We start from the raw sequence: 144,179 nt of genomic DNA, 5'->3' as shown, positions 1-144,179 counted from the left end.
GAAATTCAATGACGTCATCAAGTTAAAGTGCTCAGTAAACTATACAAAGTAATATACAAAAGTAGTATTTAAGACATAAGGACCTGGGACTTCTCAGGTGGTGCAGTGGTTAGGAATCCGCCTGCCAGTGCAGGGGACACGGGTTTGATCCCTGGTCCGGGAAGATCCCACATGCCGCGGAGCAGCTAAGCCCGTGTACCACAACTACTGAGCCTGCACTTTAGAGCCCGTGTGCCGCAACTACTGAAGCCCACGCGCCTAAAGCCTGTGCTCCACAACAAGAGAAGCCACTGCAATGAGGAGCCCGTGCACCACAAGGAAGAAGAGCCCCCCACTCACCACAACTAGAGAAAGCCCGTGTGCAGCAACGAAGACCCAATGCAGCCAATAAATAAATAAATAAATAAATTTATTTATTTTTAAAAAAATGACCTAAGGACCTGATGTCTTAATTTTATGATTGTGCAAGGAAACCAAAGGAAATTAGTGAAATGTAACCATTGATTTAGGCAAGATCAAAAAGAATGACAAATATTTATTATTGCAACTTAAGGAAAATAAAATTAACAACATCTTTGTTTAGAGCCGTGGAATGTTGATGATTGTTTAGGCTGAGTACTGAGTACAAAGGACTCTCATTGCTTCTGTGTGTTTGAAATTTTTCATCTGAACAAAAGCATGAAAAATTGTTGTTTGACTATTAACATTAGGTAGGATGCTTCAGTAACTAGAACGCCAGGGTTTGAATCTTGCTTCTACTAGTGCTGTCACACTAGCTGTGTGACCTTCCGCAAGTTACTTGACCTCTCTGTGCCTTCATGGCCTCATCTGTAGGATGAGGGTAATCATAGTGCCTACATCATAGGCTTGTTCAGAGAATTAGATAAGTTCATATTTGATAAGCATTTAGTCAATTACATATAAGTGTTGGGTAAAATAAAAATCTTCCGGGTTCTGAATAGCTACTATTATTTACAAGGCACGCGAGGCCCTCAGGGTCACAGAGTTAGTAAGTGGCTTTGCCTGCGTTTGCTTCTGGGTCAGGCTGACTCTGAAAGCTTGGCTCTGAGTGCCAGTGCTGTCTCCCGTGGGCGCCACGCTCATTCAGCCAAGTCGCAATTTGGCAAATGCTAGTGTGTGTGCCCTCATATGTGAGGGCATCTGGGGGGTCTGGAGGGTTGCTGGGCAGGTCTGTTTGCAGGAGGCCTGAGGAGCAAGCACTAAGTAGGGGGTACAGCCTGACACCCCCTCTGGGGACGCCCAGGCCTTTCTGGAAGGGCTCTGAAGGAGGTCCCCATTCCCTGGGGGTGGGGGTGGGGCCTGAGGAACACTTTGCGGACGGTCATTGGGCCTCTTACTCCACATAGACGGCGTGAAAGCTGCCCTGGACGTGACGTTCCAGGCGTTGTTCTAAGAGCTTGGCACATATCAGCATGCTCGGAGTACAGGTATACACTGGACTCTCTTAGCCACCCACCCAAGCTCCGGAAGCTTGAATCCTCCTGCAGAGTTACTGCCATTATTTTGCACTTTGGTCCCGTTTGACCTCTTCAACCATTCTGTGTGGGAAAGCATCTCCATTCTGGAAGTGGGAAACGCTGAAGGCAGGCAGAGTGTGAGACTCACGGACCGCTGACCGAAAAGTAATGAACCCCTGGCAGGAAAGCTTGATCACCCTGGTCCGTTTGGGTGGCTGTAACAGATACCACAGCCTGGGTGCCTTATAACAGCAAAGTCTTTCTCACAGTTCTGGAGGCTGGGGGGTCCAAAGTCAAGGCAATGGCAGATGTAGTGCCTGGTGAGGGTCTCTCTCCTGGTTCATAGACTGCTGTCTTTTTGCCGGGTCCTCACATGGTTGGGAGGGGCAGGAAAGCTCTCTAGGGTCTCTTGTATAAGGGCACTAATCCCATTCATGGGGGCTCCACCCTCATGACCTAATTGCCTCCCAAAGACCCTGCCTCCACATACTGTCACATTATGTCCATGTTAGGACATAGAATGTGAATATGGGGCTGGGGGACAGAGTCTATAGCATTGATGTTCATGGAGACAGATGTAGGGGCTTCCCTGGTGGCGCAGTGGTTAAGAATCCCCCTGCCAATGCAGGGGATGTGGGTTCGAGCCCTGGTCCAGGAAGATTCCACATGTCACAGAGCAACTAAGCCCGTGCACCACAACTATAGAGCCTGTGCTCTAGAGCCCATGAGCCACAACTATTGAGCCCATGTGCCACAACTACTGAAGCCCACGCACCTAGAGTCTGTGCTCCACAACAAGAGAAGCCACCACGATAAGGAGCCCACACGCCCTGCTCACAGCAACTAGAGAAAGCCCGTGTGCAGCAACAAAGACCCAGTGCAGCCAGTAAATAAATAAATAAATAAATAAATAAATAAATAAATAAATGAATTTATAAAAAACAAACAAAAAACAGATGTAGCATGACACTGAAAATACGAACTTCCAAATAAATGCCAAAGAAAAAATTGGCTTGTAAAATTATTTTTAAAACAGCAATCCTAGATCCTTAGGGAATAATACACACACTGGACTTTTCTACTAGCTTGTGAATTATTTTCTTCTAGGCAGATAGGCAACTCTCTACAAAGCTGCTAAAGGAAAGAGTTAATTCTGTAAGGACAGATTTTCCAGTTTCTTGGGCTGCACCAAAATATGGCCAAGCTGTATCATCTGAGAATTCCTGATCTACCCAGTCCATTCAGATGTCATTGCAGGAAGACGTTAATAAGAATATCGTTCATATAGAGTGACATTTCCTGAGATTTATGTAAAAACAGTGAATATAAATGATTATGAGGGAGACAGCTTATTAGCAGAAAGGTTCCTTTTTCACCGAATCACCAACTAACGTGACTTGGAGGGAAGCCAGCGCGGCACGCTAACCTGCCCTGGTCATTCAGTGTCTCCCTGAGAGGGACGTGCACTGACTCTCTAAGTGGCGACAGGCCAGCTGGCTCTGCACTGCCTACCCTGTGATTTCGCCACCAAAACTGGGCGGTAGCAAGGAGATCAAGAGGAGCAGTGTCTTCCATAGCGAAGATGGATTTCACGTGGAGCCGTCCCCCTTTCCCGCACAGCAGGAACCCCCACGCATGTTCTGGAAAGAACCACAGAGGAAGACACTAATCCGGGTGCCCGGAGAGGGTGGGTCGCCCTTGCAGAGTGGGTGAGGCAGGGGTCCTGACAGCCCCACCTTCCAAAATGAGCGCTGGGAAGCCTGGAGCGGGCCTCTGGGTATCCCAGCCCTCCCCCCGCCACCGTGGAAACGTGCACTTGGAGACCCGGTCCGGACTGCTTTCTGGGGTTTTCTTCTCTGGGTACTAATGACTGGGTGACTCAGACACACGGCAGCCAGTGTCTGCTCTCACCAGTGATCTTGCGGCTCATTCCTCCCACCTCACCCATTCATTCTCCCCCCTCAACACACCCTCGGAATTACTGTATTTTTCTCTGCGTGTTTATGCTGATTACACATTTGTTGGTCTTGCCTCCCGTTCGCCCTCCTGAAGGGTGGGGACGGACCTCTTCCGCAGCGTCTATTATCTCCAGTGTGTGCTTACAGGACATCGTGCCCCGAGGGGGTGCGGGAAACGCTTCTTTACCCCCTATCCAGGTTCTCTGTATGCCTGCCTTCTCCTCTGGGAGCTGGTCTGACCAAACCTTCGATCATGTCTGGTCAAGGCCGGCCAGGTCAATGCCATTCACAGATAATAAGCTCCTCCTCAGCTTGGAGCACAGCGCTAGGCTCTTCAAGTGACTAAGATGCGGGCTGGGCCTTCCAGAGCCTTCCAAGTCCGAGGAGGCAGAGTGCAGCTGTCAGCACGCTCTGGTGGGTACCATTCGTCGTGAGATGTGTCATCTGTCATTTGCTGCTAATAATAAAGTACTGAAAGAGGATGACTTATTTTTTAAAAATAAGTTTGAGTGGATTCAGAGTTATTTGTATAATAACCCCTCATCATCTTCCTAGCATTATTGATGAGTATGAAGCTTTGTAGTTTTCAGCGTTTTCTTCCCTGCTGAGGCACGTGCCTCACAGCCCCCCGTGGGCCCTTTCAAGAAGCGGGTGCTTCATCTCAGCAACGTAGGGAAGCTGAGCGGTGGTGTGCGTGTGTCGACCAGCTCACCAGCTCCGACCCGTGCCTTTCTCGCCAGGGCAAGGAAGCGTCTCTCAACATCACTCGTGGTGACAGAACCACAGATACCATCTTTTACGGGGGGAGGAAACGCATTCTGCCGAGGAGTGGAAGCACGGGTGAAGTCGCTGGTTAGGGCAGGTCTGAGCTGAGTCTTGAAAGGTAGGCGCAGCTTGGACAGGAATTGTGGGTTGCACGGGTCGCCCGGCAGGGAAAAGATCTGGGCAAAGTTGCAAAAGGAGGAAAGTGTGCCAAGTGTACAGGGTCCTAAGAGTTGTCCAGGGTGAGAAGAAAGATGGTGGGAGGGTTTTACACTAGCTGGGAAAAATACTGAACGCTCTGGATGGGAGATGGAGGTGTCCGGACTTCACTCTGTGTTTAGTGCAGAGATGCACAACGTATCCGAGTAGGCACATTGACTTGTGTATCTCGATGTGCCAGGTGCATAGAATAGTTCTGGAAGAGTTCCTGAAGGGGATTAAACATGTCTGTTCACTTTTTAGGGCTTTGAAGACATTATTTCTAAATATAGCATCGCAGTTAAGGGCTCTGGAGCCAATTAATTTGTATTCAAAAACTGGCTCTGTCACGTACGGCTATAGACCTGGGTTCACTGTGCCTCGGTTTCTTCATCTGTAAAATGGGGATAATAAAAATGCTTATGTCATGGATTTGTTTCTAAACATTAAATGGATTAAGTACCAAGTATGAAACGGGTAAAAATATAACTTAGCACAGAATAAGCACTCAGTAGCTGCCAGCTGTCAATATGATGAGTTTTATTATGATCTTGGCTGAGTGACGAAGTGGGTGGTCTGTGGTTGTCTGCTGATGACGTGGGTGAAATATGACACATCGTGAAGAATCAGCTCCTATTCTTGGAGTGATTTCAGTGGCTGTGTTGTGTTTTCTGAGGGATACAGAGAAGTAAGTCGTGTATAGAACCCTCAAGAATGTTGCATCCAATGGTAAACACAGACATACAAGTGTGCAAGAGCGAATCCGCAGCAAAGCGAAGTTGTACTGATACACTGGACCGCACAACGCAGGACCAGACGAAGTTTATGACACACTTCTCTAAGGGTTTGGAGAAGGAAGTGATGACGTGCAGGTTGGAGACCTCTGGGAAATCGTTAAACAGAGTTGAGGAGGAACTTGACCTGGCAACTTCAGTTTGGGTAGAATTAGGTGTCTGGAGAAGAGGGGGAGGTGCCTCTGTCCCCTTTCCGGGTGTTTACCTAGTCTGCTAGTGCTTGCATTCTCTCATTTATGCGTCGTTTGGTATTTTAAGCTGTTTTCTAATTTTTTCCGAGGCCCGTTATGTATGTCTATGCCTCCTGGGCTTTCTTTATCTTTAGAGGACCTTCCCAGCCCCCAGTGTGGGGCTCTGGATAAGGGTGCATTCCAGAAGGTCTATACATTATGAATACGGCCAACACATTTATCTCTTAGAAGTCTAGTTATCTGCACATAGAAATCTTTGCACGTTTCCTAGTTTGAAGAAACATTTTTCCCTCTGTCCAAATCATTTTTTGTTTTGTTTTGTTTTGTTAACTGGTCAGTGGGCCACTGAGGCATAGAGAAAATCTCCGTTCACTCCACAACTGTTTCTAAAAAATGCCTGAAAAGCTTTGGAAAAGAAGCTCCACTGACTTGGCCACAAGAAGGGGAGGAGCAGGGGAAAGGGACCAGGAGGGAGTGTTTGTTCGTTTTTCTTGGTAACAAGGGCCAGGAAATCAAATAGAGAAACGGGACTCAGAGATATTTGAAATGAGTGATTGGCAAGAAGATGTTCATTCAGTCTTTGCTATTTCTTTCTTTCTTTTTTTTTTTGAGTCAGCAGTCGCTTCCTTCCTTCCTTTTTATTTATTTATTTATTTATTTATTAATTTATTTATTAATTTATTAATTGGCTGTGTTGGGTCTTCGCTGCTGCACACGGGCTTTCTCTAGTTGTGGAGAGCGCGGGCTACTCTTGGTTGCAGTGCGCGGGCTTCTTATTGTGGTGCCTTCTCTTGTTGTGGAGCACGGGCTCTAGGCGCACGGGCTTCAGTAGTTGTAGCACACGGCCTCCGCAGTTGTGGCTCGCAGGCATGGTGTGTGTTGCTCCGCAGCATGTGGGATCTTCCCGGACCAGGGCTCGAACCCATGTCCCCTGCATTGGCAGGTGGGCTCCTAACCACTGCGCCCTCAGGGAAGCCCTAGTCTTCGCTATTTCTTGCTCACTACTGTGACTTGTATTCACCCTAATTGCCTTTGAAGGAGATAAACACCACGGAGGGAAGGACTGCCGGTGATGGGAGACGGGTGGCCTGAAGTGTGCATCAGTGTTTGGGAAGGACAGGGGATTACCCAGAGAGGGGCAAATTTATACGCGTAACGGGAAACACACGCAGAAGCTTCCATGACTAGCATTCTGGGAGAGGCTCTTCATCAGCTGTGAGCAAAGGGCCCAGGGCAGAGAAGAAGGAGAGGACAGTCAGGAGAAGCAGCAGCTGGTGGCCCGGGCACCAGGGAAACGAGGGGGAGGGACTGTGTTTATCGGGTCTCGCGTGTGCTGGTGGCTGTGAAGCTTCACGTTATGTCGGCTTGGCTGGGCTCTGGTGCCAAGATGTTTCATCAGACCTCACCCTGGTTTTTTCTGAGAGGGTGTCTTGGGGTGAGATTTACATTTCAATGGCTGGACTTCGAACACAGCAGGTTGCTCTGCACAGTATGGGCGGACTTTGTCTAATCAGTTGAAGGCCCGACGACAGCAAAAAGCTGACATCCCCCAGAGCATGAGGGATTCCTGCCAGCAGACTGCCTTTGAACTTGAGCTGCAGCTCTTCCCTGAGTCTCTAGCCTGTGGTCCTCCCCCATCAGATTTTGGACTTGCCAAGCCTCCGTAAGTGCATCCAATTACTTTAAATAAATCGGTCTCTCGCTCTTTCTCTGGAGAACCCTGACTGATACGGTGCTGCCGTAGGTATTCTACGCATATCACATTGCGTTCTTAGGGGCACACGTCCAGGTCTCACAGGTGCTCAGTGGCAGAGACGATATTCAAATCTAAGTCTGACTCCAAATCTCCTACTCTGCTCATTATTCGCTTCTTGGGGTCCAGGGAAGGGCTCTTGAAAAACTTAAACTTGAATCCCCGGCTTCCCGTCTGTGAAGCGTCTGATAGGGGTCCTGCTGGAGACCCAAGTAACCGGGCTGGCTGCCTCACCGGGCTGTGCTGTCTGAGAACAGCTGGCCTCCAAGGCTGAGAAATCACAGCCTCGGGTCCTCGGCAGCTCAGGTTGGCGGGAGTCAGGGTGACCCGATCCTTTAGAGCCCTGAAGGTTTCAGTGGAAGGAGAGGTGATGTTTCCATCACAGGTGCCTGGAAGCGCAGCTGGGGAGTCCATTATCCCATCAGCAGCCTGCCGAGGAGATGCTTTGCTGTCCCGTTCTTTCTCAGAGTTTCCTGGCAGCTGCCGCCCCCTTTATTCCTGTCCTTCTCCGTCTACACGTGGGGCTTGGAAAGCACAGGGAGGCGGGGTGGGGATTCAGGGCCCATGATGCAGGAGAGGGGCTCGGACCCGAGTATGACCCACCTCTCCTTGGTTCATCGTACCTGCTTAGGACCGAGAAGCAGAAGCCTGTGATAAGGAGGGAAGTTTCTCATGCGTCCTTTCTGATCTTTGGCAGCTGGAGTTGCAGGACTGCAAACCCGGAGCAGGTTTTTCCAATTGCTTTGGGCAGCCGAGCGCGTCCCCAATGTCACATGTCTGAGCTCTCCACTTGTTGAAATTAGGGCCAGCTGCTGGACAGCCGGCAGCCGTGGAAGGAGGGGGTGTCAGCTGGTGTCTGGGACGTAGAAACCCCACCAGCCTAGCTGGCGTTATGCTCCCTGGAGCAGCACAAACAGAAAGGCAGAGGGGGAAGCATAGGTTTCTTTTTTCCTTCAAAGGTTTTCTCTCAAGGGCATCTTTGTAACTGTAAATAAGTGAGGGTGATGTTTTAAGTAGAGAGCGTCTCAAAAGTTATACACCCCGCAGAGGAGTAAACGTATGAAACCCAATCAGTGTAGTCATCTTGACCACATGCTTTTCTAAATCTTTGCTGGAACGTGTCTCTTCTGTAGTTGCATCTCTGCCTTCAGAAGGCGTGCGTAAAAGCCCAGGCATTCATCATGGAGGAGGCAAGTTAAGATAAGTCATACCCAGCGTGTCACTGACTGTAAGTGGGCTCAGTATCATCTTTTCTAAACTACGACGGGATTACAACGCAAAGCCCAGCTACAAGTTGAGAAAAGAGACACACTTAAAGTGACCCATATAGAGGTTGAACTTAAAGGATGGGAAAAGGTATGGCAGACAAATGTAAGTTAAAACAAAGTACGAATCTTCATCTCGGTGTCAAAGTTAAAGCAAAGGTGAAGCACGTTAAATGAAACAAAGAAGGTGCTTTGCTATTTTAAAGAGAAGCACATTTAACCTAGAGACTCTCATACAGAGTGAGGTAAGTCAGAAAGAGAAAAACAAATATCGTGTATTAGCGCATACACGCGGAATCTAGAAGAATGGTACGGATGAACCGGTTTCTAAGGCGAAAATAGAGACACAGATGTAGAGAACAGACATACGGACACCAAGAGAGGAAAGCAGGGTGGGAGGGTGGAGGGTGGGATGAAGTGGGAGATTGGGATTGACAGATATACACTAATATGTATGAAATAGATGGCTAATAGGGACCTGCTGTGTAGCACAGGGAACTCCACTTCGCTGCATAGTGGAAACTAACACAACATTGTAAAACAACTATACCCCAATTGAAAAAATAAAATAAAAATACTGAGAAAAAAAAGAACCACATTTAATATCTAACAAATATGTCCTGAGGTCCGTGGGGCTGGGAGGATTGTTTCTCTTTTTGTTTTCTCTTTTTTTATCCAGCACTTTGGAGAAAACAAATGATGATTTATTGAGAGACGTGAAAAAACAGGCGATTTCAAGTTAAAAAACACTCCATATTTCTAGTTTTTCTTGTAAAAATCAGAAAATCTGGCAGTACCGGGCCTGAATTTTCAAGTAGTATCAGTCATCTAGGTGGGAATTGCCAAGCCGTGTCCTGTGGCCAAACCCAGCTCACCATCCAAAGAAATCCACACCAAAGAAATCTATGCCAAGGCCCATAACAACCAAACTCCAGAAAACTAAAGACAAAGAAAAAAGTCTTGAAAGCAGCAAGAAAGCTAAAACACCTTGACTATAATTTCTTATTGGAAACCACGGAAACCAGAAGGAAATGGCTTAATAGTTTTCATGTGCTGAAAGAAAAGAGCTGTAAACTCACGATTCTGCATCCAGGGAAAATTTCCTGCAGGAAGGAAAGAGAAAGCAAGACGTTTTCAGATGAAGGGGAATTAAGAGCATTTGTCACTGGCAGACCTTCCCTAAAGAGATCGGCAGAGTGGTTGAAAAAAACATGATCTGAAAAGAGGTAAAAATAAATGAAACAAACATATATTTCTTTGGAAAGATCAATAAAATTGATGAATCCCTATAAAGATTTACAGAGAGAAAAAAAGAGAGAATTAGTTGTGGTGCACTGGTTTATTTGCTCCGCGGCATGTGGAATCTTCCCGGCCCAGGGATCAAAGCTGAGTCCCACCTGCATTGGCAGGCGGATTCTTAACCACTGTGCCAAAAAAGAGAGAATTAAAAACCACCAATTAGCAATACCAGAAATTAAACAGGAGATATTGATACAGACTCTGAAGACATAAGAAAAAAAAAGTAAGAGAATACTATAAACACCTCTACACACATAAATTTGACAACTTAGATGAAATGGACCAATTCCTCAAAAGGCACCAGTATCACAAAATATTAAATAGATCGTTTGAATAGCCCTATACCTCTTAAGTAAATTGAATTTGTAATTTTAAAAGTCCATAAGAAGAAATATTCAATTAGATGATCTTGCTGGAGATTAGTGCAAAGTTCTAAAGAAGAATTACACCCATCCTGCATAATCTTTTCCAGAAAACTATGAGGAAACACTTTAGATTTTAAAAAAATCTGAGATGATTCATCAGCTTTCATTTTATGAAACTGTGATACTTAAACTTGATCAAGACAACACAAGAAAGAAAAATCATAGGCCATTTTTTTTGCAAACACATGTAAACAATTTAAGCAAAATATTAGCAAATCAAATCCAGTGATGCATAAGGATAACATATCATGCACATTTACATCCAGGAATACAAATTTATTTTAACGTTTGGTCATAAAATAATATAATTCACCATGGTAACAGAATAAAGAGTGAAAAACACAGAGTCATTTGAATTGATGCAGAATAAACATTTGATAAAATTCAACACGTAATTCATGATGAGAACTTGTTACAAACTAGGAAACAAAGAAACTTCTTTAATCTGATAAAGGTTATCTACAAAGAATTTATAGCAAGCATCCTACCAAATGGTACATTGTGGAACGTTTTCCCCTGAGATCGGGAACGAACCAAGGATGCTTCCAATGAATGTCTAGGCTTTTACACATGCCTTCTGAAAGCAGAGATGCAACTACAGAACCAAGGAATCTATTATCGCTTCCATTCCATACTCTGCTGGAAGTCAGTGCAATAAAACAAGGAAAAAAAACCCATGAAAATTGGTAAAGAATGAATAAAACCATCATTATTTTTAGAAGATATATGTATGTGTGTATGTATCTATCTATCATCTGTATCTATCTATCTATCTATCTATCTATCTATCTATCTATCTACCTACCTATCTACACATATGTATACATACAATTTACGGGTATGTAGAAACATGAAAAGAATACACAAGTAAACAGTTGTAATTAATAAGTAAATTTAGCATAGTTGTTGGATGCAAGGTCAGTTTGTAAAATCAACTGTATTTCAACATAGTACCAACAGACAATTAGAAAATAAATTTTTTAAAATGCTATCTTTTTGCTAGCGTCAAAAACACACAAAAAATCTAGGGATATATCTAGCAAAGATTTTAATAGATTTACATAAAAAACGATAAAACCACAATTGTGTTAGTTTCCTGGGTCTACCACGACAAATTTCCAAAATGTGCGTTGCTTGAAACAAGCTATGTTTGTTGAGGAAAAACAAAAAAACAAACAAACAACAACAACAACAAAACTAGTCTCCTATGTGCAGACTTTTTCAACCAGTTTCACGAAAGCACTGATCCCTATAGAAAATGATTTGAGTAACTCTTTTCTCAGTTCTCCGCAGGGTAGGACAAAGTTAAGACCCTTGTAGATGCGAAGGAGAGAAGTTAATTCTAATTCGTTACATTCAATAGGTGCCTTGGGGCCTTCAGGTTAAATGCCCTGCAGGTTCCCTATAGGATCAGGGTTTCTCCTAGGAGTGCCGGGAGGTGGGGAGGGGGGGAGTGAAGACGGAGGTCCTACCCAGTCCCCGAGGCCACATGATTTGTTTCCAGGTACTAGAAATTGCAATGTCAACGTGCTATAAAACGTCCCGGGGTACCCAAGAGCTTCTTTTTTGCTTCTTCCTCAGAATCCGCTCTGAGACACTGGCTGCACTTGGGTTTCCTTTCCTCTGTTCACAGCACTCCTGTCGGCCACCGGATCACGTTTCCTACTTGGGGATCGCAGCGGAAGGAGTGCCGGGGAGAGGTAAGCTTCCAGGGGCTGTTGTCTGAGGAGCCGAGATGAAGGCTGAGACGACGGAGACCGTGACCAGCGCTGGGGTGTCTTGCAGGCAGGAACCTGCGGCTGGCATTTCTGGACGCGTACGAGGATTCGGCTCCCTTCTGTCTCCCCTCACGCTTCCTTCGTTCCACCGCTCAGGTCAGCAACGGCCGGTGTAATTGAGGAGCCGGCTGGAGACCAGATCTACCCTCCATCACCTGCTCTGCGTGGTCCAGCCGTGTGGCCCTAACCCCCCAGGAGGTTTCCATCACGGTGTCTAACCTGGTAGTGACTGTGGTTGTGTTGATACAAGACTCACACTGTGGGGTCTTGGAGCAGCTTGGCTCTTTGATGAACTTGAGCAGACGGACATAATACAGGGGACCGAGGGGAGGACAGACTGTGCTGGAGGGTGACCCGGGGAGATATGAGACGTCTTCAGCAGGCGTGTGTGGGAGAGAACGTCCTAAACCTTCATCAGCTAAGAAAGAAGAGAAGACAAATATCGTATATCATTTATATGTGGAATCTAAAAAATGGTACAAATGAGCCTTTTTACAAGACAGAAATAGAGTCACAGATGTAGAAAACAAACTTATGGTTACCAGGGGGAAAGCGGGGGAGGGCTACATTGGGAGACTGGGATTGACATACACACACTACTATGAGGGTGAGTCAAAAATTATCCACACCCGAGAATTTCTACAGCCAGAGTGCGGATAATTTTTGACTCATGCGTGTGTGTGTGTGTGTGTGTGTGTGTGTGTGTGTGTGTGTGTAAACTAGATAACTAATAAGGACCTACTGTACAGCCCAGGGAACTCTACTCAATACTCTGTGATGGCCTGTATGGGAAAAGCATCTAAAAAAGAGGGAATACATGTATAACTGATTCACTTTGCTGTATACCTGAAACTAACACAACATTGTAAATCAACTATACGCCAATTAAAATTAATTAAAAAAGGAAAAAGAAACGCTGTCATTTCCATGGGGCTCTGGACTGTGTCAGTGCTCAAGCATCCCACACCTGGCAGTCACTGATGGGGATCTATGTCCCTGGGCTAGGAGCTCCTGCACCTGAGTTCTTTTTTTTGTTCTTCATTTTACCTTTTTTTTATTTTAATTTTTCCATCTGAAGCTCCTAGCTCACTTCCAGGAGGCTTACGTACGCACATTGCCCTGAACACTGAGTAACAGTAGTGGGTGATTCATTTCAATGACAGTCCTTGTAATGTGGTAGCTGAGGTAGTTGTGTGGATCAAGACAATGGTTCTGGAGACGCTCAGGTTATCTGTGTGAGAAGGAAGACAGTTGTTTGTCTCTGGCAGCTGTAGGAGGCACACATCGAGACAGGATTTTTATCTTATCTTTGTCTATGTCATTTAGTACGTTTCTCGAATACTTCCTCAGTTCTGGGAAGTATGAAGATAAATAGAACAAGAGCCTTGTCCTCAAAGAACACTCACTGCAGCCAGGAAGACAGACACATAAACAAAGAGTTAAAATGCCATGTGATGGGGTTTATAGAAAGAAATGCAGACAGAAACCATAAAATCGGCTTAGAGACCAAAGACAACTTCACAGTTTCTCTGAACGGAGAGATGTTTGAGCCAAGAGCCCCGTACCATAAGTGGAGGGAACAGATTGTGCAAAGAAAGGATTAGGAAGACCAAGATGTGTTTGGAAGACTCAGGTAGTCAGGAAAGGCCAGGCAATAGGAATATTTGAGGGCGAGTGAGAGAGAGGAGAGGGATTGCGTGTCTGGTTCGGGATGGGAGGCGTGAGAGAGGGGGTGGATATTGCAGCTGGGAAGGTATGTAGAAGGCTCTTAAAAACCTTATTATAGAATTTAGACTTGATCTGTGAAAGAGGTTGTAAGCCTGGAAGTGATATAATCAGATTTGCTGTTTAGGAAGATCCCCCGAGAGGCAACGAGGAGGGCGGATTAGAAGGTGGGGGCTTGTGAGCTAAGATGAGAAAGTGAATCAAACTGACTGAACTTTGAGATGAGTTGAATCATTCGCGGAAGGACTCCTAGGCTGACACCCAGGTCGCAGGCGTGGGTGAGCGGGTGCATGGTAAGAACACCCCCTAAGCTGGGGAGACAGGGAACAAGACAGGGAGCTCACGGTTTGGCCCCTGGTGGAAGGTGACATCTCTCCTCCAGCGGACGTCGTGGGCTTCTCTTCTAACTTAACGGCTGCTTCCCTGGTTCCTTTGTCCCACTAGCTCTGGTTCGAGTCTATTCTGTTCAGAAGTGACATCATTTTCCTTCTGGCTCTACTTGCCTCTACTACAGATATTCCCTCGTTCTCGTTGGCTTTCGTACTTAACTCCACAAGGGAAGAAATGTTTATTTTTTCTGCAGATGGACAGTCAATAAACTGTGTTAGAAATTCCTGTGCTGAGGGGACTTCCCTGGAGGTCCAGCGGTAAAGAATCTGCCTTGAAATAGAGACACAGATGTAGAGAACAAACATATGGACACCAAGTGCGGAAAGCGGGGAGGGTTACAGGGGAATGAATTGGGAGATTGGGATACCAAATTGTACCCTCTAAATATATGCTGTTTATTGTCTGTTAACTGTATCTCAATTAAAGTTCTTTAAAAAAGAAAAAAGAATCTGCCTTGCCATGCAGGGGATGTGGGTTCGATCCCTGGTCGGGGAACTGGGGTCCCACATGCTGTGGAGCAACTAAGCCTGCACCACAACTACTGAGCTTGCGCACCTCAACTAGAGACCCTGTATGCCTCAATTAGGACCTGACGCAGCCAAAAAAAAAAAAAAAAAAAAAAAAGAAGAAGAAAAGAAAAGAAAAGAAAAAAAAAAAGAAAGAAAGAAAGAAAGAAAGAAAGAAAAATTCCTGTGCTGAGAACCAGTGGTATCACTTTTCACTAGCTACCCTAATGTAGAATGAAGGTGTCAGTCTTCCAGAACAGTAAATAGATGAACTCACACACACACACACACACACACACAGACAACTAGACTTTGCCATCATCCATCTCAACAAACATTTACGGAGTGCCTACAAGAAGCCTACAAGAGACAGTAAAAAAGTCAGCAAATGAAGAAATCCTACCCTTTCAGATGGTCATTAGAGCTTTAAGAAGTCAAGGCAGTGGGACAGAGACGTGGGGGATGTGGTTTAGGTAGGTGATGCCTGATGAGAGTAGCCACCCAAGCAAAGATTTGGGATAAGAGCAAGCACGTATATCCAGGAAGCTGGTATGTCCACGTGAGACACAAAGGTCAGTGGAATTGGAACACGGTGAGTAAGAGCGAGAGCTGGAGGAGAAGGGGTCGGAGCTGGGGGAACCTGGGGACCCTCTAGGTCGAGAGAAGGAGCTTGAGGTTTACACTAAGAGACAAGGGGCTCCACTGTCGGATGCACGCGGGGGAGAAAGTGATCTGACCCAGGCCTTGGAAGACCTGTTCTAGATGTTGATCAGAGGATGGGCCTGAGGGCACGAGGACAGCGTCGGGGGACCTGGTGGGGACACTTGGAAAGATGCGCTAGCGCTAGTTTGCATGTTTCTGTTTAGGGAAGATACAAAGTGAGACCATCGATTGAGAGAGAGAGCGAGCGATGGGTACCTGATATCAAGGGAAGTCGTGACAGTTCAAGCCCATAATTATAATAATGACAGTGAAACGCAACATTCCTCCAACATGGTCCATGGGACTTTATTCTTCTCTACAACCCTGTGATGTACAAGGTGAGGACTGCTGAGTAACTTCTCATGACACCCTCCCCGTCGGTGGCCCATCCGGAACTGGAAGCCAGGCCCCGTTGCTGTCAAAATTGAGCCCCTGCAAGCTGCATCTCACCAGCCAGTAAGTTTAAAGGCTGTGTTTCTGGGACTTCCCTGGTGGCCCAGTGGTTAAGAATCCTCCTTCCAATGCAGGGGATGCGGGTTCGATCTCTGCTCGGGGAACTAAGATTCCACGTGCCACGGGGGAACCACGCGCGTGCCACAACTCAGACCTGATGCAGCTACATAAATAAGTAGATATTTAAAAATAAAAAAATGAAAAAGAAAATAAAGGCGGCGTTTCCAAGCAGCCTCTAGGATTTTTTTTTTTTTTAACTGCCAAGTTCATTAACTGAACAATCTCCTTCAGCAGCGTGCTTCCATTTTCTGAGGGAGGAGAAGGCAGGTTCTTTCCCGTGACGCTAGTTTGTTCTCCATCATTTTCGCTTTGCCCACAAAGCACGTAACCTCGGGGATACTTACCTGTTAAGCCCAGTTAGTGATGTGCGGCAGGTGAGTGCGAGTGTAGAGGGTTTAGCTTGAGGGGAGCCTGTGTGAACATAACCTGTGATGACAGCATGTCCTTACTCTGTTCTGGAATCAGCAGGACACTGAGAGCGCTGGTTGCTGGGAAGGAACGGTGTCTTCACCTCCAATAAGAAAGCAAGGTCACGCCATGAGGGTGGCTCAAGTCCACTGAGGAGGAAGGGAAGGTGGCCGAGCTTTGCTGTTCTGCTGCTGTTGAGACCCTTTCCTCTGTTCTAGCAGAAGTGTGTAGCAGCCTGCGAGGTGGGAAGAGGAACCACCGTAAAACCACGTAGACCACGTGTTGACTTTCAGAACTGGTTGGTGACGTCAATCCAGGCTTCAGAAAGGGTTGGTTGCAAAGCAAAGTGGTGCAGCCAGAAGCACCTGAAGGCACTGAGATCACACGCCTTCAACCAGCCCGTGACACCCTCTACCACAAACACATCCAAGAAACGTTGAGGTTATGGGGTTCTTTCCTTCCCTTCAAGGTTGCTAAAACTGTTACCCAGATACAGTTTTTGTTGTTGTTGTTGTTTGTTTTTTAGGAATGAAGAGGGTCCGAAAACTTACTCTATGCCCTTGTGTAAGTTGCTGAACCCCACTCAAGCCTTGCCATTGTCTCAGTTTTATGGGGGATGGTGACTGAGAGGCTGTGATGAGAAAATCCATGTAAGGTGCTTAGCACAGTGCCTAGGACACAGCAAAAACTAGACCCGTGAGGAACGATGATGCAGGTTTCTTTAAAAAATCTTTATCAGTTAGCTGTGATTCTTTAATCCTGTACCCTTCACTGTCTTCCGAACATCCTATTGGCTTGATTTCACTTTCAAACCTTTTTACTTCTCTGTAAGGGCATTTGAGTATAGCACACCGTTAAGAAACAGAACCAGGGTCACTTCTGCGCCGGAGCCATGTTCTAACGAACTGTCCGACCGTACTGGCGTTAGCAGGGTGAACCAGGGTGGTTGAGCGTGAGCTTGGGAATCCTGGCACCAGCTCTGTCCAGGGTTTGCTGCTGTTGGTATACACAGCTGTGGGTCTGCAGATGGTGTGCTAAGACACCACGCCCTAAAGGAGGGAGTTGCAAAAGAAAACATCTCACTCTCTCTTCACTGTGGGAAGAACACCAGGCACATTCCACGAACAGCCAGAGCGGGTAAAAGTGAAGCCTGCTCACTGCATCCCTGGAATAGCTGAGAATCTGCCCTTGAACTTCATAGATGGTGATTCCCAGAATGTGTGTGCAGTGTCCTTGGAGACGGGCTGCCGGGTGACCGACCAAGCTGTCCAGGGCCATCAGCTCCTCCCAGGGAAGCTCAGCTCTCCGCTTGGAGAGTAAAAGCACAGTAACACAAGCATATGTGAAGGGACAACTGGCCTTTTAAAGGTACCTGGGATGGACCAGACCTTGATCGTACCCTCCCAATAGTCCTTTTGTAGGTATTGTCTTTGGGTCAATGTCATGATTACCACACAGGCTGGCAGAGAATGATGGAATCTGGTTCTCTCGCATGTGCTGGATCAGGAAACCGCTTCACCGTAGAGCCTGGAGCTGTAGCAATAGCTCCGAAAGTGGCTGTGCTTTGATGTCCTGTGGGGGGTGGGGTGGGGAGGTGGGGAGGAGAAGAAGAGGATGAGTAGAGGCTAGATGCTGCTTTCTATTGAGAGCTTACCCACTGCTAGGTGTTTATCGCACAATGTTTTGGGGATGCATTGTCATTTAATCCTGCGACAAGTTGGAGGCAGGGGCTACGATCACTTTCCTCCTGTGGGTCAGGAAACTGAAACCGAAGGAGGGCAAATAATTTGCTCGTGTTTACACAGCTAACAGAGAGTAGGACTGGGTCTTGAAGAAGACGCTCTCATCCTAGGAGCTGTACTCTTTAACCACGAAGCTCAGAACTTGTGAATTTTAACAGGACTCAGGGGAACATTAGACGAAGCATATTTCTTCCTGAGCAGCACCCGCGTCTTTGATGGGCATCCTTGATTCTGGCTAAGTCCCCAGAGGAGAGGGTCCACGTCTTATTAGCATTTCGCATCCCTGCTCCCGGCGGCTGGCCCACCGTTGATACCCAATAAATGTGTGTCCGTTGAAGCAACGAACTGATAAGTTCTATGTGACAGTTTCTTTTTCTTTTTTTTTTAAGATTTTTTTTTTCCATGTGGACCATTTTTAAAGTCTTTTTGAATTTGTTGCAATATTGCTTCTGTTTTATGTTTCGGTTTTTTGGCCCCAAGGCGTGTGGGATGTTAGCTCCCAGACCAGGGATTGAACCCGGATGTCCTGCATTGGAAGGCGAAGTCTCAACCACTGGACCAGGGAAGTCCCTATGTGACCGCTTCTAGCAGCTAGACTTACGCGTTCGGAGATGTGGCCACCTTACATTTTTGCAAACAAACAAAAATTACTAACCTCCTTCAAGACTGGAATCAAATTCAATTTAATCAAAAACCTTCCTTCTTCCCTCCCTCCCTTCCCCCCTTCCTTCTTGATAAGATGTTGGAGTTAGAAACACTGTCCCTCTCTCCATCCATTGGCCACAAATTATCATCTTGCTTTGGTCCCAAGCACCTGACACGGTGCCTGGTTTGAGTTTGGATGATGCTATCTAACCTCAGCTAAGAGATACTTGTTAAAACAGGAATGTTCCCTTTGCAAGGCTTGACTTGAATACCTACGGGGACAGCCCTGCCAGCCCCTGACGCAATACTGCGCGAGTTAACCTGGTTGATGTAGGCTGTCCCGTTCAGGCAGTTATCCTGAATGTCTCTAGATGTAGACGTTACTAGTCCTGTAAGTGACATGGCTTTTTTGGGGGGGGAGTGGGGAGGTGGTGTGAGTTTGGGGGATTGTTTGGTTCTTAAAGACTGCATCGGATCCACAGAAAAGGTGCTGATTCTCTCAGGTTCCCTTGTCCTTCTAGGCTTAGCATCTGTGATTGTTTAGAGAAGAGCTAAGATGGTTATCCTGATACCAATGGCTACAAGAACCACAAAGTGAACAAGTCTCGTCGTGGGTCCCAAAGCTCAGGAAGAAGCCAGAGAGAATCGCCCAGCACAGAGCGATCACCCTAGCCCAGCATTTTAGTTCCTTTGAAGTCAGTACCTTTTTCTGAGATGATCCAGGACACCTCTATGGCGTTGGAAAACTAACCCACGTGGTTACATTCACCAACAGACAGCGCCACGTAGGGTCATCGCTGCAAGGCCTTCGTCCCCCCAGAGACGTCAAACTAAGTCCGTGCTTTTTCTTAGCTCCTCTGACAGGAAGGGCTACCAGAGGTGGTGTAGGCAATTTAGCTACGGGGCAAAGCTGCCGGCTCTTCTGGACAAATAAAATGGAAAAAAAAAAAAAAGAAGAAAAGTGTGTTCTTAGGAGAAAGCTGAGGCCTTCATCATTGTGGAAAAAAGAAGTATTGCCTTGGGGTTACGGCTTTGGTTTGGAGAGAGATGAAGACTGAGCTTTTTTTTTTTTTCAGGACTATCCTGGTAATCAAGCTGTCTTTCAGGGGACTGGGCTGGGAATGCGAGGTCCCCACCGATGCCAACGGTGTGACAGCGGGAGGGGGCTCAGGGTGGCCTTGGGTGGGGATGTCTGGTGCTTTGGGAAGGACGGGATGGGGCCCATCAGAAGGAGGAGACGATGGCATTCAATCTGCTCTCTGCTCCGTAGTCTCAGGCTTGGGAAACTGCCATGGGCCTTGGCTTTGTCAACCATCAGGATGGTGTGGGAGAGCACAAAAATCCCACCCGCTCCAGGAAGACTAATGCTGCGAAATCTGGAATTCCCCAGCACAGCAAGGTGGACCGTGAGTGGAGATCATTGCCTGTACACCCAACCCTAGGTTACAGAGAGATGATGATTTTATGCGGCGTTTCCAAAAGGGTATTTCAAGGAATATGATCCCAGTGATGTCAACAGAGGGGCCCTGTGGGGAAAAGTCATCTATGTTTAAGGAAGTTTGGGAAATATGTGATTAAATGACTTAAACTGTTTCTTTCCTACAGGATTTCTCAGGGCTTCTCATCTGCTATCCTGAACTGTGTATCTCTAAGAGGCAGACTGTGTGTATATTTCCAAAAAAAAAAAAATCAGGTTCCAATGTAAAAGGTAGGTGATGCTTCTCCTTATTTTTGGATTATACCAGTAACAGAGCATCACGGGTACATGGCTTCAAACTGCAGAAACAGACATGGATTTGTGTACTTGTGTAACTGTGTATACTCTAAAAAAGAACCAAACCAATGCCTTGTGTACAAGGATAGGATTACTGGTGGTGGGGGGGTTGGGGGTGGAGAGTGAAGGCCTGGAGGGGAGAAGGAGGGCTTTTGTGGCAGACATTTAGAAGAGTCAGCGCCCCTGATTGAAGGTCACGTGTCCATGATTCTAATTCTGAGTCCCTGGATGACCTCTTCAGGGTCTCTCGGCCTATCTGGTTGTTTTCCTGTACACAAAGCAGAAATCTGAAAAGTAAGGGCCTCACAGACTTACCAAAGATTACAAGGATTAAACAAGCCCATGCCGTTAAAATGTTTTGAGCTCTGTGGTCAAGTACATGGGCTAATGACAGGGTATGGTCTTGACCACCGGCAGGATTAACGGAGGGGTTTGCCCGACAGACACAGACAGAGTCTGTTTCACCAGAGCTGCGGGCAGCTGACGTCCGTGGGTCAGGGTGCGTCACGCCCTGTGTGCAGGAACAGGCATGCCTGCTGCACCCTTGGGCTGTCGTGGCTTACCTCCCCCAGACACAGCCCTGGAGACTTGAAGAGAGAGAAAACCTAGAACAGTAAGCCGGTGGCCTCTCTCCTGCTGCAGGCTGACGAGGCAAAATGGTCCAGCCAAGCGTCAGCCAATATGACGCCCTCCTTTTCTACTCACCGGGGGGTTTCATGGCACTGCCCCAGTGGTTATCTGCTTGGAGCCCACCGCATCCTGCCAGAGAGACGGGACTCCCAGGAAACGATACGTCCAAAAAGCAACATTTTGTGCTGCCGGTGATGGCAGCCTTGCGAACGTTGGGCGCGTAGGCAGCATCCCTTGTCCACATTGTGTGCGTCCTCTCCCCGGATGCTGAGTCACTGGCCTGTCTTGCAGAAAGCCTGTGAGGCCTGGCCTGCCGCAGGGACGCGTGGCTCTTTTGCGTAGAGCAAGAGCGCCACCCTGAGTTGTACGTGAGCGCTGCAGCCCCTACTTGAAGGAGCAGTTGTGAGACGGAGGCCAGGGGGCTGATTACCTGATGCCCTTGGAAGTCACGGCGCGCTCCCTGGAAATCTTAACTTCTAAACTGCCATCTTGACTTCCGTCATCGGGTTGGGGATCCTGGTTAATGACGTCTGCTCTTGCGACTTGGATTACCCAGTACAAAATCTCATCAGATCCCTGAGCCGGTTCTCGATAGCAAGGAACAGGCTGAATCAAACCAAACCCACGTCTGAAGTGCTCTTCTGTGGGCTTCGTGCCAGCCAGCTGGCCTGTCCCGGTGACTTGTCCCTGTCTGGCCTCTTGCCTTTCCTCCAGCCTCTGACTCTGTTCACGTTTCCATGAAGCAAACGACTGTTGGCCTGTTTACATCCTGTACCTTGTACTATCCTAATATGAACCAGATGATCCTGGGCAAGAAATCAGTAAGTTGTGATGTATCTGAGCAAAGACAGCCAGTGGGTGGGTGACGGTGGTACCCAGGAATAATAGCTACTGGATCTTCCTTTTCAGTAAGTTGTGATGTATCTGAGCAAAGACAGCCAGTGGGTGGGTGACGGTGGTACCCAGGAATAATAGCTACTGGATCTTCCTTTTCAGTAAGTTGTGATGTATCTGAGCAAAGACAGCCAGTGGGTGGGTGATGGTGGTACCCAGGAATAATAGCTACTGGATCTTCCTTTTCAGTAAGTTGAGATATATCTGAGCAAAGACAGCCAGTGAATGGGTGACGGTGGTACCCAGGAAAATCAGCTACTGGATGTTCATTTTTAGTCTAAGTTTGCATCAGAGGGGCCTCAGGTCGAAGGCACCATAGCGGCTTTGTAAGAACTCAGACGGCCCAGATTAAGTGTCAGCTCTGCCAATTTATTCATTCATTATGAATTGAGCACCTGTCTTGCGTTAGATTCTGTTCTCTGTGTTGAAGATTTATCAGTGAATAGAAAAGGAAAAAATCCCTGCCTATGTGGAACTTATGTTATAGGAGGAGGAGGCCAAGAGTGATTGTTGTCTGACAAGGTGATGAGGTCTATGGGAAAAAACAGCACAGGTCAGCGGGATGGATGAGGTTGCAATTCGCAATAGGGCGGACAGGGCAGGACTCTTTAAGAAGATGGCATTTGGGCAAAGACCTGAGCAGGTGAGATGACAAGCCATGAGATAGTCAGGCAAAGAGTTTTCCAGGTGCAGAGAACAGAGTGTGCAAAGGCCCTGAGGTAGGACGGTGTCCGATGTGACAGCAGGGAGGCTGGAATGACTGAGCTGAGTGTTTAGGGGTGGGGAGAAATTTGTAGGGTTTAAGTCGAGGAGGTAATAGGGACTGACTGTACAGGGCTTATAGCCCATCGTAAGGGGAATGTTGGCTTTTGCCCTGAGGGAGATGGGGAGACACTGAGGGGTTCTGAGCAGAGGAGTAGCAGGATCTGACCTGGAATTTGTGATCCGATGAGACCTGGGGGGCGGGGAGGGCAGGATGGAGTCAGGGAGACCAGTCAGGTTGGTAACAATCCTAGTAAGAGATGATGGTGTCTCAGACTCAGACCAGGATGGTGACTGCAGAAGCAGTGGGAGGTGCTCAGATTCTAGACCCATGTTGGAGCTGAAGCCACCTGTATCTCTGAAACACTGAATATGGGGGACAAGAGAAAAAGCAGAGCTGAGTGTGACCCCAAGGGTTCTGGGACAGACCTCTGGAAGGATGGAGCTTCCTTTAGCTGAAATGGGCAGGAGTGTGTTTGGAGCAAGTTTGAGGGAGCAAACTCAGAAGTTTAGCTTTTACATGAGATTTCGAGATCTTGAGAAAGCAGTTTGCTCTGTATGTCTGGAGTTTAGGGGAGAAAGCCTGGTTTGGAGATAAAAACTGGGGAGATGTCAGCATATCGATGATATTAAAACCAAGAGCTTAGGTAAAAGTATCAAGGGAATGAACATGAGAGGAAACATAAGGAAAGGAAGATTCTAGAACAGAGGTTCTTGGCTAAAGGGTCTCACTAGTCCCTGGTGAGGAGTTCACATGAGAACTCAAGGATGGCCTGTCAGAGTCAATAGTATTAGTGCCTATAACTGCGAGAGAACTTATATACGAGCCTTAATTGTCAGTGATGCTTTTTTGTCTATGTGCAGCCTATTTCCCTAAGACTCAGTTTTCCTATCTATAAAATGGGTATAATTATAATAACTCATAGGGTTATTGTGGTCATTGAATGAGAAGGTATAAGGTACTTAGTGCCCGGCGCAAAATATGTGCTCAGAAACGTTAGCTCAATAAAAGAGTTTATAGTATTTGAGTCAAGAGTCTGCTGCTCATAGTGGAGGAAACTGAGCAAATGTTTTCTTTGTAGATTCTGTCTTAGTCTGGCTTATTCTGTTTGAAATTCTGTAGGTTATATAAAAACAGATACGAAAACATAAAATATTTAAAGAAAACCCCAATATAATAGATGCATTTCTAGCAAATATACTGAGGTATTAAAAGATCTAAAGAAAACTTGAGCAGGAAATGATGATGTTGGTGATATAAAGATGATGAAACTTTTGATAACAGTTAAATTTAGAGTGTTTACTATGTGTCAAATACCGTTTTACGTATTATATAGTAACATTTAATTCTCACATCAACTCTTAGAGGAAGGTACTAATATTATCTTCATGTAGTTGAGGACAGTGAAACACAGAGAGGTTAAGCGACTTGTCCAAGGTCACCCAGCTAGGAAGTGGCAGAACCGAGGTGAATGGAGCCTGACTCCAGGGTCCTGGGAATCACAAGCATGGATGCTTGGTATTTGAATCATTTTTTTTTTTTTCTGCACCTCATGGCATGCAGGATGCTAGTTCCCCAACCAGGGGTTGAACCTGCGCCCCCTGCATTGGAAGCACGGAGTCTTAACCGTTGGACTGCCAGGGATGTTCCCTTGAAGTCATTCTTAAAGGAAGCAGAGGAGAAGAGACTGCTTCTTAGTACAGGGCATTTGCTCAAAGCTGGAAAGGGCATGATCACGTGCTTAGGGAGTGGCAACACCCCCGTTTGCCTTAGTGGGGGGTTTGCAAAGTAATGCCAGGGTGTAGAGGGCTTCATGGTTTGAGGTCAAGTGGTTTGGCCTTAATCTGACGGCTTGTGGGTAGCACAGACTTGTGTTGCAGTAAGATTAATTTGAGAGGGATTATCTCAGTGGCTTGAAGGAGAGTAGAGGTAGAAAGACTTGTTGTAGGGCTACTTTTATCAACTGCAAATCATATGATCTAATGTAGGAGCAGGGCTGGGGAAACACAGTGGTCCCTGTTCTCGTGCCTCGTGCATGGCTCTGTGTAGTGACCTGCCTGGGACCTGGAGGGAAACTGAGAAGGGTCTGGGACTGGATTCACGGGGACCTAGGGTGGGTGATTGTCCTTCACACCTGGGGGGCCAGGAGGCGCTGGGCAAGTTGCTTAAATGCAGGCTTCTGTTTCCGTACGAGATTGTTAGGAGAAATGAATGAAGTGGTCGAAGCAGGATCGCCCACCGGCTGTGTTAACCTCGATGTCAAAGAGGAAGAGAATGAGCACTCCATTTAAAAAAGATGTTCTTTGCTTGGAAACGATCACCTGTAAAAGTCTGAGGTTCATTTGCCCTGCAGAGGGCGATATTTCTCCTTGCCTAAAAGGTTTGTAATCTTTCAAACACATCAATAAGGCAACATCGCGACATCCAAGGAGGGTAGGAATTAAGAAACCCTTAGGGTTCCGTGTTGACCACGGGTGTCCGCTGGGAAGGAGAAAGCATCGATGACACACCTGAGTGTTGCCAGCATTCGCTTCTTTAGCGTCCCTGGGCTAGAGTTGAGGACAGCACGTTAAGGAAAGGTTGAGAAGGTGTGAAAGCAGCGGGGTGGTGAGAAAAGGCAGAAACCTGTAAGAAGCAGCCAAGTTGGGAATTTGAATTCTCCTAAGGCCAAGCAACCACCACAGCCTCTATTCCAGGTAAAGGAGCGTGCTGGCCCATTCCTGGATGAGAATTCTCTCGCCTTCTGCAGGATGCCTGCCTCGTACCTAATGCCAACAGAGGGTTAGATTTCGAGTCTGAAGGAGAAAACCTCTTTGAGAAGGAACTCTGGTGGTCCCAGTACTCAGGGCCCAGTAGCTGAGACAGAGCCTTCAGGAACTCTTGGAGAGTCAACATTTTAGGGGGAACGCAGTGCAAAATGTACGGGGTGAGCTTGTTCCGGGGCATCCCCTCAACTCTCAGATCCTGTTTCTGTTGTTGTTGTTTGTTTGTTGGTTTGTTCTTCAGGATGCTAAAGAGAAAAGCAAACAGTACTTCCAAGCACCCCACACCCCTCAGGTCTAACTCCTCTGAGGCTTTTCTCTTCACCATAGTCACAGCTAGATGAAGAAAAAGGCAAGCAAGGTTAAATGAGTGTGTCTACCCTTTAGAGGGTTTGGAGCTGCCCAGGTTCCTGAACACAGGTGGGGACTGGGTCAGTTTGGCAGAAAAGTCTTTGGGAAAGTTGAAAAGCATCTTAAATACACAACATGACGAGGCTTACTGATGGCAATGAGTCAGTCTTCTTCACAGGGAGTCCAAGATAAGGTCTTTGCATTTCAACTTGGCCTTCTCACTTTCACTCCTCAAATTTCTGACTTTGTCACGCTACGTCCTAGTAGCAATTGATGACCAGAAATCACCTGTCTCTTTGGTCAGCATGGGCAGAAGCGACCCTGGACATCCCCTTGACTGCAGGTAGGTTTTCCCATAGCAGAGTGGAAACGGGTTGGGAAGACCAGGTCCGGCATCCTTGCGTGACACCAGAAGTGCAATGTCTCTCTGACTTGTATTGAAAAGAGCACTTCCGTCTGGTAGACGAAACTTACTTTAGATTGAGCTTCCGGGGAGAAAGGAGATGGAATCTCTGCTCCCAACAGCATGTGACAAATCTCCACAAGGGTCTGTGACGACTTTTAGTGTAAATGTAAGTGCTTAAAAAACCCAGAAGAAGAAGAGTTGGTTTCTGGGGCATGGTGCTTTTTTTAAAAAAAGTTAATTAATTAATTAACTTATTTATTGGCTAGTTGCGGCGAGGGGGGGCTACTTTTCGTTGCAGAGCAGGGGCTCTAGGCGAGAGGGCTTCAGTCGTTGTGGCACATGGGCTCAGCAGTTGTGGCTTGCAGGCTCTAGAGTGCAGGCTCAGGAGTTGTGGCACACGGGCTTAGTTGCTCCGCAGCACGTGGGGTCTTCCCGGAGCAGGGTTCGAACCCGTGTCCCCTGCATTGGCGGGCGGATTCTTACCCACTGCGCCACCAGGGAAGTCCCCTGGGGCATGGTGCTTAATCCCTTTTTCTTTTCTGCTTAAAGTAGCAAAATAAAGGGAACCAAATCCTTGCAGAAGAATTCTCTGTGGAAGATGAAGGTCAAGTAGAAAGGGAAACGCAGCCAGTTTATAATTTACTACACTTGAGGGCAAAGCAAATTGCGTTTCTCTGAGAAGATTTGCTTAACCCTCCACCAAATTCAGCCAGAGAAGCCCATTTGCAAATCCCAGACAATGAGTAGGGTACATAATCCTCCCCCTTCTCTCCTCCAGACCAGGAAGCCCAGTAGCCCACAGCTGTGACCCAGAAATAAAAGGTAGTTGTGTTTAGTATGGAAAACATGCAAAGACGTTCCTTTCAAATTTAAAATTCTAGGAAGGCATCAAACAGGAGAACATGATGAATTTCTTTTTTACTGTTTGTGTTATGACGTTTTAAGGCTGAACGAGCCTTTAAAAGCCAACCCAGCCAGAAATAAAGATCCAGTTTTTGGGGGAAGAGTGACAGACACAGCAGGGATTCTACCAGGTTTAGTAGAGACAGAGGATCACGATACTCACGTTGGAGTCCAGCTCTTCAGATACCAGTGTGGGTTGATTCGCTTCCTGAACGGTTTACGGGGAAGCTGATGTCGTCACTGCACCTGAGCTCTCATTTCCTGGGGCTCAGAGAGTGACTACGGGCCATGCTTCGTAGGATGGGAAAGATGGGTCGTCTGCAGCCCAGGGACCCGCTGATTCAGCCTCTCCTCTCTGCTCTCAGGTCGTAGAGTCATTCGCCTTGTCGCACAGCGGCCACGCATTGGGTCCGTGGGGGGCCCGTCTCTCCTGGTTCTGGGAAATGATCAGCAGCAAGAACAAAACCCTCACACGCCTGCTGCCTTGTGGGCAATGTTTTCTGTGCTGTGCTCCTTAGAACCCTAGTTCCTGGGGGTTCCTTGTTAGGTGGTCCTCTACGTAAATATTCTTTGGCTCATGAAGTTTAAAAATGGTGATGTGAAGCAAACGTAATCTGCTGAAATTCTTCTTTGCTTCCAAAGGTCTCAGACCCTTCCCAAGCTCGTGCGTGCTGTGCTTCTCCTAGAAGGCACATGTAAACGCTGGAGTACAGACACCTTTTTTGGCCAAGCGTCCTGAAGGACTGGTGTCCCAAGGAAGACACTTTGGGAAAGTGTATTACTTCAATCTGAACCTTATTATACGTTCTCCTGGTAGCTAATTATTCCTGGAAAAAAAAAAAAAACCCACTCAAAATGAGGTTTTCATATAAAATTTTGTTTAACAGCAAATAGACCTAGTCCACGGATTTCCCTTGTGAAAAATCAAGTACATATTTAAGCTTGTGTGTGAATGTGTCTTCCTGTCATGCTTCTTTAAAAAACACCTATATTTTTTGTTTCTTTTAAGCTTTGTAGTTATTTTACTTTTTGTAATTTTAAAATTTATCTCATTGAAGTATAGTTGGCTTACAATGTTGTCCTCATTTCTGCTGTACAGCAAAGTGATTCAGTTATACATATATATGTATACATATATATATACATACATTATTTTTCATATTCTTTTCCATCATGCTTTATCATAGGGTATTGAATATATTTCCCTGGGCTCTGCAGTAGGACCTGTTGTTTATCCATTCTCTATATGATAGTTTGAATCTGCTAACCCCAAACTCCCACTCCATCCCTCCCAGCTCTCTTCCCCCTTGGGAACCACACGTCTGTGCTCTGTGTCTGTGAGTCTGTGTTTTGTAAATAAGCTCATTGGTGTCATATTTTGGATTCCACGTATAAGAGATATCATATGGTCTTTGTCTTTCTCTTTCTGATTTACTTCACTTAGTAAGATAACCTCTAGGTCCATCCATGTTGCTGCAAATGGCATTATTGCATCCTTTTTTACAGCTGAGTAGTATTCCACTGTGTATATGCACCACTTCCTCGTTATCCATTCTCTGTTGATGGACATTTAGGTTGTGTCCATCTCTTGGCTCTTGTGAATAGTGCTGCAGTGAGCATTGGGGGGTATGCATCTTTTCAGATCGCAGTTTTCTCCAGGTATGTGCCCAGGAGTGGGATTGCACGATCATATGGCAACTCTACTTTTAGTTTAAAAACATCTATATTGATGTGTTTCGTAGAGAAGAACTCATTCATATGGCTATTTTCCTGTTGTTATTTGAAATATTGATGTTTTTCTCAAAAAGTCCTAGGCATGTTTGGAAGTGAGTCTTTCATATCAGCTTTCTGTGCTTAGAATGGAAACCGCCAGACGGGGATGCTTCAGTTATCTGAAAGACATCACGTTTCAGCAACAGCTGTAAGCATTCTTAAGTCCAACCTATTTCAGATTCCAAAAAGTGCCAGTGAAGTTTGTTCGGGTGAAGGCTGCTGGTCCCAAGAAAGAAGGAAGAATGTTCGGGGGTCCTGTTCTCCTTTACTCTTTTATCAAAGAGACACTGAAGAGAAGGAGTTTTGGGGGCATCCCAGCACCCAGAGCTGCACTGAGGCTGCTGCCTGAGGACTGGAGCCCTACGTACGGCGTCTTAGGACTCAGAGTCTCAGGCTCGCCTCCCGAAGACTTCGATCTTCCACGAAGCTTAAGTACCTGGCGGATGTGGGGTGGCTCCTTCCTGTGTAAACCTGCCTTCTTCCTGCTCTGTTCCACCCTGGGGAGGCCGGAATGGATGATTTAATCTAGATTTTTTTTTTGAGCTCCAGGAAGAAGCTTTGTTCGTTTGGTGACTCTTGAACCCAGGTTCATTTTTTTCTCGCCTCTTCTTTCCACCCAGATACTGGCTTAGGTTAAGGGGTGAGTCGAGGAGGTCGCTCCATCTTCTGTCCTTTGGGCTCGGGGCAGAGCCACACATAGAGGCCCGGAGGCTTACGTGTAGGAAGTGTCCCACGCTGTGGTTTGGACCCCAAGCCTGTGTTGATGAATGATGCGGTTTCTCTCCAGTGGCAGCATTGCACGTAGCCTCGGTGAACGTTCGGTCGCGGTAAATAAATGGGGGATTTGAGATCCTGGTCCTCTCCTTCTTTCTCCCAATCTCTGTTCATCAGAGTCACAGAAGGAGTTGTGAGTGGTTCAGACAACTGGGAACCAAGCGGCTTATACCTCTGACGACGTTGGCGGCTAAGAGCATTTAGAAAGGCCCTGATTCCAGCCCCTTTTCCAGAGGGACACCTGCATGACAGCCTAACGAGTGATTGCTCTTCAGTGGAAAGAGGTGCTTCCAAATAAACTAACACTGACTTTTGAAACCGTCCCATGGTTTAATCTGAGTGCCGCTCAAGCGGTCCCCGGTCCCCTCCCAAGAGGCCCCGGATTAAATTCCGGGGAGACGGGCGCTGCCTATGCGGCTACTGCGATGGCCCAGACTCAGTGCCACGCTAAAACCCAGTGATGCATCTGCCACATGGGTGTCCACACCTGACCAGAAGGTGGCACGATCTGAAAGCCTGTTTCCTCATTTCAGGAGAAACAAGGCGTTTCTGTTTTTCACATCGAGGTCAAAGATCCAAAGCAGAACTGGAAGAAGACCAAATACTGTGAAAGGCCATAATTCATGTCCTAAAGATTCTTGCTGCCCTTGGATGTTTCTTCGGGAGGGCTTGGGGAAAGAAAGCAGACAAAAGAAATCTCGTATGTACATTCTGGGAATTTTAGAGACAATTTCCCATGTTCTTTTGGAGAAAGGTACAGAAACAAAGCACTTTTATGTTGTAAATAACAAGTTGGGGGTAGAGATGGGGAGAAGGACTTTTCACTCCCCTTCCAGAGAGAAACAGCTTCACGATTCCAGTTCCATGACCTTTCTTGCCGCCCTGAAGGAATAGAAACTTCCTGACTTCTACAATCGGACCATCTGACAATTCTTATTCTCATGGAATTTCAGAATTGGAAAGGATTTTTGAGAACATTTGGTCCAAGCTTTACGCAGCAGAGCAATTGATCTCATCAGCAGAGAGAAGAAACTCCATCTTTTTGCAAATCTCACGGGGGCGTACAGAACACGCACTCATGATTCCACTTCCCCCTTGGACCCACTGGTGAGGGTGTTGCTTTAGCTGGGCTCCTGCCATGACCGCTGCTCCTAGGACTGCTTGTTGAGTACTCGATTCGTCCACAGTCCGCTCACTAAATCAATATTTATTTAGTTGGTATTGACCCACGGTTTCCTGTGCCGGGCATGAATGAAGCAGATGGTATGCATGGCTTACCTTGCTGGACGCTGTAGCTAGCACCCGAGGCAGGTGCTGTTAGCATCTCCCACTGCAGGGAGGGGAGCTGACACCCAGAAAGATGAAGTAACTTGTCCGAGGAAACAGAGCTAATGGGTGGTGGTCGTCATGGCAGGGGACTTGCTTGCAGCCAAGTCTGCCTGACCGAGTTCATTCCCTGGACTGCTGGGCTCTTGCATCTCCCAAAGTGCATATAGCGACCCCCTCGGGGGTCCTGTCTTCCCGCTCTGCCTCTGAGCATCTTCCTTTGAACCTCGACAGACACACGTGCCTCACAGGGCCCCTGGGTCTGTCTTGTGTTCTCAGGTCCTTGCTCTTCCACGTGATGACTTGGCACATATTTGCAGTCCTGGGAGCACGTCCTGGCATTGCTTAAGGCTAAACTGACCTAGTGTTCTAACTGCTCCCTAAAAGGCATCGCTTGCGACCTCTCTCTCTCCAGTTGCCTCTCTCTCAAGCTCCTCTTTTGTCAATGTTCCTCTTTAAAATTGGTGCCCATGGGACTTCCCTGGTTCCTGGTGGTTAAGACTCCGCGCTTCCACTGCAGGGAGCACAGGTTCGATCCCTGGTCGGGGAACTAATATCCTGTATGCTGTGCGGTGAGGCAAAAAAAAAAAAATCGTGCCCGCAATGGTGTGACCAGGCTAGTTCCTTGATCTGCTCAGGGTTCTGTGCAGAGTAAGAGGATATGGGTTCTGGGTTCTATTCCTACAACCAAACCAGGTATCATTTGACCCATTAAACCACTTAATCCCTTTGCGATCCTGTTTCCTGACTCGTAACCATCTGGGACGTGCTGTTCCTCATTCGCTGGGCGTCTGCTTTCCCGCTGGGATGCCCCCCCAAACGCCTTCTGTTCAGTGTCTCTTTGATAAAAGACTAAAGGAGAACAGGCCCCCCAAACATTCTTCCTTCTTTCTTGGGACCAGCAACCTTCCCCAGAACAAACTTCACCGGCACTTTTTGGAATCTGAAATAGGTTGGACTTACGAACACTTACAGCTGCTGCTGAAATGTGAGGACAGAGGCCGGGACTTCCCTGTTCACCACAGAACCCCTAGAGCCTTGCTCAGTTCTAGGTGCCAGGTAGCTGTTTAATTAGTAAAATAATAAAGCAACCACATGGGAATAATGATACCTTCTCTTCCTCTGTTCCAGGATTGTTGTGCAAACAAATGAAAAAAATTCACATAAAAGTGCTGTGTTCTGCTAAAATAATGCTGCTGCCGTTACCAAGAAACTCCATTGCATGTGCTTTTTACAAAAGTCCTGCTGCTGATGTGCACGGGACGCAAGGCTCCCTGGCTGTTTATTGCTTAGTGTATTCAGTCGGTCATTCCTTCTTGACGTATTAAGAGTCTACGATGTGCTCAGCTAATGCACTTTAGTTTAAAGTCCTATTTATAAGCTCAGCAAATTCTCCTCCTCTCTTCAAGTTTCCTTGACCCGACACTACTTTCCTTGACGCTAATCCTGGCACTTTTTCTGTTGTCCCATCAGCTTCTATTGCTGAGATGTGTACAGTCTCCGCTTGGTATTTTATTACACATGCAGTGAGTTCGTTGGGTATCTCCGTGCCTTGGTTGGACACATAAAAGCCGTGTGCTTGTTTTCTGTTTGTTTGCTGGGAAAATCCTGTGGGTGGAAATGGCTGTAGAGCCTGTTTCAGATACAGGAAGGTGGTGACGTGTTTTAATCTGTTCCTACCGATGAAGAAAGCGTGGCTTAAAGTGACTTAATTACACCAGGGAACATTTTTTATCGTGATTGAAGGTAATCAGTCTCTAGAGGAGTCTGTCCACTTTAGGCTGAAAGGAGCCTAAAAACTAAAGACTTTAAGAGAAAGTGATACTGATGACGATGGTCTTCTTTTCCAATAGAAGTCTTTGAAAGCAGGTGAAATGGCTTTCAAGTCGCTGATGTTTCCTACAAATGTGTCCCACGGAACTTTATCAAATTAGATTCTCCACGAACGACTCGTCTGTTACGTGCCCTTCTGGGAGATTTGTCATGTACAGTCCAGAAGCCAATGTAATGTTTAACCCAAAATTTTCCAACTTTTTTTTGCTTTTAATTTAATTTTTTAATTGAAGTATAGTTGATTTACAATGTTACGTTAGTTTCAGGTGTACAGCAAAGTGATTCAGCTGTTCATACACATGTTTTCAGATTCTTTTCCATTCTAGGTTATTATAAGATATTGAATATAGTTCTCTGTGCTATACAGTCCTTGTTTATCTGTTTTATATACAGTAGTGTCTGTATGTTAACTCCAAACTCCTAATTTATCTCTCTCCCCCTCTTTCCCCTATGGTAACCATAAGTTTATTTTTTCTAAGTCTGTGAGTCTGTTTCTGCTGTGTAAATAAGTTCATTTGTATCATTTTTTTTAAAGATTCCACATATAAATGAAATCATATGATCTCTGTCTTTCTCTGTCTGACTTACTTCACTCACTATGATCATCTCTAGCTCCATCCATGTTGCTGCAAATGGCATGATTTCATTCCTTTTTATGGCTGAGTAATATTCCATTGTGTATATATGTACCACATCTTCTTTATCCATTCATCTGTCCGTGGACACTTAGGTTGCTTCCATAGCTTAGTGATTGTAAACAGTGCTGCTGCGAACATTGAGGGGTGTATATCTTTTCGGATTAGAATTTTCATCTTTTCTGGATATATGCCCAGGAGTGGGATTGCTGGGTCATATGGTAGTTCTGGTTTTAGTTTTTTGAGGAACCTCCACACTGTTTTCCACAGTGACTGCACCAATTTACATTCCCACCAACAGTGTAGGAGGGTTCCCTTTTCTCCACACCCTCTCCAGCATTTGTTACTTATAGGCTTTTTAACGATGGCTGCTCTGATTGGTGTGAGGTGGTACCTCATTGTAGTTTTAATTTTCATTTCTCTACTAATTAGTGATGTTGAGCATCTTTTCATGTGCCTATTGGCCATCTGTATGTCTTCTTTGGAGAAATGTCTATTTAGGTGTTCTGCCCATTTTTTGATTGGGTTGTTTGCTTTTTGATATTGAGCTATATGAGCTCTTTGTATATTTTGGAAATTAATCCCTTGTCAGTGGCATTATTTGCAAATATTTTTCTCCCATTCTGTAGGTTGTCTGTTCACTTTGTTTATGGTTTCTTTGCTGTGCAAACATCAGTTTCCAATCTTGACTTCTTCATTCTTAGACATATGCTATTTGCTAAATTCTTCAGCAAAAATAAGAGGCTAAAAAAGTCTCTTTCCTTCCTGTAATTTGTTTGGGATGCAGATATTAAATGAGGCCTCAGAATTCTCTATTATAATAAAAATCATAAAGGTCAATGTCAGCCTGACCACACTCTGAAGATTTTTAGTGCCAGATATCTAAAGCACATTTCGTGGAGTTCTTGCCCAGCCATGGAGGCCGTATCCTTTAAGTTTGGCCGATACAGTCAAGGAAGCTGCTTCTTTGGGGAAAGCTACCTGAACTGAGGGACGTATTCCTTCCATCCCAGAAACTCTGCTTTGGTCCCTCTGCAGAAGGTGGGGCTGTGGCCACCCGAGGCTAAACCCTGGGGATCCCACGCACCCCAACACTTGTGACATTTTTAACTCATGCACCTGGCCCCGAGTCACGCCAAAGGAAAAGTGGCGTTTCCGTTCCAGCCTGCATCGCCTTGGCGAGGGAGAACTCTATTGTCTTACTCTGCTTCTCCCTTGAGGGGTCCCCCCAGGCAGGATCTTGTAGTCCCATGCACGGTCTTTCAGGAAGAAGAGACCGCTGGAGCAGTGGGCTTTGGAAGACTTAGTCTGCTTAGGGAGGTCTCTCAGTTTCCCTGGTCTTCATCCCTGCCCACTGTGTCCTAGTCCCAGGGCTGCAGACTCACGGCCTCCAGGACCAGAGCCCTGCTCTGCCCACCTGCTGACAGGGAAGGTTTTCTTCCTGAGGGTGCACACAGTGCTGGACCTGGGTCTCGCTGCTGCTAAACCACGGTCAGGGACTCTAAGTCAGGAGTCCCGCTGGGCTGAGTCTAACCTTGAACCTAACGCTCCACTTAATAGAAAGGTGTTTCCAGTTACCCCCCTCAAAAGTGGGCAGCCTGGTCCCTGAGTCTTTCCTAATCAGCATCAGTTACTTGACCATGATCATGCCTGACCTTTTACCCTAGAAGACAGGGACGTGCACTTGGACCCACGGAGCACACTCAGGACTCTATGAGATGGTAAAGCATGGAGGTTATTACATGCACCCTGGGACTAGACTGCTTTAGTTCCGTCCCACCTCTGATGCTCAATAGCCAGTGACCTCTGGCAAGTCCCCTAGACTTCCCAAGCTTAGATGTCCTCGTTATGAATACAAGACCACAAACGCGTGCAGTAGGGTGGTCTGTATAGAATAGGGTAATTGTGAGGATTAAATTAAATAGTACACTGTAGCACAGTACTCAGCGCAAAATAGGTTCTCAGTAAATGAAAAGAAAGGAGGCATCAAAGAAAGAGCTTTTGCCACCCTGAAGTCTAACGCCTGGGGTCTGAGCTCACGGACCCCTGGAAGCAGGTTTACCATCAGGAACATCAAGTGTAGCCACACCATTAGACCAGCGTTTCTCAGCGGGGAGGGTGTCGCTGTTTGGACCCGGCTAGTTCCTCGGTGCGGTGGCTGTTCTGTTTAGAGGTGCCGCTGGCCCCTATGTACTAGATGCCAGCACCACCCTTGCCCAGGTGGTGATAATGAAAAGTACTCCCAGACGTGTCCAAATGTTCCCCAGGGGACAAAATCCCTCCCAGCTGGGAACCACTTCATTAGAGCGGAAACGGCTTGCTGAGACCCAGACAACGCGAACGCGTGTTGGTGTGCTCAGCTGATCGCTTGCTTCTAAGCAACACTGTGGGTTTTCATCATTTTCTGTTTGTCCCTTAACTGCCACGATACTGAAGAACACTGTCACATCAGCACCGTAACCCGCATGACCCAGAAAATGAAACGTTTAATAATAAGGATAAAATTAAATATGGAGTGAATTGAAAAAACATGTGATGGTGTAAATTGATCCTAGAATTATAAAACAGATGCAGGGACTTCCCTGGTGGTCCAGTGGTTAAGACTCTGTGCTTCCACTGCAAGGGAGTGAGGGTTCCATCCCTGGTCAGGGAACTAAGATCCTGCATGCCGCATGGCCAAAATATAAAAAAAATAAATAAAAATAAAAACATACTTAAACACAATATTGTTTATAAAAAAAATCAAATAAAGTAGACGTAGTCATGGAATACTCTATTTTTAAGCAATTTTGTCATTTGTTATTTACATTGAAACCTTTAATGTAACTGACTTTGGTATAAGACATGGGGTGTGAAATAGCCTTATTGTTATTTTTTTGCAGATGGCTAAACTTTGCCCCAACACTATTTATTGAATAATCTGTATCTTCCTTCCTGACCTGAAATGGTATCATATCCTGTAAAACATTCCCCTCTTTCCCTGGTCTGGTTCTGCACATTCTGGTCTATTCTGCTGCTGTCTATTTCTGGGCCATTTCCGTTGGTGACCCCTGATTTGGAGATTTATTGATCACTACCATTCTATTTTTTTATTTTTTGCAATTAAAAAAATTAAGATATACTTCACGTAACACCACGTTCACCATTTTTAAGTGCACATTCCAGTGGGTTTTCGTAAATTCAAAATTCCCGTTATCCCTGTGTAATTCCAGAACATTTCCACCACCCCCAAAGGAAACCCCGTACCTGTCAGCCGTCACTTTCAACTCTCCCCTCATCTCTTCCCCCAGCCTTTCCTGGCAACCTCTAGCCTTTCTGCCCCTGTGGGTTTGCCTGTGCTTCACACGTCTTTGTATTCGGCTTCTCTTGCTTCGCGTAATGTGTTCCAGAATCATCCGCGGTATAGCAGGTGTCAGTACTTCATTCCTTTTTTATGGCTACAAACATTCCATTTATAGACATGCCGCATTTTGTTTATCCGTTTATCATTTGCTTTTCCGCACTTTTTGTCATTTATAAAGGATGCTGTTGTGCACATTTGTGGGCGAGGTTGTATGTGAACATACATTTTCAGATCTCTCTCCTGGGAGTGGAATTACTGGGTGCTATGGTAACTACGTGTAATGGAGGAAACATGAAACTCTTTCCCACAACGGTGAACCATTCTGCTTTCTGACCAGGAACGTATGAGGGTTCCTTCACATCATCACCAACACTTGCAAATTTTTTTCCTCGTTGTTTTCTTTTTAATTGCAGCCATCCTAGTGGGTAGAAAGTGGTATCTCAGCCTGGTTCTGATTTGCATTTTCCTAATGCCTAATAACGCTGAGGCTCATTTTCTGTGCTTATTGGCCATTCGTTTATCTTGTTTAGAGAAACATCTATTCAAATCTTTTCCTATTTTTAAATTGAGTTATTTAGCTTTTTAGGTTGAGGGCAAGATTTTTTAAATATATGTTTTGTATACTAGATCCCGGCCATGTTTGATTTGTAAAAATTTTCTCCTACTCCGTGGGTTATTGTTTTCCTTTCTGGATAGTGTCTTTCGATGCACAAATGTTTTTAATTTTTAATTCCAACTTATCCATTTTTCCTTATTTGCTTGTGCTTTGGTGAAATATCTAAGAAACTGTTGCTTAATTCAAGGTCACTAAGATGTGCACCTCTGTTCCTTTTAAAGGGTTTTATAACTTTCGTTCTTACACTTACTTTTTAGATCCATTTTGAGTTAATTTTTGTATATGATATGAAGTAGGGGTTCAATTTCATTCTTGTGCATGTGAATCTCGCAGAATGTACTCCTGTCTTGTACTTTCATGTTGGGAAAAGGCCCAGTAAATTCTTGGCAGTTATGCAATTTCCAAATCAGGAAACGGACCAGTTAATTCCAGTTGCGATTTTGTGTAGCTGGAGCCGTGATTTGAATGCCAGCTGTGAGGGGAGAGAATCACATTGTAACAAACCCCAAGAGACTCTTAAACAACCAGGTAGCTTTTCTAAATCGAATTCTGAGGCTTCAGCTTGTGTTCCAAGGTGGGGGCCAGTGGGGGAAGGTGTTGACTAAGGTGGAGACGTGGTTTAGGCAGAGGAAGGTTTTGGCTGTAACTGCGATTGGTTGATGGAATTTGGCTGGCAGGGATCTTGCAACATTGAGTCCTGGGTCTGAAAATGGATAATGTAGTGACAGGGTCAGGTCTGGGCCCAGTTTCAGGGAGGTCCGATTTCCTCTAGAGAGTGTCTCTGTGTTCTTCCTGAATGCCACAGGCTCAAAGATATGAGACACACCAGACCCCCCAAAATGCTAAGAATCCACCCTTTCCACAAAAGGGATTCAGAGACTAAAATGAGACGCGTGGAGGTTTTTATTCCTACTTGGCAATGGCTACACTGGTTTGGTTTTGTTTTAACCCCTAATGAAAAGCCAGGTTCCGTAGCACTGTCACGAGGTGCCTCCGTTTTGGAAGCATCTCTTCACTTTTAGATTGGATTAATACTAAGTGTCCAAAGACTGAATTAGGATCAATATTTGTGACACACTCCCTCTGTCTTGGCAAAAGAATTGCCTTTGGAGCACATTTAAAATGTGAAGCCCCCTTGACCCCGAGGTTTGGGCCAAAAGGTCCTACACAGACAGACCCTTTGAATGAGGTGAGGGGTTATTTGTTGCTTCGAGTCGCTGTTTCGTGTGAAACAAGCCTGGATTGTCCTGGCCCGTGTCGACAGGCTGGAAGGGAATGTTGTGTCACCCCTCGGGGAGACAGGAGTTGGGTTCCCATGTTATGAAAACTGCCCGTCTGTCACCAAATGCCAGTCCAAAGGATGTCACCTCCTTCTAGAAGGGACTACTTGTGCCTGTGGCCACGTGTGCCAGTGTCCAGCTGCACCGTGGGGCTCAAGCAAACACACCACCGCAGGACAGCATCCTGGACACCAGCCTCCCGTGACCAGCTGTGAGCACAGTGGCTTGAGACACGGGATGGAAAGGATGCAGCAGAATGAGGGGCCAGAGACTTTTTTTTTTAATATTGTATCTCATCTTAAAGGCATACTTTGGATATTTGCATATTTTAGTAAGACTTTAAACTGATCCCCCAGAGACGTTTTTTCACAGATAGCAAAGGAAGCCTCTGAGAACTTGTCCCTTTGGCGCGGAGATTTTTTTCCACCCTGTTTATCCCACTCACTTATTTGTTCACAGCAAGGAGTTGAAAGACAGCAAATATTGGAGTGGGATTTATTCTGACGGCAGGTGTGGCTTCCTGGTAGGAAACACAGAATTACAGCTTTAGGAAGCCCTGCTGGCGGATACCTGTTCACTATCTTTTAAAATAATTTTTAAATTTTATATTGGACTATAGTTGATTTACAATGTTGCATTAGTTTCAGCTGTACAGCAAAGTGATTCAGTTATACATACACGTGTATCTATTCTTTTCCAAATTATTCATCACCTTTATTCGAGGTACCGTGACACACTGTCTGGTCCTGGTTGCCAATGTAGAGGCCAGAGGGCACCCCTGCCGTCGGGGCGTAAAGCAGCAGGGATAACAGTTCCTTTCTTCTCCAGCAGAGGATAAACTTAATAGCACCTTGGGCTAAGATGTACATTCACCCCAACCCTCTTCCAACAAGTGAGGTTACTAAAGAAAAAACATGCTCTGAGCGTGGGGCACCTTATTTAGAAACAGGGTACTCATGGACAAAACTGTAAACAGAGACCCGTCCTGTAGCCGAGAAGAAGCAAGTCTGAATTTCCAGTACACCAGCCCCCTGAAACACTCGTGGTACCAAAATCCCCTTTCCAGCCGTCTGAAAACCAAAGCCCAAGACCTAGTCCATGCAGATCAGATTAGATCTTTGATCCTGACTACCATTAAATTAAAAAAATTTTTTCTATTTCTTTATTTTTATTTTATTTATTCTTTGGCGGGGGGGCTGTGTTGGGTCTTCATTGTGGTGTGTGGACTTCTTATTGGGGTGGCTTCTCTTGTTGGGGAGCCCAGGCTCTGGGTGCACGGGCTTCGATAGCTGTGGTGTGAGGGCTCAGTCGTTGTGGCTCCAGGGCTTAGTTGCTTCCCGGACCAGGGGTCAAACCCGAGTCCCCTGCATGGGCAGGTGGATTCTTAACCACTGCGCCTCCAGGGAAGTCCCTATCATTAATTTTTAATATGTGAACCACAGGTGGTCAGGTTATCTTCCTATAAGTTTCTTTTATGCTTTAGAATTTTATATTCTGTGCTACAATTCACTGCTCTCAAGACACAAGACAATTAACGTTTTAATTTGATCACACACAGCTTGAAATGCTCTCTTCCCTTTTGGGGTTCTATTTTCCTCCGTTTAACTCTAATAGATCTATTAAATGAAATCAAAACAAATTAGAAGCACCTGACAAGAAAAAAAATATATTTGCGGCAAGCAGTAACATCTTTGCAGGATGTCTGTGGCATCCGGGATAATGGGAGTATCTCCATCGCCGTGAATCATTCTTTAAGTGTGAGGTGGAGGTGAGGCTGGTGCTTCTGGAGACATTTACTGAGTGCTCGCCGGGGGCCAAGTACATGCATAACAACAGGCTTTCTGCTTGTCCTCTCACCAAATCACTGTGATTGAGCTAGAGGGCAGGGACTCTTATGAGTCATCTATTACTCGTGAGGAGTGTGAGGCTGGACGGCCACGGGAACTTGACCACATTGCCCAGGGAGAAAATGACCGGGTCAGGGAGTCTGAAGTCAGGGCCTGACCTCTTGAGCTAATTCCTTAGCTACTCAACTTCCTCTCTAGTTTATAAAATGCTCTCTTCTTTCATTCTGCCCTGGACAAAGGATTATGTTTGGCCCTGTGTAAGCAAATACTGGCGACCGGAAACCCCATAAGTATTTAGCAATTAAACCATTAGAGAAAAGGATCATTCTGAGAAGCCATGAGCTGCCCGCCAGCTGAGCATCCTCTTTGCAGGACCGGGTGTAACCGTGCCCCACGCCCGCTCCCCTGCAGCACCTGTAAAGCACAGAGGTCCCTGCCAGCGTTCCGCAGCTGCCTTTGCCCAGGTGGCAGGAGACCAAGCTGGACTGAAGCTGGAGAAGGTGAAAGCCACTTCGGCTTGTAAACAATGTCCTGTGCCACTTAAAGTCTTTCAGCGGCGCTACGTGTGAGGGACTGAGTGGGCAGACTAGGCTGGGTTAAGCTTCAGCTCCGTGTTTGGAAGTCCATCCAGGTGTCTAGAGGGGACACTGGTACCAGTCTCATGGCTTTCATCCATCCCAGGCCGTGAATGTGAGTGTGTGAAGAAGACACCTTACAGCCCTGGGGGTGCAGATCTACCAGCATCTCCTGCAGAGTGCATGTGGCCAGGGGGCGACTGTCCTTCCCACTCCACATTCTTTTTGGGATTCTTAGCCAAGGCAGGGAAAAATACACAGGCATATAGGCTTTTCTTTTCTTTTTTCTTTTCCTTTCCCTCCCTTCCTCTCTCCCTCCCTCCTTCCCTCTCTCCTTCCTTCCTTCCTTCCTCCCTCCCTCCCTCCCTCCCTTTCTTCTTCCCCTTTATTTTTTCAAAAGACACAGTTGAAGGATCCTAGGCTTTGGAGTGAGCCAGCCAGCCCTCTATTCATCTCAAGCTCACACACTCATGAGGAAGTGACTTTCCTTCTTTGAGCTTTAGTTTCCTTATTTGCAAAACGTGGAATGAGCCAACCGCCTCTCTAAGCCTTGAAAGAACAGAACAGGACCGTTCCTGGTGTATCAGTCGTGCTTCTTCTTTATGTTTTTCCTAAAACAGACTTTCTTGATGAGAAATCAAAAGTGCACAGCAAACCCATTTCTTTTAAATGAGGACCATTTTGTTCAATGTTCCCTGCACGTCCACAGAGTGAGAGATACTGGCGTTTACAGGAATCGGAGAGTCGACTGAGAGAGACATGGAGACACGGAGTAGCGCAGACCATCTGCCCGGTGTGTGAAGAGCAGCAGGAGCCCAGAGGGTGGGGTTCAGGGAGGTCCCCTTCAGTGTGAATCGTGGAGAATGAGCTGGAGTGGGCAGGAGGATGGGGAGAGGATGAGGAGAAGAGAGAAGAGGCGGCCAGGTGAGGGGGAGTGGCAGGAGGTGTGAGAGGGTCCTTATTGTCACACTCCTGCATCACCATGAAAATGCCGCCCTATAGCAAAATAAGGCCAAAGACGATCGTATAGTCCGGACAAGTGCGTAGGCGGCTCCCAAAGGCGGAAGAGCTTCAGCCGGAAGGGAGGGTGTGTGGGATGAAGATGGACTTCTTCGCAAAGCAACAAATGGAGGATGCATGAAGCCGGTGTTGGGTTGGGGAGGCACAGATGTGCAGGCAACGAGAGGAGCACCCCATGACGGCAGCCGTGATGGTGCCCAGGAAAGCGTTTCGTCCTCCCAAGTTGCGTGTCTAGTCTTTCACGGAATGTTCCAACGCGGGGATTAGCTCTTCTTGGAGCAGAAGTGTCAGCTGTGGGGGCCTGGCTGGAACTTGGCACGAGCAAATAGATCAAAAGTGGACCCACAAATACCTTAAACTCCTGCCCCCAAGAGTCCAAACATACAGCAGAACCAGCCCTCCCACTGAACCCCCTCTCTCAGGGAGAGGAGGAAGGATGCCATCACTGGCCATGTGAGACATGTAGGGACCGTGGGGAGGAGCTTCTCCTTTTCCCCTCCCCTCGTTACAGCCGAGAATGAAAGAGAATCTTGAGTAAAGATGAGTGGATGGGGGGATGCTTGCCGGAAGGGGGAGCTTACATTCCTTTCTCTAATTGCATTTCTGCTTAGACACTGTCCTTGCCGATCTGCTCCTCGGGGAGAGGTGGCAGGGCGGGGAGAGGCCTGGGGGAGCGGCAGCCGCAGTCTCATCCCTTTGTGTCAAATATGCACGGAGTTTCTGGGTCACGTGCTGAGCCACCAAGGAGGGTAGCTGGGCTGGTGCCATCTTGGCTCCCAAGAGGTTGCCTTCAGGATGAGGGGCCACCAGCCGCTCGAGGCTGCGGGCTGCACTGCTTATGGCAGAACTGGCATTGGACGTTCTGCCTCTCAAGTTAGGGAACCGAACAGTGGGGCCGGCCCTGTGGAACTCACTTAGGGGGACAGCCAGCTGGTCAAAACCTGCCCCCCAGACGGCAGTGAGGGCCAACAGTGCCGGCAAGAGGTGCGCCGTCCACAGTCGACTTAAAGGTCTCCACAGCAGCTGGGTAAGTAGAGACGCTTGTCGCCCTCCATCTCGGTCCTTCCCTCCCCGAGGAGCGGGACCCGCAGGCAGCGGGTAGAGGAAGGGTTTCAGTGCCGCCCCCCACGCTGAGCAGTCGGAATGCTAGTTCAGTCCTGGGTTCGGGTCGGAGGGCTTTAAAGCGTGTGGAAGGAAAGGATGAATGACTAGCCAAGTCATAGTCAAAGATGGAAAACATCTGACGAGGGTGAGAGACTGACTGGAAGTGGGACTGTTGTGTCAGACCCAGGGCACTGCCCTATGGTACAGACCAGGACACTGCCCGTGGACCGAGTCGGGACAGATTTGTCCTGGTGTGTCTGGGACGTTTCCATTTTTAAAACGTAAAGTCCTAGGTCCTGGGAGCACCCGGTTTGGGCAGCCCTGGCTGGTTGATCACGCAGCCCGTCAGCTTTCCTGGCGGGCCCCCGCCAGAGGTCGGTTTCCCACCCCGCAGGCGACATCTTCCAGGGCTCGAAATGCCCCCGAGACCTCAGCTTGTGCGACAACAGCACGTGGCCCCCGGACTCTGCACTGCAAAGTGGGTAATTCAGAGGTGAGACGGTGTACTAGCTTTTGGCTATTTATCTCTAAAGTCTAAAAAGTTATCAACAGCTGCCGGAAATCAGCAAATAATACCAAACATCTACCTAAAATGTCTAGGCTGGGGCATTCCCTGGCGGTCCAGTGCTTAGGGCTCTGCGCTCTCACTGCTGAGGAGCCGGGTTCAATCTCTGGTTGGGGAATTAAGATCCCACGTGCCACGCGGCACAACAAACAAACAAACAAACAAAATGTCCAGGCTGGAAGAAGTGTGCAAAATACCAAATTCCAAGCTCGACATAGAGACCCCAGTGACCAGGTACAAAGACAGTGGACTCACGTACCACTGCCAGGCAGGGTCTTGACCTAGTCCTCGTATAATACGTCAGGAATTTCATTTGTTATCTGTGACTGATATTTCTGAGACTCAAATGAGGCATTGAAGAAAATATTAGTTTCACGGGGCTATAGGAAAGTCAACCGCTTCTGCCTTCTTTTCCAAAACAAATTCGTTTTGCTTCAAAAACAAGTATGTTAATATCACCCCAAGAGTCAGAGCAGCTGGTCGAGTAACGTGAGACTGGGGGAAATCCGAATAATATTAGGAAAAAAATGGGTCAGCGAGGGCCTTGCCACGAGGGGCAGAGGGAGCAAGAGAACAGAGAAGGAAGCCTAGTCATGTGTGCTGTTTTATAATTTACAAACATTGTTCATCATTTTTTCACTCAGAGTTAGAAGGAGAAGGAGTAGAAAAAGTGGTGAAGAAAAGGTAAAAGCAGAGAGAAAAAGACTTGATAAAATACCTAGTACCTCACCTATATAGAATTTTTTTTGTATTTTTTTTATAAATTTATTTATTTACTTATTTATTGGCTGCATTAGGTCTTCATTGCTGCACACGGGCCTTCTCTAGTTGCGAATGGGGGCTACTTCTCATTGTGCGGGCCTCTCTTGTTGCGGAGCATGGGCTCTAGGAGCATGGGCTGCAGTAGTTGTGGCACACGGGCTCAATAGTTGTGGCGCATGGGCTTTGTTGCTCTGTGGCATGTGGGATCTTCCTGGACCAGGGCTCGAACCCATGTCCCCTGCATTGGCAGGCGGATTCTTAACCGCTGCGCCACCATAGGCCGTTGAAACACTCAGAACACGAGCAAGGATGAGAGGCAAGCGAAAATGCTTCCCCACATGCCTCAGTGTTAGAAACAATGGTAGATGCCCAATTCTGTGTGGTCAACAAAAGGCTTTTGTTTGTAATTAGAAACACAACAGAGGACTGTGTATTTCCCTTTTGTTTTGTGGTTCATAGACTGCTGGACAAATTTACCCACGTGATAAATCTTGCAGGGAAACCAAAAATTTTAACCATACTCTTTGCCATCTTCTTTCGTCTCATAAACCAGAGGTGACAAAAAAAAAAAAAAAAACAACCCAAAACTTGACAATACACATGTTGTTAATTTTTCTGCATTCCTGGGCTTGGGGCACATTGTATGATGAAGCCCTGGGCTGTTTATTCTTTTTTTTAAATTTAAATTTCCATTTATTTTCTTCTTTTCCATTATGGTTTATTACAGGAGATTGACTATAGTTCCCTGTGCTACACAGGAGGACCTTGTTGTTTACCCATTCTTTATATGATAAGTTTGCATCTGCTAGCCCCAAACTCCCACTCCATCCTTCCTCCCTCCCCCTCCCCCTTGGCAACCACACGTCTGTTCTCTGTGTCTGTGAGTCTGTTTCTGTTTCATAGATATGCTCACTTGTGACCTGGACTGTTCATTCTATTTCGTATTTCCTCCTCCATCAGATTTTACTTAAACCAGTCATGCCAGGAAAAGCATAATAAATGAAAGTTACAAAGGACAGCTATTCCGCGGACGCGGTTGCATTGCCAGGCAGCGCGTGCTTGCTGGGGAAGCCGCGTTCAGCATCTTTACCTCTATTCGCCAAAACCACGAGCATCAGGTCACACCCTGAGATCCCCATGGTCTTTTTCAGTAATCTTGGCTTCTCTCAGGGTTTCTAACAGTGATGACTAGAGTAAAAAGGACATCCAAATGGTATTACTACATTTAAGAATAAATGATAGATTAAAAGCTTATTTTATTTTTCTGAAATTAAAGAAAAAAAAAGGAAGGCAAATGAGTAACTTCCACAATTGCCTTTTCACACTAAGACATTCAAATATTGAGTGCTTTTTTAAAAAAACAAAACAAAATTTCCCCCCTTTGAGTGAGTATTACACTTAAGCACATGCAATGTTGATTCATTTTTTAGAAGACAGAAAATGTCCATGCACCAGAGCCGCTCTCTCCCTCCCGGGGAAATTCTTTCTCCTGAGTGTTTCTCCAGTGCAGTGTGGATTCTGGCTGCAAAAGGGTGCAAAGCACCCCTGTAAGAATGCGTTTAAAACATGTACCAACCACTGTAATAGTCTCTGTCCCTTGTTCCCAAGTCACTCAGATGGACCAGCATGCCGGAACCTGGACCTTCACCCGACGGGTTATCTGATTCCTATGCGAGAGCCTAATGTTGAAAGTCTGCAGTGCGCACCCCAAAAGTGAAGACCCCAGCGATGTGCTTGTGAGACAGGCTGGGACCTGGGGCCCTTTGCTGCAAGGTTGGCACCTGGACACACCTCTCCTGGAGCAACAAGATACAAAGAAACTGTGTGGGATTAAAAATAACTGGGTGCATGCCCAGTTGGAGCAAATTCTGGACCCAAAAGATACAGAGTCAGAAAAAACCCAACTGCCACTTTTGAAGAGCCTGGAGCAAAAGCAGGGGGTCGGAGCAAAAGCAGGGGGTCGGGGCAAAAGCAGTGTCCTGCGCTCAACACCACCTAAGTGACCCCTTCGGCCCGACCCCTGGACACACCCTCTACCTTCACCCCATATAAGGAACCAGCTGCCCCCCACCCCACGTCAGCGAGAGAGCGAGGGGACCTGTCACTTGTTCTCTCTCCCCGCTGCTACAGCAGGGGCCCCGATAAAGCCTTGCCTGCATTTCTTGTCTGACGTCAGATTAATTTCTATTGATTAAGGAGGCCAAGAACCTTGGTCGGTAACACTCGGAGACGTTTTGAAAGTAAAAATGCTCTTTGGCCTTTAAAAAAAAAAATGAAGGGAGAAATGCGACAAAAAAAAAGCAGAGACATGAATAATTCCATTCCAAGCCACTCATCATTGGGTGAAGTTGGATCAGTCAGGGTCATGGAGCCTGTGGGCCCATCTTGGGTCGTTGAAACGCAAGCTTCAGGGCTTCACAAACAAGTCATCACAGAGCTAGGACTCCATGCACAGTAAATTATTTGAAGTCTTTGCAATCAGAGACTCAGCACCAGGAAACTGGCCGTGTTTGTTACAGGCTGGCCCGGCCACCCAAACAGCACAGGACCACAGCGGCCACCACCACTGCGAGCCATTCCATTTCAATATGGGGGTCGCTGGATTCTTTCCTAGGCCTTACGTCATGCAAGCTTCTGTGAGCGACGAGCTTGATTCTGCAGTGGGGTTTCATTTAAATTGAGGGCTTCTTCCTCGGATGTGCAGGGCGGCCAGGAGAGCACGTGCTACAGGCTGACGGGAGAGGGAGCACTTGTAACTCTGAAATGACAAAAACCGTGGTTTTCCCTTTATACAACAGGGCTTTGTCTATTTTTTAAAAACAGCCCTTTCTAGAGCTACGCATAGCACCAGATGTTCTCGCTGTGAGGTTTGGGAACGGAGAGCTCTCTGAGGCCCAAGCACGTGCTGTTTCCAGAATGCCCACCTACTCTCTGTTTCTCCATCTTAGTTTACACAGAACAATCCAGTATTCTTACCACCATGCAACCTAGAAGCCTGTGCAATCCCTTAAGGGTAGAAAAAAATAAATGCAAGCAAACTAGAAAGAAGATGGTGAAAATAAGGTAAAGAGCTGGTAAATCTAAAAGTAGGGAAGGAAGCCACCTGGGAAAAAGCTGGAAACAGGGCAGAGGAGATGTTTACACCCTGTGAAGATAATTGGCTGAAAAGTTAAAAAAAAAAAACCAAACAAACCAAAAAACAAAAAGAAGGAAACAATGCCTGCAAACCCTGGCTATTCATGTTGTTTCCAGTATGCAAAACATCAGGCTCTAATTTTGCATCAAAACAACTTATTTACATCTTACAGATGCAAGCACAGCGGGAAAGAAGACAACGTGAAACCCATGCTACAGCTGCTGTGTCTTTACTGTTGGATACAGCCACACAAAATTTCTGAGATGTGACTGTCTTTGACCTACAGAAACGGCAGCTTCACACGGTTCAACCTCGTATTCTCGCCAATGAGACCAGGTTGGGTATAGAATGTGTACACACGTCACAAACTGATCTTAACCAGTTGGGTTAATTCAACAATTAACTTCTTCCTAGTGAATGTCATAATGAAGGTGGTGACTTGGCCTGTAGGTCAAATCTGGCCTGTTTTGTATGCCAGTTAAGAGGGGCTTTTGTATTTTTAAAGAGTTGTAGAAAAAAAAAAAATGCAACTGAGACCATGTGTAGCCGGCAAAGCCTAGAATATCTATGATCTGACGCTTTACAGAAAATGGTTGTGAACGATAAATTCCCAGGGAGACCCAGCACCCACACTGCTTTATCTTGTCTTATAATATCTATTTTATTTTTTTCTTACCATGGTAACCACAACCTAGTATCTATTGAGAACTAACCACGGGCAAGGCACCATTCTAAAAACATATATTAGTCTCTTTAATCCTAACAAAACTCTAAATAGGTACCATTATTAGCCCCATTTGATACACCTGGGAAGATCTGAAACAGGGATTTGAACCCAAGGACCTGACGCTGCCAGCGGAAAGTGTAATCGGATTTCCTTCTGCTGCTGTGATTTCAGACTTGCCTATCATTCTGACAAACTATGGGCTAGTGGTTTGTAAAGTGTGAGCAGAAGAAGGGAAAGAAATTAATTTTCTCAGCAAATGATGTCTTTCTGTTCATTTGAATTTCAGTTGCCATGCCAACATATTTTGCATAATGTTTAATTCAGCAGTTGACCAAATTATTTCATAGGTGATTGTTTTTTCTTAGGAATTTGGGCGCTTTAGATGGTTCTGATCCTTATTGCTTAAAAAGAGACAATATTAAAAGCAAAAAATGAAAGATCAAGAGCCCAGCAAAGCAGTTGTCGCAGGTAAGCCCGTACACCCACAGTACGGTTGGGGGTCTTCCCATTAGATGTTCTGGAAATTAGTGGCCCATTTAATGAGTTTAGGTAGCATTGACCTACATTTGATCTACTTCCGTGCATGGCTTCCAAAAAGGATGAAAGAAAAGCACATGACCCATCCACAGACCTGCGGGATGAAACCAGGTTGACTCACTGATAGTCAGGAGGCTTCCTATGTGCCCTTTGCTGGAGTGACAGTCAGCCTGGGATGTGGCCAGTGTGACTTTAAGGTGGAAGGCAGTGGTGGAACTGTGTCTGGAACATGATCAAAATGTTAGATTTTTCTCCTAATACTTTTGTAATTCACATTGTGTGTGTGTGTGTGTGTGCGTGTGTGTATAGCTTGGTAATAAATCTGGGGTTTTTATTTCCGAAAAATGTGAGGTAGAGACCTATATTTACTTTCCCAACAATTTTTGCAGTGGAACTCTTTCCATTTTTCTGGTAGCATTTATTAATCATTCCCTCTTTCCTCCATAAACAAAATACCCCTATTTGCGTAGAAATAAATGTGAAAGAATGCTCATAACAGTTATTTTTGTCATGATAAAGTGTAGAACTTAATTTAAATGTCTATCACTACTGAGATGTGTTTACATCGTATTTGTGCTGCTCTGGCTTCTGGAGGGTCTTGAAAATATAGTTTGGCACTTTCATCAGTTTGGGAAAATTCTCTGCTTGTCTTTCTTTGAAGATGGCTTCTGCCCCATTCAGTCTGCCTTGCCTCCTGGGAATTCCAATTGCACGTATGTTAAACCTTCTGACTACTTCACACGTATTTCTTGTGCTCCGTCCCAGCTTTCCTCTCTTTTTCTCTTTTTGTGCTTTAGTTTGGACTTTTTCTGATGGCGTGTCTGTGCGTTCACTAATCCCATTCTCTGCTGTGTCTCACCTGCTGAACAATAATCAGTGACAAGGTTGCAAAGGACAAAGAACTTGACTTGGGGTCTTAAGAATTGCAATTCAAGAGACAACTCAGGTAAAACTGAAAGAGGGTTTCAGGGAAGGAGAGTCAGGGGCTTCTAAAGGTGAAAGTCACAAGGTACTTGAAAGTGTCTGGTGAGAAGTGTGATTGACTCTGACACAAGAAAGGAAATGTTTACCCTTACAGGACAGGCTGCCGCGAGCTGTTTAGGGTGAAGGGTCCAATAAGTGTCTTGAGTTTCTGGAACGTTATGCAGATGCCCTGGATCTTACACGAAGACAATAAATGGTCAGAATTCAGGTCCATGTGGGCTGAGACACGCATGGGTCTCCCTCCCTCCACGGGCTCTGGCTCCGTTCAGAGAGCTCTTTTTGCAATGCCGGCTCCGTTTTGATTTTCCTTTCACAAGCCCATGCAATGAGTCGCTAATTTCAGATATTGCATTTTTATTTATAAAATATTCATTTGATTCAAAAAATAAATTCCAGTTCTCCATATAATTCTCTATGTGTTTATCTATTCTTTTTCAAAGTTTTATTGGAGTGGAGTTGAGTTACAATGCTGTGTTTGTTTCTGCCGCACAGCACAGTGAATCAGTTATACAGATACGTATATACACGCTCTTTTAGATTCTTTTCCCATTTAGGTCATTCATTACAGAGTAGTGAGTAGACTTCCCTGCACTGTAGAGTCGGTCCTTATTGGTTACCTATTTTATGTATAGTGGTGTGTATATGTCAACCCCAATCTCCGAGTTCATCCCTCCCCCTTCCCCCCCAGTAACTGTACGTTTGTTTTCTACATCTGTGGCTCTATTTCAGTTTTGTAAGTAAGTTCATTTGTACCATTTTTTCAGATTCCACACACAAGCGATATCACATGACATCTGGCTTTCTCTGTCTGACGTCCCTCAGTATGACAATCTCTAGGTCCACCCATGCTGCTGCAGATGGCATGATTTTGTTCTCTTTTACGGCTGAGTCATATTCCATTGTGTACATGTGCCACATCTTCTTTATCCCTTCCTCTTGCTTAACTATTCTTTCTTTTCTTTGTCAATTCAAGGTGGACATTAGGGTCCTCATCTGCTCACTTCAGTACCCGAAACGCTTGAGGTCCCAGTTCTCTTGCTGGCTCTCTCTCTTAGCTGATAGTCAAGTGACTCTCTTTTTATCATTGACTGAATGCTAAGTTGGAGGGGCTCTGGGAGATGTTTTTCTTCCAAATGGGTTAAATTTTCTTTTGGCAGCAGACGGAAACCCAGCAGTCCACCTTGACCATGAGCTGCATAAGGGCTCATCTACTTAAGTTTGGACTTTCTGTTTTTGAACAGAAAACCCCTCCAACTTGGCAGACTTTGCAAGTATAAGGCAGCTTCTGAAATCTCTGCGAGCAATTTTGTCCCCCTCTGCTTCTTTCCACCAGGCGTCTTGGAGTTCTAATCTACACAGAGGCTGTTCAGGGATACCCCAACTAGTCAGAGTCCAGGGATGTTCGTGTGCAGAATTTGGGGCTCGCACTTTGTGCCCCCCTCCTTTCTAGGGTTAATTTCCAGCCACTGTGAAAGCCATGAACTCTGGGCTCCGTGTCCTGACTTCCGCATGACTTCTGCTTTCCACTTAGGCTCCACTCCCGGGGTTGGTAAGTATCAGAAATTTTCCCTGAGGAGAAACGCCGGATGCATGTGGAGCTCGCCTAGCGTGTGTCCCTCTTTTTAAGGGTCATATTCTATCCAGCGTTTGTACGCTTTGGTTGTCCGCCACTGCCTTTGAAGGCTTTCCCCCAGGTTTTATAAGGGCTCACATCAGGAGGGTTCCTCTGGCATGAGACTATTTTGTCACGATGGGTCTGGCACACTCTTTATGGACTTGGGTTGTACGTCGCACTCAGAAGAGTAAGACAGGACTTTAAAATTTGACGTGATATGGGGGAGGGGGCTGGGGGAGAGACGGAGTGGGGGGCTGGGGTCAGCAGACCTAAGTGTTAAACGTGGAAAGGATAAACAGCAAGGTCCTACTGCCTAGCACAGGGAACTATATCCAGTCCCCTACGAGAAACTGTAAGGGAAAAGAATATTAAAAAAAAAACGATGTATTTATACGTATAACTGAGTCACTTTGCTGTCCAGCAGAAATTAACATTGTAAATCAACTGTACTTCAAGTTAAAGAACCGCAAAACATAAAATTTGATGTGATAAATGACTGAATGACTCAAACGAGAGAAACTACAGTATTTTGTGTTGGAATAAACTTCAGATTCCAGGGTTGATGCCATTTTTGAATATGTGTGAGAGCTGGAAAATACACGGTGTGTGGACATTTCGTTCCTTTGGCAGGAACGAGAACTGCGGGGCAGGAAACTGTCCCTGGTGTGGAGATTAAGTGTATTTGTAAGACATACTGTTGACACTTAAAAGTGCCCGCAAATCTGCAAGCCTTACACCTTTGCGGTGCGCATCCTGTAGGAGTGCGTTTCCAACCCATGCTTGTCAAGAAGCTTGGGTCAGATTGTCAGAAGACTTGAGACCTGTGATGCCACCCAGGTGGCAGGAAGTAGAAAGCAAGTATTTCTCTATTAGTGCAGGGCCAATGCATAGAAAGCTTCTAGGAGAACTCTAAATTGGAAGTCCATGGATATTTAAAAAGTCAAACCGAAAGATGGCATCCTTTGAAAATTTAGCTTGGTAAATAAAAGGAAAAAATACAGAAAGGTGCTCCTTACGTCAATTCTGAAATTGTAATCCAAGTTGGGAAAAGAACAGTGTTTTATTAATGACCTCAAATGACATCTTGATGGTTTGAGGGATTTTTCTTGTTAAATTGTTTTCAGTTTTGAAGAATTGGCAATAGGATCTCATGTGCTTTCTGTGGAAGTTGGAGACATTTTACCCTGTTCTAAAGAAAGTTTCAAACAAAGCTTTTTTTGTTGATGTAAATAACAGGATGGAGTTGGAGGCACCTTTTTTTTTCTCTCTCATTCTCTCTTTACTAGGTAAGAATAGCTACTGGCTAAAGAGGCAAGAAGTAAAATAAGGCTGTCAGTCCCAAAACTTCTGGTGCTAATGTTACATGTAGGTGTAATCAACTTTCTAGTACCTAGCATTAAGTTTAATTGCTTCTTTCCTTCAGGAACCAAGAGTGTCCAGTATAAGCACTCGGTTAAAATCCTGCCATGTTTAGAAGCTATAACATGTAGAAACATGAGGGTGAGTCAAAAATTATCCGCACTCTGGTTATATGAAAACTTCTGTAAATTCTACAGCCAGAGTGTGGATAATTTTTTTACTCACCCTAATATCTTTTGCTCTAACCCAGGTGGTATTCATATTTTTGTATCCATGTCTTGAAAATACAATAGCTCCCAAACACAGGAACACAAAATTCAACATTTACTTGGATTGCTACTATAGAAAATCAGAAAATGTTTTCTCTCTTCCACATTTCCATGTTCCTAGCCTTAACAGTGCTCTTCATTGACTTGATTTCTGATGGTGGAGTTTCATCTCTTAGGGCACTCCACCTCACCAACCATTTTTCCGGGGCCTGGGAGAAAATTTTAAAAAGTAATATGCTATTCCCAAATTTTGGGAACCCACCATCTCTGTTTATAGACTTCAGATATCCTTCTCCGCTCTGGGAATCCCTCTGGCTTTGCTTGGAATCCTACCAGCACATCAAGGAAGAGAATCTTAGTTTCACTATTATTCCTTCTCCAAATAAATCCATGTCCCTTTCACCCAAATACCTACCTTTGTTTGTTGCCAGGGAGCAAAGAGTTCTTGGCTGACGGCTCACAGTATGTGTGTTGAGAGAGATGGAAACAGGATATCTTATGATGAACCCAAAGTAGAAAGCCAGGCAGGTAGTCCAACTCGGTCATTGATCCCGAAGGACAAGGATGAGAAGAGAAATGCAGTTGTGAGATAAAAGAGTCCAAAGTCGAGAGTGGAAGCGGAGCTTGGAGAGACTCTCTGGGCTGTAGGAATGCTTTATAGATTGTATAAGTTGCCTTGATCCTTGCATACAGGCAGGAAGTGCTCAAGGGCGCTTAACTGGCTCAAGGCAGGAAGGTCAGAGCAGGATGACAAGGTCAATTCTTGTCCACATGTTACCACAGGTTGATTACAAAGATAGAATTTGCTGGGGAGAAGGGTTGGAAATGCTTTTGTTCTTTCCCATAAATACCAGGCAATTTCCCGAGTCTCTGGTTCCTGTCTATCTCAAACTATGTTTGCTTGGATGTCAAAAGAGCTCAGTTTTCCACCCTTGAGACTCACAGTTTACTGCTCACAGCACAATGAGAGGCTCCCTTTCAAAACGTGTGCCAGCTTGCCCCGTTAGGGCTCACACTCTTCTGTGACCCTCCATCTGACTCCAAGTGCAAGTGGGAGCCCTTACAGCCGCCCCTCCTCCTGCAACTTTCCCTGACCTTGGCTCCTGCTTCTCTCCATTGTGCCATCCATTTCAACCCCCTGGCTGTCTCTTTTGTTCCTTGCACGTGCCAGGCCTGCTGCCACGATGGCATCCTTGCCTCGCTCTTGTTTTGTGGTGGGAACTCTGGGACCTTTAGGACCCAGGGGCCATGGCTCGGCCAGAGAGAACTGTAGCTGGGTCCAGTTGTTATCTATGTGTGTCTGCTTACTCCCCAACTCCTCTTGCATGTTCCCTGCCTACCTCTGTTACTATGGAGCCCTTGTAACTCTAAGAACAGCCCAGAGGCCATGAAAGAAGAGCACCCAATCAAATCACATTCTACCTTCCTTGTTACCTTATTTGGGGGACAAAGAAAGCCTAATGTATAGAAAGTTAACCAAAAGGTAGAAAAGAAATGGCCCTGCTTTGTTCAGGCCTCAGCCTTTGGATACGAATCCGCTGGGCCTGTGCCGGCACAAAGAAACGCTGCTTCCTGCATACAGCCTCGGTGTCCTGCTCCACTCTGTAAAGTCCCGTGACAGTTGCTCCTGCCTGGAAGAGTCCTGCTTGTGGCTGATTTCCTCGCCCACTTCGCGTCTTGGCCCCGGTGGCACCTGATGCTCTAATCACTCTCTTTAGAAGAGAGGCTCACTCTCCCTTTGCCCTTCTTTCTCAGTCCCCCTCCCTCTGCTTCCTGTTTCCTCTTCCTACTTACCACCATCGGAGGTACCCTTTACGTATTATGCCTCTTTAACTGATTGCCTGAAATAATTAAAAAATGGCAGCAACCAAGACATGGAAACAACCTAAATGTCCATCTAAAGATGAAAGGATAAAGAAGATGTGGTACGTATAAAAAGAACAAAATCATGCCGTTTGCAGCAACATGGATGGACCTAAAGATGATCATACTAAGTGAGGTAAGTCAGACACACACCACATGATGTCACTCATATGTGGAATCTAAAATACAACACAAATGAACTTATCTACAAAACAGAAACAGACTCACAGACACAGAGAACAGACTTGTGGTTGCCAAGGGGGAGGGGAGTGGGCGGAGGGAAGGACTGGGAGATTGGGATGAGCAGATGCAAACTATTATGTAGAGAATGGATAAACAACAAGGTCCTACTGTAGAGCACAGGGAACTATATTCAATATCCTGTGATAAACCACGATGGAAAAGAATATAAAAAACAACGTATATATGTAAATAACTGAGTCTCTTCACTGTACAGAAGAAATTAGGGCAACATTATAAATCAACAATACTTCAATAAAAAAATAAAAGCAAAAAATGGTGGCAGTAATTATTGCTTGTTCCATTGGAAGGAATACTTTTAGGTGATGGGATAACTTATCGTGAAGTTTATGTGTTTTTTGATATTTACAAGCAGGTACAGGGGTCCAAATTGTTTTGTACAACAGATAAAGAGGAAAGACAGTTTCTGAGTGGCCAGAATCTGCTTATAGTGAAAAACAGAACCTTCCTGTGGGAGCTGGAGAGAACAGTGGCTCTCAAGCTTAAGAGAGTGAGTGTATTTTAACCCAAGATAGAAAGTCATCAGCTAGTTTTGAACTGAGAATGACCTTAGAGGTAATACTGTGATCTCTTAATTTTAAAAGTCAAGAAATCACCATGCTCCATCTCTGCCGGCACGTGAACCTGGGTGTGTGTTTTGTTCAAACAGCAGAGGCTCTGGGACCAATCTCTTGGCCTGGAATCCCGGCTCTACTTTTACAAACTGTGTGATGGATGCTCTTGGTACCTGCCCGGACCTCCTTCTACGAGCGCGTGCTCTCACCTCCCAGCCGCGGTGAGTTTTGTCTGCCTCTGCCTCACAGCTACTCCTTCTCCCAAGAACTATTTTTGGCCAAGTGGGAGTCCCTCCATGACCCCTTGGGATGGCCAGGAACCACTGGCTACCTGACACGGGCACAAAAGACCAGCACATTTGCCTCAAACGGCACCAGCTCTGGTGGCGCGATTCGTTCTCCAGAAGCTCCTCCTGGGAGCGGGCTGCATCCGCTCTGCAGCTGAGAAGAGTCCTTGCTTAGTCCTCTCCCCCTTCCTGTCCCTCTTCCCTTGCTCTCTGTCGAAACCTTAGCTAAGCAGCCCCATGGTGTTGCTACCTCAGCCTCGTTTTGTTTGGTCAAGTGGCTGGCAGGGAACTCAAATGGAAGCGCGTGCCCCGATGACCACAGAGCCACAAGCAGATGTCAGTTTCCGATATGACCTCCCAGCAGCCCTTGTGACCAACAGCCTCCCCACCTCCCAGGCCTTCCCCTCGTGCCCCCCTGGGATAAGACCCCCACAGAGCTTACTGAATCCCGTTCTTTTGGTTTGAATTGACCAATCTGGGCCTTAGCCTGGGGTCTCCCAAGGCATTCCACCCATAGACCTTAATAAAGACCTGTGCCCAAGTCCTGTCACTCTCTGTCTGCACTCTGCCTTGACCTTCCTCTGTGGCCCCTCAAGGCGTGCCGTGTGCTTCCTCCAGGACCTGCGAGTCATAAACATCTCCACCTCAGTTTATGCTGATTGCTGTGCTGGCGGGGGGCCAGGTCCTGGTCCGCATCTAGGGGCATCCTCACTCGGGCAGCCGGCTGCTCACAAAGTGCATGAGCTACGTGGTCCCTCCTTGCTGCCGGTGGACCTCGTCCCCGACCCTACGGGACAGAGTGTGTCCCACCCTTGGCGCTTAGATCTAATGGCCTATAGAAACAGCCCGAGCACCTAAAATAGCTGGGAAGTTAGCAAGCTCCTCACTGCATGAGGGACACCCAGAGAAGTGGTGGGCGTGGCTCAGTGCCCTGGGTACCCACACGCCAAAGCACTGGTTCTGGGCCCTCGGGGCCGGGGGACCAGCCCCAGTGACCCCGCAGCCTCAGCACTAGTGGAGGCCTTCCCAGATGCTAGTGGGGTCGACTGGGACACCTGGAGAGGCGAGCGGTCACTCAGGAGACCAGCCACTGGCCACGTGCGCCAAGGAGCTCACAGATACTGATGATTCCTATGGTCAAAAACCAGCCCAGATAATACAGAACTAGAAACAGACACTCAAAACTTTGCGCATCTGGGGACTCCACGTATTTTAAGACTTTGTACAGCAGAAGGAGGAAAGGGCGGCTGGCTGTTTAATACTGGCTCTGAGCTGTTACCACCACCACGCACATGGCCAACTGGCTGGTATTCCCAAAGACCTGAAAATACATACATTTCTTTCTTTTTTCTTTTCTTCTCTTTTTTTTTTTCCTGCACCATGGGGCAAGCAGGGTCTTAGTCCCTGACCAGGGATTGAACCTGTGCCCCTTGCAGTAGAAGCGTGGAGTCCTAACCACTGGACCACCAGGGAAGTCCCAGTGTATAACCTTTTAAAAGGTCTCCAGGGCCTGAAGGCCAAATTCTTGAGAGACGCAGGTGACCCAGATGGGGGGCCGTCCCAGGACCCCTAACCACTAAGTCAACCAGATTGTCCCAAGGCAATGAGGGGGCCTCCTCCAATGACTGGGACAGTCCAAACTCCATGGCACAGGCAGACAGGCAGACAGACACACACATATGCCCCCTGCACCTGAAGGGCACATGTACTAGTTAAACATCCAATGCAAGACCATCAGGTCTTCTAAGCTTTCTACTGCATCGTCAAGCCTGGCACTTAGTATCATTCAACAAAGGCCCCCTTTACATCAAGCCACTGGCCCTGGTCCAACCTTCAAGCAGTTTATCTTCTTCCTCTTCAGTCATGCAGGTTCTGACCTTCCTGCGCTTTCTTCTATTTTATGCTTTGAGTTTAGGTCTCATCTCTCTTTTTCTATAACTTAGAATTATATATATAATGATACATACTATATATAATTTTATTATTAACTATATTATGTATAAACATACTGCAACTTTATATTTATATGATATTATATAACATAAATTGTAATTGTATATGTTATAAATATATAATTACATATAAATTATATCAAATATGTATAATTACATGTGTTGTTATATATAATGTAACATATATACAATTCTAAATTGTCACTAGGAAAAAAGAGATGGGTATCTGAGTCCACAGAATAAAATATAATTTATACATATTATATATAAATATGTATGTAAAGAATCTTAATATGATATGCAAAAAATAAGAATAACCGTTATTTGCATCTTACAAATTTAATATGATTTATCTCTAAAACTCTCTGGATCTGGGGATTTTGGGGTGTGAAAGATTCAATTATTTTTTCAATATCATTAATTATTGTTCTATCCAATTTGTTTTATTGATTCTTATGCGTGTGAATTTTCGTATTTTAGATGATTTTTCTAAGGATATATTTATTTAATCTAGGGTTTCCTTCTCTTCTGTTTGCTAACAAATTAGCAGTAACTCAACATGACGCACACATATGTTTATTTTTTACTACCAATTAAGCTTATCATTTCTATGTTCTCTCCTGATGAAGATAAGTGTCTTGACCTCCTCCTGCTTGCGACTGGCCTCTCCTCCTCCTGCCTCCTTGGCACCCTGAGTTTAGTTCTGCAATGTTATGAATACACTTGCTGGGGTGAGAGTGTTAGTGCTTATTTAAACAAAAATAAATCACACTAATTTACTGTCTTTTTTCTTACTTCTGGTATCTTTTGCTTCATCCAGCATGATTTTTCTTTTCTGGTCTAATACTTTGTCCAAGAATGTTTCCAGAAAGTGTTCTTTTGGTAGACTTTCCTGGTTGCCTAAGAACGTCTTTATTTTAGTGTCACATTTAAATGAGAGTTTAGCTGGTATAAAATTCTAGCTTCCGAGTTCTCTTTGTTCAACACAATGAAAATGTCACCCCATTCTTATTTCATGTCCAATAGCCCTATCGAAAAGGTACTGGACAACAGGATCTTTATACTTTTGTGTTGGATCTGCTTTCTTCTCACAGTGCTTTAACATTTTCTTTTTGTATTTGATGTTCTGAAATTTCACGACAATGGGTTTAAATGTGAGTTCATTTTTCATCTCTCTCCTGTTTAATGCTTTATGCACTTTAATTTTGAATCTTACATTGTTTCTTTTTTTTTACATTTTTTAAGAATTTTTATTGAGATATAACTGACATACAATACACTGCATATATTTAAAGTGCACAATTTGATATTTTTTTTCTTATAAGTAATGCATGTATGGCAATCCTAATCTCCAAATTCATCCCACCCCAACGCCCCCACCCCGTTCCCGCTTTCCCCCCTTGGTGTCCATGTGTTTGTCCTCTACAGCTGTGTCTCTGTTTCTGCCTTGCAAACCAGTTGATTTGTACCATTTTCTATATTCTGCATGTATGTGTTAATATTCGATATTTGTTTTTCTCTTTCTGACTCACTTCACTCTGTATGACAGTCTCTAGGTCCATCCATGTCTCTACACATGTCCCAGTTTCATTGCTTTTTATAGCTGAGTAATATTCCATTGTATATATGTACCACATCTTCTTTATCCATTCATCTGTTGATGGGCATTTAGGTTGCTTCCATGTCCTGGCTATTGAAAATAGTGCTGCAATGAACATTGGGGTGCATTACATTGTTTCTTAATTCTAGAAAATTTCAGCTAATATTTCTTCAAATATTTTATCCCCAAATATTTTATCCCCTCTATTTATTTTTTCCTTTTTTTGAGGCCCCAATTATATTATTTTGACATTTTTCATCTTACAAATCTCCCAAGTTTCATTTTATTTATTTTTTTCTGTTTATTCTTTTCTGGGGCCCTGTGGGAGCATTCCTTCACTTGACCGACTATTCCTCAGCTACATTCACTCTGGAGTTCTGGAGCCTGGAGGTCTGAAATCAGATACCAGCCTGGCTGGGCTCTGGTTGTTACCAAGTCCAGATGCATTCTGCTTGCTGCACAACAGGCCAGTGAATCAGGAGATGAGTTGTTGGGACAAGGAAAAGTCAGCGAACTGAGAAGATGGTGGACTAGTGTCCCCAAAGGAGTTAGAATTTGGGCTTCTTTTATACTTAAAAGGGAGGGGAATGCGTTTGGTTGTTGCAAACTTCTTGGTGTCAGAATCCTTTGTTCTTGCATCTGTGCACGTAGGTCAGGTCACCATGTTCCTATAAACCTCCAACAAGACAAATGTTATTCTCTCTTCTAAAACTTTCTATGTCTATATGAATTGAAAAGTGTTATACTCATTAAAGGTCAGAGCCCTGAGAGTGGGCTCTCCTGTGTATTCAGGCCGCACGCAACGTTCTTTAACAAAAGCTGCACAGTCAGCATGACATAGCACAGGCCGCAGAGCACGGAGGTGGAGGTCAGAGAACAGACCCAACACGGAGGGAGACTTGCTCCTGCCTATGATAAGACCACCAGTCTTAGCTGATAAGGACCCCACCCGTATGACCTCATTTAACCTTCATTACCTCCTAAAAGCCCTGTCCCCAAATACATCCCCTTGGGAGTTAGAGCTTTCCCTAAGCATCTGGGAGGAGAGGCACAATTCAGACCATAGCACTACCTTTTATAACACGTGCCACTGGAGATAATACAGACAGTAAATGTGTGTAAAAATCACACTATATTCATCCTGTTAACAGCTCGTAAATGGTGGTATAGATCTGCCCAGTGAAATTATTTTGAAATTTGACACTTTGTACTGAGCTTTTTTTTTTTTTCCCTTAAAGATCAAAACTTTGGTTGTTCTTGACGCTCCTTACGATTTGTAACAGTGAGACGACGTCATGGGCAGAGAGAAGAATGTTTAGCTTCGAATTTGCTGGGGCAGCCATGGTTTACACGTCACACCATATGCACAGTATCTGTGAAACCCAGGAAATGAAACTAATATATACAGTGTGGCTCTGTCACTCAGCTGTTGACCGCAGGAAAAACTTTATGAGAACTTGCTAAGCCGAGCTTCAGTGTACTCATTGCTAAAGGAGAAAGATTCCTCTTGCTTATGAGCTGATGTGCGTGACCAAGTTGTATACAGATGCTCTTAATAACATCTAAGATATTTTACACATCAGGTGATAGGAGCAGGAATCCTATTTCCTGTAAGAAAAGAAACTCAAGAAAGTGTCCTAGTTGCATGGAATTCCAAATTCAAATGTGAAAGTTTTAGGTTTAATGAGCTAGACTCTGGGAACAGGGCTGCTCGCCTGGTACAGCCTATTGCATCACTTCAGCTTTCTTAGTACTCCCTCGACGTTTTAAAAGAAAAATACCTTTTTAGGTAGAGAATTTAAATCAAATAATTTTATAAAACGAAATGTTCTTTCACGACAGTTCTTTCACTTGCAGAATCTCAGCTCTACGGTACGCTCAGGGGAATGAGTATCGCACTGACGGAAAAGGGGGCGAAGGGGACGCGGGGACGAAGTGAGAGAGTAGCAGTCACGTATACACACTGTCAAATATAAAGTAGATGGCTAGTGGGAAGCTGCTGCCTAGCACAGGGAGATCAACTGGAGGATGGGTGATGACTTAGAGGGCCAGGACAGGGAGGGTGGGAGAGAGTCGTGGGAGAGAGGGGATGTGGGGATAGATGTACAAATACAGCTGATTCACTCTGGTGTACAGCAGAAACTGGCACAACTGTGTAAAGCAATTATATTCCAATAAAAAGTTAAAAAAAAAAAGAGGTAGCAAATAGCTATCATAGACTGAGCACAGACTACGTGTGCTCCAGACATTTTACGTACACGTGAAAAGATTTTTAAAAATTGTGGTAAAATACACGTAACATAGAAATTGCCACCTCAGCCATTTGTAAGTGCACAGCCCAGTGATATTAAGCTCATTGCTACCGTGCAGCCATCGCCACCATCCATTCCCATGACGCCTTTCATCCTGCAAAACTGAAATTCTGCACCCATTAAACACTAACTCCCCATCACTCCTCCTGCATCTTGAAGTCCAGGGAGTTTGGATCCCAGACAACATGAGACTGGCTTTTTTTTTTTTAGCTCTGTGATCCTGAGCAACACCCCCACTTTGCCAAGCCTTCATTACCTCCTACCTCCTCCTCCCCTGCTGGGTTGCCATGGGACTCAGAGCTGCCACAGGAGCCCTTGGGGATCCTGGCATTCTTTACACACAGCGCCTGTAGAAGCAGAAAGCCACGTGTCACTGTGTGCAGTTTTGAAATGGGCCGAACACGGTCTAATAGAATCTAAACTTCACAGCCAAACAGGTCACGGATCACTAAGCATTCAAATTCCTACGGTAAAGAATTCAGACATAGACTGATTGATTGACTTTTCCAGAGGAGTAAATCAATGTTCAGAGAAGATTAGTAACATAACCAAGATCATACAACTACTAACTAGCCCAGCCAGGATTAAAAGCCAGGTTGACCTAACGTCAAGTCCATGGTCTCCCCACTGCCCCAAGCTTCCCGAGCGCTTGGCAAACTGAATCAGAACACGGTGGGCCCAGAAAACCCCCTTCTTCTCCTTGGTTTCCTCACAATTTTATCAAGAAGACAAATTATAGATACTTAGCGTAAACCAAGGAAGAGAGCAGGACGACACACGTCCAGAGTTTTACCGCCTCGTTCCAACAAGGGCACCGTCGGGGAGAATTCACAGAAGAAAACTCCGTGGTGAGCCGGGCAGAACTGACAAAGCTTCTTGATGGGTAGTTAGACATTTGAGCTGGACTTTGAGGAAAATATACAATTGGGTGGGGAAGAGACAGGTAATCTAGTGAAGGAGAAGCCAAAGAGCCTAAGAGCTGGAAGTCATTCTGCAGGAACATTGAGGGGGATTTTCTCTGGGTCTACAACAAAGCCCAAACAGAAGGCACAATTCTTATGCTAATGAGGTTTTAATCCAGGTAGGGAAAGAAAAATATGGTCTTTAAGAAGCAATTCAGGATCGCATTACATGGCTGAATATGTTTCTTCAGTGAATGAAGTCCAGTTCTCAGCTGTACCATTTTGAAAAGAAAAAAAAAAAAAGGCAAATCTGGTCCTAGAACAGCCTTCTAAAGAAATCTCCTGTAGTAACTATGGCGACAACATGGTCTCAAAATCCTCTCAAAATCCTCCCTCTTTCCTCCATCCTTTGATGCCAGCCACTTGGGAGACACTCTTTGTGCTTTAAATAAAGAAGGACTTTGAAAATACCTCTTTGGCTTACTGAGCTAAGAAGCCCAAGGAGGCTTGTTGTGCATAAGAAAAGGGCAGTCAGAGCTGGAGTGTGATCTGAGGGATGAGGATGGAGACCAGAAAGCTGCCCTGGCTGGGGTGATAGTGTGGTCAGATGAGAATCGATCTTGTATGAGATCAGTTTCAGCACCCCTTCTGAATCAGTTTGTTGTGTTCCTCCTTTTACCTCCATGTTTTCAGTGTCCGTCCTTCAAGAGGGTTATGACTGCCTGGTCTGCTCCACCAGCTCTCTCCATCAGTATTTCATCTTCGTCAACAATTGGTTAAGACGCGAAGATGAACAACCACATCCAGGACCTCAGCGGGCTTGTATTTAAGTGGCACAAGCTTAAGAAGTCAATGAATGAGGTGTATCACTGAAAGCAACTCATACTTGCCGTGTTTGGAAGGACATCAAGCTGCCAGAGGCAGGCAGGCGGCAGTAAGTTCAGAGGCTGCTGATCCCAGGAATGTTAGTCACGTGCATTTTAGGACAAAGACGAACAGCCAATGATAATGCTTTTCCTTAAGGGGTGTGTCATCCTAAATTGGAAATAAATCCCAGAAAAGAGTCAGAGTTGTCTTAAAGCAAAATGACAGCTTTACTGTCTGCAAGGTTCGCAAGCCCGGGTTGGGGAGGGGAAGGAGGGGAGGGAGTTTTAAAAGCAAAGCCGCAGAAGTCACAGTTGGGAGACTTGAAAAGGGGACGGAATGACCCTCGCGGCCTGACCACAAGTCCCCGCAGCTTGATCTCAGGTTTTCGATGACTGGCTGTGATCGGAGCTTCTCTTTGGGGGCTTTTCCAGGCAGGACCCTTAGCAGAATTACAAGTCCTTATGGTGGTCTATTCGTGGTTTTTCTAAGAACACGCAGTGCGTGACGAAACCCCAGATCTGTCGTGACTGCCTGGTTCCGTTTTACTTTGGAGTCGTACTGGCTCTATTTGCTGTGTTCCCTCCACAGGGAATTCCTCTTTGTACTTTTCCTTAGGAGGTTTTATTTTATTTTTACAGATGCTCCACCGTGCCTTGGTCATGTGACCTGAACGCATCAGGACGGACCTAACTGCATTACTCCCTCAGCACCTTTAAGTTTTATTCTCATATTCCCTGATGGTCGAGTACGAGAGGCCATGTTTTCTCGTGCTCCAAGCAAAACTTTCTTAAAGTTAATTTTGAAGCAAAACGGGATGATCATTTTGTTCAGCAGCCTGGCTTAATTGAAGTGACCTGAATGTGGATTTGCAAACTTTCAAGTGGCCAAACTGGCTGGAGGCGTGGGTTTACTTATCGCTTGCTGTCGTGCTGAGATGCTAACTGCTAAGAGGGGCGCCCGACCTCTGCTGTTTCAAGCCAGTGTTAATGAGAGATTTTTCAACAGCTGCAGGAAGTCAACAACTTAATGAGAAACATCACAAATATTTAATCTGTCCAGGGTGACCACAGCACTAAATTCCCACACCAAAAGACAGACCAACAAAACGTTTTTCGATTCCAGCATCGTGAATCAAAGCAGATGCTGGCCTCTGCCTTTCCAAGCGGTTCCGAGATTCAGGACTCAGTGCCAAGACGAGGCTCCTCTTGGGTGTATGTCAATTTAGTCAAGTGTCAGAGGCCAAGCCGTTCACTTTTTTCTTGCAAGATGGAGGCAATATTTAACCCTAACTGATCTCTGAATCCAATAAGACAGCCACAGACTCCTGTGCTCTTCCTTAGGCAAGTTCTGCAGCATACCTGGAAGGTCAAATGTAACTGGATTAACATCTTAACAGAGAGTATGAATTGTGAGAGGTAGGTATTTTCTGTGCAACAGAATATCAGGTGGTGTCAGCTTAGAGATACACAGAAGAAAGAGTAAGTTAATAAGAATGAATGAACAAAATTGGAATGTACTATCTCATAATAATTGAAGTAACTGTATTTTATGGGAGCTGGTAGGTAACTTTTTAGGCCAAAACTACAGATACAACTTAAGAGTGATCACATCTGGTAGCAAAATTATTTTACTTATTTGCCCCAAATGCTTTGGTGATTTTTTTAAATCCTAGGCTATTAGCTCTCAAAGATATTTGCATAAGTAAAAAAAATAACCTTTGAATTCACTTTTTCTTTTAATTTGGGTTGGGTATTACAAGATTGTATTCAATAAGATGGCGTGTAATAAGATTCACACTCTCAATAGTATGGCCAGTTGGAGGAGAGAGATGGGGGTGGCGAGGGGGAACGCTCCCAGGAAGAACCATTAGCCCCTTCTTCTTTGCTCTCACAAAGCACTAGACACACGTTAATTATAGCATCTGTTATATTGTCCTGGAGTCCTCTGCTTTCTCTCTCTCTCTCTCCCACTCAGCTGAGGTTCTTGAGGGTAGAGAATATATCTTATTCATCTTTCTGTCTCCAGGTATTTAGCAGATGTTCGTGACCCAATAAAGATTAACTGACTACATGAAAGAAGTGGTTGGAACATTGAAGACGTAGAAATATGGTAGATGGACATACAGGCATAAACAGAGAGCAGAAGATTTTGTGGAAAAAGGAACTCGTAAAAATGCCTTGATGTGTCATAGAGAGTCTTTTAAAATCGTGCTGTGATTTTGCAAAAAATAGGCATTGTTGGTATTTCTACGTTGTGTAAAGACTGAGACTGCTTGTGTGATGTGGTCTCTCACCCCCAGATCTGCGATGAACCTCCTGAAAGTTAAGGCTTTGTGTGGGACCTCAGTGTTTATCCCAATGATTTTTAATTCTCTGTCTTCCTGGGCCTTTGTTCTCTATTTGGATTCTGAAATAAAATGACTACATATACAATTGGACTGTTAAAATTGGTAAATATTTTCAAATAGCTATAACTATTTGATAAAGTTTTGAAAAATTAAACTTTGCCATTGTAAAGAAAAAAGTCTTCCACCATTCATAATCTGAAAGATAAAATGATAACACTCTTTTAGGGAGAGACCCAGAAACCTCTGATGGGTTTTAAATACTTAACTAATAATGGCCAGGTGTTTTAATATATGATTTACATTTTACTAAAAATAAAATTCTTCTATAAATCACACACTAACACAGCCTAAGGCCAATCCTTAAAACCTAGAGAACTGGTCTAACGTTTGATTATGTAATATGGTCACTTAATATTCCAGAACCTGAATTATTTCAAAATAAGTGAAGGGCCCAAATTCGTGATGGAGCTAACACAGGTGCTTACTCTCAGAAATCAATTCTGCTTTCATCAGGATCCTTGCTCATGTCCTCAAGAAAACCAGCTTTCAAACTACTCTTTGTCTAATTACATAGTAGTGGAGGGGATGTTTATTACGAGCTCTAGACTGCTTTAATTCTAACTTATTTGTTCAGTGTCACAATTGACATACTAACCAAAATGATTGCATTTGATCAAAATACTATGTGTGTTAATATTACAGAAATACAGACACTTCTATTTGTTTTTTCTATTTTATGTACCAACAGTGGAGGGAACTTTTTTTAAATTAATTTTTATTGGCATATAGTTGCTTTACAATGCTGTGTTAGTTTCTGCTGTATAGCTGTATTTCTATAACATGAACACACTGAATATTATATATTTATATATTTTCCCAATATCATATGCTTAAAAATATTTTCTCTTTTGAAAATTGTAAGGCACTGTAAAATTTAAAGAATCTTTCATTCAATAAAAAAAATAAAAATTAAAAAAGAAATTAATTTAAAAACAAACAAAAAAACCAAACCAAAACAAAAATACTATGTCTGAATAAGAGATTTTGTTTTAGTACAAACAGCTTTCAAATCATAACCACTGCCACAGTTGACAGAAAGTATCGCACCACTGGGTCCTCCCAGCTCATTTCTCTCCTATCTGTATATCCCAATAGACACCACGTTTCTATCTGTGTCCTTGTATTCCTCGAGTCTGTTGATCCTGTGGAAATTCACATGGCAGCGGCAGACACGTGGCCAAGGGTGTGAGCCACTGGGGATGCCAGTGCCAGAGATGTTAGCAGCAAAATGGTCCCATGCCAGGTCGACGTGCCCGGGTCAGGAAGCCACGTATCGTGAGCTGCTTCTTCAGGGCAGTCAAGGCTGGACCATCCCTGATGAAGGAAACAACCCTCGATAATTCAGACCTGATTGAGCTAAAAGGAAAGAGAATCAGCCTGGGGAGAGAAGAATTAATGACAAAGTCTCATGACTTCAGTGGGGAAGAATTTATCGCTAATGTAGCATAAACAACCCACGGCTGTGCAGAACAGATGTGGCTTCACTTAAGTAAGTACCAAATGGAGTGCAAAGCTCTCAGGATGACGTGCTTAGGACTCGTCTATCAGAAATGTAGTTTTGGTCCCAATACATCCTTCCCTCTGTCTTGTTTTATCACCTTTGCCTACTTTTCTCTAATGTTCCCCAGCCGTGTAGGATGAGTACCGCTGGCCACGGGAGGTGTTCTGTAGGGTCAATCGTTGCGAAAAATCATCCTTAATTTGGCCTCAGGTCCCTGTTATTCCTGATATCCACCCCTATGAAGGGTGGAGCTCCCACTTTTTCTTATAGTCCTCTATGATCTGCATTTTGGGGTAATGTTGCTTTTTCAATGTGCTCTTGGTTTCTTTCTTTCTTCCTTTCTTTCTTTCTTTCTTTCTTTCTTTCTTTCTTTCTTTCTTTCTTTCTTTCTTTCTTTCTTCTTTCAGTAATTCTTTACAGTGTCTGGTCTACCAAGGGTCTCTCTTTTTGTCTCATTTTTTAAATACTCATTATACATTTGCTTTTCTCGCCTTTTTACAATCGCTAAGGATTATGGAGTGGGAGGGAAAGATATATTTATCTTAAAACAGAAATCTTCCATTTAAGATTGAGATAGCAAATAATGAAGAAACCAAACAGCAACCTCCTTCCTTCCGTTCTCTGCTTCTCATTCACACAAGACTCACCACTTTCCAGTACACTTGAGAAAGAATGGGCTTGTCACTCTACATAAAGTCTTCACTGAACATTGGGGTGACAGTGACAGTAGTGTCAGGCTGCCTTATCCTGTTGAAGCAAAACCTGGAGTGTATGGAAGAAGTCCTTCAAGTCATCATGGGGTGGCATGGTGAAAACTGCACTTACACCAAAGTCTCAAGAACAAGCGAAAGATAAAATGCACTTGATTTTTATTGACTTTTTAAAAGATAATTTATGTAAGAGCCCAAGTGGTTTGTTTTCCTTCCAGCATTTATCAAAGATAAATAGGTTCAGATCTGAGCCTAGTCTTCTGACTTGGAAAAGGCACAAAGTAAGTCATACTCAGTCCTGAACTGACGTGAGTACGGAGCTTCCGTGAGTAAGTTTAAAGCAAACAGTACTGTGAAGACTTTTTTCATTGGTGTCTAATATTTACCCCGAATTTGTGAAGTTTCGAATTTCCTTCTTGACCTTGAATGGCTGCAGTTGGCAAACTACCCAAATTGCAGACAATCCCTTGTCACAGAAAATGGTCCAGAGTTGACTAAAAAATGCACAGATGCTGCAAATTTGGACTTGATGAGAGGAGACGGAAAAGCCCCGGGGTGCAGCTTAAACAGGAAGTTGGAATCCAATAAAATTTTTGGTAAGTCTGGAAAGTCTCCACTCAGTTATCACTGTGTCACGAAGGGTGGCTCCAGACCAGAACAACGTAGTCATCAGTCTTGTCGACACAGGAAGTTATTTGAAATCTCTCGGATGCTTCAAAAGCAGCCGGCAAAGTGGTTTACAGCTAAAACAAAGTAGATATAACCAACGATTGACTGAGGTCCTTGGGTCAACCTGCTGGGAATTATCAGTTAAACTAGGAGTCAACCCCTGCCGTGATTTTGCAGTCCTTCTCTCCATCATTAAACTAGAAAGGTTTCTGAGATCAAGAGTCTAGCGAATTTATTTTGGCTCTGGGTATTTTCTTTGGATATGGAAGAAAAGCTCACATGGAGTCCAAATATGTAAAAGATTTAAATTTCAGGTAGATGACGACTGATGAGCATGGAGAGGAGTGCAGACATCCCGGAGCAGTGACAAGAAAAAAAAAAACCCAATCAAACGACAAAACCACAAAAAAGAAGAGATTAAGAAACTCCTGTGATAAATCTGATTTTTTTTCTGTGTCATTGAGCAACTTGTCTCCTCTTATACTTTCACAGCTGCCAATTTTCCAGATGTTCTCTCCTGAAAATCTTTGTCTTTTGCATGTTCTTTCCGTGATGAGCCAGTCTCTTCCATTCCCTGAAGCATCACTTGCTCCAACCAAGCCATTTTTATGATCCTCAAGCAACCTTTCAGAAATGGAGTACGACTCCTTCCAACACGGAATTGAACAACTGATAAAGACTAAGCCTGGGCAGAGGCAGAGTTTGACTGCTCACTGTAGAAGCCAAAGGGACCATCTTCCCTCTCAGCCCACCCAATGAGGTACCCGGCTTGAGTCTTTGAACCCAGAATAAGTGGAGTAGAGATGGAGAGAGAGTAGAGCTGGTCTCCAGGAGGCAGAGCTGGTGTCTGCAGCGGTGACAGTGGCCTGGGGCCATGGCTGTTGGCATCAATGATCTGGCAGCAGTGGCACTGGTACTGTGACCCTGACCCAGATTGTTTCTGAGGTGTGACGACTGCGTTTTCCTATTGTCGAGCTCCTTCTGGTTCCTGACCACCTTCTGAGACCAGATCTTAAGCTTTTCCAGCATTTCTGTAAATTCCCCAATAACTTCACAATAAACCCTTAAAACAGTTGCCAGATTGGACCTCTATTGTTTCAACTAAGACTGTTACATTGTCTTTGAAACAATCCTTTGAGGCTTTGGCTTGTGAGAGGGAGTTTTCTTGAGTTTTTGGTGGTGGCACAAAGCTATGTATATACCTGTCCGCGGGTCATGGTATAGCTATTAGTTGAAAGATGATAGAGAAAAGATCAGATGTGTCCATGTAAATCATTTTCTTCATCTGGGTCCCCAACGGCACTACTTTGGTTCAAGGGCGTTCGGGAAGGCAGACTCTTGCTGGAACCTGGCTCCACCAGGAACGCTTCAGGTTTAAACACTCTTGTGCCTTTTTCTCCCGAGTGAGTACATTTCCGCATCAGACGCGGTTACAAACTCCTCTCTGCAGGCTGAGAAGTGTGTTTTGCCTCGTCCTGTGTGTCTCTATCGAGTATATCTTTTATGATGCGTGTCCATCACTGCTCTACCCACACCTCCTGCTGCTTAGGCTACGTTGCTGTGCTTTATAATAAATGACCCTGTTCCTTGTCCCCAAGTGCCCCTGAGAACCAGAATTGTGCTAGTGCAGGGGGAGCAGTGGGTCACGGGACAGGGGAAAGCAGACGAGTGGACGATGGCTGGCTTCCTAGCATCTTTGCACCGTGGAGATCAGAGAGTGACTTGGGCAGAGATTGCATTCCAGATGCTCTGAGCCTGAGAGCTTTCCTCCTCCTGCCGCCTGAGCTGTGCACGCGTGGAGGAGCGCATCCCACGTCCCAGCAAGTTCTCCAAGTTCCTTTAGCTCCCAAGTGTTGGCCAGGCTATCGTGGCGTTCAGAGGCGTGTAGACAGCCAGGCCCATGTGATGTGTTTACTTTCTGGATCTTTCTATGGCTTGCTGACTTCTAGGATCTCTCCATTAAATGTCTAGCTGCCCCGAACTGGGTTCCCTGCTTCCAGCAGTGGAGTCGTGGGTCAGCGCTGAGTTGAGCTCACCACCTCCTTGCCCAGGTGATGCCGTAGGCTCTGCCGCCTGAGCGTGTGGAAGGGAGGCTACCTACTCCTCACGGCCCTGCCAGGCGCAGCAGCACTTTCTAGAGAGGAACATCTTTACAATTTGTTGTCTTCTGTTATTTTTCAGTTCCTTAAAATGGTTGGGTTTTTTTTTTTTTTTGCCATTTTGTCCAGTTTTATACATGTTTTCTTTGTTTAAAATTAATTAATTATTTTTATTTATTTATTGGCTGCGTTGGGTCTTTGTTGCTGGACATGGGCTTTCTCTAGTTGTGCTGAGTGGGGGCTACCCTTCATTGCGGTGCATGGGCTTCTCATTGCTGTGGCTTCCCTTATTGCGGAGCATGGGCTCTAGGCGCTCGGGCTTCAGTAGTTGTGGCGCGCAGGCTCAGCAGTTGTGGCTCACGGGCCTAGCTGCTCTGCAGCATGTGGGATCTTCCCCCACTAGGGCTGGAAGCTGTGTCCCCTGCATTGGCAGGTGGATTCCTAACCACTGCGCCACCAGGGAAGCCCTCTACTTGTTTTCTATGAAGAAGAATGATCTGATCGCACTACACTGGTTTTACTGGAAGTAGCCTAACAGTTGCTCTTTGATTTATGAAACAAGAGAGATGAATTTTTATGTGATGTCAAGTTCTCATATACCAGCACTTGTGCAATTTTACAGAAAAAAAAATACGTTTTTCTTAATAGGCTGTCATCACAATGGAGTTATTTTCTTATCTACCTACAAGGACTATTTTTAATTTCCTCTTTGCTTTGTGGAATGTTCCAAATTGATAGATACATCTCTCTCTTTCCCAGAGGCCTTCTGCAGCTGCAGTATTTCGAAGTGTTCATTTATTGTGAAATCTGCCTGACCAGATTAGTCTAATTCCTTTGAGGTACAGCTGCAGCCATTTTAATAATGAAAAATGATTTCATTCCCCTTTAAAACCATTTTCACAAAAGGTGTACCACTTCACCTGTGCCTAAATGTGTATCCACTTTTTCTCCCTCTCCTCACTGTGTGTTTTCTTGCCATCATTGTTGTTTCGGTTTTCCTGTTCTTCTACCCATGTCCTAATAGCCTGGGTGTACTTTATTTTCATGGTGAGCTGTCTCAGCTCCTTTAATCGTGATGAAATGGCATGAATAATGAGTAGTAATTAAATGAGACTATTATATTCAGTAATTTAATCATTTTCTTTAAAAATCCTTCTACCTTTAAGCTAAGAGACACCATCATCAAGTGGGGTGACTAAAGTCTAACCCTAACCCGCACTGTGCTTTCCGCATCTGGTTCTTACAAAAATCCCAAGAGAAGAAATACGTCAGGAGGAAGCAGGGGAGCCCCTTGAAGGGGTTCAGGTCGAGCATCCCCCAGACACGTCACCTCGGCGTGTGGGTGGTCCTGAGCCGAAGGCAGCTGAGACCCCGTGGCTTCAAGAGAAACTTCTGCCCCTTCCTCAGCTACCTAGAAGCACTGAAGATGGGGGTCTTTCCAGAAGGAGACTAACTGCCAGAGATGCGTTCTATCTGAGGGACGCACCTGTGTGGCAGGGCAAGCCTCTGATGACTCAACCTCTGCTGTCCTGTGAGTCACCCTCCCCGCCTTTGAAGCCCAGCCCCCGGCCCATGCCTTGGCTTAGGATGACATATACACCTCACCTCACCCATCTGTCTTTGAACCTCTTACGCATGCAGGTTTCCCACACGTATGAGATTAAATTTGTTTTTCTCCTGTTACTCTGTCACATGTCGATTAGATTATTAGACCCACCGGAAGGATCTGGAAGGTTGAGGAAAATTCTTTCTCCCCAAGAGCACCATCTCCTCGTCCCAGAACTCACATCCTCCTTCTCTGGATTCTTTGCCAATAGCTTTTCACCCTGCTGGGATTTCTTAAAGGAGCCAGCCTCTTCGACTTTCTGAAACACAGGACTTAGTTTCTCCATAACTCCCCATTTCTTGAATAGTAGATATGCAGCATTGAGTTTCAGAAATCTGTGTTCACCTAGAAATAGCAATCTCCCTGTATTTGTTTTTAAGCATCTCTGGTATTCAGAATCCCTCTTCAGAGACAAGAAACAGTCATTTATAAAGGAACCCACAGACTTTACAGCAAGCAGAAACTGGATGTGACGTTGCTGAGACAGCTGCAACTAAATGCCCAGCAGCTGTGATTTGCTTTTTGCAATAAGTCCAATAGAATCTCATCTTGAATGGCCACAAACCATGGCCATGATCATTATAGAAAAAAATGGTTCAGGTGGCAGTTCTGAAAATAAGTGGCTCTGGGAACCTGTTTGGTCTCCCCTCCCAACACCCAACCCTCCAATCCTCTAGGCAATTAAAAGAATCTTACAGTTTGTTGGTCTTAGTCTGCTCCAAATTGGAATGGGACTGCAGTAGGTGGTCTCATGACTCCCCTCCACGCCACCTGCTTTCCATACTTCCCCTTGAAGGTTGGCCGTGTTCCTACTCACCTGCAGGGCCTAAGGTCAAGGAAAACTACTGTTTTTTATTCTTCCCTTTTTCCTTAGCTTTGATGTTTTTCTTTTTATTTCTTTTTTTCTTTTTGTTTTACATTATTTTATATTGGAGAATAGTTGATTTACAATGTTGTGTTAGTTTCAGGTGTACAGCAAAGTGATTCACTTCTACATACACATGCATCCATTCTTTTTCAGATTCTTCTCCCATATAGTTTATCACAGAATATTGAATAGAGTTCCCTGTGCTCTACAGTAGGTCCTCATTGTTTATCTATTTTACTTCTAGTAATGCGTAGATGTTAATTCCAAACTCCTAATTTATCCTTCCCCTCCGCCTTTCCCCTTGGGTAACCATACGTGTTTCTTTTGTAAGTCTGTGTCTGTTTCTGGTTGGTAAATAAGTTTATTTGTATCATTTCTAGATTCCATGTATAAGTAATATCATATGACATTTGTCTCTCTCTGTCTGACTGACTTCACTCAGTATGATAATCTCTAGGTTGATCCATGTTGCTGCAAATGGCATGATTTCATTCATTTTTTGTGGCTGGGTAATATTCCATTCCATTGTAACCACATCTCCTTTATTTGTTCATCTGTTGATGGACACTTAGGTTGTTTCCAGGTCCTGGCTTTATTGTAAACAGTGTTGCAATGAACATTGGGGTGCATGTATCTTTTGGAAGTATGATTTTGTCCAGATATATGCCCAAGATTGGGGTTGCTGGATTACATGGTAGCAGTATTTTTAGCTTTTAACGGAACCTCCATACTGTTTTCCACAGTGGCTGCACCAATTCATATTGCCATCAACACTGAAGGAGGGCTCCTTTTTCGCCACACCCTCTCCAGCATTTATTTTTTGTAGACTTTTTGGTGATGGCCATTCTGACTGGTGTGAGGTGATACCTCTTTGTAGTTTTGATTTGCATTTCTGTAATGATTAGCAACGTTGAGCATCTTTTCATGTGCTTTTTGGCCATCTGTATGTCTTCTTTGGAGAAATGTCCATTTAGATCTTCCACCCATTTTTTGACTGGGTTTTTTGTTTTTTTGATGTTGAGCTGCATGGGCCGTTTGTATGTTTTGGAGATTAATCCCTTGTCGACTGCATCATTTGAGAACATCTTCTCCCATCCTGAGGGTTGTCTTTTTGTTTTTGTTTATGGTTTCCTTTGCTGTGCAAAAGCTTTTAAGCTTGATTAGGTCCCATTTGTTTATTTTTGTTTTTATTTTCATTACTCTAGGAGGTGGATCCAAAAAGAGCCAAAGAGCGTTCTGTCTGTGTTTCCCTCTAAGAGTTTTATAGTATCTGGTCTTACACTTAGGTCTTAAAATCCATTTTGGGTTTATTTTGGGGTGTGGTGTTCTAGAATGTTCTAATTTCATTCTTTTACCTGTAGCTGTCTAGTAGTTTTCCCAGCAGCACTTATTGAAGGGACTGTCTGTTTTCCATTGTATGTTCTTGCCTCCTTTGTCGTAGATTAATTGACCACAGGCGTGTGGGGAAGGAAACCTACTGTTGAAGTCTTTGCCTCCAACTTTACCTTCACAGGAAGAACCGAGAGTCAGTTACTATACTCTGCTACTATTTGGGTTTCATGTAATTGTTTGCATTGCACTTGTCATCTTCTAACTTCATTCTAGATACATTGGAAGGGTCATGGGGCTTTGGAACCACACAGACTTGGGTTCGAATTCCAGCTGTGCCAACAGTGTGATCATAGGTGGGTTACTCAAACTCTGTAGCTCTGTTTCCCCACCTGTAAAGTGGTATTAATCATCCTTCTAAGACTGTAACCTGAATGTCTGGTATATAGAAGATGATAACTTGATATGAGTTCTCTCTGACCTCTTCCTGATACTGGTTTACTTATTTTGCTATTTCTGTAACTGTGTTTGGCAGATAGGAGTTCATAAGTACCTGGTTATTGAAGAAATGAATGAGACTTCTCTATGCAGGTAGATTATACATCATATATTTTTCATCTTGTAAAAAGAAAGCCACCCTTCTCAACTTTGATCTCTTTTCCTAGTCATGGAGTCTGTGTTTTCCATTCTCAGTTCAATTACTGAGATTGCTTTGGCTCTCAGAAGCTCCCAGACCGTAACTGGAAGAATCAGTCACTTTTGCTCAGATCTCCATAGCCCTTTGGTCAAACAGCGTTCAGGTTATTTTTAGCTCAGGGGAAGGGCGGGGTTGAAGATATCTGAAAGATTGGACTCCAACGTTTACTCCACCGTCTTTCTGTGTGCCATCAGGATTATAGCGGCTGGAAATTAAAACGCTACAGTCTCCTCTCCTTCATTTCAGGACCATCCCAACTGGACCGGGGCTCAGATTTCAACCAGGATAAGATATGCCGCCTCCTCATCAGTTCTCTGACTGCTGGTGGTAGATCAGCACCAGCGCCCACTTAGAACCTGGAGAAAGGCCGACATCCAATTCCAAAGCCGAGATCTACCCCTCGGCTCCCAAAGGCTAAGATCTCAACTTTAGAATCTCTATTTAGTTTAAGTCTCACATATTTTTGTCTTGGATGAGAAGAGAAAGGAGAAGACCCAAATATTAAAAAGACCAGAAAAAAGTAAGGAAATTCTGTAATTTATAAAAAGAATATTAATCCTACCCCATCCCTCAAAATATTGCTGTTTCCTCTGTATTATGTGATGGTGGTGGTCTCATCTCTCCCCTCCATCCTTCCACAGCTGCAGATGTTCTGTGTGAGGCAGAAAAGGGATGTCTCTTGAGACAGCTTCCAACATCTTAAAGACATTTCACATCTTCCTGATCCCTTAAGCATCTCTTGCTCAACATAACATATTACTTAGCCTCTCTGGGATCTTGGAAGTCTGTACATTTTTTTAAATGGAGGGGAAAAATCCTCCCCATAGTTTTAGTTTAGCAAAGCCTTGGAAAAAGTTTTGAAAGTGGCATCGGTCTAGAGAGGAGGAAAGAAAACAAACATGTGAACAGAAAAGTAATCAAAAGCCTAGAAACTGGAATAGGAGGGCGCCTGGGGCAGAGAGACAGAGCCATCTTTCCTTGACATTGGACGTATGGTTGAGAAATAAAGATGTTGCTCCATTAGCCAGGAGTATTGTTTCTACCATGCCAATCCATTCACTGCATTGAATGTTTCCCCTGAATACAATTTGGTATGGTCTCTACACAACCAGAGACAAGGCGACACAAAAAGAGGTTACAATAAATCAAACAGAGAAAGACAAATAGCATATGATATCACTTATATGTGGAATCTAAAAAAAAATGGTACAAATGAACCTATTTACAAAACAGAAATAGAGTCACAGATGTGAAAAACAAACTTATGGTTATCGGGGCGGAGGAGGGGAGGTGGGAGGGATAAATTGGGAGACTGGGACTGATACACGCACACTGCTATGTATAAGGTAGATAACTAATAAGGACCTACTGCACAGCACAGGGCACTCTACTCAATACTCTGTAATGGCCTATATGGGAAAAGAAGCGAAAAAAGAGTGGGCGTGTGTATATGTGTAACTGATCTTTGCTGTACAGCAGAAACTAACACCACATTGTAAATATACTATACTCCAATGAAAATTTTAAAAAGACTATTATAGAATATAAATGAGAGGAGGAGAAAAAGAAGGATGGCCACAGTGAGACTGATCCGTAAGGGGCAAAAAGAGTGACCATCTGCACAGCGGTGTGTTTCCTGTCCTCTGTGACCTGTACATGGCTGTGACGAGCCTGCAGAGCCCATCTGTGCTTTTAGTTCCAGCTTTTCTCTTTGGCGTCAGAAATGCCAACATTTGCCAGCTGGGCATCAGACACACAGTTCACTCTGCTGTGTGTGGCACCAGGTGTGTGACAATGGATTTTCTCTGCAGGTACATCAGCTGAAGCCTGACTTTGGCCCCACATGAAGCCACCTGAAGAGTTGGCCAGACTTTTCCCTGCAGAAGAGCAGGTACAAAACTCAAGCTCATGTTTGACACAGTTGTCAGTTTCATTTTTCCAAAGACCTGGTTGACTGTGATATCAAGGCTGGTTTAATCTGTAGCCTTGCCCAAATTCTCTCTCATACTCACCTGTCACATAGCTTCAAATAAAAACTGAGCTAGTTTCCATTATTCTTTTGGGTTATAATGGAAGTCCTCCATTGAAATACATCTGTTCAGTGTATTATTTGCAGACACCTCAGCTGGCCCTTGAGAAATGAGATGAAAACAGGTACCTTTTGATGTATCAGTGAGAAGTAAGAGGAAATGAACAAGAAAGGAGTTGCCAGAGGATGGGAGAGCTTCTTGGAGTCACTGGACTCTGATAACAGCCAGGCAGAAGCTTGGTGCCGTTATCACCTTGGTCACTCATGGTTGCCATGGTAACTCTCTGAAGGTGATACTGATATCGCCACATTACAGAATAGGAATCAAGTCCCGGTAGTAAATGGTAGACCCGAGATCAAATTCAGTCACGCTCTCAGCCACTGTGCCTCCTAGCAGCACCTGCTGAAGGTGGGAACTGAATTTCATTCATCTTTTTGTTCTCAGCACAGGATGAATGGGCAGACCTCATGAGGTCCTAGGCTGCAGAAGGGAGTCAGGGCAGAGGTGCCCTCCAGGGCAGAGTTTTCTGGGCTGCTAAGAATTATCTGAGGCTGAGAGGGGCAAGGTTCCAAAAAAAGAAGAAAGACAATGCAAAGAATGGGCAGACAGGACTTCCCTGGTGGCGCCGTGGTTAAGAAGCCGCCTGCCAAAGCAGGGGACATGGGTTCGAGCCCTGGTCCGGGGAGATCCCACATGCCGCGGAGTAATGAAGCCAGAGCGCCACAACTACCGAAGCCCAAGCACCTAGGGCCCGTGCTCCGCAGCAAGAGAAGCCACCACGGGAGAAGCCCGCACACCGCAACGAGGAGCAGCCCCCGCTCCCCGCAGCTAGAGAACGTCCATGCGCAGCAACGAAGACCCAATGCAGCCGAAAATAAGTAAGCAAACAAATAAATAAGAAAACACTAACATTAAAAAAACAAAAAACAAAAAACGGGCAGGCAAAGCTCAGAGAATCATGTCTGCAACACAGAAACTCTTAACTCCATTTATACACGACAGTCACATCTGGTATTTTTGGAAGATGGTTCTGGGAAACGTCTCTGTCCGCCACTACTTTTCACTTCCTTGATTATGGTGTGGGGTTTTCTTTCTTTACGTTCTGAGCGCACATTGATTAAAGCAGCAAATTAGCTCTCATATTAGTAATCATTCGGGGGGACTTCCCTGGCAGCCCAGTGGTTACGACTCAGCTCTTCCAGTGCAGGGGGCACGGGTTCGATCCCTGGTCTGGGAACTAAGATCCCACAAGCTGCGCAGCCAAAGGGAAAAAAAAGAAATTATTTTCAATTAGATTTCAGTGAATTTGAAATAGGAGGTAACAGGTAAATAGGGGGCCATTAAGTCAAGAGAAAGACACACAAAATACATGAAATAGAAAACATTTGAAAACTACACACATAAGATTTATTTTATATTTTCCACCTGAAACCAAGTGGCAAATATCCACAAAAGGTCGGTTACAATACAGGCATCTCTAAAGCCTGGATTTAAAAATACAGTGACAATCAGACTCCATTGGCTTATAAATTTAAGAAGTACAATAAATATCCAATAGCAACTTTTTACTTCTCATTCTATGGTTATATTATTGATAATGTTACCAGTGGATATATTATCCAATATATTGATATCAGATATTATGGCCAATTGGTGTTTTAATATTTTTAGCCATAGAAAATACATTAAAATCTATTTCAAAAAGAGTAACACTTCTTGACTTGGTCACTTAAATTCTTACTAAAATATCAGCTTTATAAAGTGTCAAACTTCCAGAAGAATACATATATGGACTTCTCAATCCAGGTTAGAAAAAGGTTTTTTAAGGTTTTGAAAAAAGAAAAGATTAAAGAACATTTGTTTATCATACTCAGAAACTGGAAAATTTTATAAAAGTAACCTTATTTATTCAGCATCTATACAGAAAAATGGAATCAGGGTGACCTGCAGCGACACCAAGGCTGTGCCTGAGGGGGCGAGCTCAGCCATGTGCCTCTGCCCACATCGTCACTGCATTGACCCAGCAATCGCACCTCTTCTCCTCCCACAGAGAATCATGTCCATGTTTACAATATAGTTTCTACAAACACAACGTTGATGCTCTAAAAATAAATGTCTTAGAAAATAACCACAGGCTTGAACAAGAACATGGGGTATTCGAGGCTTCAAGGCTCTTCCTGTGGGAGGAGCTTCCACTTCACTGAGGGGTGAAGTTCCTCCTTTAAATCATCCAGCTCCTGCTCCTTGGAGCGCTCCAGGAACACCTGAAAGGGGGCCAGAAATAGAGAGAGAGGGTGTCACACTGCCTCCCCTAGCTCCAGGTGAGTGCAAAGTGTGCGCACACGTTCTACATTTATATTCCGTAGATGCTATAAAATCCCTAAAATGGACCCACCTGCTCCAGGGTGGACTGGGAGAGGCTGTACTCTTCCAGGTCGAAGTTCTGTTTAACTGCGTGAGGAAGGACATACATTAGGGGTTCATATATTTTTATATCCAGATGGTCTTATAAGTCGACACATAATACAAAAAAAATTTTTTAAATCTTACATTAAAAAGTTAAGGTAATTACGGTTCATGGTTTAAGCACAGCACTCAATTAAAAATATACCAATGCATTCACTTCGGTTTGGGGAGCAAAGGGGCTGGTGTTAAATCTGTATGTTGCACAGTTACTGAGATGCATATTTAAGGGAGAAATGATGCTGAGAAGGCTTCCTGTCCCGCACATGAGCCAGGAAGGAAGGAAGAGGAGGAAGGAAGGCACCTTTTGAAAAGGGTCATATCAGAAGATTATAAAGAAAGATGTTTGTGGTTTTCTAGGGAGCAGATATCCTTGCCCATCTCTTGCCAGAAACCATGGCAACTTGCTCCTGATTGCGTTGCAAAGCTTTCTCATTGACCAAAGTAGACCAAGAGGGGTAGTTAGAATCCCGATAGGTGCCCAGCAGACTGGCAATAACATCACCAGCAGTACCAGGCCAGTACCGGCCACAGTGCCAATCAGGGAAGAGCTGGGGGGGACCTCGGTCCAGAATGCTGGGGTGCTCCGCTCAGAGAATGGAAAGAGGGGGCTCACGGACCACGGATGCTACGAACAGGAGTAGGAAGGGTCTTCTAGAACCAGGAGATTCAAATCTCTTCCTCAGGTAAGCTGACAAGCAAGTGAAGATCAACTCTGAGCCGTGACAACAAAAGCACATGCAGGGGCAGATTCTGGCCTCACAGCTCAGAGCAGCAAGGGAAGCACGACCCTGGTGATGGCAGGTGCGCTGGGGTCAGTTTTCAGGTGGACGGATACAATACGATTGTCTTAACGACCAGACAAGAGGTCAGTTTCTTAATATACAATAATAAAATAAATATGCAATCATATGCAAATCCAGAGAAAACTTAATTCCAAATATGTACGCATCAATGTTCCAAAAGGACGTATTCTCCTTAAATGGAGTTAGAACTGAGTTTTGACTCGGGTTGTATCATCATATATACACCAAAATACACAGAAACACGCCACTAAGCAAAAGTAAAAATCACTCCCATTAACTCCCAAACACACACACAGGATCCCCATCCCCCTTGATTTTGTGCTCCTACAATTCAGTTTTAGAGTTTAACTTTTAAGTTGAACACAGTACTACGTCACATCTCATTTTGGGTCATGCTGATGGGTTATTTGATGATCTGGAATGACCTGCTCTCCAGGATCTTACGTCAAAGCGTATAGCTCTTACCCTTCTCTAATTTGAAGAAAGCTTGGGCTAAAGGTCATACATTTTCCACTGGCAACTTATAGACCATCAGGGACGAGAACCTGGGACGAGAGGAGGGGAGAGTGAGGCTCGTGCCCCCTGCGGCAGATGGAAACTGCCTGCAACCATCGCTCTGGTGTAGGTGAAATGAATGACTGAACCAACAAAGGAATCAATGAACGGCGGGGGCGGGGGGGGGGGGGGAGTTGGCCCATAGCCATAAAAAGAGGCCGGTTTCAAGGAGAACCGGGGGACAGGAGACCGGGTGCTGGTGCAACCGAAATTTCAAGCTTTGCCAAAATCACCTTCCACCTACTTTTCCTTCTTCTTCTTTTTTTAAAATTTATATTGGAGTATAGCTGATTTACAATGTTGTGTTAGTTTCAGGTGTACAGCAAAGGGACTCAGTTCCACACACACATGTATCCCCTCTGTTTTAGATTCCTTTCCCATATAGGCCATTACAGAACACTGAGCAGAGTTCCCTGTGCTCTACAGTAGGTCCTTATTAGTCACCTATTTTATATATAGTCGTGTGTGTGTATATCAATCCCAATCTCCCAATTTACCCATCCCCCTTTCCCCCCCTGGTAACCATAAGTTTGTTTTTCACATCTGTGACTCTATTTCTGTTTTGTAAATACATTTATTTGTACCCCTTATTTTTTTTAGATTCCACAAACAAGCGACGTCATATGATATTTTCTAAGCTGAGCACTTGCTCCTTGACTTCATCCTGCAGCCAGGTGCTGCCACTCGATAGTTCCTTAAAACTTCCCAACTGGGGCACAAATCTAGGTCTCCTCCCCAGGGAAGTCACACCTCTCGCACCTCCCCCATCCTCCTCAAACTGCCTTCCTGACTTAGGATAATACAACGGGGTCTCTGACCAGGAGACGGGAAATCTCCAGGATTCAGCACCAAGTAATGTGCACCAAAACAATTTTAAAAGCACACTTTGTCTCCCAGGTAGATGTCTGTCTTTCCATCATGTAAAAATTAGGGAGATTTAGATTTCATTTCATAAGATACTATTTCGTGTATTTCTGGGGGCTACCGTCCTCATCCGTCTTGCTCAGTTGCTGTACTTTTATGAAATGTTTGAAATATTTCTACTCGGTCATGGGCTGCACGCTGAGTTCCAGCCCTGCTTGGATATTTATACTCTACCGTAGAAATCTGTTTTTCCCCTTTGTCGTTATGACATTTCTCTTCACTCTCTGTTTTCTCCCCTAATTCCTGAACCATCTGTCTTCCGCAGTAAATTCTAGATGTCAAAAACGGCCCTAAAGTCAGTCCTGGATTTTTACTGCACTGCTCTCATGAGAACTGCGCCCTCACCGGCCCTTCCGTAAAACTGGAAACAGTCAGAGGCTCGAAGTCAAGCCGTCAGCTTTACATCCTGCTTCTGCCACTCGTCAGCTTCCATGTGATCCATGTCCTATTCTTACAAACAATCAAATCCATTTATTAAGGTTCTTGACGAGGTTAGATTCTCACAATGCTTCTTTGGAAATTTTACGCTTCACTGGAATAACAGTGTCTACTTTGGAAAGTCTCGGTGAGGATTCAATACGATGACACGAGACCGGGACGGTACCTGGCGCCTAGCAGGACTGCAACACAGGCTCTCTCAGCTGTCACAGCAGCTCTCTCTTCTCTAGTTCACTTCCTGCTTATCCAACGAATCATTCCTTTCTTTTAGGTTTCCTTATGGGCTAAAAGTGGACTCCAGTGATGACAGGCAAAAGGAGACATCTGGGATCAGACCGAAACCGGAAACTGTGTTCACCTTTCCTGCCGCGCAGCCTGGGGGAAGAGCCTTAGGATTTCTCTGTGGAGGGTCTCCTCCTGCGTGGGGGTCTTCACCTTCATCTCTAGCAGGTAATCCTTGCCAAATTTGTTCTTCAGGTGCTGGATGGAGCCAATACATCTGGAGGTAGGATGTGGTTGGAGGAGGAGGAGGAGGATGGGGTCGGAACAGAAAGGAGGAAAAGACATAGGATATCATGTTTGAGACTCTTGATTAGACTCAGGTGCAGGGGCCCCAGCTGTTCAGCGATCACTCTCCGTCCACCAGCTCCGCAGCTGTGCCACCGGGGACCAAGCGTGGGCTTGGACGGGGACCCACCTCAGCCTTGCGGACACCATGATGGCCACGTGGTCACACACGGGCTCGGCCTTGGCCATGTAATGGGTGGTCAGGAGGGCGCCCCTCTGGGTGTTTCTAAAGCTGGCCCGGATCGCCTGCCTAAATTATCAAGAGAATATTTGCGATTAAGGAAGCCTTCTAGGGAGCCAGAAACGGACAGCAGGAGCGTGAATAAGGAGCAGGAAGAGACTAAGCAAGGGCAGGGCAGGGGGATGAGGCTGGGGAAGCCCAGCGGGAGTCGCAGAACTGTGGGGGCGGGGAGAGCACGGGAAGAGGGGCGTTTGCAGGATACAGCGTTTATGACAAGGGCGTAAGGAAGGAGGAAGGCCGAGCAGGAGATGATTCGTGAAAAGGCTGTGCGAAGGGGAACAGAATGACACGGAATCCAACAACACAGATGTCACAGCCTTAGGAAGAAAATAAATGCACAATGAACACACAGGACCACACGCGGAATCTGTCCCCTGCCCTAAACTTTACTACCTGAGGAGGATTACCACCCTCGTGCAAAGTCCTGGACACGATGTGATTGGTACAGAGATGCACCATAGCTCCTGAAGAGAGCAACCCAGCAACTCCAGTACTCACCGAGGACATCTGGGCCCGGACAAAGCTTATTCTTCCTTCAACGCGAAATATTATCAGCAATGATTATAGGAAATGTTATCAGGGAAAGATTTTGTGGGTGTGTGCACAGTATTGGTTTTACTAATGATATTAAGACTTTCTTCTTTTCCACATTTAAAAACAGTGTAAAGGACAATTTTTATTTTTTAATTAATTAAATATAATTAATTACTTAATTGAAAATAATGATACTTTATTTAATTGAAGTATAGTTGATTTACAGTGTTGTGTTAATTTCTGCTGTACAGCGAAGTGATTCAGTTATGCGTATACATACATTCCTCTTTTAAATATTCTTTTCCATTTTGGTTTATCATAGGATATTGAATATGATTCCCTGTGCTCTACCGTGGGACCTTCTTGTCTATCCATCTTGTATATACTAGTTTGCATCTGCTCATCCCAAACTCCCTCTCCATCCCTCCCCCGCCATCTCCTTGTTGGCGACCACCAGTCTGTTCTCTATAGGACAGTTTTCACAGGAGTTCAGCAAGTCAGGGATTTCTGCTCGGGCCCTGACCGGGGAGACCGGGGAGAGCCCCTCACCACATGTGCAGCTGCCCCTCGGGGTCCACTCCCGTGGACGGCTCGTCCAGAAGCACCACCGCTGGGCTCCCCAGGGTGCTCAGCCGGAAGCACTGCTGGAAGGAGAGGAACCGCGTCGGGCACCGACCTGGGGGTGCGCAGAGGACCCCCCAGCCCCGCCCTACCTTTCCTTCATTCCCTCGGATAGGGCCTTGGCGCGGAGCTTCAGCTGGTCCTGCCGCTTCAGCGCGGCCACCAACCTGCAGGAAACAATGGAACCTTATGGCCACGCGGGACCAGCTTGGGGACCAGAGCTCAGAAGGGCGCTTCTGAAAATAGATGTTGCGCCATCTTCAATTGGCTGGTCCGATTCCGCGCCCCACCCCCCGCAACGTCCCCCAGCCCCCGCCAAAAGGCAGTGTTTCCTCTTGAAAGAATATGAGCACGTTTCATGATTCCTAAATAGCTGTCCGGTGATAGTTGATATTTAAATTTTAGTATTTCAGATAAAGTTTATCAATGAATACTTTTAAATTTTCCTCATTAAATATGAGAAAAAATTAACAGTTTGAAATCGGGGAAATCAGTTTCTAGTTTGCAAATCTACCCAGCATGGCCTGGGTCTGCGTTCAGAGTCCCCACCCTGAGTCCCCATGAAGCCCTCACTCCCAGCATCTCCCTGGCCCCCCAGGTGGGGAACAGGTGTGTCTCCTCCACGCACCTGGTGACGGCAGCCTCCGCGTCCGCTTTCCGCAGCCCTTTCACAGCGGCCAACACCTCCAGGTGCTCCCTGACCGTGAGGCTGGGCCACAGGGCGTTCTCCTGGGAACAGTACCCCGGGAATCCCAGGGGGTCCCCTCGGCTGCTCCCTGCTAGTAGCACCTGCAGAGAAAAGCTCATTCTCAGAGCCTACACTCTAGTTTTGTTTTTATTTCCTGCATCTTTTCTTTACAAACCAAGAAAAACTAGAGAATCTCCAGTCCCTGACTGGGTTTAACAGTCTGTAACCATTGGAGAAAGGTTGTCAGAGAGTAAAAACATGAAAACTGTTTGCGCAACCTCATCTGAGCTGAAAAATCAAGTATCTCACCAATGTGGTATCTTGCCATTATGGCCAACTGTCTATATCCATTTTTTGCAGCACGGCCAGAAAGAGGGGTATCAATGTCATTAATCACCATTGAACTTCACTCATTGATCAAAGGTGTTTTGAGAAACGCCTGAATAACAAAGGCCGTGCTGCCTGCTTTGGATACAGCGAGAGACGGAATAGCCAGCACCCCGTTGCCTTGGAGTTTGCTTTCCACTGAGCAAACCACGCAACAAACAAGTAGAGAAACAAGTAAGTAGAATGCAGACGGAGCAGAACCACAATGGGAGTATCTGGAGGCTGGGCTGCAGAATATCAGGGGCAGGGACCCCAGGGGGAGTGATTAGAGGAAGCCTGTCTGCTGAGGGGCCGTTCCAGCAACAGAGCAAGAGGGCACCAGCAGTGGAAACGCCCAGGGGAAAGGAATTTGGGGCAAAAAACCTAAGACAAGCCCTGGGGAGGGATGAAGCCCCCTGGTTCCTAGACCCAAGGCAAAGCAGGAGGGTCTCGGGCCGAGTGAGGAGGGGGAGAAGGACAGAGATGTGTCAGAGGGACTCAGAAATCTCCTGCAGCTGCCTGGGGGCAAGGTGGGGAGGTTCCCTTCCAATCACAGGGCAGCCAGAGGTCGCTGGAAGTACCCGAGCAGGGGGAAGACGTGGTTTATCACCATCTCACTGGCTGACCTGATTAAAGCTGATTTCATGACATCAGAATGGTTGCCTTTGTAATTCAGACCTGACTTAGCTTCTAAAACATTACATTCTGATATATCAATGAACAGTTGTTACCTATGCTTTATGAGCATGAAACGCTGATTTAGGGTCCAGGTGGTGGTTGCATTGGAGGGTGGTCCCAACCGGAGTGGGGAGTCCACCAGGCGTCGGCTGAGCCCCGGCATCCCTGGGCGGCCCCTTCACAAACACCCGCTCCCCCGGCTTCAGAGGGACGGTGAAGATCTCGTTCCTCCTCTCTTTCCTGGGGTATTTGTCCGTCACGCTCTGGGGGCGTTTCCCTTTGGAGCTTGGCCACCAACCCTCTTCCCACGGCCTTGCTCCACAGACCCCTGCCCTATGCCCTGTTCTCTGCCCTCCCTGGACACACTGTCCAGAGGCGATCCTGAGGCTCCCCATCTTCTGTCGTAGAATTCGGGAGAAAATGCTTTCTCTGTGCATGGCATCTCTCTCTTTGATAAGTCGGAACACTTTTTCTGTTTGCCTGGCCACCTTGCATAATTAAATTGCATGTACAATTCAAGTTGCTCGATTTCGAGCCATTCCTTGAAAACACTCCCAAGAAAGAGTATATTTGTACAAAAATACACGTTCCAGTTGCTCAGCACTTTGTGAAGGACAATGAAAATAACTGCTTAATGAGGTTTCTTTTTTAACTTTTAATTCAAGATTAAAGCACGACATACTGGGCAAACAATGCTCATTGAAAGTGTAAATCCAGCTGCCTGCCAATGCAGGGGACGTGGGTTAGACCCCTGGGCCAGGAAGATCCCACATGCCACCGAGAAACTAAGCCCGTGCGCCACAACTACTGAGCCCACGTGCTGCAACTACTGAAGCCTGAGCACCTAAAGCCTGTGTACCACATCGAAGAGTAGCCCCCACTCGCCACAACTAGAGAAAGCCCGAGCACAGCCACAAAGACCCGATGCAGCCAAAAATAAAGTAAATAAATAAATAATAAAATAAATCTTTAAAAAATAATGGGCAAGAGACTTGAACAGGCAATTAACAATAAAAAGATGGCCAATACACATGAAAAAAATGCTCAGTAAAAAAAATAATAACAATAAATACAAAGAAAGTGCAAATCCATGTGTTTTATGGTGCTATAAATACAGTTTGGAATCTGAGATTGATTTCTTTTTTAAAAAAATTTTATTGAAGTACAGGTATTTACAGTGTTCTGTTAATTTCTGCTGTACAGCAAAGTGATTCAGAAAAAATACATTCTTTTTCATATTCTTTCCTGTTGTGTTTATCGCAGGATACTGAATATAGTTTCCTGTGCTCTAGAGTAGGACCTTGTTGTTTACCAAATGTATATACAATAGTTTATGATACTGATTGCTGATATGATACTGGCCATTCCCTCTGAATGCCTTGGAAGGTGTGAATAATTACCCTCGTTTAGTGATTAATTTTCGTGTGTATTAACGTGCTAATTTGTGAATGTGTTATTCTGCCTCATTAATCATTTCAATCATCTAATGGTTGAATGGCATTTTGCTGTTTACAAAGTTTTGACATCTTACACACGGATTGTGAGCACTGCTATGTAATATATTTTCCATGTAATTCACCTACCTGTCCAGCAGTTGGTTTTGTGTCTCCAGTTATCACTCTAATGGAGGTACTTTTACCGGCTCCGTTGTGTCCCAATAATCCTAAAACCTCACCTGAAAAAGAATTGTTACACTTACTATGAATTGATTTTAATAGTACAATTGAGAATAAAACCTCACCTGAAGCCTTGCGATGTGACAAGCGTTGTGCTGTGTGCTTTATACATCGTGTCTCATCTAATTGCCGCCCCTGCGAGGTTGCTCTCGTAACCCCTCCTGTGTCTGGGAACAGGAGCTTTCAGGGATGAGGTTAGCTGCAGACGGGCAAGCTGGTGGGAAGTGGAAAAGCCACGTTTGGAACCCAGGTGCATCGGACTGTCCCCTGGGTCCTAAGCCCTGTGTGACAATGGCACAAATAGAGGTCCTTGTCACTGTGCCGCCCAAGCCTTCAGGATGGGCTGGCACATCCCCCGCTAGTTGTCTTGTGAAAAATAATGAACTTCGGGAATTCGTGTTCATTAAGTAGAAATGTTATGATTTCAGTGGTTCATTTTAACAGAGTACTGGAGGTTTCCATGTAGATGTGACCGTGCCCCCTAGCCACGGGCCAAGGTGATTAATCTCACTGAGGAGTGAGGCGTGTGAAAGGAGCTGCCTCGGGCACCCTGCTGACGGGTCTGCGTGTGAACCAAGAGGTGGTGCACGGAAGAGGCTCCTCAAGCACCTCGAAGGAGGGCCCCGAGCCAACAGTGGGAAAGCCCCTGGGTCCAACCTTTCCTAACACAGAAAGAGACATTTCTTGTGGCTATTTTCTTCTTCCTCTTGGAAAAGCAGCGTTTCCTCTTCCCTGCGTACTCCTTGCGTAGACAGCTGGCGATGATGACAGGTTTCTGTAAAGGACAGATAAACCGTGTTGTCAGACCTTAATTCACTGCATTAACTTGCAACAATTCTGTCCTCCCACTGGGCTGGCCCCTCACTGCACAAGCCGTGCATCAAAGAAGACCTTCCACCAGGTGACATGCTCACTGGCCACTCTCCCATCCTAGCATGCCCTTTTGGAGAGAAGAGACTGTCCTTTTCCTCTCCTACAGAGGCAGTTACTCAGGAGCAAATTATTCTATGTAGCCCTCCCATCCCTCAGAACAGGAGCAAAGAGACTTGGAGAAACACTGAATTATTCTCAAGACGCCGTGGCCCAGACTTTGCCCTGACTTTCTGACAGGGCGCTTTCTCCAAGAGCAGTGATTGGTATCACTCTGCCCCATTGCTAAAATTCACTAGTTCTTTCTTGGCTTTTGCAAGTTCAATTGCACTCCACTTTTTTTCTTCCTAAAATAGACAAAGCAAATTAACATGACTTTTTTATTTTTTTTAAAATTTTATTTATTTATTTATTATTTGGGGGGGTACACCAGGTTCAATCATCTGTTTTTATACACATATCCCCGTATTCCCTCCCTCCCTTGACTCCCCCCCCATCCTCCCTCGAGTCCCCCCCACCCTCCCCGTCCCAGTCCTCTAAGGCATCTTCCATCCTCGAGTGGAACTCCCTTTGTTATACAGCAACTTCCCACTGGCTATCTACTTTACAGTTGGTAGTGTATATGTGTCTGTGCTACTCTCTCGCTTCATCTCAGCTTCCCCTTCACTCCCCGCCCCCTCCTTTTTTAAAAAAGTATTTTGTTTATTTATTTATTTATTTAGGCCATGCCCCGCTGCATGTGGGATCTTAGCTTCCCAATCAGGGATCGAATCGTCCATGCCCCCTGCAGTGGAAGTGTGGAGTCATAACCTCTGGACCGCCAGGGAAGTCCCTGCATGACTTTTAATCTGCTCCTTTAGATGTAAAAATGATGGCTACCTACTAAAATAAAGTAGTGGTCCTCACTTGTATGGATTGAGAATCAGACTTGCGGACGAGGCCCTTTAACGGACAAATGTTTGTGTTGTGATGAAATTACTGCTTCGTAGGTTTTACCTCATCAATGCTTGTGGCATTCAGGGCGTTTGCTGTCCTCACTCTCTCCATCTGTACATCTTCATCTTCCCCCTCTTCTGGCTCTTCTGGATTTGGACACACGTCACTGCTTCTTGGAGAAATTCTAGAGTCAAAGCCATCCATTAATAATTGATTTGGGGTTTTTGTCCTTGTATCCAGAATACTGCATTCTTTAAATCTTACACTTGAGTAGCTGGGTAATTAAGAAACCATCATAACCCCCTTGTCAACCTCCTTGCTCTGTGTAGTGACCACGGCTTCTTATGTGTCTTTTCCTCTACTTACCTATAGAAACATTATTTTCTCAGCATCACTGGGTAACTTAATACCTATTATCTGCCCAAGAATCTTTACATCATAGTTTAATGAGTAATTTCTCTGGGAACCATAGCTTTAGCAGCAACATGTTGGCATGGTTATATTTTTGTATTTTTATGGGGTGAAAAGGCCAGAATATTTGGAATGAGGATGGTCTCAGAAAACACGAGTTAGATGCTTGTCCTCCTTTGAAGCCTGGTCCTTCCTTTGAGATACGTGTTCAGTCCTCGTCCATTCTATGTCTGGTCCTTGTTATCTGCAACATACCCCATTCTGTTCTCTCTTCCCTCCATCTCACCTCCCATACTGATCTTAGATGATTTCTTAAAGGTCTTCTTTCATCTCAGAAGCCTCCTACCCAGCTGCCTGTGATAAGTAAAGATGGAGCTGATGTGGTATGGGAGACCACATTTCCCCCAACAGCTGTGTGCCGTTCTTACAATTTGGGAGTGTATTATCTGGTTGGGTGATCTTTACCAAAAAAAAGGGTTCCATAGTTTTCAAATATTATATCTCCATGGGCTACAGATATCTATATATTCACCTTAATGAAAAGCACCACTGTGTGTACAAGAATTAAAGAGGCTGAGTATAGGGAATAAGGAGGTTACGGTTGCATCCTTGCATGATGCAAAAAAAACCCCACAAAGTCTCAGCTTTCAAGTCCCATTAAAAACAGAAACGGTCTATGACCCACTGGGCTTCTCACCAGCACAGAAAAGAGCACAGTTACTGCTGCCTTTGGCCCTTCATCATTTTCTTCTTCCTGCCTTTATCAGCAGCACCCCCTCAACAGCCAACCTATTCAAATTGATTTTTATTTAAACAGAACGAGCCACATGTAACGTTCCCTGGAGCCCCACTGCCCACACTGTCAGACAGAGCGTTGATATTCAATGGTTCAGGTCTTTTCCCTCCACTGTTTATAATCTTCTTTTGATGTAGGTACCTATATCTCTACTATTTACACTGGCATGTGGTTCCTACTCCAGCCTATCCTGGCACATGGTACCTCTCTGTTAATAGATGAGTTTACGCATGAAAAATATTTTAAAATATCGACCACCGAAATAAAATAATCTAATTTGATTTCTCCCAACCTAAAGAAGGGATCCTTCCTCATTGATTTCTTTCCAAACTTCCACTCCAGACATCAAAGAATAAAAAGAAAGATGATAAAATGAAGGAAAGGCTGGGAACAAAAGGAGAGAGAGAGATGCACAATTAGAAATACTAAAAGAAAACGGTCTAACATGAGAAGTGAATTAGGAGTCACTGGGCTTCTACAAAGACATATTTGGTGAAATCATTACAGATGTCCCATAATCTACTTGTCAAAATATGAAGCTATCAAATTCATTCTCAAAGCCTGTTCACACAAGCATCGGAAACAAATAAAACTATGCGATACCATCACCTTATGCCATTTCCCCCAGCAGGTGTGTGCTGTTCTTACAATTTGGGAAGTGTATTATCTGGTCGGGTGATCTTTACCAAAAAAAGTGCTCCACAGTTTACAAATATTATATCTCCATGGGCTACAGATATCTATATATTCACCTTAATGAAAAGAGCCACTGTGTATACAAGAATTAAAGAGGCTGAGTATAATAAAAGACACAATTACTGTTAAAGAAGAGTGTGTTCTTACAATCAGGGATACCAAAAACAGCTCTACATTTCTCAGTTCATCAAAGACAGGAAACATGAAAAACTGCAAAAGGAAAGACAATGGTTCAATAGGAAGTCATTTTGTTTCGTGCATTTTATCCACATCAGTGTGAACTGACCCAGTGAACGGCCCCACGCATGCGCTCCCTGAGTGTACCATGAGCATCAGGTAAGTGTCCGTTCCAACGTGTGTATCCAGGGGCTGGCTTTCTTCCCCCTAAGGTCTGTGAGCCACTGTGCGTGTATTTGAAGCACCTAGATTTTAGCAGCTGTTCATCGCCTGGCGGGCGAATCTTGAGGTGGGTAGCAGCCTCCCCACGTAATGAGAGGGACAGGGTTTATCCTCATCTCACGGGGCTTCATCCACCTTCCTGGCCGGTTATCCCTTTCCTTAGGGCCCCTTCCACCTCCTCCCGTTCATGGATACCTCTTCACCCACGTACTGCAGCTTCCTTCCTTTTGTAGAAGTACAGGTATCAGTCAGCTAGGGGAAAGGGCTTTATTCATATTGAGAGCACCTCTAGAATCCTGAAATCCCAAAGATCCGGGGCATGTCATTGGCCTCCTTCTAAAGCTGAGCCTGCCCAGGTGGGTGCAAAGCCCAGAATGAGTGTAAAGGCTTCTCTGCTTCTCACCATCCTTCTCCCTTCTCTCCCACACATTAACCAAACCCGAGTTTTCTGTTACAGTTCAGCTGAGCATACTGTCCTCTCCGGGAGAAGCTTAGCTGGAATCCTTGAAGTAGGAATCTTCAAAAGTCAGGCACATGCAACCGGTGTGGGGCCTCACCTTAAGCAAAGCTTCCCCAATGGGTCGTGAGTTCCAGGACTCTGGGACAGATGGCAGCCCTACTTACATAAAACGTTAAGAACACACAGCCCACCAGCATGGCGTGTGGTACAAAAAAGGTGATGGCATACAGCACACCATGCCCTTCATCGTCCAGCAGAAATCCAGCCGTGGCGAAGATGGTAATCTACGGAAAACACCAACGTGTGTGTCCACCACCCTGCATGTCAACTGAGGCTCTGTGGAGACGGCTCATTTTACAGCCCTAATTTCAACTCTAACCTCGAAAACCAAGTGGAAATCAGCACGTCTCCACTGGCATGTCCTCTTAGTGACTTAGCCAAATCCCTACATCCTGGAGTATCATGAATAAAACATCACTGGATAGAATAATCTAGGATCCGATATAAAGGATATTTTAATTGTAGAAAAGGAAAAAAGTTGACATATATTGTTTGTTGGAGGTAAAATTTAGGATAATAGACAAGCAATAATCATAGGGAAAAACTGAAAGTGATATTTAATAGGAATAACATAACAACAGCAAGGAAAGGAGACTTGTTAACCATACCCATGGAGATACAGAAGCGTTGAACAGTCTGGAGAAGCTTAAGTAGAAGTACTAATATACAAAACTCAGGAATAAAAGAAAGTTCTAGGTATACATGAAGCTCTCAGACTTTCCCTTATAAGCCATTGAAATGACTTCCTAAGAGTTTCACTTTTAATGTCTCTGTATAACAAACCATCATTTTTGTTGCTTGCAGAATATTCTTCCAGAAGTGTATCACCGATCACATTTCTTTTCTGCACTATAACCTTCCGTGGCTCCCACATCCCACAGAATAACTTCTTGAGCACATCACTGACGGCCCGCAGGGTTCCAGACACTCTTTATACCGTAAATGGACCTTGTTTTCCACCCACATCCACACCTGACTGTTTTCAGCTCCAGGAGGAGCCTGGGCTCGCTCCCCTCTCGGTTCTGCCATCCACTATCTTCTATTTGCATCCTCATTCGTCTCCAGCTTTTGAAATCTTACCCTTCTTCGAGTTTTGCTTCCTGAAGGAAATCTCTGCTTTCACTCTCTTTCTCTGGTTTTCATCGCTCACTTGTATAACAGATTTTTAAAGGCGGATGATACCTCTACAATTTTTCCACATCACTGTGTTTTAATAAGTAACCGTTTATCTGTTTACCCTCTGAGCTGCTTTTCAAGGTTGAAACCATCTATTTTTCCTCCATTGTCAGTCTTAGTTTGTGACACATGGAAGCCATGTGTTGAATTCATAATTTACCTGTTGGCATTTTGAAATGACAGGAAATTAGAATAGATGCTCATAAATTGCACATGTTTTCCAACCTAATTTAGGTCAGTGTTGCTTTGTGGAAAAATTCTCAGTAGAGAGTTTGGAAGAAGTAGTTTCTAGTTTTAAGCATTCTAGTAACAGTATCTGTAATCTTGTATAACTTCGTGGAGGTCTTTGAGATTATTTCCTGTTTGGTTAAAAACAAAGATATAGATGGTTTCCTGGTTTCCTTCCAATAAATAGTTTATGATTTGAGGAACAAGTTGGCTACTTTTAAAGAAACATAAAGGCAGGAATAAGAAGAGAAAAAGATGCAGATTTTGAAAGGAATCCACATATAAAGCTAATTTAAATATTTTAGACTGTCATATCAACTTATCATTCTACCAAGGGCAAATTTTAAAGTATTAGCTCAGAATTGTATATTCAGTATATAAAATAAATGTTCACAAGAAACAAACTTACAAAATAGAAGCAAAAGGACCAAATGCCACTGTTTTTTTTCCCCTTGTGAAAAATGAACGAAATCACGTATGTCAAAAAGATGCGGGATGCAGCATAACTAATGGCGCACGGGATCTGAAATCAATAGGAGTGTTAAGTTCAGTGACAGACAAAAGCAATCTAGGAAAACACCTAGTCCCAAACATTGTCATAGCACAGGGTTTTACATTACTTAACTTATGACAATGTAACTATCAATGCAAAGTTTGCATCTTCAAAATTTCTAATTTAATCATGCAATGATGTCTGTTCTATGACTACTGTCACTTACTTGTATAATCTGATTTACAATCTTAAATATAGTGCCTTGGGGGATTAAACTGTAGTCCATTAAATACATAAAAAGGAAGATCAAGCAGGAGATTAGGACGTCCACCAGGGCCTGACCACACCAGTACGCAGAAGGAAAGAGCCCCGAAGTCCGTAGCTGGGACCGAACTTTGTTCTGAGTAGGAGACAGCAAGATACAAAGAGGTATTTCAACTTGAGGCTGAAGGATGTGGCTTCCATAAGAAAACATTCAAACAAAATCTTTATTTGTAACAATTCTACATGGTGGCTACAAATGTTATCTGGACCAAGGATTATGGATACTTGGAAATATAAATGGTCAGTTTGCTCCTTTAATGAACAACAATGGCGTTCATCACACACCTGGCAGAAATAAAAACCTCGAAATAATCTAGGTGGTGACACTGCAGCAAATGAAATAGTGATTAATGACTTATGAGGGGCAGGGAGTGGGCTGGGAGAGTTTAATCTAGGCAGCTAACTCCGTCAGAATGATTCTGCCTTGAACCAATATGAAGTTTGCGCTCTCTCTTACAGATTATATACATAACAGGTTTTATATATATATATATATATAAATTGTGTATATATTATAAATTGTATATATATTATAAATGCATAATACATGTATATATTTATAAATTATAATTGATTTTATATATTAAAATATTTTATATATTAAGTGCATAGACTATAATATACATAATTACTTTATCCTTTCGATCTAAGTAAAGGATGCATTAGAGTAGTTTTACCATAGCACACATTCAAATATTTATTGCCACCCAAATATTTATGTATATGTATATAAATATAAATACATTTTAAAATATAAGTGTATTTTGTATTCCTGTCATCCTCTAAATAAACATGTTAAATTACATATTTGAAATTATGTATCAAATGATGTGGTTTTGGCACAAAGTATGCATGAAGACATTCTGGTAATTTTGAATATATGAGTATATATACATATTTTGTGTGTGTGTGTGTATTAAAACTACAATTACTTTATAAAAATATTTTAATTTTACTGCAATATAGTTGATTTAGCATGTTATGTTAGTTTCAGGTGTATAGCAAAGTGATTCAGTTCTACATATTGAATACACATATATTTTAAAACATATTTAAATTCATTTGGTAATCATCTCTGATGAACTAAATGATGCTTCTGTCTGAGATGTAATTTGACCTAAGGATTCGTATCAAAATCTCCCAGCACAGGTCCATTCGGGTAGTGAAACTGAGAAGGATTTGGTGTCGGGCTGGACAGTGGGTGAGGCTATGAGAGAAGAGGATGGTTTTAGGTTACTGACAGGGTAACGGTGTGCACCGTGCTGCTGTGTGTGGTCAGAAAACATGTTTAGGAAAGGAGAACGTGTCTAGGAATACCTGTACCACATGCTCTGTTTTGGAGGCATGGAGTTTGTGAGTCTGTGATGCCCACCATGGCAATGCTGAGGAAGGAGTTTGGACCAGCCTTGGAGGTGACATTAGAAATGAGAGATCTGGGCTAGAGTCAAATCTGTGAGGAATAGGGCGACCCAAAGCCCTAGGGTGAAACATGCCTGCCTGGGAGATAATGACATCGGACATGGAAAGGAAGCCAAGGGCTGAGATGTTGCAGATTTCCAAAATGCAGACACGGCACCAAGGAGTGACAAACTCCAAAGGAGACAGACACAGACGGAGAGACGGAGGCCAGAGTGGCGGGAGAAACGTGGTGAGACTGCAGCATCACACAGGCCAAGAGAGAAAGCACTCGTGTTCCTCACGGGAGGAGTTTTTAAGTTTGGACTGTGCTAGCCAGAAAGATGGACAGTTCCTGGAGGTTCTGCACGAGAAAGGGAACATTTCATGGATGGTAGTCTCTTCCCTGGGCAACAGGATTACCTTGGAGATGGAGGAAGTGAAACAAATGAAGATGGTACTGAACAGAGGTGCTTATACGAGGTTTCATAGATTTTGTGTAACAAAGCTACAAAAACAGAGCGGTGAAATTCAGGTAGTCTACTGCAGTTTGTAAGGAAAGCTGATGCTGGTTGGCCTGTGTGGGCTCATCTTATAAATTCACCATCCTGTGGTGGCCACTGTCTCCACTCCAGGTCTACTGAATCGGAATCTTCATTAAAACAAGATGCTCTGATAATTTGTAGACCCATTAAACATTCATTTGGATTAATAAAAGAATGCCTCAATGAAAATGTATAAATAGATGAGGGTGAATCAAAACTTATCCTCACTCCAGCTGTAGAATTTAAAGAAGTTTTAATATAACCAGAAGTTTTAATATAACCATTATAATGCAGACAATTTTTGACTCACCCTCATAGATTGTCAGTTAAACACTGGAATTTTTTTCTCTCTCCAAATTCTCACATTTAAAAAATATCACTTCCTTTTTTTCCCCAGCAATCTGTTTTTAATTATCCTTTTTAAACTAGAATTTTCAAAAAATAAAATGTCCCCCTGTTCAATATACAGTTGCATGAGGACTGATGAATGTATATATTCCTGTATCACAATCATAATCAAGGTACCAGACATTTCCATCACCCCCTGTCACCCCCCCAAATCTCCCATGCTCTTTTGCAGTCAATAGCAATTTACTCAAATTATTGTATCCTCCCTTAGAAAACAGAAAATTGAAAAGGCTTCACAGTCATATCAGAGGTTAAAAGAGCCATAGCAAATATGTCTGATGGATGACTGAAACTTTTTGTTAAACTTTTGTTAACTTTTGTTAAACTTAATTTAACAATTAAGTTTCTTACACATCCTTACTAAAAGGAATTTCTACTTCCTTAGCACACATGTGAGGTACATTGTAAGAAGGTAACTCAAGATCTTGGCTGGAGCATATGAAAATAATGACGGCTACACGGTCCACTTTTATATACACATGGGTGAATGGCTGTTAGCCATACATGTTATCATAAAACCCCAGAGTTGCGTGAACTGTAGATAATTTGCTGACCTCTGACATTTGTTTATGTATTTAAACAAATAAGTTAGGTAGTGCTTGTCATGTTCTAGTTCCTATGCTAGGCACAGGGTACTATTATATAGTGTTACAAATACATGGTCCCTGTATCTAAACAGCTCATACAATGCAACATAAAAATAAAACAACCTGATTAAAAAATGGGCAGAAGAAATGAATAGACATTTTTCCATAGAGGAAATGCAGGTGGCCAACAGGCACATGAAAAGATGCTCAACGTCACTAATCATCAGGGAAATGCAAATCAAACCACAAGGAGACATCACCTCACACCTGTCAGAGTGGCCATCTTCAGAAAGAACACAAATAGCAAATGTTGGTGAGGACGTGGAGAAACGGGGGTCCTCATATACTGTTGGTGGGAGTGTAAATCGGTGCAGCCACTATGGAGAACGGGATGGAGGGCTCTCAAAACACTAAAAATATAACTACCATGTGATGCGGCAATTCCACTCCTGGTTATACATCCGAAAAGAACAAAGACACTAATTTAAAAAGATACATGCAGCCCAATGTTCACAGCACCATTATAATTGCCAAGATATGGAAGCAGCCTAAGTGTCCATTAGCAGATAAGTGAGTAAGTAAGATGTGGTACATACACACGATGGAACATTACTCAGCCATAAGAAAAAGAAATTTTGCCATTTGTAGCAACATGGATGGACTTGGAGGGCTTTACGCTAAGTGAAATAAGTCAAACAGAGAAAGACAAATACCGAATGATGTCATTTATATGTGGAATCTAAAAAGTACAACAAACTAGTGAATATAATTAAAAAAAAGCAGACTCACAGTTATAAAGAACAAACTAGTGGTTACCAGTGGGGAGAGGGCAGGAGGGGAGGGGCCATATAGGGGTGGGGGAGTGAGAGGCACAGCCTATTGGGTGCAAGACAGACTCAAGGATGTATTGTACAGCTCGGGGAATAGAGCCGATATTTTGTAATATCTGTAAATGGAAAGACCTTTAAAAATTGCATAAAAAATTTTAGAAAAGCAGCAACATGGTCCCTGTGCTCAGAGAACTCTCTAAGAGCAAACAATATATTTAGAAAATAATCCAAAAGGAATAATTGCAAACTCTGATAGGCATTCTGGTTTCCAAACTAAAAGGGCTTATACATTCCAATCACCTGGGTCTTTTTTTAGAAATAAGATTTTTTTTTTGTCCCACGTATGAGAAAGCTGGTTTGGTAGGTGTATGGGAGGCCCAAAGAATTAATATTTTTGACAAAGAACTGGAGTAATTCTAATGTAACCAGTCTGCAATTCTAGCCTAAACTTTGTCCTAATTTTTTTTCTTTTGTAGCTTTACTAAAAATAATAATAAGGCTACTATTTCTTTCTTTCTTTTTCCTTTCTTTCTTTCTTTCTTTCTTTCTTTCTTTCTTTCTTTCTTTCTTTCTTTCTTTCTTTCTTTCTTTCTTTCTTTCCTTTTCTTTCTCTCCCTCTCCCTTCCTCCCTTCCTCCCTCCCTTTCTTTCTTTTGTGCTGCCTTCTTTCTTTTGTTATTTTTGTGCTGGTCACAGTCCTGCATGATTTCAATTTCACTGCCTCCCTTTCTCTTTGAAAAGATTTTTGTTCATTCTATCCTGCATTAAAAAGTATGGAAGCTCTGAGTGGTGTGTTGATTTCCCGAAGCCACAGAGCTGGCATGAATCCAAATGTTAATTTATCATGCAGCTGTTTAGTCAATAAGAATAAGATTTCGGCACTTAAAAGAGTAATCTGAGGGACTTCCCTGGTGGCACGGTGGTTAAGAATCCACCTGCCAATGCAGGGGTCATGGGTTCATCCCTGGTCTGGGACGATCCCATATGCTGCGGAGCAGCTAAGCCCATATGCCACAACTACTGAGCCTGCCTGCTGCAATTACTGAAGCCTGTGCTCCTAGAGCCTGTGTTCTGCAAAAAGAGAAGCCACCACACTGTCTTTGCACCACAACAAAGAGTAGCCCCTGCTTGCCACAACTAGAGAAAGTCCGCGTGCAGCAATGAACACCCAACACAGCAAAAAATAAAGAAAAAAGATTAATCTGGGAAATTCTAGCTGGAAGAGAGCCCATGAGTTGTATACTTACCCCCCACAATGTGCTTCTGTCCGTTTGTATGCGTGCTGACGGCTTATGCATCCCAAGTAGGCCATTACTAGCAACATCCATGAGAACTGGGAAGCAGTTCAGTCTTTTGGTATTGCATGCTAACGAAAAGCTGTCATTCTAAAATATAAAAATCCAGATTATACATTCTCAAAGACCTTCATTTTTTCCCTAAACAGGCCAAAAGTTAATATTTTAATTAAAAAATCATGTTTTTAAAATGGTGTCCAATAAAACGAAAAACAAATACTGTGTAAGTAAGCCAAAACATGCATATGGGCTGTATCTGACCTTCAAAACACAGATGTCTGGCTTAAGGCTAGACTCAAGAACTGTTGTTGTTTAAGAAGACACAAAAGTTTCAGAATATATGTATTATAAAACCCTTGTGAGTAAATATAAATTATTTGGACTTAAATATATACTTGACATTTGATCAGTGTATAGTATGAGGGTGAGACAAAAATTATCCACACTCCGGTTATATCAAAACTTCCGTTGGCTGCACTGTCTTATCAGCACTTTCTGTTCAAGGCTACTGTCTCCCCAGTAGCTGTGCAGGTGTGAATATGTTACATCAGTTCATTTGTAACTGCGGTGTGAGCAAAAATGGATGACCCACTTGTGATGTACACGAAAGAAGAGCAGTATGCAGTGATTCTTTTTTTGTGGTCTGAGGGTGTGCACGTCCACACACTTCTGCCCACACTGTGGACACTCTGCAAAAGCTTTGTTTTAAGGTGTTAAAGCATCCTCCCTATAGTCCTGATCTTGTTCCATCGGACTTTCCCCTGTGTGGTCCCCTGAAAGCAGCCCTACGAGGACGAAGATTCACTTCTGATGAAGTAAAGACAGCGGTGCATTCGTGGCTCACAGCTCAGCCTAAAAGATTTTTTAATGAGGGAATACGAAAGCTTGTTGACAGACGGATAAAGTGTATTGAAAAGCAAGGAGATTATGTCAAAAAATGATGCATTTGTCTTTCCTAAAAGTTAATTAAAATAAAGTCTACAGCCAGAGTGTGGATAATTTTTGACTCACCCTCCTATTTATTTTGCTACTGTGCGTAGTTTGTGCTGAGAGACAATGACTGATATATAAACTGTATCGTACTAATGACCACAATGGACCCAGCAATAAATAAAAGCAGTATTTGTTTTTCATTTTGTTTCCAAAATTGGAGGCCTGAGCATATTAATATTAGATGACATCTGGGAGAAACGGTTAACTAGAGAGCATCATACCTTCTCATTACCAGACACTATAATGGCTCCGTTATAAGATGGGTCATCTAGGCCATTTCTAGTTCCAAGTACATCCACTTCCAAAGCTATGTTCTGGTTCTCCACAGAATGTATAAAACCATCAATGCTTGTCCCTAAGTCATAGTTAAATAATCGGTTATCACAAAACTAGGAAAATCAATGTCAAGTTGTGCGCTGAAATTATAATTAATGTCATTATGTGATACTTATTGTAATAGGGACTCAGGATATATTTCCACATGATAACATACTTACTATCGTGAATTAAAAATCTATTTACTTCTCATGGTGTTTATGTTTATTTGCTTATGATTTCTGTTCATGTGAAAAAAATTTTAGCACCATATGGCATCTGGAATAGACGTTTTTCCTTCCTAGAATCTTGCAATGAATGGCCATAACCTGGACGTTTATAGCAACATTCTTCATACTAGCCAGTTACTGGAAGAAACCAAAATATCCATCCTTTGAGGGATAATAAATAAAATTGTGGTCTACCCATACAATAAAATATTATTCAACAATTTGAGAAATGAAGTATCGATGCACGCTGCAACAGAGGCACCTTGAAAGCATCATGTTAAGTGAAAGAAGTCAGTCATGAAAGATGACATACTGTAAGATTCTACTCATATTAAATATCCAGAGTAGCAAATCTATAGAAACTAAAGTGAGTTTACGATCGCTCAAAGCTGGGCCTAGCGTGAATGGGAGCGGCTCGTGAGTATGGGGTTTCTTTAGGAGATGAAAATATTCTAAAATGAACTGTTGTGAGGGTTACACAATGCTCTGAATACACTGAAAACCACCAAACTGTACGCTTTAAATGAATACATCATAAAGCCTGTGAATTACATCTCAAGCCGTTAGAAAAGTGTTTGGGTACAAACGCGTTTCGCAAACTGCCACCAGATCGTGTATTTCTCCTTGGCAAACGCTTTCCTAATTCCTGTTCTGTTTTGGGCTTGTATTCATCCTTTCCAAGCCTCGCAGACTGTTTTTAAACACACGCTGAGGAAGCTGAAGGCTCATTTTTCGCTCCCGTGTTTATGTTTTCTGAGTAACACCCTGAGCAGGGAAGGCACCTGGAAATGGAGCATATTTGCCGCACGATTACCTGTTTTATTGATGGTTAACAGCGGAGTGCGGGGACCACGTGGCTGCTGGCCAGGCGCAAGGAAGCATAAGTGAGGAGAGCGTTCCCAAGTGTAGCTGGTCTGATATACTTTCACGAGGACGCGCTCCAAAAGAAGAGGGCCAAATCCAACTGCGAGAATCAACAGCCTACGCGGAAGAAAACTGCTGATGTGCATGCAGTCATTTCCTACCCTTTTAAAACTGAGCAGATCCTCCTGTAATGAGATCAGGAAACTATGAGAATGAAACACATAGCTCTCTGACTCATTTCTCGAGTATTTTGTCCTTCTCCCGCCTCTACACTGGAGATGGCAGAGTGTAGGTATACCCACTGTTCGTTTCTCTTGTTCCTCTCTGGCCACTGGCTGGCCCGCACGACGTCATGGGCTCTGTGTCCTGCGATTCCCCTCTGAGGCCCTACCTTTCTGCTGGTGAATTCATCCACTCCTTGTACTCAGTTTTCTTCATGTCCACCCCTCTTCACATAGTCCCCGCTTCTGTTAGTGACTGCAGGGTTTCTTTAGTGTGTAGGCTCAAATTTTCAGTTATTCTTTGCTCTTTATTCTTCTGTATTCTCCATTTCAAACAAGTCGAAAATGTTCATTCTGTCTTCCAAATCTTTCTCCATTCCTAATTTTACAATCTTCCCTCTTAGTGGAATTCCTGTAAATGACCGGCATCTCTCCAGACTCTGTTATACAGTGCTGCCAGATTAATATTAAAGATTTTTTTCTTAAATCATTGCTCATCTCCTTGTCAAAGATGCTCCGTGAATTCTCATGACTTATTTGTCTGGCAAGTGTTTACTGATGTTCTATTACGTGCCAAGTTTCCTGTCTCTGTGATGCTTCCGCAAAGTTTTCCCAGGCCAGGCACTGCTGCACAGCCGAGGTCCTGTGGACACCCGGGTGTTAATGAGAGGTGACGTGATTCTCAGGGCCAGGGACAATGCCCTTTATGCACACAGCAGGTACGGAGAGCGGGCCACCCTCACTTAAGAGGGCTGGAGGGAAGGCCTGGCATCTGGGGAAGAGCAAATAGGACACCAGGGGAGAGTCCAGACATGCAGGGAAGGGTCAGTAGCATGCCTACACAGCATCTAAAACAGGGCATTTGTCTACGGAATCTGGGGAAGAAGGTCCACATTCCAATGTTTCTGTCACCTTCACAGTGGAAGCTTTGAAGGAGAAGGAAATCACAGGAAAATGTAACTTTACTTCAACTTTTCTCTACAATTGGCTGCAAAACATTATAAATTCTACCCGCTGGCCTGCCAACAGATAGCTGCTAGGACCATTGACTAGAATGGGTATTATGCTCTTAATTTTGTAGATGCACAAATTTATTTTTATTTTTTGTTTTCTCTTGCTGTTAAACGTTAGATTTTTTTAAAATTTTATTTTATAATAGCTTCAGTTTTTTTTCACTGGGGTATACTTGCTTTACAGTGTGGTGTTAGCTTCTGCTGTACACGAAGTGGATCAGCTATAGGTATACATACATCCCCTCCCTCCTGGACCTGCCTCCGCATCCCATTCCCACCCCCTCTAGGTCACCACAGAGCCCCACAAGCTGAGCTCCCTGCGCTGTACAGCAGGTTCCCACTAGCTATCTTAAACCTCAGATTTGTTTGTTAATGCACTGACCGAAAAAAATCAGTGCTCACAGTGATAAAAGATACTCTGATACTCACAGTGATAAAAGAGCTTTTCTTTCATGCTTTAACTTTAATAAGCGGACCCTCGCCATGGCGCAGACTTGCTGTCCCCAGAGAGGCAGGCCAGCGACCGTCTTTCTCGTCTCACTGAGTGAAGAGAGACCTTGTTCCATGTCAACAAGCCTTTCTGTGTCTCCAGCTCTTTCCATTGGGCCTTCTCCGAAACTGGCAGTACCTGCAAAACACAAGACAAGCAATTCATAAAGCCCCACTTCAGACGTACTTTACGCAGCTTACTGCGGGAGTCTGTCTCACCCAGGGGTTCCTGAGAAGGTGAGTGTCTTCTGCATAACTGAGGCATTGAGGGCAGCTGCCCTGAGCGAGAAAATGAAAGATGCATTTCTAGGACAGAAGGAGTAGAAGGGAGATCTTATATAATTTGGATACAGACAGTACGTCCAAGAGGTTGAGATAAATATGCAGGATTGTTATAGTGTTTACGTGTGGCTTAGAAACTTGATAAAGGAAACAATGATCTTAGGTGTTTACCTAGAGCAACAAGCTACAAACTGACATGCTACAAACTGGGAGCTAAGTGTAGATTTTTACATCCCTCTCTTGTAATTTATAGAAAACGTATGGGGAAGAAAATCAGTCAGGTCGTGGAATATTTGAACAACACTATCGCCCAGCTTCACCAAACTGACATCTACACAGCAACCCACACAATAACTGAAGTTCTGTAAATATGTACTCTATACGTATACAGTCCTATAAATACTCCCACATGCCTGCAAGTGTATGTATGTGTATATACGTATACATTTTTTAAATGGAAAAGAAATATTCACCAAAATAGATCAAATGCTGGTTCAAAAACGAGTCTCAGTAAATTGAAAAGGTTTAAAACCATAGGTTATGGACTTCCTGGTGGCGCAGTGGTAAAGAACCTGCCTGCCAATGCAGGGGACATGGGTTTGAGCCCTGCCCTGGGAAGATCCCACATGCCACGGAGCAACTAAGCCCGTGCGCCACAACAATGGAGCCTGTGCTCTAGAGCCTGTGAGCCACAACTACTGAGCCCACATGCCACAACTATTGAAGCCCACGTGCCTAGAGCCCATGCTCTGCAACAAGAGAAGCCATGGCAATGAGAAGCCTGAGCACCACAATGAAGAGTAGCCCACACTCGCCACAACTAGAGAAAGCCCGTGTGCAGCAACAAAGACCCAACGCAGCCAATACATAAATAAAATAAATTAATTAATTAAAAAAAAAACATAGGTTATGTTTTACGACCACACTAAAAATGTGAATGTCAATAACAATAATTTTGTAGGAAATCTACAAATATTTGTACATTGAGCAGCTGGTGACAACAACGTCTCATCAAACTGAGCATATCATTGAAGATATAAAAATTATTTAAAATAACCAAATAGAAATTTTGGATTTGAGATGCATAATAACTGGGAAATAAAATAGATGCACTGAAAAATAAAACTTCAACAGATTTCATTAGGTGGAAGAAAAAAATCAGTGAACGTGACAAAAGCTACATTGAGATCATTAAGCCTAAGGACCAGGAAGGAAAAAAGAACAAAGAAAAATGAAGTCTCAGAGAAACGTGAAACTATCAAACGTACTCACGTATGCTACCACATATAAAAACGGGAGTTCCAGAAGGAGAGTAGCGGAAGAAAGGGTCAGACAGTGCAGCTGAAGAAACAACAGCTAAAACCTTCCCCAGACCGATGAAAAACACTAATCTACGCATATAAGACGCTTCACCAGCTCCAGCAGGAAAATTCAAGACTGACACCTAAACACATCACAGTCAAGCTGTCAAAAGACAAAGACAAAAGAAGCAGCGTGCAAGCAGCGAGAGGAAACAAGTCGCCCCACGAGTCCTCCGTAAGATCTCGGGCTGACTCCCCATCAGACGCCACGCAGGCCGGCAGGCAGAGAGACGACACGTCTGAAGGGCTCCGAGAGAGATTTAACGTCAGCACTTCGTCTGACGTCGCTCTTGGAACACAGGCTGAGATGAGGGGTGAGCCGTGGACAGAAGAAAACGGGCCATCTGGAATAACGAGGCTACACTGGCCACAAAGGTCACAAGGAGGACAGCGTGCATGGTGCCCTCATATACGCTCGTCTAAGGACGGCCTTGGTCGTGGAAACCCACATTTTGCTGTCACGTCTTTGGAACAGTGTCCTATGGAAATATATATTCCACGAGCTACTGTGAATACCTCTACATGATAATTGTCCTGCATTTTATTTACCTGATTCGTCAATAGTCGATTTCGCTTCTAGTTTCAGGAACACCTCATTCAAGGTTGTCATGGAAACACCGTAATTCTCAGTTCCCAGGCCAGAACATCTATCGAGATCCTGGTAAAGTTCTACAGAACAGAGATACACAGCAACAAATGAAAACAGCAAAGTCGTAAGTGAGCTGAAGACAACTTTTCAAGCTAAAAAGTGCAAATATACGAAATTATACTTTCAATGCGTCAGACATTTAAAAAACTAACATTTCGTAATAAGTAGCCTTATCCTTCAAATTTTATATTTTATTTATTAATTTCATATATTGTGTTACAGCCCATATATTTTTACTCAAATATTAATTTATACTCATTTATATTTCTATCAATTTCATTTAAGTTTTTTCTGACTTGCTTTTATGATTATTGAAGTATAGTTGATTTACAATGCTGAGTTCATTTCTGCTGTACAGCAAAGTGACTCAGTTATACACATGGGGGTGAGTCAAAAATTATCCACACTCTGGCTGTAGAATTTACAGAAGTTTGACTATAACTGGAGTGTGGATAATTTTTGATTCACGTGTGTGTGTGTGTGTGTGTGTGTACACATTCTTTTTTATATTCTTTTCCATTATGTTATCTCATCATATTAAATATAGTTCCCTGTGCTATACAGCAGGACCTTGTTTACAATTGGCTTTTAAAATTTAGTTAATAACAGAAATTTGAGTTTTTTCAACTCTAAGCCTGATTAACTGAAGAGTCTTTTCCAGAGAACAGATACCAATGGGATCCATTTGTGCTTTAACCACGAGAAGGGAAAGAGCTAACTTTTGGGGAATTAGTTGGACTGTGCAGAACTTTCTTCAGTTCAGGAAATATCCGTCAAAGGAAGTACATCGGAAATAGATAATTTTTTTTTAATTAAGAAAAAAATCACAAGATCTCATAGAGAATAAGGCACTGACTCAGGGAACTTTCTTGGAAAATAGGCAACTGTGACAGTTAATACTCTCTCTAGCAACTCTGTATTTACTCCTTAGTTCATTCACCCAAAACACATTTGCTTCAGTCGTTGTTCTTAAAACAATGAACAGTGTCTCTGCCTGCCTGGATTTGAATTATAAAGGTTAATTAAATGAAGGTTAAATAAAAACCTAATTTTAAACCCTAGCGTGGTCATAAAAGCCCTGAGGCTGCAACCTGGAGCCTCTCTTTGGGCAAAAGGATAAGTGAAAAGTATCATCTTGATTACAGTACTTTATACAGAAAAGCAGAGAGAAAGAAATCAACATTCACACAGCTCATGAGTAGCGCGCACTGGTCTTCATGGTACCGAAAATGTTACACGCCTCCTCTAGATGACACCTGCTATTAATACGCATTAATTAGGGTTCAATTAATACTTTGCCTGATTATTATAAGGAGTATTTGTCACCATAAAATGTATATTTGAATGACTTCGGGGGTAATTTCTGTGTCTTTATCAACCACACATGTGGCAGGTTTGTTTCAACCAGTCAGTGCAAATTCTCTGAATGACAAACATAATTAGTAAACTTCTTTTTCTTTTTCTTTTTTATTTAATTAATTAATTTATTTTTATTTTATTTTTGGCTGTGTTGGATCTTCGTTGCTGTGCACTGGCTTTTTCTAGTTGTAGCGAGCAGGGGCTGCTCTTCCTTGTGGTGTGCGGGCTTCTCAGTGTGGTGGTTTCTCTTGTTGCGGGCTTCTGTAGTTGTGGCTCGCGGGCTCTAGAGCGCAGGCTCAGTAGTTGTGGCGCACGGGCTTAGTTGCTCTACGGTATGTGGGATCTTCCTGGACCAGGGGTGGAACCCATGTCCCCTGCATTGGCAGGTGTATTCTTAACCACAAGGGAAGTCCCTTATTTTTCTTTTTAAATTGAGCTCTTTATTTTGAGATAATTTTAGATTCACATGAAGTTGGAAAAAATAATAATATGGAGAGATCTGTACACTTGACTTAGTGTTCCCCAATGGCAGTATCTTAAAGAGCCAGAGCACAACATCACAACCACTGTACTGTCATTAATACGGTCAAGATAGACAACATTTCCATCCCATTTAGAGCCACACCCATAACTGTTCATCTGTTCTCCATTTCTATAATTTTGCTATTTCAAGCACGTTGAATAAATTGAGTCATACAGTACTGTTGGGATTGACTTTCGCCACTGAGGCTAGTTCTCTGAATATTCATCCAGGCTGTTGTGTGTACCAGGCAGTAGCTTGTTCCTTTTTATTGCTAAGTGGAATTGCATGTCATGGACGTACCACAATTTATTTAACCTTTCACTTGTTACACTGGGCAGTTTCAGTTTTCGTCTATGCCCAATAAAGCTGAAATGAATATGTACAGGTTTTCGTGTGACCATGTTTTCATGTCTCTAGGATAAATGCCTAGAAGTACAATTACCTGGTTGTTTGGTAGTTGCAGGTTTTATGTTTTAAAGAAACTGCAAACTCTTTTCCAGAGTAACTGTGCCATTTTGTGCTCGCACTCGCAATGCACAAGTGATGCACTTTTCTCCACATCACAGCCAGCATTTAACACTATCACATTAAAAACATTTTTTTAGCCATTCTAAGTACATTGTGACATCTCATAGTGGTTTTAATTTGCATTTCCCTAATGACATATGACATTGAACATCTTTTGATGTACTTTTGGCCATTTGTGTATCTTCTTCAGTGAAAGGTGTCTCCCTATCTTTTGCCCATTTTCCAACTGGATTATTTGTTTTTCACTGTTGAGTTTTCAGAGTTTTTTGTATTTTCTGAATACTAGTCCTTTGTGAGATACAGAGCTTGCAAATCCTTTCTGCCAGTCTGTAGTTTTGTTTTTTTTTTTTTAAGTTTTCTTAACAGGATCTTTCACAGAGTGAAAGTTTTAAATTTTGATGAAGTACAATTTGTAATTTTTTTTTCTTTTGTGAATTATGGTTTTGGTGTCAAATCTAAGAACTCTTTGCCCAATCATAGATCCAGAAGATTTTCTCCTGTTTATGTTCAACTTTGTTAACAGTTTTACAGTTTCTATTTAAGCCCATGACTACACTGGGTCAGTGTCTGTATTTGGCATGAGACTTGGGTAAAGCCTACGGATCTACTTGCTGCAGCACCGCTTGTTGAAAAGACTGTCTTTCATCCATCGAATTGCTTTTCCACCTTTGTCACAAATCACTTAGGCATTGTGTGTGGGTCTATTTCTAGATTCTCTATTCTGTACTGTCCATGTGTCTATCACTCGCCAAGAGCATACAGCCTTGGCGATTTCCGGTTACGTAATGCCACAGCTCACTCCCCTGCTCACCACAGAGTGACCTGGCCGAAACCACAGCTGCCTGCTTCTCCCTGGGCAGCAAAAGACTTGAAAGAGGCTTCCAGAATTTCTGAGCAGGCTGGCAGGGGGTGGTCTTCTCCTGAACAAGGCCAGTCTGGGAAGACTGGGGGAGGTGTCTGCTGTACCGAATGTGCAGACATCAACGCAGAGAATCAAAAAAAGTGAAAAATCAGTTGCAGGTGTTCCCAGGAAACCAGCTAAACCTCTAGAAACGGAGCCTCCTGAGATGCAGCTATGTGTTTACGTGGCAGAGAATTCTAATAGCTGTGATAAAGTACACTATTAGGTACCAGCCTGCAAAACCCAAGGTCTTGTCGAGAGAAGAAAAAGCCATACTTTGGGGGCATTTAACATAATGATTAAGACAAAGGTTTTCAATAATTTGCTAGAATATTCTGCTACACACTACAAAGGGAAAAAAGGACTAAAAAAAAAAAAACCCTAAAATGCCCAGGCATTGTAGTGCAACTACTAGAATATAGTATTTCTCACTAGAGATAAAATAATCCGGTTATTGTACTATTCTTTACATTGTGTTTCACATACTTGAACAATTGTAAGCTCTCAATAAATGCTAGTTATAGTAATTTTCAACATCATCATTAATAATATTATTCATGCATTTCATGTCATGCTGTTCATATACCTACCTGGAAATTTATTTGTTCTTCCTAAGGGCAACGTATAGACAAGTTTTCCTTCACTTTCTGCGGATAATTTGGCATCAGGGATGTGTTGTTTTACAAGTGATGTTATTTTTTCCTGGACACACACTTCATTCAATTACAAACTGGTGTTCAAAAAAAAAAAAGATATATGTTATTTGCCATAGTCTCCAATAGCGTGAAAAAAGTTACTAGTCTCTATGGGACAAAGAAAAATCAATTAAAATCTAACGCAAGACGTGGGCCATCTAAACATGAAATAAGAGGACAGAAAATCAGATCACATAAAGGTGATGGGGGAAAGCAAAGAATGAACTGGTTGGAACTGCTGGTCAGTTACTCAGGGAAAATGCCCAGAGAAGGTTCATATAGACTCGGGTTCTTAAGGAGAGAATAGCTACAGAGTGGAAACACCAGGGACACAGCAGAGCACAGCACAGATGAGGACCGTGCAAGCTGAAAAATGTTGAAGATTTTTCAAAGGGAGTTGAAGTTGGCTAAATAGGATTGTTGAGCAAGAAAAAGGGACGTTTGAGAGCCATCGACATGAAACAGCTTCAGCTGTTTGATTTAGTCACCCGATGCAAACGCATTACGTTCCTGGTTCCGATGCAAACTCATTATGTTCCTGGTATGTGACAAAAATTTAAGTGCTAAGTGTACAAAGATGAATAACACAGCATTATTCTGCTCTTGCAGAGTTGGCTGTCTGGTGGAGGAGACAGGCAGAAAACCAGTAAACAGATAAATAAAGTAATTACCGGTAGTAGGAAGTGCCGTGAAGGAAATGGGGTTAGAGACGGAAATTAATTATGGAAGAATGTGGGTTTGGGTTCATGGGATCACTAGGTTTTGCTTTCTTTGTCATGTTAACCCTCCTGTGACTAAGAACAAAGTATCAAGGACAAAGATATTTACCCAATGTAGAAAAAAATGGTACTTTATTAATCAAGGTTATAAAGTACACAGTAGATAAAATATCAGGAGTGACTTGCCTTTGACACTTTGCCATTTGAAATATGTTATTTAACCTATCTGAATGATTTCCTCACTAAATAGAGTACAGATTCCTAATATCTAGGGCTGGTCTCAGAACTGAATATTGGTGATGTTTGCACCTAGTACGTCCTTAAGAAAGGGTAGCTATTTCATTTGATCAAATGCTTATGTCACAATTATTCTATTTACACGTAAGATAATGAACATACGAGAAATAGGCCGTTTTTAGAAGCAGTAAAACCCATGGAGGCGGGGAGGCAAACAACATCCTGATTATTCATGATGAAGCTGCCCTGAAGATGAAACCAGTTCACGATCTATTTCTGAGCCACCTACAAGCGCGTGTGCTGCGTGCCAGAGGGCCGTCTGAGCGGCACGTGTGTTTCCCCCGAAGAGTTTAGAGCTCGTACGTGGAGGTCAGCAAGCTTTTCCTGTCAGTGGCTAGACAGTAAATATCGCACGCTCTTCCGGCCACGAGAGCTCTGCTGCTGACCACGCGAGCCATCCTCGCTGGTACCCAAAGCCGTGGGAGCAGCTGCGTCCATGCACACTTAATTCACAGTAACAGGAAGTGGGTTGGGTCTGGCTCAGGGGCCACACTTCGGTGGCCAGGACTGAGAAGAAGAAAGAAGGCGATGACACTCATCGCAAGCCCACGAAGAGACTCACGAATCAGGCAGCAGACTTGACCGGCGCGGTTTTACTTTGAGAACATGTTTTATTGCCATGCATGTGTTAGGTGCCGTCTCATTTATTTTTCTGTATCTTTACTTGCAACTAGGCATTATTATTCCCACTTTCTAGGGGAGAAAACTGAGTTTCAGAGAGTTTAATTTCCAAGAAGAGGGTCAAACCGAGTGCCTTAGGAAATTAAAATACTGGAACAATACACGGAGCTGGGAAATGAATACAGGCGTCATGAAGTAGCGTTCAGGTAACTCTTCAGGGCACGAATGGGTGGAAATGGGGTGAAGAAAACTGCCAGCCTGAAGAAGTAACCTCAAAAATGGGAAGTGCAGGTTACAATGTGCAAAGAACAATGAATTATTCATTTTAGCTAGAGGGTGTTGAATGGGGTGAGGGCCATGATATGTTGGACTGGCATTGCTTGGCTACATAGTCTGGACGCTGGTGGTTAAAATGTAACCACTGGAGTTTTTTCTGTTTGTTTGGTTGTTTGCTTTGTCTTGTTATCATCACGTATTTCTTCTTTTTAATGCGTAGATGGTATAAATCAGAGCTGCACTTTAGACAAACTGATTCTACATATAAATTAAAACGTAATTTAAAATATCCATTTGGATACTAGACTTTGAAGTTAAAATACCCAGTTTCAACTCCTGGCTCTACCACGTACTAACCTGGGGAGCCTATCCTTTCATCTGTAAAGCGGAAGTAACCGCAGTTCCTATCTTAAAAAATAGAAGATTTAAGTGAAATGATGTTAAATATCTTGTCTCTGAATTGCTCAAGAAATAACAGCTAGAATACGCTACAATTCAAAATAATGATAAAAATAAAATGAAGGGGATGGGATGGAGAGGAAGAACAAGAGGAAGAGGAGGAGGAGGGGGAGGAGGAGTAAAAGCAAGGAGCCCACCTAAGACATTACGTTAACGCCTTGAGTGAGAGATGCTGAGGGTGTGAAATACGGTGAGTCAGCTGAGAGAGTTTCCTTAATACACAGCATCCTGAATAAACAGTGTGTTGGGAGAGAGTCTCCATCACTAAAATCAGCCAAAACAATATCTCTTATACATACATTCTCTCTCTCTGCCTTTCTCTCTATTTACACACACACACACACACCCCTCTACACAAATATGTGTATACGTTTATGCAGACATCTGTGTCTAATAGTAAAATACATGCTCCTGTACTGTGACATTTTGCTTCAAGCCTCAGGCCCTACTCCAGCCCTTTTCTCCTTCACCCTCAGCCTCCTCAAGTGTCTATACCTTAAGTGATATCCAATGCCCCACTTCTTCTTTAGAAACAGAGAAGAGCCTGCACACGTCAGCTTCCCTTTGGAGAGAAACACTTTTCTATCTGGAAAGGCAGAAGCAAAGAAGAATGTCTGTTAAGAAGTTGCCCGTTCTTTCCGGAGAGAAGACAGGTGGTCATGTACATAATCTCAGAGCTACTGCATTTGCAAACACAGGGCTTCTAAAGACTCATTAGACCAGACACATCTTAATCTTATGTATATATTTTAGGCTACCGTTTTGCCATTCAGCCAGTGAAGGAGGTTAAGTTACATGGGTATATCTTTTTTTTTTTAATTTTTATTAATTTTATTTATTTATTTATTGGCTGTGTTGGGTCTTCATTGCTGCGTGGACTTTCTCTAGTTGTGGTAAGTGGGGGCTACCCTTTGTTGCAGCGAGTGGGCTTCTCATTGTGGTGGCTTCTCTTGTTGCAAAGCACAGGCTCTAGGCGTGCAGGCTTCAGTAGTTGTGGCACATGGGCTCAATAGTTGTGGCTCACAGGCTCTAGAGCGCAGGCTCAGTAGTTGTGGCGCACAGGCTTCGTTTGCTCCACAGCATATGGGATCTTCCTGGCCCAGGGATTGAACCCGTGTCCCCTACATTGGCAGGCAGATTCTTAACCACTGCGCCACCAGGGAAGCCCCATGGGTATATCTTCTAACACAGAGAATCATTACATTATAAGTTGTAATGGGTCAAACGTCAAAATTACATGACTATTTCAAGTTGATTTACCTCAATTTTGAGTAAAAGGATGAATGTCTTTAGAATGTAGCTTCTCGCTTACTTTGCAATAACTGAGTTTTGTGACAGAGTATTGCCCCCGTGTATCAAAGGATGCAAAATCTAGCAGATACAGGGAAACGGTTGTGAGTAGGACTCTTTGGGCCCAGGCATGTCATTAGCAGGATTCAGATTACAGACACAGCTGCCCAGAACACCGATCTGTATTTCTCAGACCTCATGAAGCCCTCATCACGATACCAGGAGGAAGCCAGCACTCACCAGCCAGGATGTCAGCTTCATCCATGAACTGGGTGCTGAAGAGGATCACATGGTCTGATTTCCTCTCTTTCAGGAGGTTCCATACTTGGTGCCTTGAAAGGGGATCCAACCCAGCAGTCGGTTCATCCAACAGGAGAATCTACAGAGCAGGGGTGTGTAGAAAGGGGTTTTCCAGTCAGGTGCAATTCTTCCAGGACACATGTAGAAACCATATTATTTCTATTTAAAAGGGTATGGTACTTACGGTTTTGCCCTTGGGTTTAATGTTCTATCATAAATATTTTATCACATGCGTCCTTTGCAAATGAAAGGTTTGGACTGCTGCCAAAGTTTCTCTTTTAAAAACTTGAATTCATCTCTAAATTGAGCCTCCCTTACCTGAGGGTCTCCTAACATGGCAATCCCAAAGGTTAGCTTTCTTTTCTGTCCACTACTTAAGTTTTGAGCAAGGACGTCCTGAATATTTTTCATTTCCAATGCCAGCAAAACTCTCTGGATCTAGACAAATGGCAAAATTTATGTCACAGACCAAGATTTCTTTCCTTTTTAATTTTTAAATGTATAAATACAAGGCTGGAAAGTGTAATGGTTAAAAGCATGGCTACTGGGCCAGACTGCCTGGCTTGAATCCCACTCCACGTTAACTAGCTGCCTAGTCTTGATCAAGTTACTTGCTCTCCTGAACCTCAGTTTCCACATTTGCAAAATGGGGATAATAATAGTACTGACAGTTTAGAGTTGTGAGGAATAAATGAAATATTATACTTAAAGTTAAGGATAATGCTTGGCACATTGTAAATTATACATAAATGTTAGATATCTAAATAGATTTTTTGTTCAGCATTTATACGATGATTTGTACAAAGATAACTTCAAGAAATCAAAAAAAAATTCATAAAAAAATAGGATTAGCCATCTCATTTTGACCAATACATTATTTTGAACATATTTATATACCTCATTATCCATTTCATGTGGCTGAATTCCTTTTATTTTAGCAAAGAGCCTGAGGTTTTCTCTCACAGTGAGAAAGTCAAATTGCACATTGGACTGTGGACAGACTCCAGTGAGCTTGCTGATGTGTTCTAGGTAGGCCATTTCTGAAAGTTTATTATTATAGATGGTCACCAAACCTATAACAAAGATTAGAAGCTAATATCAGCATAATATTTAAATTAAGATATTTCTCAATGAAAAATTACTATTTACTAATTGCATTTTAGATGTATGACTTTTTCCCTTTTTTTGACTAAAAATTTATCTTGTAGATTCATATTCATTTGCAGGAAATAATATAGAGAGATTCCATGAATCCTTTAGCCTCTATCTTCAAGGTTTATACAATTCAGGCATTATGAACTTCCACTTTAGTTTTGTGGTATATTGGGGAAAAAAACAGAGGTCCCATCTGCCACTTTTCCCATTAAGATGTAATCTATCCATCCCTGACATTTAGGCTTGACGATGCAACACATGGAAACTTAGCAAATGTGATACAAGAAGAGTTTGTGAAGTGCCTCCATCCTGGGGTTTGTCCTCTCTTTGCTCCTGGGGTCATGGGGACCACTGGGTAAACATCCCAGACTAGCCTCTGGAAGATGAAAGTCCATGTGGAAAGAGAGGTACAGCAGTCCTCGCTGAAGCCCTTATGTGTGATCGAGCCTATGTTAAAACATCTAGCCCCAGACACTTTAGTCCAGACAGAAAAACTGCCAGTCAACCCATAAAACCATGAGAAACAAGAAGGCAGTTTTATTCTAAGCCATGGACTTGGGGGATGCTTGTTGTGCAGCAAGAGCTAACAGATACACGTTGGAAGGCCAGATGGTAACTAATGACCATGTACAAATTCCATAACCATTACTTCCATTTTCCCCTAATTATCTGTGTTTATGATTGATGATCAGAAGGACTTGATATTAATAGCTGATTTATTTGTCAATCTGATTTTGGGGGAAAAACCTCTTACCTTTGGTGGGAACAGATAACCCACTATGTTTAACAGCGTTGATTTTCCAGTGCCGCTGTGACCGAATATTGCTGTGATCTGGCCTTCATATATGTCAAATACCAGATCTAGGAAGAAAAAAGGAAAGAGAAGGATGGGAGAGAAAAAGGAAGGAAAAGCAGTAAGGAAGTAAAAAGAAAAACAATTAAAACCATAAATAAAATCTTATCGTGGAGCTAATTGTCTTTTGATTTCCTTGAATGACCACGTTTTCTAAACATGGACATACTGGGTTGTTAAATTCAAAATAAAAATAAATTAAAATAAAATACTTTCATCAATTTATTTTTTAATCCTGTTTTGAAACTCTGAAATTACTTGGTTCAAACGCAAGTAATGATGCTCCTGAGCTCACTGACATCACCTGACACATGGTACGTGAACGTTAATATTTATTGACTAGAAGAATAGATCAATAGTTTAGTAAATTATCATGTGGCTAAAAAGTCCTTGGAGGTAAATGACTTTTATGCACAAAAGAAAAACATACACTATCTACAACAGCTTTGGGATTACAGAGGAGAAATTTAAGTTTGTAGAAAAAATTCCCAGGCTACCTTAGTATTACATAGTAACTCTTTCAAACACATATAATTCTAAAACACACTCATTTTTTTCTACCTTTCATGCAGTAGAAGTAATGTGTCGGAAGGAAATTTATCACGTGGCTCAAACAACTCATTTGAAATCTGGAATACCACCACTACTTGCTCACCAAGAACAAAACAAGTTGTTAAAATCAGGAAACCCATATCGATATAATAACTAATGTTTTCTTTACCATTTAAAGCTTCTATTTTATCAGGCTTTCCTTTATATTCTTTTGTAACATTTCTGATTCTGAAAAAAAGAGAAAGTACTTCAAGGTGTGACAGTTTTCTTCAGTTTGCAATCCTGGGTTTGGTGACAGGATCGGCTGAATTAATCTTCAGGGAACAGGAAGAGCTGGGGTTTCACTTGCATGCAGTCTCATTCGTGGGAGAATCAGCAGGAGTACTGCTTCCCAGCCTGGCTGCACCCTAGCCTCACCTAAGGAGTGTTAAAAACTTACCTGTGCTGGAAACCCCTCACCAGAGTGCTGATTCCGGAGGCTGGAAGGATGGCTTCATGTTAGTATTGGGAACCAGATTCGTCTCTGAACTGCAAAGTCAAGGAAACTAGACCAAGAGGTAACACAGGCATCCAGTACTGAAAGTCTCACTGTGAACTATGGTGCGGGTGGGAGAGAACCTCGGATATTTGGGGTCAAGGGCTACAGAGGTCGGTTAGGACGGATAAGGCTGGAGCAAGGGAGAGAGGCAAAGATCTTAACTGTGAGAGCATGGAGTCCCCAGTTCCACCTACCTGAGCTCAAACACCTACACCACTTAGCAGCTCCATAACCTTAACTAACGTGTCATTCTAGCTTTCAGCTCTCCAACCTGCAGACTTGCAGTGCTTTAGGGCTGTCTTGAAGGATGAGTAAGATATTTCATCCTGTGCTTGATTCATGATAAATAGTCAATAAACATAAGATAATATGGGTTAGAGGATGATGATTATGGTAACAGAAAAGAAAAAAATTAACAGGCTCTGGGGTGGTATTATAGATCTGGAAACCTAGGCACTTTATCTGTTTTATTCTACCAGGTAAATATACAATCCGTAAACGAAATCCAGTTTATGTTTCTTACTTTGTCATCTACTGTTCATCAGATGACTCGGGATCCATTCGTACTGAACAGTTTAATTAGATTTTCCTTGTTTTAATCCCATTTGACCATCATTCCAGAGCATTTATAATTGAATGAGGTGTCAAAGAGGTAGAAGAAAAACAAAAGAAAGACAAACACATCAAATGGAGCCATTGCTTTGCGCCGAGCTGCTCTGCTGGAGGTTAAACCTAGCTTAAGGCAAAAGACAAATATAAGTACGAAAGATAAATGGGACAGGATGAAATGAAAAATGAAGTGGGCTGTAGAAGCTCAGGAGACTGGAGCTATCTGAGACAGGTCACAGAGGACCGACGTGCTGGTCATTGATGGACAAGTAAGATTTAAACAGGACTTGAGGACTTTCCTCCCACCTTCTTATTTGGAAATAAGAGCTACCAGCACCAAACACAATGTACACAGAACGAAGAGAAGCACAGCTCTAAAGGTGCATCTTCCTCAGTCCCCTCTGTTCTGTCTCCAGCTCTTTTCTCCCTTCCCCTTCCCTGTGCTTTCGTCCCCTTTGGAAAGGCAATAAACAGAAGAGAAAAAAGAAATTTAAAAACTTGAAAAGGAAAACGTGGTGTATAACAAGCAAGGTGCAGGCACAGTGTGAATAAATGACACCCAACAAAGAAATGAGTGAGGCCACGGATGGAGACGAGAAAGAACAGGTCAAAGATGGAGCAGCCAGGCATGGTTTCGTTGAAGGATGTTTGTTAGTGAATTCTAAACTTGTGTTTATTGTAAATGTCAACAATACAAGGCAGCAAGGGTTAAGGGAAGTTTTCTTTAAACTTAAAGTGGGAAGTGATGAAGGCAGGCACGGATGCGGTTAGGCAGGCGCTACCTACAGGGCACAGGAGGGAACTTTGCTTGCTTCGGGTGCTAACTCTCAGCTTCTCAATTTTTGGTCTGTATTCCATCTGCATCCTTGTTACCTGATGGCTTCTTTCCCATGGAATTCTGGAGACATTGGTTCAAAAGAGTCATTAGATGAAGGGTTGGAATCTATTTCATCTTCAAGGGCTATGTGATCCGACCTTTGTTGTCTGGACCAAAATGAAGACTTCAGGAAAAACAAGGGTGAATGTCGATGTCCATATTCATCTACGTGACCAAGGGACAAACACTGGATCAGTCACCACAGGAAGGACAGGGTCACCCTCAGGCAGCACAGCAATGCACACTATTTTCTAATAAACCTGAACACATGTTGACACAAGGAATACACGTTTTGACATGTGTACTTTCATAAGGAAAAACAATCAGTGGGGAGCATCTATTTCAATAATTGTTTGTATAAGAAGAAATGAAATTGATTTTTAAAAATCCAGGAGGGAAAGTGGACATGCAGATGGCCAAGAGGCACATGAAAAGATGCTCAACATCGTTAATCATCAGGGAAATGTGAACCAAAACCACAATGAGACATCACCTTACACCTGTCAGGATGGCCATCATCAAAAAGAACACAAATGACAAATGTTGGCGAGGACATGGAGAAAAGGGCAACTTCCTACGCTGTTGGTGGGAATGTAAATTGGTGCAGCCACTGTGGAGAACGGTATAGAGGTTTCTCAAGAAACTAAACATGGAACTACCATATGACCCAGAAATTCCACTCCTGGGCATATATGAGAACCCCCCCAATTAAAAAAGATACATGCACCCCAATGTTCATAGCAGCATTATTTACAATTGCCCAGGTACGGAAACAACAGAAGTGTTCATCAACAGATGAACAGATAAAGAAGATGTTTTTTATATATATATAATATTTATAATATATATAATATTTATATTTATTTATTTATTATAATGTATAATAAAATACTACTCAGCCATAAAAAAGATGAAATTTTGCCATTTGCAGCAACATGGATGGACTTGGAGGGTATTATCCTAAGTGAAATAAATCAGACAAATGCTGCAGGATATCACTTATAGGAGTCTAAAAAACACAACAAACTTGTGAATATAACAAAAAAGAAGCAGACTCACAGGTACAGAGAAAAAACTAGAGGTTACTCATGCAGGGGAGGCACAAACTATTGAGTGTAAGATAAGCTCAAGGATGCAGAATACAATACGGGGAATACAGCCAACATCTTGTAATAACTGTAAGTGGAAAGTAACATTTAAAAATTGTATAAAAATGTTTTCAAAGTCCTGAAGGAGCTGAAATGTTAAGGCTTTTCTTCACTTCAAGGAAGCTAGATACTGGAATATGCCTAGCATGCTGAATTCTATCTAGGAGTCCAGGTGTCATTACACTGGCAAAGGAAGAAGAAATGGAGAAGTTACCACTGAATATATAAAACAAATATTCCAACAGAAAAGAGAATACAATTTAACAAAAATAAGTGACACATTGTAAGAAAAGGAGAGAATGGGGCAAAATAATTTGTGGGAATGTAGAGTGGAATTTTTAAAAAGCTACTTTGTATTTATGCTTTATCTCATCCCCAAATAATAACTTTCCTCTGAAGAAAATTTATTATTTGCTTTAAGAATATATTATCTACGAAGCTCTTTCTGAAAACTAATCCACAGTGTATTTGCACTTAGTAATTGTTTCCGTTTTCATGCATGCCAGGAGATAGTATGAAACCAAATAATTCCATCTTTCTAATATTCTGCAACTGACTTCCACTGTACGATTGATGGGTTTCCAAACTTACGTGTACATGTGTTCAAAACGTGTACTTTTCACCCATGTTCAGTCATTCACTCATACAAAAAATATTTACTGAGCATTTTCTCTACACCTGATATTGGTATATTATTAATCAGTACCCATCTCTTCCCCTTGGTTAGGAAGTCTAGCAAATAAAAGCATGTAGCTATCGTTGGATACGTTCTGCCACAAAATTTCCCCTTCCATGACTCTGTCATTTTATCCAGTTAATTTTCCTTTCTGTTATTCATAGTTCTTGTCTTCAGAAGAATTTTGAACAAAATTGCCTCTGATCTTAAATTCAGGCCTAATGAGTGGATGATAATTAGGAAGAGACTTAAGCAATTCAGTTTAAAGACACTTTCTAGTTATATTAATAAAATGAAATGGTTTTGAAACTGGAAAAAGTGTATGTATGAAAAATGCCTTTGGGACTAGAATAAAATGTTGAGTAAAAAATAAGGTGGGGGATGAAAATGTAACAATATTTGATATAGGAAGAGACTGATGGGGTTCAGAAGCAGGCCACCCCACCCCAAAATATGCTACCGTGGTATATGGATTATTTTGAATTAAAGTTACTCAAGAAACAGCTGGTGCAAGAGCCCTCTGACACTCCTTTGTAGCCCTGAAGGCAAGAAATACATTCTCCAGGGTACCCTCCCTGCAGCTGGAGGGTAGGGGCATCCTCATTGCCAGAGACAGGGATTCAGCGCAGAGAAGACTACATACATAAAATTTGTTACTTCTTCATCAGTCTGCTATCCCAAGCTCAAATCCCTTTGTCAGTTTTTCACAAATACTTGTTTCTTTGTTTAAAAGGTATAGAACTGCCTACTTTGACCACTTCTTGGAATCTTACATTTCTATGAGCTTCCATGCATATGAAATTTAATTTGTTCTTCTGCTGTTAATCTGTCTTATGTCAACCTAGTTATGAAGCCAGCCAAAGATCCTAGAAGGGGAGAAGGGGAAAGTTTTCTTCTCCTACAAGACTAAAACAACACCATAAAAATAGAATATTTAAAGTATTTTTATCATCTGAATATGTTTGAAACAAGGCCTGAAAAAAAGACATGTATCACATAAGGCATATCAATAAAAAGTTTAAATTAATGAAACACTTACCTAAGAGGATACTATTAGGCAAGTGTAGATATAGTGAAATCTGTCCACAGACACACTGGAATAAACACATTGGAAAAATAGACAGACACGGAGGGAAATATAAGTAGGATCTTTTAAGAAGTAGAAGAAAAAAGGAAGGATGAGTAGTTAGTTACGAGGGTCATGGAAGTAAATCTTCTGAACTAAAGTGCTCCAGGGTCCAAGACTCTGCAATGTAAATACAAACAAAGGTCCCTGAGTTTTCGCCATGCAGGCAAAACCACCAAAGTGGAACAGAGGAAAAAGGATTTAAATATATTTCGTAAAGAAGTGATGTTAGCATGGGGCAGAAAAGCTTAGAATAGTAATACGGGAAAACAACGTTCTTCTATATAGCTGAGTAATTTCTACCTCTGATGGCAAAAATAATGTGAAATCATACTATATATATTCAAATAATTCCCCTTGTATAATAAATGTATTAGCCCCAAACGGTAGATCCTGACACTGGGCTCTTCTAAAAGGCAGGGCCTGTGACTGTTCTTAGGGGCTTATCTATAAAGAACATATCAGTTCACTGTTTCAGGCCCTTGCTCTGTGTCTTCACTCTTTTTCTTTTCCCTTCTCCCCTTTCTGCAAGTGCTTAGTCATTGATTTTTTTAACCTACTCAATGTGTTTATTTCGTTAATGATTTCCATAAAATTTTCCAACTTTATGGAAGTATGGTTAACAAATAAAAATTACATGCATTTAAGATGTACAATGTAATCTTTTGATATGTGTATACATTGTGAAATAATCACCACTATCAAGCTTAATATATCTACCATGTCACATAGTTACCGGGTGTGTGTGTGTGTGTGTGTTGAGAACACTTGAGATCTATTGGGTTGGTCAAAAAGTTCATTCAGGTTTTTCTGAAAGATGTTGTGGAATCTGAGCGAACTTTTTGGCCAACCCAACACTCTATTAACAAATTACAAGCATATAAAACACCATTAACTCTAGTGCACATGCTGTGCTTGGGTCTCCAGAACTTGTTCGTCACATAAATGAAAGTTTGTACCCTGGACTACCATCTCCCACACTCCCCACTCCCACCCCAGTCCTTGGTAACCACCACTCTGCTCTCTGTCACTATGAAGTTGACTTTGTTTTAGATTCCACATGTAAGTGAGATCAGCCAGTATTTGTCTTTCTGGTCTGGTTTACTTCCTTGGCATAATGGCTTCTGGGTTCGTCCATGTTGTTGCAAATGGCAGGATTTCCTCCCTTTTTGAGGCTAAATAGTATTCCATTGTGTGTGTATACGCCACATGTTCTTTATTCCGTCACTGCTTGACAGACAGTTGGGTGTTTCCACACCTTGGCTGCTGTGATGGACATGGGAGAGCAGATGCCTCTGAGATAGTCACTTTATTTCCTTTAGATGTATTTCCCCAGACGTGGAATTGCTGGCTTATACCACGTAATGAAGGGTGCTTGGCATTCTGTTTTGGACAGGAAATGAGGAGGTAAAAGACACAGACCCTGACTCTGATTAAAAGAAAGGAGGGGGGAAATGACCCAGCATTGTGGCCACTGACTGAGCCCCTGGGGTGCATCAGACATGGGCGGGGATGGGGGGAGCCTTGGGAGCATTTATGAACAAAACAGATCCTTGCTTGTGTGGAACGCATATTCTTTTAAGTTGCAAGGTGATAAAAATAAAACTTTATGACCTATTGACTTTCCTATTGTGAAACTCTGGGGGATTTTAAAAAATATAGATGCCCTGGTCCCACTGCTGATTGACTGAATCAGAATCTCTCAGGGATGAGCTGGGTTTGTATCCCTTTAATATTCCCTAGGTGGTTCTGAGGCATTGAGTTGGTCAAAAAGTTCATTCAAGTTTTTCCATAAGATCATCCAGAAACTGCCCTCCCCATCCCCCCACACCCCACCCCCCAACAAACTTTAAATACATCTAGGGCTCAGAACCATTGAGATAAACAGTTTGGCCAAAGCAGCTATCAATGACCATGGTTAAGTACCAGGCCAGACCCATTCAGGAACTAGTTTTAAAAGAAAGAAGCCATAAACTTGAAGGTCAAACAGAGGTTAACGACTCTATAAACAAGATTCAGGCTTTTGTTCTGACCAGTCAGGTAGCAAGAGAGAAATAGAGTGAATTTGGTCAGTGGCAGTGACCTTATTCATTTCCTTCCTAAGTCGGTCTTAGAATGTAAGTAACACACGTGTTAGGAGATTCATTTCAGGAAATAAAATTATTAAAATGATGACCGATTTTCATCGTATGTCTACTCACTTGGTAAAATTTTTTCAAAATAAATCATCAGTGCCAGATAGAGGAAAATATCAAAAGCCAGCATGAAATTTGTTGCTATTATTAGATTTGAGCTGTCCGATGGATCAAGAGATGCGTTAGAATTCAAATCGTAGTCCAGGCGTAAAAGCTGAAAATGAAAAAGCAGTTAATTAAAGGCAGTCAGGCTTATGAGGCATTTTAAACAGTTCAATTCAGCATAAAAATAAAACAGCTCCTTTTTGGCTCACACTGGGTTACGGATTTGAATGAGGCTGCCTACTTTATAACTCTCAAAGCTAAGGGAAGGCATGGCACGTCATCAACGATACTGCAGTTTAGGAACCGCTGTGATAAAAATGTGTTCCAAGTGAACCCCAAGCATTAGGAGGAGGTAGGGAAGTATGAGGAAAAAATATCTGGGTCAAACTTGGATACGTTTTTACCACCTGAGACACAGGAAGATGGCGTGATGCTCCTTAGAAATGGCTGCCTGAAAGAGAATTCATGCTCTCGGTAAAAAGATAAACAAGCAAACGAAAGAAAACACGGGTGTGTTTAAGGAGAGAAACAGTGGGAAAAGTGGGCTGGTTCAGGTTAATGAGTACTTTTCTAATTAATAACCCTTTTGTTAAGCAGTAACTAGTGGATACATAATAATTGAATTACCATTTCATTGGAGGGATGGCAAAGTGTCAGACAAAGAGAAAAGACATTTTATAAGCAGAAATGTAATTTACTAATCAATCAATGTGTTTTTTCAGATGTTTTTAACTTTTAATTTTCCTTCCTTTTACTTTGTGGTTTTTACCATCATGCGTGTTCAATTACTAAGTCAACATATAAACTATAACAGTTACTTAGAATTAGGTTTGCAACATCAAGTCTGTATTTAATTAATAGCCAAAGAAAAAACTTTATCTTATCCAAGAATGAGGCATCGATCCTCCATTTTCTCACGTACGAAATGGCTTACTTTGCTGGGCTAAGCACCTCTGAAGGTGTTTGAAGTGCACCTTTGCAATCTCACAATCGTCTTGACTAGGGTTTTAAGCCTTACAAGGATAAACATGGGGCATGGCTAGGGATGACTGAATTCCAGAGAGAAAAGATGTTTCAGAAATGTCATTAAAAACAATAACATTGCTTCTCACCTGGGTCATTCCAAGGGTGAAGGTGAAGGGGCTAAGAAAACTTAAAATCCACTCCAAGGATGCAGGAAGATGTCTATACAAGGCCAAGAATCCCAGACTCCCCCAAAAGACGGTGAAAAGGAACACCACCAGGCCAGTGAGGAAAGATTTCTTTATCAAGACACTCATCAGAAAAGTCAATGCTATCTAAAATGAGAGAAGATCCAGTTGGCTTATGTTTCTCTGAGAATTATTATTAGCATAATAAAATAAGGGATTTAGTATGCAAAATCAGTTGTCGTATTATTTTGTCTATAAAATACAAAACTATGTTCTGTAAATTGCACTACAAATTGGTGTCACAAAACACGACAAATCAAATGCTACCAGTCTCCAGATTTTCTCATGCAGTCAGCGAAAACAGGGGAGATGTAGAATAGTGATCTAATAGGAAACCAGCACTCGATCCTTAGGGTAAGAGCTGGACGGGAAGAAGTGGAATTCACCAACTCACCAAAGACAGCCCATACAGGAGAAAGAGGGTGAAGAGCACCAGGAAGCTGGTCAGGATGAAAAACTGGGTGGATTTTACAACAAGTGTCAACAGAAGGGCCATGATGAAGATAGAGCCGGCACACAGCAAACCCCAGGAGAGCCTAAGGTGGAGACAAGATGCTGTTTCAATGCCTCATGTTCGACTGGAGAAAAAGACCTAGATTGGATTCTAAGGTCCTTCGTTCACTCACGAATTCATCCAGCAGATATCCATGGAGTTTTTCGGATATGTAAATACAAGGGAAGAGTTCTTCAGGAATTAGGAATATTCTTTCCCTGAAATTAATTCCAGAAATACACACACACACACACAAACACACACACAATTGTGACAAAGAGGAAAAAACAGGCTTTCAGTCTAACAGATTTTGGTATAAACATTTTCCACTGCATTCCCACTCTGTGACCTTGGCAAACTCTGTAACCCCTCTACGTTCTTACTGCTCCGGACGATAGGGATAATACTGCAGCCAGGACTGGAGGAGGTCAAGTCCATGTAGGACCCGTTCCTAGTACAAGGTAACCCCTCAGCGAATCTCAGATCCTTTTCTGCCTCTGGGGGCTCTCTGGGGTCAGGAGCTTCATGAATTTCCTTGGAGACAGGAAATTCTGCCACCTCTTTCTTCTTCCAGAAGCCGCTTTCATGTTTCTCTGGATATGTTGTCAAATAGTCCTCATCCTTGCCTCTAATTCCGTTCATTTTCTGTTAAGGTAGACTAGCTCACTCTCCTTTCTTCAACCATGCCTTTATTTTGTTTACTAATATTCTTTGAAGGGTACAATAAAGTAATAATAAAAAACAAAAAGAGCAGCTCCAAAATGAACAAAATAATAGATACATACAGCAATTACTATGTGCTGCAGAATGTTTTAAGAACTTAGGAAATATCAAATCATTTTATTCTCACAATACACTAAGTGGAAATACCATATATCCCTCATTTTATAGACAAAGGACCTACTGAACAAGAATGTTAAGTAACTGCACTTCAAGTCCAGGCATTTTGGCTCTAGAGCCTTTAGATTTCACTGCCCGGCTATACTTCCCTCCAACATTAATTCAAGAGAGAGGTCAGTGTTGATTTGCAGGGTTTTCTTCCTCATTTGCTGCCACGTGCATCTTCTGCAGGTTCCCTGGCCTCTCCTCACTGTAAACACCACCTCCAGGCTCTTTTGGTCAACCATTCACAAGTTTGCACGCAGGACTTTGTCCATACTTGGGATTGCTCAGCCTCCACCGTTTTAAATTCAAACTACCCCGGCCCCTACATGCAATCTCGTTCTGCCAGCCTGTTCCTCAAATGCATCCATCAGACCTGTTCTTCAGTCTCAGAAGGGCTCCTGATCCTTGACCCCTTTTTTTCCCTTTCAGTCCCATCGTGGCTTGAATTCCACTTCAGTCTGGCTTAGACACCAGCGTCCACCATTTCCACCACACTCTTACCAGTGGACCCCATGGCCACCCCCCAGTATCCCCACTTCACAAACACCCAGCAAACCCGAACCTGATGTTCTTTCTTCAGACAGAGAAGCACAGCCCACACCCAGCTGCAGGCCTGGCAAGCGTTACACCAAGGACAATGTATTCCATTCATGCGGAAAAAGGGAAACATCAGAAAATCATTTGATTTTAATAACGGTGCTTTGAAGAAGCTCACTCTTCCTGAATTCCTACGTTTATTTACTTGTGCTTCACTTGACTCACCAGAATGCTGACTCTCGAAGACGCATCACTGTCATCAAGCTCTTCATCCTCTTCCTCTCTCGTGTAACATTAATAGACGCGTAGTAAGTGAACGGGGAAAAGGAAAGGATGTAGAAGAAAACAAAGAAATCAGTCATGACTCCTCCTTGACTGATGAAAGGATAGATCTTCTTATTTTTTCCAGTAACTGACATCAGTTCCTCCATCACTGAGTGGTTTGTTGCAAGCTGAAGAGATATTAGGAAACGAAATGTGTATATTCACGGGGCTCACGCTCTGTTTTCTTTCCATCATCTCGTTTCCTGTGAACGCGTAGCAGCCTGTCTGGGTCTGATGCTGGCCTGACTTTTCAGGCCGCGTTCTGCCACTGGCCCACCTGGAGCCTCCGCTCCGGGCTCTCTGAGCTGCTCCCAGGTCTCAGAATGTACCGTGTGTTCATCACCTCCCTGCCTGAGGCTGCCTAAGGATTTGCTCGAAATGCCTTTATGACCTTACATACCCGGCAAGCCCCTGACCTCAAGCTTCAGTTTTAAGTGTTATCTCAATCAGGAATTCTTCCTCAGCATTCTAGGCTGAGAATCGTTTGCCGATTTACTTATGGGGACGTTAGGGTCGGTTCTTTGATCCGCGTTTGGTTGACTCTACAGAGGCAGTATCCGCCAATGCGGAACCGCGGATACAGAACCCGTGGATACGGAGGGCTGGGCGTTTAATGAGATTGAGCCTCCGCGGGTTTTACTACCAGCAGAAGGTTCTGTAACCAATACCCCGCTGATAACGAGGGACGACTGTATTTATTCCTCCACGATCGCCTACTTCTACTTTAATAATGTTCCTATTATGTGCCTGGCTTCCTGACAAGCTCGAGTCCTTGCAAGAGAAAACTTCTCTTCTATTCATGTCCATATCCATGGCAGCATGCAGCAACTAAGGAAACTTTGTTGTAAAGAAACCAGGGAGTACAGGAATGCCCACAGCTGTCAGTTCATATTTTCTTTCAGGAAGTCTGACGCCTCTAATACTGCTAATCTGCATTGAGACTGAGTTTCGCTGGGCGTCTTGTGCTCACCTCTACAATCGCAGCGTTAATGGCAGCCTGAAGCGCCACAAAGCCTTTCTCCCAGAATTCTGAAGTTGCACAATCAATCTCTTCATTCCTTTAATAACAGTGAGCTTTAAGATAAGGAGAAAACCATAATTATCATTGTGGGTTATTGCACTCCTGATTATAAGGAACAGTGGACTCTACAAGGGCCCCAAATTCCAAGTGTTCTTATTTTGACACACAGCCTATGAAACCATAAATTATACCAATGATTCTCACGGTCAGGCGGGCAGAGCACACTGAGAAAATGTTCTGCATAAAATTACAATACACACTCTAAGCTTTCTCACCCTATTTCTGTGCTTCTTTGCCAATAAAGAATTCCACTGAGGTCTTCTCTTTTCTGATTTTCACATTCTGAAAACAGTATCTTTTTATGTTTTTCAAAAGTGAGCAGGGTCTAGCATGGATTCAGAAACACGAAACTGAAGTTTTGTCTAACATTGGATATAATACAGGCAGACTTGGCGAAAGGCAGCTCGGATGAGATAACTTACTATGTTTAAATCATGTCCATTGGAACATATCTTTCAAAGAAAAAAAATTATGAAAAAAACCTACCAGTCCATTGAGTATTAAACAACATTAAAGAGATATTATTTAATACAAAAAATTAAACTTGAGCAGAGGATTGAATGCATGTTTTATTAAAATTTCAAATGTTTAAAAAATCATTTCGAAATATTTCAGCTGTACAGATGATACAAGGCAATATAAGAAACATATGTGTTCCCAAGGCCAAATTTTAAAAAGAAATCATTACAGTACACACGGAGAATCCCATTGCAGGAATGTCATTCGGTGTACTTATCCCATCTCCTACCGATGCTAATTTGGTTAGTCCTTTTTTTCCTCTTTGCTACTTCTCTCTCTCTCTCTCTCACACACACACACACACACACACACAGAGAGAGAGAGAGAGAGAGGGAAGCTGCTGCTATGAAAGTCCTTCTATGTCTTTTTCTCAATTTGTGTCTATCAGTCAGGATAGCTCGTGATAAGCTATTGTAACAACCCCCAAATCTCAATGGCTTATGACAGCAGAAGTTTATTTCTCACTCAGACCACAAATTCAGCAAAGGTCTTTGGTGGGAGGGGTAGGAGGGTCCTCTCTTCTACATCAACGTAGAGGTCCCAAGATGAAGGCACGTCCTCCAAGGCACTACCTGTTAGGTACGACTATCTGGCTTGCAGAAGCACGGGAGAAAAGGCTGCAGAGGACTCACACCTGCTTTTCAGTGCCTGGAGTCTAGGTATAGGATTATAGCTACAAAACTTAATTATCCTCTGCTCTCAGGGAGGAGAGGAGACTAGGCTGCCAGGCGCTGTTTAACTCAAGCATGAGACTTTCACTAAAGAGATTCCTGGGATGCTGGGTTATAGATTATACACATCTCTCACTTAAAAATAAAATCTCAACTTTTGTGGAATTTAAAATATCTTGTAACATTGGGTTCTCTTTGCTCCATATCCTTGTCAATTTTTTTTTATTATTCTTTTTACTATTTTTGGCCGATCTGGTAAATGTGGAATGATATCAGGTGCGGTTTCAAATGCATTTCCGCGACTGTGAGGGCAGGTAAGCGTCTCTCCATATGTTTGCTCTTGAGCTGTGTTTCTCTTTTTATGAAATTCCTACTTATGTCTTTTCACTACTTTCTCGTTTCTATGTTTTTTTCTTATTTATTCAAAGGAAATCTTTACATAATGTGGATATTAATCTTTTGTTGGTTTTATTTGCTTTAACTATCTCATCACAAGTTTTGCTTTACGTTTCACTATCTCCATAGTGTCTTTGGATAAAGAGAATTCCTTAATGTTTTTTTCATAATAAAGATCTTTTTTAAAAGATTTTTGATGTGGACCCTTTTTAAAGTCTCTATTGAATTTGTTACAATATTGCTTCTGTTTTATGTTTTGTTTTTTCCCAGCATGTGGGATCTTAGCTCCTCAACCAGGGTTGGGACCTGCACCCCCCACATTGGAAGGCGAAGTCTTAACCACTGGACCTCCAGAGGGGTCCTGAGACTTCCTTAATTCTGATAAAGTTGAATTTATCCATCTTTTCTTTTACAGCTTACACATTTTTTGTTTTGCTTAAGAAGTTCTTTTCTATCCCACAGTTATAAGGTTATCCTACTATACTGACTTCAGAAGGTGCACAGCCTTGTTTTCCGCACATAATTCTTTACCTGGAATTGGTTGTTTTGTGTGAAATCATTTCATTTTATTCCTTATGGCGAGAAAGTGTTCCCAGAACAGGTCTGCAAGGTCTTCTTGGTCATATATTTTTCATGTTTATGTGAGATAGACCAGCGCCTCACAGGTTTATCCATGTATTCACTGTGGCAACAGCCATCTACCTTGGTGACTTTGAACACCATTCTTCCTAAAGAGCATCTTGGTTCTTCTCTGTGCCTTCTAGTGGTAAACTTTAAAATGAACATCAATTTATATGAAAAGTTTATTATGGGGACTTCCCTGGTGGTCCAGCGGTTAAGACTTTGCCTTCCAACATAAAGGGTGCAGGTTCCATCCCTGATTGGGGAGCTAAGGTCTCACACGCCTTGAGGCCAAAAAAACCAAGACATAAAACAGAAGCAATACTGTAACAATTTCAATAAAGACTTTAAAAATGGTCCACATCAAAAAAAATCTTTAAAAAAAGTTTATTATGATTTTGATTGTAATTACTGAGAAATCTGAGTGGAATTCACATTGGCAGTAGGCAGATGTCTAAAAATAACCCCCTCTGACTTCACTGGTGTGTGTGGGTGGAATTTCTGAAAACGATGCTACGTCACTCCCATGATCGCGTGATGTTTTAACACACAGTTAACCTTGCATACGGAGAGTAACCAAGTGGGCTAATCTAATCCATGAGCTCGTTGAAAGCAGAGTTACCTCCGGATGGAGGCAGGCGGGGAAAGTCAGAGAGATGTGAAGGAAGAGGTTCATTGCACCACTGCTGGCCTCGAGGATGGAGCAGTTCAAGCGCAAAAATCCAGGAACTGTCTCTAAGGACTGAGAGTGAACCCCCTCAACCTTTAGGAAAGAGGTGGGGACCTCAGCACCACAGCAGCAAGGCACTGAATTCTGACAAAGGCATGAATGAACGTGGAAGTGGATTCTTCTCACAGCCTTAAGATAAGAACTCAGCCGCATCCATACCTCTATTTCAGCCTGTGAGACCCTATGCAGAGGCCCAGCCAAGCCTGCCCCCACTTTTCACCTGCAGAACAATGAGCTAACCACTGAGTATCGTGTTAAGGCACTGCTTGTGATAATTTTTTTTCTTTTGGCGGTGCTACCAGGCTTGCGGGATCTTAGTTCCCCAACCAGGGATTGAACCCGGGCCCCGGCAGTGAAAGTGCGGAGTCCTGACTACTGGACCGCCAGGGAAGTCCCTGTTGGTGACAATTTGTTATGCAGCCCTAGAAACTAGTACAATGTCTATAAGTCTCTAGGAATGCGGTATATCCTTCCATTTATTTGGGTCTTTTAAAGTTGTTTTATACTTTTTTTCATCACAGTGATCTTATCTTTCTTAGCATTTTTTTCCTCCCAGGTAAACGGTGAGTTGCTGTTATCTGTGTATTGTTCAGTCAGTTGATTGTATCTCCTTGAAATTATAGTTTCCAACGAATTAGTACCAGCAGTCCCTGTTTCTTATGGCATCTTTCCCCTTTCTTGTGTTTTTGATTCTGTCTTTCATTCTTTGATGTTTTTGACATGCTTACTTTATATTCCCAGTTTTGTAACTCCACTGGGGAGAGATGTACTCTACTTTGCTGTCTCTCCCGACTCTCACTTACGACCCATTGTCTTCGCACATTGGGCCATAAATGTACATTCAGAGACATTTTGTGGCCTGAGTTGAGGTTGCACTTTCCTAGAGAAGATACAGAATTTCTTCCGCTAAGCACCTCAGTGCCTGGCCAGCCCGGGATCACTTTACTTATATTTACAGCTGGGGTTTCCATGAATATGTACAAGAATTCATGAGCGTAAGACCCCCAAACCCAAGGGAAGGTGGGTTAGAAATTCCCCGAGGGAAATTCTCAATTTGTCACCCGGAGCCCATGGTGAGACACGCAAACAAGCTTTCTTTGGTTCTTCCTTTGCCAGTAGGTGCTTTTTTCTTGTCTGCTCTTTTACTGACCGCACAACCTCTCCAGGTTCCAAATTAATACAGGAAACTTCACCTCATGTAAACACCAAGGTCTTCTTACCTGTCCTCATGCAGCTACTAAAACCCCCCATCTCTTAGTTACTGGGACTGGCACAAACATAGAGCACTGATGATAATCTATCCCTTTGGGTTTGGTGCCCTCAGCATTTTAGGTCCATGAAAATTTCCCTTATTTTCATGTAACTTATACAAACATTTAAAGGGAAGTTTGTTCTATTTTACCATAAACGACTTTTTCTTTAGCAATAATATCTTATAACCATGTATTAATTATAATACATGTATATACATTGATATATACATGCATGTGTATAATACACTTATGTATATATAACCATATAATGTATATATGTATATTTGTGTAATCATATATAACAACCACGTAATACAATATGTTAATATGCCCAAAAACCAAGGTACATTTTTAAAATGCGTTGATTGGTCTGTGGACATCACCATCGCAAATAGGGATTTAAAAAATTGCTGTATGAACATCTCTTCTCCTGCACGGTTTATGACACGATTGAAGTGGAGAGGGGTGGGATCGCGTATCTAGACTGTTACCTGTGTGGTCCCTGTGTTCCTTCTGTATTGGGATTCTGTGTCCCAGCAAGAATTTCAGATGGTATGAGAATGTATCTGTAAAGATGACTCTAACTATTTCCTCAGGGTATTTTGCTGTTAATTCTTTGAAATTTTCTTCATTGGACAATCTCAAGACTTCTGTATCTGCCGTTATAAGAAGGGAATGTTATCGTTAGTAACTTACTAGGAGACGATGTCAGATGTCACATCTAATTTGCTTTTACTAGAGTCCTTTATGGAGATAAAATGAAGTCAAGCGTGAACTTCCAGTACATCATGCTGGAGTACAGGCCAGGGAGACATTTCTGAAGTGCCAGCTGGGAACGACCAGAAGGAATACGTGAAAATTAGTTATCTTGTTTTCATACATTGTAATTATTGGACCAATTTCGATCACATAGAGTATTACACCATACCAACTGAACTATTCACAGAAGAACTAGCATTGCAATAAATCTCCAATGATAGTAAAAAATAAATAAGAAAAAATAAATATAAATATAAGTCACAGTTAGGCACTTGTTTCCATCAGGTGGAAATCATTAAGTAACTTCATTTTTATTTAACAACTATGACAGGATGGTTAATATGCAAAAAAAAAAAGTGAAAATTTTAAAACATGTCAAGTGACTAAACTGACATCACTATAATAATCCCTCTTTTCTGCAGAGACTCTGTTCAGTGCCATGTAGATGCTTTATTAAGGCTGCAAGAACAGGAAGGGATATAGGAAAAGTTCTGCACTTTGGTGAGAGTGTTGAAGAAGCTAATAGAGGATTTCGAAAGAATTAGAATTTTTCTGAAATCTGTTCCCCTAATCTTTGTGATCATGAACAAGTCACTTCACTCTGTTACTCAGTTTCCACGTTTGTAAACTTCACAACACCTATTAGTAATAGTACAGAATGCTAACACAGAGTCCAGAAAAATACAACGCAGATAATCATATTATTACAGAATAACATTCTATTGCTGTAGAATAGAGCCCTGTAGAAATCCAGCACATGGCAGCATTTAATGAATGCTGATTTTCATAATCACAATTAGATTATTTACAAAACAAAGATAATAACATGTTCATTGCGAAAAAAATTTCGACGTAAAGACCTTGAAAACAGTCGTCATGTAATGACTGTTATCACAATTGCATGTGATTTAAAAAAACGTTTTTCATTTAAAAAAATTTATTGGAGTAGAGTTGATTTACAATGCTGCGTTAGTTTCAGATGTACAGCAAAGTGAATCAGTTATACAGATACATGTATCCACTGTGTTTGAGACTCTTCTCCCATATAGGCGGTTACAGAGTATCAAGTAGAGTTCCCTGTGCTGCACAGCAGGCCCTTATCAGTTATCTGTCTTATATGTAGTCATGTGCAGGTGAACAGTTCAGATCAGGTTATGACCTTGAATCAGAAGTGGATTCAGGCTCTGTCGGCGAGATGCACCGTGCAGACGTTCAGGTTCGAGCGGGAGTAAGGGTGTGACGGTGTGCTGGGGAGGGTACCATGGTAACGTAAGTTTGGGCTGGTTTACATCCACCTGGCCTGGCGGTGTGCAGTGAGGCATGGGCAGGAAGGACAAGCCCAACATAACCTCGGAACTGTGGCCACGGAGACTCCGAGCAGCCAATGCTTGAGCACCGACTCCAGGGAGGGTGGCCCCCTGGATACTGAATTCGGCTGAGGGGTCAATATCCAAGCACACAGTTAATGGTTACCGAGGCTGGAGTGAGGTCATGGCCAGAGGGTGACCGAGAAGAAACGTTACAGACGTCCTGCGACTGGCGGGGAGCAAGCTCTGCAGGTTCCCCTTGCATGAAGCTCGTGGTAGGGAATTAGAGTGCTTAAAGTTAATACTGAGTACCTTCTAAGTCACGTTTACATATTCTCTTTTAGAAAATTGAGATATAACTCATTTACCATAATACTCATCCTTCTATTTTTAATTTTTTCCCTTGTCATTAAATATTCTTATGAAAAACAAAGTTTATTGTTGTGCAGTTTCTGATGATACTGATGGATTCAAATCTCCTGCCGAAGGATATTTTTTCCAGTTTTATTGAGGTATGACTGACACACAGCACTGTGTGAGTTAAAGGGGTACCGCATAATGATTTGACTTACGGATTTGTGAAATGATTTCCACAATCAGTCTAGTTAACATCCGTCATCTCATATACATCAGGAAAAGAAAAAGGAGAAATATTTTTCTGCTTATGATGAGAACTCTCGGGATCTACTCTCTGCACAACTTTGCTGTGTCTCATACAGCAGCGTTGTATGACTGCAGTCTCCACGTTGTCTTTACACCCCCAGTGCTTATTCACCTTGTAACTGGAAGTTTCTACCTTTTCATCACCTTCCTCCAACCCCCTTCCCCCACTCATCCTTCTAAACGGTACAATCTTATGGTTTTTAGCGTATTCACAAATTTGTGCAAGCTCTAAGCCACTTTTAAATTATAATTCAACTCACATTTCTTTTTTTTTTTTAAGATTTTTTTGACATGGACCATTTTTAAAGTCTTTATTGAATTTGTTCTTTATTGCTTCTGTCTTAGGTTTTGGTTTTTTGGCCGCGAGGCGTGTGGGATCTTAGCCCCCTGGGCAGGGATCGAACCCACACCCCCTGCATTGGAAGGTGACGTCTTAGCCACCGGACTGCCAGGGAAGCCCCTCAACTCACATTTCTGAACCAATCAGCAGAGATCCCCCTTTGAGGTGTATGTGTATATTTGTAAATAGCAACTGTTTTTGTTTGCCTGACCTCCATCCTCCTTCTTGCAAACACCCCCAAACTCACCTGGGATGCTGCCTCCCTTCCACTCACACATCATGTGGTTTGGATGTGGTTCACAGGGTGGCCTGGGAACCCAACTGATGAGGAATGACCAGAATGCATGCTCGTCTCCAACAAGATTAGTTCTCGATGGGCCAAGATGAAGACTAGTTCAAAGTGGGCTGTTTGCTCCACTGGGGATAATCCCTGAAATTATTTGGGAAACATCTGTACCCCTTTCACCGGAGTTGCCTAAGTGGAAGAGAGATTACACCTGGAGGTTCTGAAGACCAGCTCTGCCTCTGTTTGGGAAGAGCCAGCCTATGAATGAGGCCAGCACACGTTACTACACATCTGAGAAGTGGAGACGTATTTCTCCCTCCACTGTTGACGTAAATCCGTCCAGCCGTGCATTAATACAGCTAAACGAAAGACAACTTTCCTACAGCTAGACAAAAGACAACTTGAAGGGAGTCTCTCACTCTTAACTGAAATACTCATGAAAAATACAGCACTGTTAGTCTTATTTTGAATTTGGTGGCAATAAGGCTCAGAGAGGCTGACGATGTGAGACCTACTGCAGATGTAGCCACCGGACTCCTTTTAGGCAGATATCCTCTGACTCCAAGTCCCGTTCTCTTGCCCCTGCATTTGGTGTTTCTCCTCTAACTTCAGAAAATTGTTACATAAGTGACCTTGATTGTAATAATGCACTTCTTGTCTTTCATTGATAGGTAGCTTCACACTGAAGCGTGAATCTCTGAAGCACAGAATACCCGTCAATAGAACCTTCAAATATAGAAAGACAATCTTGTTGGTAGTAAAACACGAGGGTAAAATTCCTATAAGCACATTCAAGAAAGGAAGGACTGGTGGTTTTTTGTCTTATTCTGGTAACAACGCTTCCAAAGCTACAGGTCAGCGAATCCTACACGCGCGTGCTGGTCAAAGTCTGCCCGTCCGTGTACCCCACGCTTCGCTACTCAAGATCAGCAGATTTCTCTGTCGAGAGACTGTGCACTCCCAGTAGTCACCTCCTGCGTGGCAAGAAACAGATTCACAGTTTTGACTTAAGATATTGAGGGATAACCTCTGACTTCCAACAAAGGGAAAGTAGATTCACATTTCATAGACTCCAGACATTTTGACCATTGACATGGTTTATTGACTGAAATGCAAACACCTGTGATCAAATGCACCAACTATTGACATCAGAAATTCTTCTTAGGTTGCTGGAAAACTCACCTTTCATGAAGGAGGCGGAGGCCACGCTATTCATGATCTGCTGGGTGGTGCATGTGACAGGTGTGTTCGCAACAGCAAATTTAGGCGTGCTGAGTGAATCCGCCCGCCCCAGGTCCATGGTGGGCAGGACGAAAAATCATTAACTTGATGAATGTTAGGATATAAGTACAGAGAAAGGAGCAGGGTCAATGCATTCAACCACTCCTGTACAATCCAAGGAGAAGAATAAAGAAAATTACGATTTCAGATTCGTCCTCCATAGTCAGTTTGCCATACAGTTTGCCTGGTGTTCACTTTTCTAATTTCAATATATCCCACATTACGGCTTGTCTACAATAGGTAAAGTACAGAACTCAGAAGCCTGAGTTCCTATGCATAGTTCAATCCCAATGAACCATGAATAGGAATTCAAATGTATTGATCCACAGCACGAGATCATAAAGCCATGAGCGGTAAGGGGGCAAGCTGTCATAAATTAGTATCAGCTGGTATTCCTGGTATTTGATTCAGCTGACCGCCTAAGTGTTACATGTCGGCGTTCCAAGGCATTGGTTATTTAGTAATCATATATTGGTTCCATGCCAAGATTCTGGGATTGGAAATGAAATACAATGTAGGTGACCTGAGAAACACTGTCTTGGTTAGTTACCAATACTGGGCACCTGCAGACCTCCAGTAAGGAACCACTTTACTTCCTACGTACACGATTGCAGGAAAAATTCACAATAGATATACAGTAAAATTCCAACTTCCTTAAAAGTGCTATTTAGCTATATCTAGCTGATTTTTAAAAGATGTCAAAGTTTACAACCAGGATTTTTGTCATATGGTTAAGATCATAGGAGCTTATGCTAATTTCCTCCTTGGCACTAACATTTCTAATTTTTTTTTTTTTTTTTTTACTATTTTTGAAGAGAATGATTTATCTTTAAAAACAGAAAGATTCCAAAGAGAAAATACCAGCTACCTATTTCTGTGGGCTGATTTGTTTACTGTATCTTCAGAAAACCAGTAACTTAACCTGAGTATCTGTGAGTGGACACACTAGTAAAACGCATGACCACAGACTTTTAAACATTCTTTAGATTCTCTATGCTGACTAGGTTCAGTGCTTTCAGATCTCAAGTTATGGGCCTGGGTCAATGGAAACATCTTCAGACAGATTAATGGTTTGAGGAATAGCTTCTTCTGGGGGTATGAAGGTATTTTTATTTTTATTTTTTGGAAGGGGAGATAAACAAAGCATAGATACCTCCCAGGGAATATACATGTGTTATAAGAAACACAAAATGACATAGATATTGAATCATACCATTAAGGGCTCTCTTTTCATTCTCCAATTTTTAAGAAAATTCTTGCATAATAAGGCTCACGTTTGCTGACACACACTCATCTCTCTCTTACTCATTTTGCCTGTTTAATAAGAAACAAAGGGAGAAGATAAAGTAAATGTGAAGGTCTGCATGAGAAGAAACAGTCTTCTAGTTCTGTCCGTATTCTTACCTTCTGTTGAACTTTATCAAGTTTTCTGCCCCCTCCCCCCACCAAGTTTTCTTTCTCGTCCTAAAGATATAAAAGATAATTATATTCTTTTAATGGTTACTCTTAAGTTCTGAGCTTTCCTAGGGAACTATCTTTTTTTTAAATAGAAATTTATCATCTATTATTCCAGTTCATGTATGTGTTGGAGCTTGTCCAAAGGCTAACAACCACTAGAATTCCTTATTATGCATCTAGCAGATATTTAAAAAAAATTTTTTTCTTTTTTTGTTTTGGCCCTGCATGTGGGATCTTAGCTCCCCAACCAGGGATTGAACCCTTGCCCCCTGCAGTGGAAGCTCAGAGTCTTAACCACTGGACCACCAGGGAAGTCCCAATAGTTTTAAATCTTAATTACTGATTTTTCTCCTCTCACATGGTTGTTAAATTCAAAACAGCGTGTGTATGCTACAGGAGCGTGAAAGTTCTGTTTACTGCAAATAATTCTGCATTTGAAATAATATTGTGAAAAGGAGAAGCTACGTATTTTATGTTCTGATTCAATTGACATTGTGCACAGAGTAAAAAATCCTGGAAAGCATCTTGCACTTCTAAAATTCTTATAGCCTGAGCCTGAGAGATAAGGACAATAAAAATACTTCTGTAAATGCTTTCAGTAAATGGTCTCAAAGTCAGAAAAGCAGTTTAACCAGAACACCCTTAAATTATTGTGCAACAAAAGGAAGTAACTGTAACTTCAAAAACAACCCAATTCTCAATTCTCAGGATTCCTAGTTCTCCACAGTCAATTTGGTAGCAAATTTCCACACTCAGTTTCTGGCTTAAACCCAGTTGCAGAATTTTTAAAAACTTGTGTTTTAACTCAGTGTTTTTCATCATTATAATATCAAACACTAGATATTCCAAAACAACAAAATAACCCCTTAATTTTCAAAATAATTCCTCAACAGACGGTTGGCATTCATTTCCTGAAGTCTTATGACAATTTTGTTATTGGGGGAAAAAAAAGAAAGAGAAAAACCCTGAAACAAACACATAAAAAAACAAAACCAGAAAAAAATACAATGAACTTACTTTTGAGAAATTTGAAGCAAGGAATCTAGAAGCACAATTGATCCACTGGTCTCCTGATTTAGAAGAAAACGATTCACATCTTTTTCCTGGTTTCTACCACATCCCTAGAATTTGCTTTAATTGTTTGATGTGTGTGAAAAGTTCCTGTGAAGAGCGCTTTCAGGAAAGAAGTTAGGATCTCGATTCTGTGGGTCCTGCCAAACATCACACTCGTGTGATCACTCTCCCGCTGCTTGTCTTTTCTTTGCCATCCAGCCAGCTCCTGCAGAGTGGTGGCATTCGTACCTGGCTGCCTGGCCATCCCATATTATAAACAGCAGTCTTAACAGAGGAAATCCAACATCCATAAGCTTTTCTCTCTGATGTCCAAGATGATGTGGTTGATAGCAAAATGTAAAGCACTGTCTTGAAACCACGCGAAAGTAAACGGTTTCCTCAGGGAACCATCACTTGGATAATTAGGCTTTTCATTCCTCTGCTTCTCATTTTCATTCAGTTCAGAATATTTTCTAATCTCCCTCGAGACTTACTCTTTGACCCATGAATTGTTTAGAAGTGTGTTGCTTCATATCCAAGTGCCTGGAGATTTTCCTGTTATCTTTGGGTTATTGATTTCTAGTTGAATTCTGTCATGGTCAGAAAATTTGTTCCAAACATCACACTTGTTAAGACTTGTTTTGTGACCCAGGATGTGATCTATCTTGGTGAATACTCCACAAGCATTTGAAAAGAGGTATATTCTGCCATCAAGGGAGTGGAGTAGTGTATAAATATCTTAGATCGAATTGCTTGATGTTTTCATTTTTTTTCTATCTGCTGATTCTGCCTACCTGCCTACTATTTCCTGTCTACTAATGCAGTTGATTATTTAGAGGAGTATTAAAGATTGTAATGAAAATTAGGGGTTTTTTCTATCTTTCCTTTCAGACCTAACAGGTTTTGCCTCATATAGTTTGAAGTTGTGGGGTTAGGGGCAGACACATTTAGAACTGTTATGTCTTCTTGGTGAATTAGACTTTTTGTCTTATATAAATATAGCCATTCTTACTTTTTTTCTTTTCTTTTTTTTTTTTTGGCCATGCCACGTGGCACATGGGATCTTAGTTCCCCAACCAGGGATTGAACCCTCACCCCTTGCCTTGGAAGCATGGACTATTAACCTCTGGACCACCAGGGACATTCCTCTTTCTTTTGATTAGTATTTTCATGGTATATTTTTTCCATTCTTTTACTTTCAACAATACCAATAAGCCTATATCATTACATTTGAGTGTCTTTCAGACAGCATACAGTGGAGTCATGGGTTTTGCTGTTATTGTTGCTGTTTTGAATCCCATCTAATATATGTCTTAGTCACCATCACCCCAATGAAAAAGTACCTCTTGATTAGTTCCCAGTCCTGAGCTAACTTTCAGATGCAGATGTAGTGTCTGAAGAAGTAGCCAGAAGGAATGATCCTGAAGCATCTTGACAAGTATATACTTTGATAATTCCCCCAGTCCTTGTGCAAAGGGACCTGCCGCCGTTTACTTGGATGGCTGTGCACTGGGGAAAGGAAATCCTCCGACACTTCAAGGGCTCCTGGTCACAGGATCTAAATGGGCGTCGAAGCCTGGAAAGCTGAAATGTCACTGCAGCCTCACTGCTGGAATGGGGGTGTGGAGCCACGGCAATAAATGGAGTTCCGGTGAGAGTTCAGCTTTATGTGATCCCTCTGGGTCTACAGCACACCCAGTGGTCATTTCTCTAGCACCAAGTGTATCGTTAGAATTGATGTGCTTGGTAGCTGGACTAACCCCCAGGTTGGGTCCTGGGTCTGTGGGCTGAGAACACTCATAATGGGGAAGGAAAAGCGAACACCTCTGACCAGCCCCTCAGTCCCACCGCAGCCGAGACGTCTCGTCAAGAACAATGTTGCGTCCTGAAGAGGGAGAAAGCAGAGACCATTAATGACACCAAGGATACAAAGAGAGTGGTACCTGTCACATCTTCCTCTGATCCACCGGTCCCATCCCTCCAGTAACCGGAAGGGTCCTGGAGAATGGAGAGACGATTGTGAGTGAAAACAAGGCATGGTCCTGGCCACAGCTGCTTTGTCAGCAGAGGTATCTGTCTCCAGGGCACGCCCACAATATCCAGCCAGTGAGGAGCCAGAAGCCTTCTTTCTCTTCTGATTAGAAGTGTACCAAAAAGAGCTCACATCCAGGTGAGTTACACAGTAACAGTCCTCTATAGTTTTGCCTCAGGGCTATGTCACCCGCCCCCCCCTTCTTCCGTTAGGGTCTTAAGAGATCTGGAGCCCCTGGACATCTCACAATACATTACGTCAATACACTGATATCATCCTGCTGATCCACCAGGACCAGAGGGATGGCTGGTGGCCACGGGTGACCTTGGTAAGACACATACGCCCCAGAGGGTAGGAGATAAGCCCCGAGAAGATTTGCGAACCCATCACTGCAGTGAAGGTTCTGTGGGTCTAGTGGACTGTGTGCTGTGTTTATCTCCTCCAAAGGAGAAGACCAACGGCTGCATCTTGAATCCCCTCCAATAGGGAAAGGGCAGTGCCTGGTCAATCTCCCGGGTTCTGGAGGCAACACGGTCAACATGTAATCACACTGCTGCCGCCCTCATACCACCTGGCAAGGAAGGATGCTGCCTCTGGGTGGGGCCTGGAGTCGGAAGGGACTTTACAGTCTTTCCACGTCAGTCACAGGACCTAGAGACCCCGTGGTATTGGAGGTATCAGTGGGGAAAATTCTGTTAAAATGAGACTGGTTCATTGTGTGGGATTCTTGTCCTTGAGGAATAGACCAGAGGCCGACCAGACTCTTTACCAGTGACAATTTCAGGAATTATTAGAAATGTACTTTGCTCTGTCAACCTCACATATTGTACAGGGCTCCTCATGGCATTCTGCTTCTGCAGCTAATTTGTGCAAAGAGCTTAGTTTACAAAAGCTCCCACCTGCAGTTTCTCCTCTGGATCCCATGCAGCCTAGTGGGACAGTAGCCGTGCTAGGGTTATGGGATTTACTCTCAACCGCATAGATAGAAAGAAGCCAATCCAGTCCCAGATAACCTTGGATTCCAAATTCAGTCCTTTTTCCCAAATAACACAAGGAGTACCCTTCTGTATCAGCAAAGAGATAGTTGAGGATTATCCTCTAAGTTGATCACCTGTTTTATATTTTTCGGTTTTGGTTTTGGTTTCATTTTTACCATATACCTGTAAGGAGTTCAGGAAATAACTAGCATGAGTATTTAATTTTTGGCAGGTAGTATGCAACGAGGCCAACTGCCAACATTGGCCTAAAAGAGAGTTGCGATGCCTTTAAAGTTTAGTAACTGTACCTTTCCCAATTTGATCTGTTATCAAAGAGAACTCTCTATCATCTGTCTATCATCTATCATCTATCTATCTATCTATCTATCTATCTATCTATCTATCTATCTATCATCTATCTATCTATCTATCTATCTATCTATCATCTATCTATCATCTACCTATTATCTATTACCTATCATTATTTACTACTATGCATTTAGCTAGCTCTTACCTACCTGCCATCTATCCATCCATCTGTCCATCCATCCATCCATCCACCCGTATCCATATCTCCATCCATTATACTTATCTTGGCTACGACTGGGTGATGTTCTCAGTCTAGGCCATCACTGACTTGACATTGGCATGAAGACTCTTGTCAGTACTTCTGTGTAAAATCTTGACATGAGTCCCACAATAATTTATGCCAAATGATTGGTATCATTATTCAATATTATACCTACAAAACAATTCCCTTACAAAACAGCAGAGGCATAAACCAAATCATAAAGTATTTGAGCCTGAAGGCTCTTCCTACGGGAGCTTCCACTTCACTGAAAGATCAAGTTCCTCATCAAGACCATCAAGGTCCTGCTCCTTGGAGAGCTTCAGGGACACCTGAAAGGGCGGAAGGAATAAAGAGAGAGCAGTGTCATGCAGCCACGTAAGAAGAAGATGCTTTATTCATCTATGACTTTTACATGCTGATGTCTAATAACTAAAACATGACTGTCCTGCTCTGGGGGGACTTCGAGAGCCTGTCCTCCTCCACGTCAAAGTCCTAACT

At 43.4% G+C, this 144,179-nt stretch overlaps 1 protein-coding gene across 1 annotated transcript; it reads right to left on the bottom strand.

Annotated features, from left to right (window-relative positions):
- Window positions 1-79,774: 79,774 nt before the first annotated feature.
- On the bottom strand, window positions 79,775-138,899 carry LOC130839655 (ABC-type organic anion transporter ABCA8-like). Its single transcript, XM_057713880.1, is given in 39 exon segments — window positions 79,775-79,873; window positions 80,005-80,060; window positions 81,344-81,423; window positions 83,154-83,294; window positions 83,493-83,612; window positions 84,687-84,778; window positions 84,810-84,813; window positions 84,851-84,925; window positions 85,387-85,547; window positions 88,074-88,165; window positions 88,824-88,941; window positions 90,033-90,156; window positions 91,472-91,563; window positions 92,926-93,018; window positions 94,608-94,721; window positions 94,918-95,091; window positions 100,027-100,164; window positions 101,289-101,422; window positions 102,427-102,593; window positions 104,140-104,338; window positions 106,392-106,511; window positions 110,393-110,532; window positions 113,365-113,455; window positions 114,400-114,538; window positions 114,778-114,897; window positions 115,357-115,532; window positions 116,369-116,395; window positions 116,398-116,475; window positions 117,189-117,247; window positions 119,040-119,208; window positions 124,195-124,342; window positions 125,346-125,531; window positions 125,839-125,980; window positions 127,585-127,811; window positions 128,654-128,757; window positions 133,446-133,610; window positions 137,492-137,614; window positions 137,617-137,695; window positions 138,804-138,899. Coding segments are annotated over 39 exon segments (4,662 nt in total).
- Window positions 138,900-144,179: the final 5,280 nt, after the last annotated feature.

Source organism: Hippopotamus amphibius, chromosome 17, assembly GCF_030028045.1.
Source record: "Hippopotamus amphibius kiboko isolate mHipAmp2 chromosome 17, mHipAmp2.hap2, whole genome shotgun sequence".
In the NCBI taxonomy this organism is placed as follows: Eukaryota; Metazoa; Chordata; class Mammalia; order Artiodactyla; family Hippopotamidae; genus Hippopotamus; species Hippopotamus amphibius.
Note: the sequence above shows the minus strand (reverse complement) of the source record. Positions and strands in the feature narration are given on the sequence as shown.